Raw genomic sequence first — 144,179 nt, forward strand, 5'->3', positions numbered from 1 at the left:
TATGCATTTGTGTTTTTTGGCACAACTTCACCTACTTCTAATATGCAGGTAGGAGAAGGAAAAGTCTGAGGAAGACAAAGCTCTTGCAAAAAGCTGGCCAGATTTGTTCTAGACAAATGGCTTAGGGCAGCAATAAAGTTTCTTTGTTGCTGAAGCCTTGACCTCTTTAAAGGGTTTTATAAGAAAAATGATTTAAGTTTAAGTTATGTTCATGGGTCAGTTATTAGCCTGAATATATTTGCCAAGTTGTGAAAAATCCCTTTTGTGTGTAATTAAAATTGTATTTATTAAAAGTTGGTAAACGGTTATTACCAGTCCCACTTTTAGAAATGTTAATAAATCATTAAAGTTTCCTGGGTTTCTAAAGATGCATTAAAGCTGAAATTATAAACGTTGATAAGCTGTTCATGAATAATAGATACACTCTGGTGCAGATGCCCTGCAGCCGTTTCCCAGACACTTAAAAGAACAAGGCACGTGTCATTTCACATGAAGGGTTAGCCAAGGGGGTTTTTCACAACTGAAACGTTTCCTGAAACTGCTCATAAATGTGATTTGTTACACATTTATAACACGTTAGGGGGTGTAACAGAAACCAAAGTCATGATACAAATAGTACATTTTGAAGGTCATTCAGGTACAGAAGTATCATGCATCACAATAATGGAAAAATGGAATGGCGTACGCTGTTTTTCTAGAATTATTACATTGTTAGAAATCATTAAACTATTCAATAGAAATTCACAGAATAAATGATCGCAACTTGTAAATGTTGGAAAGCGGCGCTGCTGGTTCTGTTTATGACAGTAAAACCTAAACCAGGTTTCATGAGCCTGTTTGATCCCTTTTGAGGACTTTTTTTTAGCAGTTTGACACTGAAGAAGTGAACAGCAGTTGCCTGCACAAAACTGCTCAGACATTTTGACATTTTCACCCTCACATATTCTGTGTTTATCATAAGCCAATGATGGTTTTTGGATCGAATTTTTGCTGCTGTAAAATTGGAGTAAGCCATGAATGAGGCTTCCTTTGTGGGCAAACTCTAAGGAAACTTCTTCATTACCTGTGGGCAGCGTTTGTCAAAATGCAGAAAGGCTGCTTTCTATACATGCATGAGTATTTGCTAGTTCCTTTGATATAGCAATAACATCGCTGCTCCTAGAGCTGACTCTAAGCTTCTTTTTGCCTGGTTGGTCAGACAGCGTCTTCCTGAGTTCCTCGTTTTACCCAAATTTATTCTGGACACAAACGAGCGTGGTACTGAGAATTGCAGTGTAACGGATAGGTGTGTGTGAATCATTCTTACTTTAGTATTACAAGGGCAAATGTGTCCAAATAACATGTAATTATGCTTATTGGGCATGTTGTTGGATGCTATTGGTATTCTGGTGACCATATTTAGTAACAGTTTACTGTAATAATGTTGATATAGTCCATGGAAGTATGTTTGAGTGATGTAAAAACAAGATGTGTGTTGAAGGGTGATGCAGGTTCATGTTTTGGGTCTTCAGTTTACTGTGTTGACAGCAGCAGGAGGTACGGGGGAGGGAGAGGAACAATTCAAGGCTTCCTGTGCTCATTCCAGGGAGCTCTTTATATGTGTGCAGAGCTGAGCTGGGAGTCTGTTTGGCTCAGCATAGTGTACACTTGAACTCTGCCATTAGCAAATTGTTTCTGGAACTGCTGTGTTTTTTTCCAGCTGAGCGCAGTTTGTTTTCCTCTAGGTTTTTAGATGTGGTGCAGGTACAAGATAAGCTTGTGGGGTACTTACCTATTTTGTACTGTTGCACTTTAAAAAAATTGCAAAACTCACAGCGAGAAGAAAACAGTTAAAGCATTTTTACTGTTAAATATGCAGGCCTCTTTTTCTGATCTCCTAATGATCCCACATCTTTTGAAGAACAACCTTGGGAAATCATAATTTATTGCTCTTTGTAACTCTTATTTTATTTTCTCTGCAACACTTTAAAAATGTAACTGAAAAGCTGAATGTCATTTTCTGGCTGATTGTAATCTAATGGTAACCCAGGTGAAATTACTGTCCACAATCACCCCAGTTATTTAGGACCTGCCCTTTTATACCCATTCAGTGAAGTAAATCTTTACACTCTTCCTACCCTTAAAATCCAGCAAGTCTGATGTAAGAGAAGGAGTGTTTGTTTTTGTTTTTTACCCATGTCTGTCTGTTTGTTACCCTCCTTTCGGACTTTGGATGTACGTGGACTCAGGGTTTTTATTTTTGAAGAAAACACATGAAAGCATTTGTTGTGCATGTAAGCTAGTACCTGGCAATTTGGAAAGACGACAGATTGACGTACCAACTATGTATTGCCAGTTTCTGTTTCAGTCAAGCATGCGGTTTTATTTCTTTTTGCCATCTATCCACTGTCTGTTCTTTTGGGCTGTATTTTTTTATGGCCTAATGTGGACTCGAGTATTGAATTAAAATCATTTCCCCATGAGTTTCACCAGGTTAAAGAGCGGTTTTCTAAAAGGTGCTAAAATGACTTCATGGTGTTCATTGAGTAGAAGTAGGCTGATGTGTTGCTGATGTGTTTGTGCGGTTGATCATGTTATCATTTGTATTTATTACACCATAACCAGCAGCTTTGTGTGTGGTAAAGATATCCTGACTGTATAGCTAACGTTTTGCTGTTTATATGAAGGCGCGTTGAAAAGCTGAGTCTTTTATAATAATGAAAGTGTTTTCTTTGGCTCTGGGTTCTGATGTGTACAAATATTACAAATGATATGGAAAAAGAGTATTGTCTTAAACTGCAACCTTTCCCATTTCCAGATGCTTTTCTTTTAACTGCACAACAGTTTCCTGTCATTGTTTTCAAGGATGTACTGAGTCGGAGGATCACTCGGCTGCAGTAACTTTGATCTCCCTGATACTCTTTCATCTCACGCATCATGTTGGCTGTTTGATCTGCTGAAAACAGGAGCACTTGTAATTACCACATGATGTCACATTCCCGAAATAAATAGAGTTGACTGTAAACTTTGTGAGAATGTGCACACGGCCAGTGTTTAGATGAACACAATACATGCTCCAAATGTTTTCCCCCCTCTATGCTTTTGTAAAAACAGCTCCTTTGCAAACCAATAAACTTCTTACGTTGAGTTTTTTCTTCTGATCACTTTTTGTGTTAAATAATTTTGAAGGTTATAGATGCATATCGATGAGGAGATTGATGATATATATTAGTCTCCTGTGTTTGTGTTTAGACCTGTCTTTCTCTTTCCCCTCACTCCAAAACCTGTTATGGCAGATAGATGTCTTCCTCTGGTTTTGCTTGAGGTATCTTTCTGTTAAAAGGGAATTCTTCCTCCCTGCTCCTCCTCTAAAACATTCTGAGTTTGGTGATTTCAAGGAGAACGGTACTTGTCTGACTGCATTGTGCCTAGTGTAAAGTTTGGTGGAGGGGGGATTATGGTGTGGGGTTGTTTCTCAGGCGATGGGCCCCTTCGATCCAGTGAAAGGAACTCTTAATGCTTCAGCATACCAAATCATTTTGGACAATTTCATGATCCCAACTTTGTGGGAACAGTTGGGTGAAGACCCCTTCCTGTTTCAATATGACTGCGTACCAGTCATGGATGAGCAAGTTTGGTGTGGAAAAATCTGACCGGCCGGCACGGAGTCCTGACCTCAATCTGACCGAATGCTTTTGGGATGAATCAGAGTGGAGACTGTGAGCCAGGCCTTATCATCCAACATCAGTGTCTGACCTCACAAATTCTGATACACTTGTAAACTTTGTAGAAAGCCTTCCCATAAGAGTTGAAGCTGTTATAGCTACAGTTCATATATGTGTGAAGTGAATACGTGGTCATCTTGGCCACGTCTACATGTCAAGATGCATCCACTGCAGTTTCACTTCATATTTCTCACATCGTATATTTTAAATTTCCACTAGGATATGTATGTTCATAATGGAATTCTCCCAATGAGTCAGAAATGCAAGGACAAAAACAGACAATCAACAGATAATTTGGTATATTTCTATTCCTGATCCCTGATAAAAAAAAAAAAAAAAAAGAGGTTCTTTCATGTTTAAGAGAAGCACCTGAATTCTCAGAAGAAATGATTCTTCCTCTTTCATCTTTCAGCTCACAGCCGGAGAAGAGTCCCAACTCAGAGGCTCAGCAGAGGCAAGATCAATTATTTCTGCACATGAAAGAGGGAGAAGAGGAGCTCACATTAATGCTGGGTCCTTTCCCTCCAGCACAAAATCTTTATACTGAAACAGAAGGACTTACCATCTGTCAGGCCCCTTCATCAGACTGCTCTGCTTCTGCACATGTAAATAAAGAATAAGAAGATGAAGGCATGCCATGGAGCCTCCAGTCAGGTCGCTGCTGTCTCTGAAGAGTACTTGGCAGCATGTGCAACATCCATGAAAAATATCTAATCATTTACAATCTCACACTGAGATAAACTTCTGCTGTGTTTGCTGTGCTTGTTTTAAAGAGGATGTTGACCTCATAATACATGCAAACATGACAAATCATTCAGGCAGACATAACAAGTGTTTGATCCGAGTGTGCCCCTGTGTGTTCATCAAAGAATCCATACAGGAGAGAAACTGCACTGTTGCCTCACTTGATGCAGAACAGCAGCAATTCAAGATATTACCTGAGATATTGTAGAGATAAAAAAGTAAACAGCTCATTTACGGTCCACTGTGCAAAGGTCAAAGAGAGATCATGTCTTCAGCTCGGTGTGCCAGGGAGCCAAGAGTGCCTGCTTCTTCTGACAACCGACCTTATTGTGCTCAGTTTTTTAATTAATGCTAATGGAGAATATTTCTTCCTAGCTACTGCATGTTTTTCAGTTATGATAAAACAGCTCAACAGTTCAGATTATTTCCTTTGCGACTATCTACAGTGACCAGCAGAGGTTTAGCAGTCTTTCAGTCACTAAGTCCCCAGGGCTGAGGGCACAAATTAAAAAAGGTCTGGACCACCACCATGGTTCAGCGCCTCAGTAATGTATGGAGGGGAAAAGAGCTCCACCTAGAAAGAACCATTTGTGGTTGTTCACTCAGAATCTATTCCTGAAGCCTGCAGAGCTCAGCATTTTTCTGAATCCTGTTTTCTGCCTCACACATCCATCGCCTCCCTCCTTTTCTGCACCTTGCACATTTTTTAGCAGTTTTGCTCAGAGCTGAGGGTGAAGTTGCACTGTGATGATAACTGCCCCAAGTTAGAGGAAGAGACAACAGTGTTTCTAGATTGCAGCACCCTTAGCTAGCAGACTTTGTGATATTCATATCACTGATGCACAACTGGTGCATTTTTTCCATTAATGATTAAAAACTTTTCACCCACTTTTCAGTGAAGCACTTTTGATGTAGTTGGATATTTTTAGGCTGCTTTGCAGAAGATGCAGCATTTTTAATATCCACCTGCAGAGTTTTCAAGTCAGGTCACTCCAAAATATCCTGCTTGTGTTCCTTAAAGTAGATCATGGTGCTTTTTTTTTTAAATTTGCAAAATCATACACAACGTACTCAATTGAAAACTGATACAGTTTTGTGTTTCGTTTAAATCACAGATGCTACATTAGACATGGTTATTTTGTCTCTTAACCATTTAAAAAATTATGGGACATATTTTTCCAACAGAATTGAGAAGATGGCATTGTGAATTTTGATTCCTTTGCATGTAGCAGCTGTCTTTGGAGAAACTGTTAATTCACTTCACTGGATTGTGTTGATATGGTTTTAAGGAAATGCTTGAGACTTGAGATAAAAATGGATGCATATATTTAAGAGATGCTGTTCATGTTTTTAAGACCTAAAGTGCACTGGTTAAACTATTTTTTCATGTTACTTCATGACACAACTATGTCAAAAGGACATCTACTCATCCATCTATCCATATCTTGCTACTTATCTGGGTTTGGGTTGCAGGGACAGAAGGTCCAAGCAGAAACATAAAGACCTTACTCGCATCTCCTTCTTCCAGCTGTGTGTAAATGAAGTGGAAAATATAATTACCCAGAGGAGATGGAGAGATTCACCCACAGGTTACAGAGAAGCAGGTGGATCAAAACATCAGTCCATACATGGGAGCCTGTACTTTAAACAGTGTTGAAAGGAAAAATCTCAAATTACATCACTGACAACACGGCTGATGTATTGAAGTGATGCTTCTTTTTCTTCATTATAACACTGAAGCCTTTGTGAAGCTGAAACAGTAACCGGAGTGAGAAAAGTCTCGTTTGTGTAAAAATTTAAAAATGAACTCTTTACAAAAGCTCAAACAAGTTATTTCATTACATGTGCCTTAGCATGTCTGACACTCAGCACTGCATAACTGAACTGTATTGAAAGTGAACATTCCCACAAGATTTAACATGTTTTGCATAAAATACAAGCTGCATCAGAAAAACAATGCAATTTTAAATGTATCCAGTTTAAATTTCAATAATTTTCCGCTTCATTGCCAGGACATAAAATATCCCAAATGACCTCACCTAATGACATTACTCACCCACTCCATCCTCCCCTCTTTTTTCTCTCAATTACCTCCTATAAGGTCTGTGTGTAAGGAAAATAAGTAATACTGTCGCAGTGAAGTTGTAATATGCACTCATGCCAGTAGCAGTTTATGAAGAAATAAAATTAATACTGATTAGAACTGAGTTCAGCTTAGTAGTTTGAGCCTCCACACCAGTCTCAGTTTTTCATGTGACCCACTGGGAAAATGAATAGTCCACCCTGGTATGGTTTGCAGACAGTGAATATTTGTTATTAATCTCGTACACCGTATAAATGCCTCACATTTTAATCAGGCTTCTTGTAGAAACAAGATGCTGTTGCGTCTCTGCTCACATTGAGAGGCAGAGGTTGAGGTTGTGTGTGAGAAATATATTACTATGAATTACTAGGCTAACAATTACACCAAACTGCATTGCCTCTGTGCTGACCGATGGTGCTCAGTGGCTTTTGCTCCTTACTTTTAAATCAGATGTCACTCTCAAGATAAACACAAGCTACAGCAGCAAGCAGTCTTAGCTGAGGAAACAAAGATACATTTCCTCATTTAATATAAAATATTGTGGTGATGTTATGTTATATTAGGCAGGCAGCTGCCCAAATTACACTGTGACAATCAAAAGTATATCTATTTTGAACGCCTCAGCTGGAAAAAATTCAAAATGGTTTATAAAGTTGGCCACAGGTCTGTATGTAAATGGGAGTTAAAACATTACTTCATATTTGGATATGTATGATGTTAGTGTTTCTAAAATACTTAAAAATGTCTTTATTAATAAAGTAAACTAAAAATAGACATTATTAAATTTTATACTTTTAACTACTGACTTGAACATAATATGAAATAATGTGTTTCCACTGTGGGAATGATGGATCCAATGACAAATAACTTCCAGATTAGTAAAGTTATATTTTTATTTTTTCTAGTTTTCCATTTCTATTTAGATGATTTATATTCATATTTAAAATGAACAGGATCATAAAAAAAACCACTGCAAGTGTAACAAAAATATGTTGAAATCAAATGGTATGTTATGTGAAATCAATATGAAACAATGACACATGCATTTTATCCAATTTTTTTTATTTTATTTAATTTTTCCCAATTGTCCAAATTAGTCTTTGATTGACTTATCAGCGGTTGGTTTTAAAAAAAAAAAAAGCCCCAAAAATCCCCTATGAGCAAGCACTTGGCGACGGTGGGGAGGAAAAACTCCCTTTTAACGGGGAGAAACCTCCGACAGAACCAGGCTCAGGAAGGGGTGGCCATCTGTCGCTGCCGAGTGGGCTTAAAATGTTCACTGTCCATCTTCCTTCTGACAGGAACTTCCTACAGACCAGGTATGAATGATGCCTGAGTGGACATACAAAACTCACAAGTTCCTGGTTCTCACGGCTCCTATGCAGAGGGTTAGTCGAAGAAGGAGGGGCATCGCGAGGGGCGTCGGGGGACGGGGGACTGTGCCTCACTGCCCTCCCCCTCTCCAAGAAACCCGTCTTCAACCGAGTCGAGAGAGCCGGGAACTTGTGAGGTGTGCATGTCCTGGTGAGCCTCCACCTGTTGTAGGTGGGTGCAGCCTCGACTGTACAGAGACAGACCAGACCAGCTGCACCACACAGACACTTCAAACCTCATCTGAGGACAAAAAACACACACATACATACATACATACATACATCTCACTTTTAAAAAAATAATAAAGTTAGGGTTCCTTTACAATGTCAGAAGGAGGGAGGCACTAAGGCACCGCCTTCCGCCCCTCGACGCCCTCGCGGTGCCCCCTCCTTCTGACAGGAACTTCCTACAGACCAGGTATGAATGATGCCTGAGTGGACATACAAAACTCACAAGTTCCTGGCTCTCACGGCTCCTATGCAGAGGGTTAGTCGAAGAAGGAGGGGCATCGCGAGGGGCGTCGGGGGACGGGGGACTGTGCCTCACTGCCCTCCCCCTCTCCAAGAAACCCGTCTTCAACCGAGTCGAGAGAGCCGGGAACTTGTGAGGTGTGCATGTCCTGGTGAGCCTCCACCTGTTGTAGGTGGGTGCAGCCTCGACTGTACAGAGACAGACCAGACCAGCTGCACCACACAGACACTTCAAACCTCATCTGAGGACAAAAAACACACACATACATACATACATACATACATACATACATACATACATACATACATCTTACTTTTAAAAAAATAATAAAGTTAGGGTTCCTTTACAATGTCAGAAGGAGGGAGGCACTAAGGCACCGCCTTCCGCCCCTCGACGCCCTCGCGGTGCCCCCTCCTTCTGACAGGAACTTAGGAACTTCCTACAGACCAGGTATGAATGATGCCTGAGTGGACATACAAAACTCACAAGTTCCTGGCTCTCACGGCTCCTATGCAGAGGGTTAGTCGAAGAAGGAGGGGCATCGCGAGGGGCGTCGGGGGACAGGGGACTGTGCCTTAATGCCCTCCCCCTCTCCAAGAAACCCGTCTTCAACCGAGTCGAGAGAGCCGGGAACTTGTGAGGTGTGCATGTCCTGGTGAGCCTCCACCTGTTGTAGGTGGGTGCAGCCTCGACTGTACAGAGACAGACCAGACCAGCTGCACCACACAGACACTTCAAACCTCATCTGAGGACAAAAAACACACACATACATACATACATACATACATACATACATACATACATACATACATACATACATACATACATACATCTTACTTTTAAAAAAATAATAAAGTTAGGGTTCCTTTACAATGTCAGAAGGAGGGAGGCACTAAGGCACCGCCTTCCGCCCCTCGACGCCCTCGCGGTGCCCCCTCCTTCTGACAGGAACTTCCTACAGACAAGGTATGAATGATGCCTGAGGGGACATACAAAACTCACAAGTTCCTGGCTCTCACGGCTCCTATGCAGAGGGTTAGTCGAAGAAGGAGGGGCATCGCGAGGGGCGTCGGGGGACGGGGGACTGTGCCTTAATGCCCTCCCCTTCTCCAAGAAACCCATCTTCAACCGAGTCGAGAGAGCCGGGAACTTGTGAGGTGTGCATGTCCTGGTGAGCCTCCACCTGTTGTAGGTGGGTGCAGCCTCGACTGTACAGAGACAGACCAGACCAGCTGCACCACACAGACACTTCAAACCTCATCTGAGGACAAAAAACACACACACACATACATACATACATACATACATACATACATACATACATACTGTTGTAGAGACCCACCTTTTAGCACATCCCAGCACACCCACTCACTTCACCAGATGCACCTTGTTTAGTTCTCTCACCTTTGATTGGGTGTAGTGCTTGTCCTTGATTGCACTCACCTGTCACACATTATATGTCACACAGTATATAAGGACTGCATTCACTTTTGGCTCACTCTTTCCTCACTTCCACACGGGGCGGCAGCTGAGGTGAGGTTCTGTTTGGGTTTTTATTTTATGTATTGATGTATTGTTTAAGGTAATGAGTAACTTAAATCTCTGTTTTCTTTCAGCATTGGCAGTCCATGTGTGTCTTTGTTTCCTTCCTTTTTTGCCTTATTTATTTGAGAATAAAAGGAGTACCCTGAAAATAATTCTGCATTAGATGGCTGCTTTTCTTATTCTAACCGGATGAGCCCATGAAGCTGATTGCTTCAGCCCTGAACCTTCCTCCCTTCAAAACATGGTCCTCCGAGCCGGAGTTGAACCAGCGACCTAAGGATATACAGTCCTCTTCTTCCCAGGACTTTCCATCCTCTAAGAGGTCGTGTGGAAGGGAAGGGTCGTCCCAATCTCTCTCTTTTCTCCATAGCTCTTGCACCAAGGTTTTGGCGCGTGTTGTGAATGGGAGTAAGTAGCCTAATGGGTCATACAGACGAGCAAGTACTGTATAAATACAGAACTCTAGCCTCACACCCCACCACAATGCGTCGTATCTATGCAGTACTTGCTCGTCTGTATGACCCATTAGGCTACTTACTCCCATTCACAACACGCGCCAAAACCTTGGTGCAAGAGCTATGGAGAAAAGAGAGAGATTGGGACGACCCTTCCCTTCCACACGACCTCTTAGAGGATGGAAAGTCCTGGGAAGAAGAACTTTATCTCCCACAAATTGCCATCCCACGTTGCTATACTTCTAAGGAAATGGATGTTTCTACCACAGTTCGAGACATTCATATCTTCTGTGACGCTTCAGAGCGAGCATATGGTGCTGTCGCATATTTGAGATCAGATGATCTTGAAGGCCATGTAGAACTGAGTTTCTTGTTAGCTCGCTCACGTGTTGCTCCTAAACGGCATTTAACAATACCTAGACTGGAGCTATGTGCAGCCCTACTAGGAGCACGCCTCTGTGAGCTCATACAAACAGAACTCACCTTACCAGTCAGGACTACCACCCTTTGGTCTGACTCGACAACTGTACTTCACTGGCTTCAGTCAGATTCCTGCCGTTTCAAGGTATTCGTAGGAGCCAGAGTCTCAGAAATTCAAAACCTCACAAACAGTCAAGACTGGAGATACATCAATTCAGCCACAAATCCTGCTGATGATGTTACGAGAGGTAAATCCCTGAAAGAGTTCCTTAGCCCAAACAGGTGGACTGAGGGTCCCTCGTTTCTGCATGAACCTCCAAATAACTGGCCCACAGTTACAGATCTCCATCCTGATGATGATCAGACTGAGTTAAAGAAATCCTACTTTTTTGGTATTGTCAGTATACCCTCCCATACATACACACCCAGCTTCAGAACGTATCAAGAGCTATTGGATTTCACGGCTCGTTCACTCTCCAACCAAAAGGGTAACATTCCTTCTGCAGTTGAGTATCAAACAGCAGAACAAGAAATCCTTCGTCAGGCACAACTGGACAGTTTCGTTGAAGATTTGGCCCGTTTACAGTCAGACAAACCCCTCTCATCTGACAGCCGTCTATTGTGTTTGTCACCAGTGTTGTGCAGGAATTCTGGACTTATCCATGTAGGAGGCCGATTACGGCAAAGCCCAGACTTGGAATTGAACGTCATTCACCCAATAGTACTTGATCCTGCTCATCCAGTGACCAAACTGATCATACAAAATTATGATGACAAACTGCATCATGCTGGTTCAGAAAGACTTTTTGCTGAACTACGTCGGAAATTCTGGATTCTCAGAGGAAGGGAAGCAGTACGCAGGCATCAGTATAGCTGCGCTGCATGTCAGAAATGGAGAGCACAGCCCATCATTCCAAAAATGTCAGACTTGCCTGCTGCTCGTCTTAGGTTATTCAAACCACCTTTCTACTCCACAGGAATAGACTGCTTTGGACCATACAAGGTCAAGACAGGCCGCAGATCGGAGAAAAGGTGGGGAATAATATTCAAATGTCTCACCACTCTGTGTATACATCTTCACCTCCTAAACAGTATGGATACAGACTCCTTCCTCATGGCCCTCCAACGATTCATTTCTCGACGAGGAACACCCCTGGAAATTATATGTGATCAAGGAACTAACTTCAAAGGAGGAGATAAGGAACTACGGGCAGCTTTTAACAACCTTGCTCCGACTCTACAGCCGGTCCTGATGACTAAAAGAATCCATTTCAAATTCAATCCCCCGCATGCACCCCATTTCGGTGGAGCCTGGGAGAGGGAGATGCGTTCTGTGAAGAATGCTCTGAAGAGAACCATTGGTGCACAGATGGTCACTGAAGAGGTCTTAAGAACAGTCCTAATTGAGATTGAAGGCATTCTTAACTCAAAACCCCTAGGCTATGTATCCTCAGACATTGCGGACATTGACCCCGTAACCCCAAACCTTCTCCTTATGGGCCGACATGATTCATCACTCCCCCTGGTATCCTATTCTGATTCTGACCTCCTAGGCCGACGACGATGGCGACATGCACAAATATTGGCAGATCACTTCTGGCGGCACTTCATAAAGGACTATCTACCATCCCTCCAAAGAAGACCCAAATGGCAGAAGGAGTACCCAGATCTCACATTGAACTCTGTTGTCATGATTATGGATTCACACCTTCCACGTGCCCTTTGGCCTGTAGGAAGAGTTACACGCTTGCTGAAAAGCCCAGATGACCGCATCAGAACTGGAGGTCCTGGTACAGGATAAAACCTATATCCGCCCTGTCTCCTGTCTGATCCCCCTGCCCCCGCTTCCTGACGAAGACTGATCCTGATCATATCAACATATTTCTCACTAGAAATATGGGGGCGGCTGTTGTAGAGACCCACCTTTTAGCACATCCCAGCACACCCACTCACTTCACCAGATGCACCTTGTTTAGTTCTCTCACCTTTGATTGGGTGTAGTGCTTGTCCTTGATTGCACTCACCTGTCACACATTATATGTCACACAGTATATAAGGACTGCATTCACTTTTGGCTCACTCTTTCCTCACTTCCACACGGGGCGGCAGCTGAGGTGAGGTTCTGTTTGGGTTTTTATTTTATGTATTGATGTATTGTTTAAGGTAATGAGTAACTTAAATCTCTGTTTTCTTTCAGCATTGGCAGTCCATGTGTGTCTTTGTTTCCTTCCTTTTTTGCCTTATTTATTTGAGAATAAAAGGAGTACCCTGAAAATAATTCTGCATTAGATGGCTGCTTTTCTTATTCTAACCGGATGAGCCCATGAAGCTGATTGCTTCAGCCCTGAACCTTCCTCCCTTCAAAACACATACATACATACATACATCTTACTTTTAAAAAAATAATAAAGTTAGGGTTCCTTTACAATGTCAGAAGGAGGAAGGCACTAAGGCACCGCCTTCCGCCCCTCGACGCCCTCGCGGTGCCCCCTCCTTCTGACAGGAACTTCCTACAGACCAGGTATGAATGATTCCTGAGTGGACATACAAAACTCACAAGTTCCTGGCTCTCACGGCTCCTATGTAGAGGGTTAGTCGAAGAAGGAGGGGCATCGCGAGGGGCGTCGGGGGACGGGGGACTGTGCCTCACTGCCCTCCCCCTCTCCAAGAAACCCGTCTTCAACCGAGTCGAGAGAGCCGGGAACTTGTGAGGCGTGCATGTCCTGGTGAGCCTCCACCTTTTATAGGTGGGTGGCAGACCAGGCTGCACCACACAGACATTTCACACCTCATCTGAGGACAAAAACTACAAGAATATCGTAAAAAGCAAACCTTGGAAACGTGCAGGGTTACAAGAGACGGCAGCGCTGCAGACGTGAACCAGTTCAGGCTGTGCGAATGTCAGTTTCACTCCTATATATGACCTCCTATCGCAGAATGCGTTACTGTGACAACACAGGCTTTGTGCTTTGAAGTGTGGTGTTTGGTGACGGCATTGGAACGGCCTGTGATCTTACGTCACACGAGCCCGGATAAATTTGAAAAAGGCGTTTTCATCTGTAAACGCTCCGTGTCCAGACTACCGTTTTCACAGAGTTGTGCGTCCACATTGAAACGGCCGAAACCGCTTACCTTCCATTACTGCGCATGCGTGAAACGCAAGGTGATTCGACCTGCCTCATTTCCGTCTGCCGTTAATCCGGTTGTTCAGTGATGACGCGACGAATCGTACTTCTGGGTCTAAAGTAGTCTGCGTTTAATATGGCTTTTGTGTTGTTAACATGTTTAATGTTATGTATTTTCTTCTATTTGATCTCAAAAAGCTCCTAAAACAGTCAGTGATCACTGTTGACCTCCCTCGGCTTTTATTACCGCTAATCATTTATTTAAGCTCAGTTTTTACCTTAGGCTGTAACTACAGCCCAGCCCATACAGCAGTATATGAATGACTAACCTCGTATTGTGGATGGATTATCTCAGTTGTTCTCCTGGCTGAAGTTTGGTCCTTTTACAGCATCCTGCCGTGCGATTACATTTGTTCCTGACCACCGAGAACACTCACGGTAACTTTTATCGAGTGGGAAAAAAGTTAGCTTGTTTATATTATGCTAACATAGCTGTGTCGCTAGCGATCACGTAGCACATCATTATATACCAGCTAGCCCAACTTCAGTAACCCTACAAACGTCACTGCTGTTTAGTTTTCTGTCTTCATTTATGCTGGAAGTGATAAGAGTTGTACGTTTTAATTTGTTTCCAAAACCCCGCAGTCAGGACATGCTATATTGTATTTAGATAGAAGCTAGCGAGCTAACTCCCTGCTAACTTCTAATTCTGTTAAATGTCATAAATTCTGTTTTCATGGATGCCTGGATGTTAAACTCAATTGTTACACCTGGTAGAGCAGAACGCTGATCATTTTAATAAAGATGAAAGACTTTAGACAGTTTTTCAACTCTCAGTAATGCCATAGTGATCGTTTGATATATGGACCTGCAGCGGAGTTTAGACCCAGACACGGCTAGTGATGTCAGACTGAACCGGATTTACTTTCTGGCTCTTGTCTCTGCAAAATGTCGAGCAAAAGCAACGAGTTTTTTTTTTTAAATGGACTAACAATTAGGTGGAGTTGTTGCTGCAAGTAATACAAAAGTACAAAGTTGGAAAAGCGATTGAGAATTGAAGAAAAGCTATCTGGACCATGTACAAACTGATATTAATCTTTAACGGTGCTGTCTCAATTTGTCACATGATTGCATCACTTGAGTAGGCTATGTTCACATGTATGGGTATTTTTGAAAACGTAGATTTTTCTATGCGTTTGTACCTTTGGTCCACACGTAAATGGCGTTTCCGGCCACTGAAAACGGAGAGTTTTAAAAATTCCTGCCTGGGTGGAGATTTTCAAGAACTCAGTTTTTGCGTTTACTATGGACAAGAAAAACGGAGAAAACGCAGGGTCATAGGTGCACCAAGTTATTGTTTCGGTGAAATCAATTTCTACAATGGCGGACTTAGACAAAATACTGTTAATTTTACTCTCTGTAGTGTTTAAATGCTTACATACACAGACAGTAACTGTCCCTCCACGCATAGGACTCAGGTCTGCTTCTTTGCGCCATCTTTGTTTACTCGTTCCCGCCCAGGCGTCTAGACATCTGATTGGCCAACATTTCTACACGGTTAGGAATATAGCGCCACCTGTTGCTTTGGCATGCTCCTTTCAGCATTTTCCTTCGTTTTTGTTGTTGAGGCGTGGATGGGATTTTTAAAAAAAACGAAAAATCTGTTTTCAGAAATACCCGTGTACGTGTGGACGTAGTCTACAATGTATCATTGTTCTCAAAAAGGCTCCAGTTCGCTTTCCACAATGCTACTCGAAAACGTCGTTTTTCAAATGTATACGCTTTGGAGAGCGTTTTCAAAACGCTGCGCTTTCCTTGACCGAAAACACCGTCTCAGTGTGGACGGAAGGCCAAAACGGAGAGAAAAAGTGATGAGTCATGATAGCATTACAGGCTGTTCATTTTTAAGTGTGGTAATTAGAAATATTGCAAAATAAAATATCCACAAGAAAAGGCTTTTTAGTATATGCTGAATTATCAGTTTCAAAGCTACTCTACCAGAGTTTCACTAAAAAATGAAACAAAGGATAAGTTTTAACCCTTTCATGCATGAATTATGACAACCTCAATTGGGATTTTTTTGCTTAAGTATTTTTATTAAGCTTTGGGCATGAAAAAAACTTTTTTGAACCTTTTAAACATCTACCTTTCAAAGAGTTTTTTTTGCATGTCCACTTGCCTCAGAATTTGAAATTGTTATTAAATTTGTAAGGTGTCCTTGAGTGTTTTCAAAGGTGCCTATAAAAATCTGTATTAGTGATGAATGTTTGCATTTTTTCAAAATACACATCTTTTATGAATGATGTGTACAGATACACCCTTAGTTAGGGGAAAAATGATGTGAAAATCATCAGTGGAACCGCTGTGTAATAATATTCAGATCATACACAGATCAGATGTAACATTACTGCAGTTACATGTGTTAGCACATGCTGCACCCAACAATGGGAGGCAGAGGCAAGTTAAATAAACAAGAGCTAAGCCTTTAATGCAAAAGCCTTTAATCCAAAAAGAACTAATGTTACACTAAGTCCAGTAGGCAAAACAAATAGAAACTCCCACTCAAAAACAAGCGAGAAGGAACTCAGGGAAGAAGAGGTGGGGAAACAGATGAGCTTACTTGGGGAGAAGCAAGACACTTCCACACATGACAGATTGAAGAGAGTTGGAATCAAATAGAGGTAATACTCACGATGGCAGACTAACTGCAAAGAGGAAAAGAAATACTGAAACATGAAGGCAAAGGGAGGGGGAAATGGAGAAACGAGATAAACAGGAAGGCACAACAAAACAAACAGGAAGAAAAGACCGTAACAACATCCAACTAAAAATCTCAAACCAATCACTTAAAGAAAATCCTGAAACTATGTGGCCTGTAAAGCCTGACACTTTCTTTTATTCTGCCATACAAACAGCTATGCTGAAGCAGAAAAAGTCAGCCCAGTCTTCACACAGTTCGACCCAGTTTTATTTTTTATTTTCTGATATTTTATGTGTTTGCTTTGAATGTTTGCACAGTAAAAAAGAATAATTATAGACAGTGATAAAGCACACATTTCCATAAATGATCTAAGCCTTTGTACTGTAGGATATGAGATAAGGGCAACTCCTATGGACAGATAACCTGATACAGGTGAAAAAACATGATAAACACCAGGAAGAATATATTTCCCACAGTTGCAAACCTGAGGATGCTAACTTAGATCCATGAAACATAGTTTGTTCATTCGTTTGTTTACAGTGACAGTAACAAAGTGGAGGTTAAAAAAAGGCAATTTAGGAATAAATTTCCTCCAGTAGGAGGCGATATTCTTCAACGAAGATCGTCTATTTGAAGAGGCATCCCTTTCCCCATCTGTGACGCTGACCTTGAGTTACTCCCTTCACTGTGGATGGAGCAGAGTGTGACATCTTAGTACTTTTAGCATCCCAGGTGACGCCTACGGAGACCGCGAGAGGATGGAGAAGGGCTGCACCGTTGACAGACAGGCGAAGTGAACGAGAGGTGATAAATAAAGAGCTGGGATTGCTCGTTAAACGGCCTGTCACTGTCTGGCTGATTCTGACGGACAGCTAGCATCAGACAGCGGCTACATGAGCTAGCCGCTGGCCATGTCAGCTAATCAGCTTCTGTGTCGGTAACAGGACAGCGGAATGCCGTTTGGGAACTACCTTATTTTAACCCCATTATTTATTGGTGAGTAAGCTCTCTTTGCATCAGTGCTACCTAATTAGCGAGTTTCGTGAACAGTTTGCGTTTACATGACTCTACATTCAGCTGTTCACGTCATGCCACGATGACACCTGTCTGTCTGTCCAGGATGAAGAGGCTGGAGAAAATGGCAGGACGGCGGTGCTTGTTTTCGCCCACAAAAGGCGTGCGTTAACTTGTTCAATACAGAAACACGCAGAGTTCACATGATCACATTTGTTAAATAGAATGAACCAGAATAGACTCCAGTTCATTTGTTTTTTGCGTTAAGAGCTTATCTGTGACCCTGTAGGGCTAAGACTTCGGGTTTGTGCTGTTCATCTAAGTAGCACAAAGCTGCGGATATTGTTTCCCGTATCGGCTTACTGTCCGGGGCAGCGCTGGCCTCTCTTGCGTCTTAGGATCAGAACCAGGTGGAGAGTCATGCAGGTGGTTTTATAGATCAAATGAAAGAAGGTGATATTTGAAATGAGGAAATCAGATTGCTCATTGTGTACATTATGTGCAAGTTCCTCATTATTTAACTCTGCAGAATGCCAGCAGTCCCATGTACACAAGTGTGGAAATCAACGATCACAGGGCTGTGCCAAATTTATTTCAGTTGGTCTTTTGTTCCACCTGCCTGCTATTTTGATCTCAGGTGAGCCAGGCTAATAAAATAAAAATAAAACATTTTTTTTAAAAGGTAAAAAAAATATTCATATTTAAAGGGGACGTGGCCTGCTTATTTCCAGCACATTTTTATTATTGGAATATTTAATCGGTGAGAGACACTACAGTATTACAAAGAAAAGCCCAACAATCGGAAAACCCCCTATGAGCAAGTACTTGGTGACTGTGGGAATGAAAAAGTCCCTCTTAACAGGAAAAAACCTCTGGTAGAAAAAGGCACAGGGAGGAAGAGCGATCTGCCGTGACCAGCAAAGGAAGAGAGCAGAGATGGGAGAAAAGAGAGTATGGTAGAAGGAGCCAGAGTTTAATAACTACTAGTGATTGAATGCAGTAAAGAGTGAAAAGAAATGATTAAGGAAGAAATGCTCAGTGCATCATGGAAAGGCCCCCCCCCCCCCCCCCCCCCCCCCCCCAACAAGGGTTCAGGGTCATTTGATCCAGACGAAAATATAAGCTTTATCCAAAAAGAACCTTTAAGTATAAATTATTAAGCAAATAACTTTAACACTGAAATTATTCCCAGAAGCTGTTGTTTTGTTTTTTTATCCTTCTTTTCTGATTGTGTGCACTTTCTTCTACCAGGTGCATGAGTCCTTTGGGTCCTGCAAGGAGAACCCATGGAACCCAACATCATACCCTTGCACTCCTCTTCCTTGCCTCTGATGGATGATGATGGTGATGGGGAGGTGGCATCAGAGGAGGATGAGTTTAAGGACTTTTCTGTCGGGATGTCCTGCTCCTCTCTTAATTTTGCTGATGCAACTGAGTCACCTTCTAGTTTCAGACCTCCTTCTCCAACCTCAGAACCAGCCACCCATCAACCCAGTTGCAGCTCTAATTGCGCAGGTGAACAATCCCAGCCTACATCCGAAGTGAAGCTGGAGTCTGGTAAGGCTCAGATGGATGTAGGACAGGAGGATTATAATGCTGAACCTTCTTTGCACCTCACAAATGGATTTGCTGAAAGTGAACATAACTCTGGGGCCCATACTTCTTCTGTAGGTGGTCGGTCTCCTGTGGAGGAAACGGGGTTTGCTGATTTCACTGTGTTTACAAAGCAGACGGGACACCCCTGGTGTTGTGGCTTCTCTCCACTGGCTAACACAGAGCAGGAGGATGCGAGAGTAAAAGGGACAAACAGCACCTTTAGTGAACAAATACATGAATCAGGAGAGGATTTTATTATGGAATCTGAGCCCAGATATCACTGTGCACACAAAGAAAAACAAAACATCTGCACTGAGATCAGGGAGAAAAGAGATGCAGCACTTGTGCAACCATCTCAGGTCCATCATCAGCCTCAGGAAGCTACAGGAAATTGGAGTTTTCCTTCTGAAGAGGAGGAGCTAGATAAGCCTTGGGATAGTCAGAGGGAAAGGAGGAATAGCTTTAATTCTCTTCAAACCTCTGAGGTACAGGACGATGGAGATGCAGAAGAAATCTTTCAAACATGTAGTATGCATGAGCCTATGTCAGAGGACTTGGCATCCTTCAGTGATGATTTGTCATTTGAGGTTGCTTCTGCAGATTTGGAACCAAATGTTTCATCCCTTGCTTCTCAAGATGATCAAACTGATTGGGACCAGTTTGATGAAGATGAAGACCTGGGAAACTGCAGACATTCTGACTCTTTTGGAAACAGTAATGTGACAAACCTCAACCAGACTGAGTCAGACAGGGACATTCATCACTACGAATATCCGACTCAGGAAAATTCTGCTACCTCCAAACAGTCACAATCTGGAACAAATTTGCAAGACAGATTTGCTGACTTTACTGACAGCAGTTTTGAGCATCACAGACCTCAAGAAGATCTTCAAACAGCTGATGCAGGGGTGCAGATTCTGGGAAATCTCCCACTGAGTGACAGCTTTGCAGATTTCTGCTCGGCGCCCACGCAGGAGGATGAAGAGGGGTCGTGGGCGGAATTCAATGACCAGAGTGCAGAGGATGGAAGAAGTTGGAGACAGTTCAGAGCACCAGTCAGCAGCCTGCAGACTGATGTAGACGATGAGGAAAAGAATAAGCAGGACAGAGTGGAAGGAACAAGAAGAAACAGCTCTCAGGTAGAAGTTAATTTTATTTAAAAACCTAAACTTCTGCTTACATTATCGGTTGTCTGTTTTTATTATTAAATGTTACCAATTTTTAAAAAGAATTTAAGCTATTTAAAGGCATATTAATGTTTTAAAAAGATAAATAGATATTTCTGAAATTCTAGTTTAAAAATGAACCATCTTATATTCCTATCTGACCAGGATTCACTGCCCTGTCGTGTCCAGGAAATCCTTCAAGCCAGTTTCCCAAAGGTAGTGGTTCCAGCTGTGGAAGATGAGAAGGAGCTGGTTGGCCTCAGTGCTTTGCTTCAAGCTGAGCTTCTCTCTGAGAGTGGGGAGGAGGTACCAGTCCCCAGCAGTGCTCAGCGGTGAGGAGAAACTCCTGAATTATGGCTTAACCAATCTGGAAAGCCATCAGCTAGTCTGTCAACTTCCCCTCAGGCTTAGGATTGGTTAATTTTCTGTGATTTCTTGGTTTTTTTTTTTATGTGCACATAAACCACTACATTGGACACTGATGTGTCACTCCATACCCTGCCACCCACTCCAAAGGTGATGTTTGTGGACATGTCAAAAACTATTTGAAAAATAGTTTAAAAATAAAGTTCAAAAATCTTTTTTGCCTAAAGATGAATAAAAATATTTAAGAAAAAAATCCTGATTGAGGTTGTCATAATTCATGCATGAATGGGTTAATAGAAATCTGGTCTGAAGATGTACCCTATACGATTAGTTTGCACTAATCACATTAGTGCATAAATTTTTCAATTTGTAGTGGTATCCTTAACATTTTAGAATTTCATTCCTTGATATAGCAGATAAAGTAATAACTTCTCAAAATCTTAGCTGCTTTTAAATTTTCTTCTGACCTTCCAGGATTCAGCAGGAGATATTGAGGCCACATCAGGATGTCCACAATGCAGTTGGGCTCCAGTTTCAATGGGGGGGCTCCCATACTAACAGGACTCTGCTCAGTTGTCTTGGCGTGGACACAAGAAACGTTGTGAGTTAGGCATCAGTAGCATTTTCCATTACATGGCTTAAACTGCTGCTAAAATGGACCAAAAATTCTCTTGGTATCTTCCAATGCTATAGTGTTCCTAACACTTGCTCATTCCCAATTCCAAGGTGTTCACTGGGAGGAATAAGCAGTCTGTGACTGTGCCTGCTTTTGCATCCAGTCTGGTGAGTCTTGCTGCAGTAAATGTGAATAAACTTCACTGGTGTGTGTGGTAGGAGATCAGACAAACTGTGTCTTGTCTGATTGTCTGTGAATTGAGGACAGATTCAGTAGTACTAAAGCATACTGGGCTTTGTCGCTTCCCTGTGGGACCGGTTGCTCTTTATGTATCTTTATTCAGTGTTTCCCAGCTGGAATATCAGTTTCTGTCACTTTCAGGGAATGCTTGAGCCAACCAAAGATGCCGTGCCAGCTGCCTGCTCTTCAGGAAGCACAGCTGTTACAGCACAAGCACCTCCAGGGCCCCGGGATATACCGGGCCCCTCAACACATTCAGCGCAGGTAAACTTGTCTGTTTGATTTGACTCATTAAACAAAATCACAAAGCATTACACTTGAATGGAATAACTTAAAATGCCACTAAAGAAGGTCAATTTTGTGTCGTGGCAGGAGGAGCTCCCTTCCAGCCAGCTGGACTGGAGCGGTCGTGGCCTTAGCAGCTCTCAGGACGGTACGTCCCCTCGCCGAGCCCCACATTTCTGGGGTCGGAAGTAGACTACCAGTCATGGCTTCTATTATCAAACCAAACCTTTTGTTAAGATTTAACTCTGGGCTTCTCACTATCTTCACAGCATGTGCTTTTTCTCTTTGAATTTACTGTTTCCCCTTAAGGCACTTTGCAGTAATACGGGATCACAACATGTCATCAAAATATAATATTTTCCTTTAATAATAATTTCCTCTCAAGAATAACAATCATCCAGTATTTTGAAATCATGACCAAAAACAGGGGAAACACTGTGCTGATCTCCCTTTTTGCTCTTTTTCTTCACCTGTTGTATTTACCTGTTGTCCTGTTGAGGAAAAAAATGATCTCAGTCTAATTTATTTATGGAAAATTTCTAATGAACTCACACCTGATGTGTAAGAAGCCTATTGAAGACATGATGTGCATACTAACCTGTTTCATTTCTGTTTTGTGGTTTACTCACTGAGCATGAAAATAACGTGCACTCTGAATAATCAACAGATTTGTTCTTCTAAAGGATCTTTTTTTTTTTTTTTGGTCTCTTTTAATTTTTGGCTATTGTGGGGGTCAAACTCCCAGGTCCTTAGTACTAATATCGTCAACCTGTTGCCAGAATTACTGTAAGTCAGCCATTAGACATTTCTAGTAAAGACAAATTAAAAAAGAATAATCTATACCAGTATACTTATTTATTTTTTTGCTCAGGAATGTTTTATCAAGTCAATGAGAATCATAACTTATTGTACTGTTCAGTTTTATGTTTTTGCAGTTTTCAAATGAACGTTTGTATTCATCCTAAATTCCAAAAATCGTGAGTTATAAATTAAAAATTATTAAATATTCTCTTTGATCAAAAAGTATGATTTAAAAAAAAAAAAGGTTCCAAGAGTCCACAGAAAAACGCAAATTAGATTAAAATATGGCCAATCTCCCCTTCAGTGTAATCTCCCTGTGCACATCTGGATCACTTCAAGCATGACTGCCTAATTTCATAATGAACATCAAACTTTTTGAAAGCAAAGATTAAGGAGATGATCTTGAAGGGGACTTCAGCCAAGTATTGCTGGGGTGCAGTTTTTTGGGTTTTTTTGTTGTTGTATTTTTTTGTTTGTTTGTTTGTTTGTTTTTAGTTCTTTGTTTTTTGTTAATTTGAATTTGTCAATTGAATTGCAGAACTTTTTGATGAGACCACAAACAAAAAAACAAAAGGGCAGGTAGGAAAATCCCATCTGGTTCTTTCATAACTTAATGCGACATGGATTCAAACCAACACACTAAAAAAGATATAGCTCTGTCATTGCTGTAAAACAGCTGTGAACAGTCATACACAAACTTTGCCACGCAAATCATTTTGCTGCTGCAAATGTTTAAGAGGGTAAAGGTAAAATAAAGTGTGCTAAATAATTCTAACAAAGAGTTTGTTTTCCATGTATGACATGCAGCGTGGCTGAAAGCATAGCTTACTAACCTAAAAATGTGAATTGTGACTACTAACTAAAATATAAAATCCATTTCTAATTTGTAGCATGAAACATAGCATCTTTTTTGATGGTGTTTATTGATATATACATGTATATAACTAAGGATGGCACTGAGCAGCTACTACATCCATTTCCTGGACTTGAGCAGTAATGTTCTTGCTCAAATCTGGATGATTTCAGTCTGCAGGTCCTCAGGCAACTGTACGAAAAGAGATTTTACGTCTCCCGATCATCTGAGTTCAGTTTTGTTTGTTTTCATTTATTTGTAATTTTTTATTTTATTTTATTTTTAGATCGGCAACACATAGAAGACTAAACATAGGGCAGAACAAAGATTAAAGTTGTAATAATGAAGCTTGCACAGCAGAGGGCAGTGTGCAGGGTGTAAGTGATGCTGAGTGCAGAAAGAAAGTCAAAACACATTACTAGTTTGCAAGAACAAATCTATTAATACAAGAAGATGCAGGATGCAATCTTATTATTGTACATCATTTTATGTAACTGTGTGTCGTCTGTTCTGTAATTTATTATTTATTTATTTCTGTTAGATATGAAGCCAATTTTGGGATAAATTTAATTTGTGGGATTACTGTCCTAATAGAAAGCAGGCTTTCATAATTAAAATTGCAAAGGAGGAGTCACAGTTAAAGCTTGCAGGTGTGATTTTTATGTCGTCAGTTAATACTTAATTCTTTGTTTTTCTTTTAGTTTTTTTGCACTTGATTCTAGATCTGATCGTTCTGTGTGGCAGTGTTTGATTCCAATTTGCTTTATTTTGAGAAAACGGGTTTTGAGTGCTTTTCAGTGTTTCATTATCAATCAAACATGTTTCTGCACTATTCCTGTAAACACACACTTTTTTTTTCTTTTCTTTTTTTAAAATAATGAGTTGTGCCTTTTGCTAAGCATTTTCTAATGAGTGCTTTTTTTTTCTCCCAAATAGTGAAATAATGTTTGGACCTACAGTGACAAAAAACTTTTTTTCCTCTTAATTTATTCAGATTTACTGCTCAAATTGAGAATTAATGCACTGCTATCAGAGTAGAGGGAAATAGTTGTAAATACTGAAATAAATCGGTTGATCCTTTCTGCTTGGTTTGTCTTCTCTTCTCTTCATGTTTTCACTCTTTTATCACTTTGTGATAAAACCACTCTTCTCAGTGGTTGACTAGAGTTACATTACTCAAAGCTTAACCATTTGCATGGCTTTTCTATTTATTTATTGATTTTTTTTTTTTTTTTTTTTTTTTTTTTTGCAAGACAAATGTAAAAGTCCAAAAAGCAGAGACTTTTTTTAACCTCCATCTAATTTACATTTTGTCATTTTTGTGTTCCAAACTGTCAGATAGTCAAACAAGATTTTACATAAAAACATTCAGTTAGCACTAAATGATTGTGTTGAGCCTTTTGAGGAATGATTCTGTAATTCTGTAATGTGATTCAGAGACGCGATTACTTTATAAGTAATAAGAAATCGCGTCTCTGAATTTAATAGCCAATTGTGCCACCTTTAGAACACGTACAACCAAATGCTTTGTGCTTTGGTGCAGCCACATTTAGGGGGCTGGTTTTGAGGCCTAATGGTTCTTTTCAGATCTTCCCACAGCATCTCAGTGGGGTTCAAGTCCAACCTCAAACTAGCTCACACTAAAATGGAATTTTATTCAATTCATGAGCCATTTAGAAGTGAACTTCTTGGAAGTGTTTTGTTTACTGTTATGTTTAGATCATTGTCTCACCAGGGTTGCCCTTGCACTCGAAACTGAGTTCTGGGATTTTTGGCAAGAGCCCCCAGACATGCTAGCGTAATCATCGATCTGGTTTCAAGCCCAGATAAATGGGAGGGGTGCGTTAGGAGAATCCAAGCTGTTACACCCCGGCCTAGGCAACCGGGGTGCAACGTAGAAAAACAGAAATAAGGAAAATAAAACCACGAAGGCTCTCCACCAAAATCCCAAAACGAAAATATCCCATAACGAAAGCATTGACAAACCCATTCACAACTATTTATAACAAACTATTTATTTACAACACGGGGGGGAGATCGCGACCATGACATCCTGAAACACAAGGCTTAAATACATAGAAGGAGCAATCAGGGAATGGACCACAGGAGGGAAACACAGCTGGGGCAAATTAGACCTGACGAGACAAGGAAAAGTAAACTGAACACACTAAGATAACACAGACTTTCAAAGTAAAACAGGAAATACATGACAGTCACGCAAAAAACAAAACACTGACAACACCGAAACGTAACAAAGCAGATCCACCTGTTGTGGTGACCCTTCAGGAGCAGCCGCAACTACTTTTTGCTCTACAAGATTTTTGGTCAATATCAAGTTTCTCTCTGCCAACTGGCACCAACAGCATTCACAACACTAACACTTCCACGCTTGACTCTTTGTAAAGCATCCAATTTGTTGAATTCTGAGTCTGGTTTATACCAGGTGTGACACTTTTTCTCTTACAAAAAGTTCATCCTAATCATTCTTTAAAACATTGACCCAAAATGTCTGAGTCCAGTAGAGTATGTCTTAGCAGAGTCTGTATAAGCCTTAGTTTTCTTCAAAAGATGCTATAACGTCTACACTCTTCCATGGGTCTCATTTTTGCCCACTGTGCACAGTTTCTTACATCTTTCTCTTTAGATGTGTTTCTGCTGACTTCTATTTTTTTTTTTTTTTTATGACTTCCCGGATGAGCCGTCCTGGAAAGTCTTTATTTATTGATAATGTGTCGTTGTGGATCTGGAGGCCATGTGTCTGCAAGGGTTTACATGAACTGGCCTCAAAAATAGCTTTGTAACCCATCCCAGACTGATGTATTTATCACTTTCTTCTTAAGTTCTTCAGAATTTCTTTGGATTTAGGATTATTGTGTTGCTGAAAGGTCATTTAACTGACTCTGCGCTTCTGAAAATCTCTAAGTTATTTTTAGTTAGGACTGGTAGTAATCAGGTGTGGTTGTCTAGTCAGACTGTGTGTGTGTGTTTGTGTGTGTTTACACAAGGTTAGTTGGTATTAATTGACCTTTAAGACTACTTCAGTTGCACACAAAAATGGAAAAAAAATCAGAACTTGGGGTCATTTTTTAACTACAAATGACAAGGTTTTATTTCATGACCTTATAAGGACAAATCCACCAGAGTCTGCAGGAGGAGGCAATCCTCATCAATTAGTACAAAAGACTACTAATTTGATTCGATTATTCTATTTCATCTTTAAGCTAGAACCTTTTAGCATTACCATTCACTAGTATTACACACAATAATCACATATAAAACTTAAAAGGGAAACGGACTAAAATAAACCCAACTTTAGCGGTGTGTTTCTGCTGACCTCTACTGTTTAACCTTCTTCATTGCAGTGAAGTGGCAGCCTCCTGGTTGTGACTGGTTTTGTCAGTACAGTTTTACTTTAACATTAACAGGCATTACAAATGACAACATGACTGAACAATAATGCCTCAATTTGAGTCTAAAGTCAAATTTTCACTGCTGGTTATATTTATTCTTCATCTGGTAACATGGCTCTAACATATAACTTAGTGTGCCCAAAAAAACCTCTGCTCTTTATTTACACAAAAAATATCATGGACACATTAAGTATAAAGTATAAAGTTAGAGGATTTCTTGTGGCACATGATTTGATGTGACTTATGGTAACTAAGCCCTTGTTACATTCCTGTTGTGACAAGTCACAGTATGTCTTCTGTGAAAAAGGTTTCACTACAGTACACAACACCACTGGGTGTTCTCAGTGAAACACACTTAAAGACTTCCACCACAGCAGGCTCCAAAACACTGATTTAAACTTAAACTAACATACCAATATACATATACTTGCCTTCCAAGTGTACACTCCAAGTCATGGAGAGTACATGTAGATAACTTCTAACAAACAAAACTGCTGACACCACATGCCATTGAGGTTCTTTTATTTACCTTAATGATTGTACCCATTTCCTTTGACTGTCCTGATAAAAAGACAAAGCTTCAGACCTCTTCTTCTTTCTCCCTTATGCTAGCACAGACTGTTCTGCTCTCAGTCTGGATTACTTTGGTCCTGAGGATGAGAGCAGGTCCAGCAGTAGCACCCAAAGCCAGAGTCCCCCTCCAGGTAAATAACTACACCTTTCAATTGTGATACTTAGAGCAATACAGAAATGAGCCTAGATCAGGGGTGGACAAATACTTTTCTCAAGAGGCCACATTAGAAACTGGGACTGTTGTGGAAGGCCAGACCATTAAGCTGAACTCAATTCTGCTCAATATTAATCTTATGTATTTAATTCAATGTTATTTATATAATGCCAAATCACAACAACAGTCTTCTCAATGTTATAAGGTAAAGATCCTACAATAATACAGAGAAACCCCAACAATTAGACTCCCTATCAGCAAGCACTTTACTGACAGTGGGAAGGAAAAACTTAATTTTAACAGGAAGAAACCTTCAGCAGAACCAGACACAAAGAGGGGCAGCCATCTGCCACGACTGGTTGGGAGTGGGCTCATCTCTTTATAAGCTTTTTAATGCATCCACCCACAACAATCCTAATTTCATTTGGGAACTTGGGAAAATTATTTGCCCACCCCTGCCTTCAATGCTGCTTGTGGTGTATGTCTTGTTATAACGAAACACTTTTGTGTAAAGGAATTGATCCAGAGCTGTATGAGTTGACCATCAGCAAGCTGGAAATCAACACTAACAGCAGCCACCTAGAGGACACTTTGAATCGCCTGATGTCCTCCGCAGAGAAGACGAGCATTTCAGTGAGGTCAGTGAATCTGATATATGATCTGTTTTTTGTTTTAAATTGAAATAATTCAAAGCCAGTTTAACTGTTACTGTTTGGTTGCGTGTGCTCTCTGACAGAAAATTCCTGCCGAGTGAAGAGCTGAGTGAAGAGGCTTCCAGGGTGATCGCTGTGCTTCCTAACTTGTCTTTCATGCAGGCCAAGGTCCTCATGTTCCCAAGCGTGCTCCTACCCAAAGCATGCACTTCTCCAAAATGACAACACATTATTTATATTTACAACAAACTGGATTGTGAAAATTTGAGATATTTTTGTTAAACACACACAGATAGAAGAGTTCAGAACATTTGATAACACAACTGATCATTTTAAACACATTGTGATATGGTTGCTTGTGTGCAGAGTTCTCTTTCCACTGTTTATTCCAGCTGTCTGCAAAACTCTTTTATACACTGCAAGTGAAACACTTCAGTGCATAAAAGAGGACAAAGGACATACCTGTGCATCCTCGATTGTAGCTTCTTGTAGCAAGACCTGCAGATGCATTTTAGGAACTGAGACAGGAGGAAGAACAGGGGACATGAGAAGGCATAAATTAGAGAAATGAGAAAACCCTTTAATCTTTCACTTGGCCTTGGCCTGCTTTCCCATGTATGTAGCTGATTCAACACGGGCTGTTTGAAGAGGTATAGAATAGGTATACTACTACATGTGAGGTCACATGAAATCATAGAGACTTATTGGGAAACGAGAGGTTGATTTTCCTGCTTTAGTAAAAATACTCCACCTGCTGGCTATCCTCTGCTTTTAGGGTGAAAGTTGTGAGTAAAAAAATATCCTCACATATGAGGATATTCAAATTTCAAAGCATACTAAACTGCAAACTGCAAACTGCACTGCGGAAGATCAGCAGCAACAGTACAGTGTGTGAAAGTATTATTCTCCTCAATGTGCAGTGTTGTGATTTAGTTTGGTTTAACGTCCCTTTTACCCAGATTTATTTAGTCTGTTACAGGAAACATGTCAGTCGAAATGGATATTTTTATATGTATGTTGTTATTTTTACCTAAAAACGACTCACGGTTATTTTAATGTAAGGCTATAACAGACAAATCATATAAAAGACAGAAAGAATGTGATTATGTAATGTGGCCTTTTTAAAGAAATATACATTTCAAACAATTTTTTTGTTTCTTTAATTTCAGCTTTAGCAAGGTCACTTTTGTTTTCACTTTTTCATTTTTCTTCCTCTATTACAAAGTTTTGCTTCATGCCAGTTACAGTATTCTGTTATGTCTGTTTTAGTATTAGGATGCCATACATGTGTTTCCATATTCAAGTCACGAAAGTATTTGAGATTTCTTTGATGATAATATTTTTTTTCCTGTTTCCTGCTCCTGGCTGATTTTTTGTTTTTATGTTTTATGATGTCCACAAACTAATAGGCTACATGTTCCTGACTATTTTAGAAAATATTTAGCATTATTGTTGTTCATTTGTTTGTTTCCAGTGATTTTATGTTACTGAGGTGCTTTGGAGTATAAAAACATTGTCCTGAAATACTGCCGTGACAAGCTTGTTGTCCACTTGCGCACATTCCTGTGAAACAAACAGCTGCTTCCTATAGTCATTTTACAATAAAACGAAGGGTTTATGTACAGTCATGACAGTCAAAGTAAGAACACCTTCTTTGAATCTGAAATGGGCCTGCCTGATCTCACAAGCAGCCTTCTGTCAAACAGGAAGTCACTAATCCCAGTGTAGGTGGGAGCAGGTGCATTCAGCCTGGAGAGACGTAGAGCTGGGATGATGGTGTTGAAAGCATAACTTTAGTGCAAGGGATCCAGGAGGGGGTCAATGATGGGTTTGAAATGTGACAACACAACATCCTCAAACATTTTCATTACTAATGAGGTCAAAGCAACAGGACTGTAGTCATCAAGGCGAATTTTAATTGTTTTTGGGAAACAGAAAAATGGTGGAGGCCTAAAGCAGGCTGGCACATTTCTCCAGCGAGGTATTGAAGATATCAGCTGAAGTACTCAGTACTTCGGAAGTCTGCACAAGCTGTTTTGCAAAGGTTCTGTCTAATGAAGAGTCTATTTACATCTCTTTCAGAAGCAGTTTATGAAAAATTAAGTACACCCCATAAATTAATAGTTTATGGAGCCTCCTTTAGCAACAACAACTTAAAGTAATCGTTTTCTGTATGACTTGTCTCTTGCAGAGGAATTTTACCCTACTCTCTGTTACAGTGTTGCTTCAGCCCATTGAGGTTCAGGTTATATTAAGGTCCTGTCCTGTTGTATGAACCAGTTTTGACCAAGCTTTATCTATGAGACAGATGGCCTTACATTTGATTCTTGAATAATTTGGTATGCAGAGGAGTTCATGGTCGAGTCAGTAACCGCAAGAAGCCCAGGGCCCGTGGCTGCAAAGCAAATCCAAATCTTAACACCTACACACACTGCACATTGTAATATGTGTCATTTAGCAAAATGTGTCATATCTGTCATTTAGTTGATTGTCAGAGGTTTAATTTTCCTAATTTTGAGGCCTGCTAAGGATCAGATTATTTTTATTATGTCCTGATTTGTAAAACCTGTGAATTGAAAGATGGTGTACTTTCTTTTTGCCATGATTATAATGTGAAAAGAGGGATTGTAAGTGTTATCAGAAACTAATCAAATAAGCTAAAAGGAATTTGTTCTCTCCTTTTTCCTATACTAAATAAAAATATGTCTGGAAGCGTGGGAGGGTAATTCTAAATTAATACATTTGTATACGATACATGGATTGTGTGCAGCCATTTATAAATATAGTTGTGGTCAGAAGTGGAACGCTCATCATGGGCCTGAATTTCTTAGTAATTTTGAACTGTTCATTTCCCAGGATGGAACGATTGTACAGCATACATCTTTCTTTGTTCAAAAAACACTAATCTGAATTTATTTTGGATTTTCTCTAATCCACACAAGATCACAAGTGCACATGCAGGCTCAAATATATATATACACTCAAATATTTTAAAAGTTAAGGTTCTGCAGTTTCATTTCATTACTAACTTCGCATTGGTGATTATGATTGACTATAACTGTAGTTTGTCTTTGGCAGCATAAAAAGAATTTGTTTGACAGCACTCACTGGCCAACACTCAGAACAATGAGAAATTCCAAGGAACTGGAAACTGCTGGAAGACCAGTGTCAGAAACTGAGCTACTTGGTCACAATAACAGAGGGTATGTGTGGAGGGCCAAAGATGATGCTTTCAAATCTAAGAACACTGTACCAGCTCTTAAGCATGGTGATGCTAGCATCATTCTCTGGTGCTATTTTGCTGTCAGTAATTGTGGTACATTGCAGAAAGTGGATGGAATAATAAAGGAGTAGGACCACCTCCACATTCTTGCAAAGATAGTAGTAGTTAGACAGAAGCTAGATAGTTAAAGCCAGAACACAGCTGGGTACTCCAGGTTAGGTTCATGACAATGACCTAAAACACACATCAAAACTGGACCGAATAAATAACTGCATCTAATTATTGTTTTTTTTTAAAAGTCATTAAAGAAGTATGCTATGCAGTACGTAAACTTCTAACCACAACTTCATGCGTGCACAATATGTAGATGGTTTGTGACACAGTAATTATTTGTGTGATTGTGTTTTTCCTTCCTTCTTTAACTGTATGTAGGTTGATGATATGAAATTAAAAAAAAATAAAATAAAAGTTGAAATAAATAAATAAAACGGGTTTTATGGGACGAATTCAAAGATGAAGAAGAGAATGTATGTCATTTGAACACACCGGATGAGCACCCTTCCCTTCCTCCTTTCGGCCGGGTTGGTGTGTCTTCCTTCCGGCTTTGCCGAAGAAAGTTGAGGGAGGTTCAGCAGCAACTGGGCTTTTACATAATGGACAGCCAGGGAAGGAAAGTGGTGGTCTGCGACAATGGGACCGGGGTAAGCTTACCGTTTTAGCTCGGCGTGTTACCAGCTCGAGTCTTGCTCTAAAAGGAGCCGTTATGTCGACTGATTTGCTGAAACAGGAAGTGGGTCTGTCACCGTCCAAGCTAGCTAGCGTTAACTGGGTGTGTAGCTAGCCAGTTAGCCTGCTAATTTTCATTCATCCAGTCCTGATGCGGAAACGGCCCGCGGATTGGATGGAAATGCACGGATAAAATTTAATTAAAATCTCTAGTTGTATTGCTCCCTCCTGCATAACTCCCTTAATTAATAGTTAACGTCCTAGGTGCAACCACCGGTTAGTAAGCTAACCGAGCTAGCCTTTCTAGTTAGCTTTTAACAGCTGGCTGTCTGGTTTCTGCTGTCTGGCAGCTACGTCAGTCATTTCAGCGATTTGTTCGGCAAACCACACGGAATTTGCAGATTCATTCTTTCCATGCTGTAGTCGGGGTTTGCTTTCCAAGGACCGGAGCTACATGTTTTTTCACTCAGTGTCGGCTAGGTGTAATGCTAGCTAGGCCGTGTCAGGTGAATTGAGGAACCACCTTTACGTTTTCTCATTCCGCAGCTTACACTAACTTCGCTCATTAAAAATTTAACCCAAGCATCCATTAGTAAGGAGTCCGGAAAGACCTCAGCAGGTGTATTTCTGCACGTATCTTTGGATCTGCACGTCGGCTGTGTGTTTACATGTACTTATTGATTAAAATTGGGGGCTAAACACTCGGAAGTTATGGGTGTGTAAAATGAAACATTGCGAAAGAGCCCCCACCACAAAGGAAAGTAACCACCATCCAAAAAGCTGCTCATATTTGCACTACATCAGATACATTTTTGTGGTCTTTTCGTCCCCAATAGTAATTATCAACATGAATGATATACTGCTGTATTTCCTTATAGCTGTACTCGCTCTTAATAAAATACTCAGCTTGTGCGCCATCAAGCATTTAATATAAACTTTACTGAGCTTTGTTTATGCTTCTAAATTGCTTCTTGCACACACACAGGTAGCACTGTTTCTTTTGGGGTGTGCAGGCTTCCTTGTCTAAACGTCAGCAGTCAAAGAGGATGTTGGCTCAGCATGTTACTGACTAATAAGGCTCTTTTGAGTTGTGAGTCTTTCAAGAGCTTTCTGTGAAACAGAGGGAAAAAACAGCCCTGTGTCAGAGTTGAACTGAGAAGTCAAGAGGAAGTGAGACGAGTCTGAACCACAGCCGTATATGTCACGAGCAGATTTGTTAAGAGCGTTGTTGCATGCTTTTTCACAGTCCAATGCAAATGCGTTTTCTTTTCTTTTCTTTTTCCCATGCAGAAAAAAGTTTAGACTGTTTATTGTTTAGTTTACTCTTGATAGTCTTTCAATGAATTTTACCATAACGGTTTCCAAATTGCATGTTTGCAGTCTGCATCCCTTGTTACTTGGTTACATTTTGTGCTGTGTATTGATGCAAAAAATGTTTTTATAGTTGGTTCAAAGCAAATTAAACTGGTGCAAAAAAGGGTGTGTAGAATCAGAAAACAGCCAAATATTTTAATTAGAGCTAAAACAACTTCCTGTAACGGTATTTGCGGCTGATATTTTAGAGGTAATCGTACACCAGTGCACCCCTGATGCTATCTTTTCCTGGTCTTTGGTTATCTGAGCTCGTGCAACTATTCTAGCTGAGCGCAAAGAACAGCAAATTGTCTATATCTCCATTTGGTGTAAATGATAGTCTTTGTAGCTCTCACAAAATTGATTTTTACAAATGGTTCTAATAATATTTTATTTGTTGGTAATAACACAGAGGGGTTTTCATTGTATAAATGTGAAAATCACAGATGCAGAATATTAATGTTAAATATCTTTGTTTGTTTTTTGCATTAAAAAGGAAATTAGTTTTAGTTAAATTAGTTTTTTTTTTAGTTAATTAATGCAGGAACTGACCACATTTAGACATGCAGTACATGAAACGTGCATCGTCATCAAACATGCTCATTCTGAATGGTAATTGGGGTCTTTGTTATCAATAGGATGATAGTAATGTTTTCAAGCTCTGTTCTAGAATTGATCTTATCAGTATTTTCTAATCACTTCCTCTGTGCTCTGGTTTTCTTTCCTTTTTGTCTCTCTATTGTAGTTTGTCAAGTGCGGCTATGCAGGCTCCAACTTCCCAGAGCACATCTTCCCTGCACTTGTTGGGAGACCCATCATTCGCTCTACAGCCAAAGTGGGAAACATTGAGATCAAGGTACAGACTGTTCCTGCTTATGCATTTTTTCCCCCTCAAGGAAATGGGTCATCGGACAAAAATATAAGTTGAAAACAGGAGAGAGAAAAAATCAAGATGTGAAATATACATTACAGAATAAAGTCAGTCTCTTATATAAGCACAGTGTCAAAGTAATAGACAGTCAAGATAGACTGTTGTAAGAGTTGGCACCCTAATGAATCTCTGAAAAATGCTTTGAACACCAGCCCACATCAAAACTAGCAGGTCCTTTTATTTTAGCAGGCAAGACAGCAGCGGTGTAAATGTCTTGACAGCTTCACATTATTTTGGCATGGTGCCTATCTCTACCTTTCTCCTTGTCCTTTCCACTTTTGTTTGTTCATTTTTTTTATATATATCTGCCTCCTCTTCCTCCATGTTTTGTTCCTCTCCTGGTGAAGTAGAATGTCCAGAAAATGGTAAGTTTAGGTTGGTGTGTGCTTCTGATTCTTGCTTGCTATAGAGAGCTGAGTCATATAATGAAATTAAAAATTAAGCCTCTTGTTTGATTGAGTTTTTCTTTTGTTTTGTCCAGTGTGTTTCATGAATTTATTTTTTCATCACTCATTCTGATCCCATTTTTGTACATCCTCATTACCTTTTGATTTTGGGTCCTAAGCTGGGTATTGCTGGCTGGTAAGGCCAATCCACAGCAGTTTTTTTTTTTCTCCAGGCTGAGAGTGTTAGCAGAAATAGCTGCAGTGAATCATAGGCCGGCTGTTATCGATGGAGTGCTAAAAGAGATTTTGGACCGGTTCCACTGTCAAAGTCTCTGATCTCCTGCTGCATCCTGACAGCTACCCTCCCACCAATCCTGAAGCACTTTTCAGTTGAAAACAACTTAAAATGTCACCCAGAGCAATGTGTGCCAAAGATCAGATTTTTCTGTATCTGTATGTATCATATGTATCTATTTTCCCAGCCATTTTGAAGCAGTCAGCATATTTTAATTGATTAATGTCCAATATGAAAAATAATTATTCTTTATTCTAAGTATAGAGGAAGTGCCCATACTTGAGGATGCATGGCAGACAGCTGTGGTGGAGATGGAAACACATCTGTTTTTCTTTCCTTTTTTCCCCCCTTCTTTCTTTCTTTTTTCTTTAATGACACCACATGGAGGCGATGCCTGTGACTGGTACTCATTAATGCCAAAGAGCACAGGATGAACCCATAAAATGGCTGCCTTCAGTAGGCTTTTGATGTCTCCAAGTGGAACGTGAGATGCTTGACTGTGTGGCTAACACTGAGCTCTAACCCAACAGTTGTTTACATTTTGCCGGGGTGCCTTGCATGCAGATAGTTGAATGTGGCTTAAACGAGTGGTGTACTGTAGCTAAAGGAAAGTGTTTCCAGGTGTATATGCATGGAAAATGATGCCTTGTTGTGCATGGTGGGTAATTGCGTTTTAAGTCAAAGTGCTACATGAATGCTTTTGTTGTCACATGACAGAAGTTTTCAGGTGGCAAGTAGGCAAATGAGATGACTGAGTTTAATTTCCAGACCGAGGCTATATACTCATCCTTTTGCTCAGTGACTCTGATTGTTCCACAGTGGGCTCCACAATCCTGAGGGCTCTGCTGCACTATTTTTAAATATTTATCTCTGTTAAATTTCCTGCAGGACCTGATGGTGGGGGATGAGGCTAGTGAGCTGCGCTCCATGCTCGAGGTCAATTATCCAATGGAGAACGGCATTGTCAGGAACTGGGATGACATGAAGCACTTGTGGGACTACACCTTTGGCCCAGAGAAGCTCAACATCGACTCCCGCAACTGCAAGATTCTGCTGACCGAGCCCCCCATGAACCCCACTAAGAACCGTGAGAAAATCATCGAGGTAACATTAAAATTGTCATTATCAGAGGCAGCATCTTGCAGTCTTTCGGGGGGAAATTGATTTTTAAAGCATAGCAGAAGTTGCAGTTTGGTTAATCCTCCGTGAAATGACTTCATTGTGTGCTACTTCTGCATTACGCTACAGAAATAATTTTGCACCCACGTTGCCTGCTGTAGTGTGTCAAGTTTCTCAACAGTTGTACTTCCTGTCCTCTACCACAGGTGATGTTTGAGACCTACCAGTTTGCAGGAGTCTACATTGCTATTCAGGCTGTGCTGACACTGTATGCCCAAGGTAGAGGCCTTTACATACATGTTTAGTCAAAACGGACACTAACCTTTTTCTGTTGCATAACACAGCTTTCATGTCACAGACATTTTAGACTTGTTCTTCTGCTTCCTTAAACTGCCTCATCTAGAAATAAATTTTAGCCCTAAAGTGCAATTATAGGCCCTTCAAGCGGACAGTTATAAAACGTATTGTACTATTTTCTTGATTACTATTTACGTCATTAAACTTAGAAACAAGACCGCTGTTAAAGTTAGTTGTGGAAGTTTTTGTGTAGCAGTATTTAGCTACCACACAAACACTTCTTGGTCAAAATGTTTGTTCTTACAGACTAACACAATCATATTTGTGCCAAAACATTTATCAGTACTTCTGACATCAGCTGATATGTTGTGCAAACACAGCTTTGCGTGAGGTCTGTCTAGTATTCTACTATTTTTATCAGATTTTTTTTTTTAAAATAAGCAATTACCTACTTATAACTGCTCAGTAGCAGTTATAAGTAGGTAACTGTTACATTAGCTGTGTTATTGCAGCAGTTTTTGTGTGTGTGTGTTTACCCAGCCAGCAGTAATCAGCAGCTGCAAGCACACTCTGGATAAAATTCTCCTTGCTTGATAGAATTGCAGGTTATTAACTGTAGAGTGTGTTTGTGTTTCAGGCCTTCTCACTGGTGTGGTGGTGGACTCAGGTGATGGTGTCACGCACATTTGTCCTGTGTATGAGGGCTTCAGTCTGCCCCACCTGACAAGACGTCTGGACATCGCAGGCAGGGACATCACCCGCTACCTCATCAAGGTATCCAGTTTGAATAATGTCATCAAAGTGTTTCTACGTGAGGTGGAGATTTGGCAAAATATTCTTAGATTAATCTTTAAATAGCAGGTTCTGTGAGAACTCCATTCTAACATCCGACTTCCAAAATGTGCTGCTGAATGCACAAGTTTGAATATGTTTTGCAGCGTATAAAAATATGTCACAGTTTAGTCTTTTTTTGTGTGTGAAGTCTTGCATATGTCATCAGATTCTTTGTTTGCAACTTAATGGGAAGATCTTAATTTAGAAAAGCTCCTCCAGTGCAACTTGATATATTAGGAGATTACATTAAGTGAGCCAAAGAGTCTCATTTTATTCTGCTTTTCCTTCCCTATTCCCTGACCTCTTTCTCATTCTCCATGTGCAGTTGTTACTGTTGAGGGGTTATGCCTTCAACCACTCTGCAGACTTTGAGACGGTGCGCATGATGAAGGAGAAGCTGTGCTATGTAGGCTACAACATCGAACAGGAGCAGAAGTTGGCGCTCGAGACCACCGTGCTGGTGGAATCATACACGGTAGACACTCGCATGTTTATTCTTAACAGTAATAAGTCACTGACAAATGCAGTTACATTTGGTGTGACATTGTGAGAGAACTGATCCACATGTTTGATGTTAATCCCAAGCTGGTCGGTACAGTTGCCTTATGAACGCCAATAAAAGATTTTAGGGTGTGCCGTTTTGGAAAGTGTTATCAAAACACTGCAGCTTGCATAAAAAGGGCGTTAAAAATGATTGGTGCCCTCACATGGGCATTGTGTGCATTAGTCACTCAAGAAGCCGAGCTTTATATAACAAAAATGCAGTAAAATAACAATAACAAAAATCTACATACATTAATAGTCATTAACTCAAGTATACGAGTCAGCAGCTCTGTGCATTGAATCTTTTTAAATTTTTATTCCAATTTTGGCTCTCAGTGAGTCATATCACTTTCATTTATCCAGCAAATTTAAACAACAAGACTTCGACTCCACTCCCAAAAACACACAACCCGTGAAAACAAACACTAAAATTACAAATTGCAATGATGATAATAAACAAATGAATAAAATCTGGTTCTGTTTTGTAGTGGTTAACACATTTGTCTAACGCACAAAAGGTCTCCAGTTCAAGACTCAGAAGAGGCAAAAATTGCTGGGAGGGTGTCCGGGGTAAAAGTCTGTGCCAAATCAAATATGCAGATATATCCTGTCATGACACCTTGTGAATAAGGGAGCAGTCAAAAGAAGCTTTAAATAAAAACTAAATATTAAAAAAAATTGTAATTTTTTTTTTTCATCAAAAAACAAGTTTAAATCCATAATTTTTCCAAACCTTGAGTATTATATTTATTAAATAATTGTCACGGTAACCAAGCAGCCCTACCCATCACAGGTACCAATGTGCAAAAACCGATTGAAATTCTGAAATGTATATTTTTGGCATATTAAACATCTATTTTATTTAGGTTGAATGTTTTTACAAGTCAGCAAATTTCCAGCCCTGAGGGGTTGCACGTTTTTTTTGTTTTGTTTGTTTTGTTTCCTTTTTTCCTTTAAAATGAGTTCTTTTTACGCACTCCACATATGCACAAGTTTCATATTTCTGCCTAAAATAGCACCGGTGCAGACAGAATCCCTCCCAAAGGATTTGTTATTCAAAAGTGGCAGTATTTTGAAATAATCAAAACTAATGGGGTAACTAAATCTGTTTCAGCACTGAGCTAAGTAGACTACCACATGCCCACTGTTGGTGCAGTTGGCAGCTTTGGTACAGGACCATGCTACTGACTAACAGTTTTCTCTGAGACTCAGACATATGGGGGTGCAGTGCTCCTCCGTCAGGCTTGCTTTTCTTTCCGAGGTCCATTTCCCTGCAGAGAGAACCACAGAATCCAAACGTTAGTCCTGGTGTCTGTGTTACTGCACGCCTTTCCGAGCACATGTTGTGTCTCAGTGCGCTCTGACCATGTGTGTTTGGGTTAGTGTAGGCGACTGTGTGCGTGTAGGTGAATAGGTGCGTGAACATGTATGTGTAAGTATGGTTTTGTGTGCCGAAACAAGGAGGGCAATGTACCTGTGGCCGAAAGGTCCTGAATTGCGCGTTACATCATTTCCTGTGCAGCCACTTTGCGGCAGTGGCTAGGCTCTGTTTCCTCCCACTGCCCTTGGCTGAATGAAGCCTTTTTATAGTCACATGCATTCACTATAGTCAGTTTGAGGCCAGCACTCTCCGTGCTCTAACTTGCTGTACAGTGTCACCAGTCTGGTAGGATTTTCTTTTCTTTTGAGAAGTTAAACCTTCCTTTCAGTTTAAATCATGATTCTCACTGTAGAGTTTCACACCCTTGGGCACTCTTGTACATTAAATCTTACCTCTTCATTAGTGTCATGTTTTTTTTTTTTCTCCCCCTCTTTGCTTTTTTTTTTTTTCTCATCCTCCCACACAACTCCAGCTGCCAGATGGCCGTGTGATCAAGGTGGGAGGAGAGCGGTTTGAGGCCCCTGAGGCTCTGTTCCAGCCCCACCTCATCAACGTGGAGGGCGTTGGAGTGGCCGAGCTACTCTTCAACACCATCCAAGCAGCTGACATAGACACCAGGTGAGGCCAACAAAAGGGCACATGTATACTCCACTATCAATAAAAAGCTTTCCTGAGGGTGACTCAGTGTTTCCACAGCATTAGGAAGTTTCAGCAGAGGCAGACGTTTTGGCAAGCAATAGATAGATGGATGTCAAATGGCAATGTCAGCTGATCACAGCTTTCGCTTAAGCAATGGAGGCTTTTAGACTTAAAACTAAATATTTTGTGAAGTCTAGAGTTCAGTATGGAAAGTTTGAAAATTGATCATGAGTCTTTAAAAGAATGGAACAAGGGGAAAAAATGTAAACACTTGCAAGTCAACTAAGTATGACTGATCCTTTGCTGCTTAAGTTCAATAATTTATTTTTACTCTCTTGACGTCACTGAAGATCTGTTTGGAAAGTACATTTTCCAGCATTTGCTGACTTAAAATGAGAAAATGTGCCTTTTCCTGCTTTCACCCTTTTCTGCCTTCCTGTCATCAGGCCTGAGTTCTACAAACACATCGTTCTCTCAGGCGGATCTACCATGTACCCCGGCCTGCCATCTCGGCTGGAGAGGGAGCTCAAGCAGCTGTACCTGGAGCGTGTGCTCAAGGGAGATGTGGACAAGCTTTCGGTGAGAAACCAGCCCTCTCCTATAAAGTGACATGTAGTACTGACTGTGAGCAAAAACTGCTCAAATATGATTCACAGTATGATTGTCACTTTGAAAAACTGGGACATTGATTTTAGCTCATTAGATCTATCCAGTGTGATTTTTAAAGAGTGCTCTAGTTATAGAAAGGAACATAGAAGTCTGCATCTGGCCTCTGGTTTGAAGTAAAACATTTCCCCTGATTCTCACATTTTGTTAAAGATCTTCAGTACGGCTTTTCCCACATGTTAGAGAGCATTGAAGTGCCAGAATGAAGCACAGGGAACATGTTTCTCAAGGATGTAAATGACATCTCGCTGTGTTTTCACACACCTTGAACTTAAACCGCATGCAGCTATCATGTCTGAACCTTGCCCGTTTCAAGCACAAGACTGGCTTTATGAATTTTTTAGTGCAGTGTAGACAAACTACCACAAGGTAGTGCCAGAGGCCAGACACTCCTTTAATTTAAACAAGCGTGCAGTTAACTTCATAGTGACAAATATTTGTTTTGGTAAAATATTTCTACCTTTTCATGTCGGTATCCCAAAGACACAGATGATTTTAAACAGAAGTATTTTATAAACAAAGCTCAGCAGATGACTCATAGGTTTAAAGAACACATCATTATGTGCTTTACTTTTCTGCCTGCAACTGCAATCGACCCCAATTTTCCCAGATTGTCTCATTTTTTTTTTTTTTTTTTTTTTTTTTTTTTTTTTTTTTGGAATTGAAGTCTGCAAAGTTAGTGTGGGAATCCAATGATAGGTTTTTTTTCCCTTTATGAAAACTCTTCAGAACTAAAAAGATGCTGATGAGTTTTTCTAGAAAGAAACTGCTTTGTTGAATGTCAGTTTTAACTCTAGCGTTAACTAAACCACAGTCAGTCTTGCTAGCACTTGTTTTCCTGCTAGAATATGGCAAATACACCACCTCCTTGTGTAGCTTGCACCTTTACAAGTTTGTTAGTACGTTTAGACAGCCAGTCACGTGAGCAACAAACAGAAGCAGCATCCTTTGCCCTATTTGGTGAAAATATGAGTGTTTAAACATGCCACACAGAAGTAGATTGTGCTGAAGGAGATGTTTGTGTTATCATTTTTCTGTGCTGAAAACACAAATTGGACTGCCTGTGAATCTGACCACAGCTGTCATGAGGTCGCTTTAAAGCAGCATTGGTCTGTGTTTTTGATTATCAATTGATCAGATGACTCTGTAATTTGCAAGGTCTCAGTTGTCGTGATAAAACCACAGAGTTATCAGCTCACGCTGTGATTCCTGCTGGGTCTTAAAGCAGCATTTTACTGCCTGTCACCTGATTGTTTTGGTCTTATGATAGAAAGTTTATTCTTTTCGCGTCTGTCTCTGAGCTCTCAGTCGCATCGATTCCATGCAGGCAGCTTTCTTCCTATATTTCCCTCAGGAGCTGGAAAACTCCTGAGACAAATGCAGATTCTCACACAATCGTGATCATAACAGGATCCATTTTATTAGACTAAAAGCTTAGCATTTGTTGGTCGGACCAGTCAGCTTCTTGTGGCAGCTGTGTGTTTTAGCTGCAGTAAAAGTCTACGTGTTGTAGTGGTGTACAGTCTCCAGGTTATTCTTTGTTTGTGCTCTCTCTGTAGCCATGTAGCCTTGTTTTGAATTCTTTAATCCATATACCAAATAAGAAATGTAAAAACACGAACAAGGTAGTAAAATGTTTCTATAATTAATAATGGTGTTGTTTAATGTCTTTCTACAGTTTCACACTAACATTTCCATGACAACAGTGACCTCCTTCAGTCATAGATGTTGCCGTTTCAGTTATTCACTACTTCTTTATTTTTGTTAAAACAAGGTTGATATGTTGTAGATTTGTGGTTTGTGCAGGAGTAGAAACCATCATTTCACAGTGTAGCTCATAGTAAATCTACTTTAGATGATTATAACATTATGGCTCATAATCAAATCCCTATGGAGAATATAAATGGGATTTTCAGTTCCTGAACCTCACTGTCGTGTTCTGTTAATACCCACATTAGCCTGTGATAGACAGAGGCCTCATCCAGTCACCTGTCAAGAGCCTTTAAATGAAGAGCCTCCCAGTTACAGGCACTGTAAATTTGACTGGTCACATACTGGCTCCAAATGTTTCCTAATGTCTCATAGGTCATAACAGTTTTTGCTCATTTAAAAAAAAAAAATCGACCTCAGTTATTAATCACATGTATGTATGTGATGGACTACAGAGGTGCCCTGCAAGCTAGCGCTTCAAATTCACGTTACTGTTATTTGTTAACAGTAAACTTGCGAGTGAACACGGGTTGATTTTCCAATTTTCAATTTATTCTTGTGGTTTTTTGCAAGCGGAAGCTCCTCGGAAGGTTTAAACACACTTAAATGTGTTTTATATTTTAAATGTCACAAAAAAAACATGTTAGTTACACCTGGCTAAACCAAGCTGTCCAATCCTACTATGGCGCAGTTCTCAAGTTTGCTGTTGGTTTAGACTGTAAAAAATTGAATTCAGCATGTTTTCGATAGAAGCTCCTTCAAACATTTGGTGTTTGTTTTGTTTTTGTTTTGTTTTTTTTAATTTATTTGAAAAAATCCCGCTAGGTCTTGAGGAAAGTCTTGGCCTGTTTAACACTTTTCTGGCTGAGGTGCATGTGAGAGTGCAGTTATCCACCACCATGCTGGTCATGTATTAGCTGGTCCTTATCCTGCCAGTTGTCCAGTACAGAGGCCCTGTCAGATATCAGATCACGCCAGTGTGCAAAAAGCTCAACTAATATTTAAGTGCATTTAATGCTAGCAAGAGGACATCGTGTGTCCTGCCTCCTGTAGTCTCTAACTTAAGCAGCTCCTGTTGTCTGAACCACATGAAATATTTTCTGTAGCTCAACTCCAGTTGTTCTTTCTCAATGTTAAAAAGTGGACAACTGTGGAAATCAGCAAAAAATGCTTGTATTTCTTTTCTTTTCTTTTCGTTCTTTCTTTTTTTTTTTTTTTTTTTTTTTTTGCTTGCTTGCCTTGCCGGCTGTCTGGAGGCGGTGTATGTGTATAAACTTAACATGAGGCTGCTTCGACAGCGGACTGTGGTTAAACTATTTTTATTAAGAGAGCTCACGCCATCTGAAGCCAAGGAGCTCATTGTGTCAAGAGTTGGGTAGCCATGAATTCATAGGAAGAACTGATAGTTAAGTAAAAAGTATTATCATAATTATACCTAATTATCTTAATTATCTTCTGATCTTAAGCTTGTATCAAGTTAGTTTCTATCTGATTTAGACCACTCGAATTTTGATATAAATCTCCTTGACATTGATTAGAAAAACATGTAGACTTTTGGGAACTTTGAGCAGTATTGGCAACTCATCATTCTCCTCTGTGTTTCTTTTCCTGTAGAAATTTAAGATCCGGATTGAGGATCCTCCCAGGCGAAAGCACATGGTGTTCCTGGGTGGAGCCGTGCTGGCCGACATCATGAAGGACAAGGACAACTTCTGGCTGACCCGGGAGGAGTACCAGGAGAAAGGAGTCCGTGTGCTGGAAAAACTTGGAGTGACCGTCAGATAAAGCACTGGACGGACAGAACACCCACACGACACACACACACACACACACACACACACATGAATATACACACAAACACACACATACACGACATGCACACACATTTCCACCCCTTGCCCACATCGCAGAGTATATATCTATTTATCCCTGTTCCTCTCTGTTTCGGCCGTTGATTCCCTTCAAACACCGCAGGGAATCCAGCCATCACCTTCCCGCTCTCTCCTCTCTCTCTCCACTCTGCCTCTCTGCCTCTCTCTCTTCTCTCCTGGTTTGGGATTGGTTCACACTTTTCCTCGCAAGCCCCCAAGAAACCAATTCCATCTTTGCAGATTTCCACTGATTCTTGCTGAGTGCTGGTGGGAGAAGGTTAAGAGCTGTCAATGCAGCATATTTACCTGCAGATTAGGCTTGTTGTGAATTAACACTTGTCGGGTAAACCGACCAGCCTCAGCAGAAAGCTTAGTTTCCTCCCTTGTTAAACCTGTAGAGGAGATAAAATGATGCAAAGTTTCTAAGCAACTCGTAAGCGTCTGTAACGTCACAATCAGGGTCCACCACAAACAGCCACGGGCCGCTTTGAGCATCTTTTCCGGGTGAGCAAGAACTGATCACATTTTTATGTCGGTTTTTATAAATGATATCATGACTTTTCTTTTCTGGGAGAGGGATTACTTTGTTTTTGCTTTTTTTCCTTTTTTGTTGGATGTATGAGTTTGATTTCCATCTTTAAATTTGACTCTTTTCTTTTTCATTGACTTTTGTTGCTGTGCACTGCTACCATTGTAAATGGAGTGTATTGTAGTAACAGAAGGTCCTCCATGTGTTTTGTTTTCTTATTTTATGAAGAATTAATGGTTGATTTATAAAGGGACAAATACACAAACTAAAAGCCCCTGAGCTTGACATCGAGTGTGTGACGGTACTTTAGGGGTTCGTTGGTGGTGACACAGTGATGGGGTGTGGGGAGGGTTAGTATTTTTTTTTTCCTCGTCAGACAGCTTGGCCTCTGCCTCCTCTCTGGTTATAAATCAGAAGTTGAACGAATGGGTGTGAGCAGTTATAGCAATATTTCAAACTGTATCGACGCTATAGTACCTCACTCATCGTGTTCCTCCAGATCCACCAAAGCACGGAGGCAGTGGCAGGTTTTAGGATGAGATCTGTTTAAATTTGGACACCTGGAGCATCGCAAAGCTGGGAAATTAAAACAGTATATTATACGGCTTATTTAAGTTCTCCAGACTTTCATTCCCAACGGTCGACTTAATGATTACTGGAGGCACTTCTATTTTGATTACGATAAATGTGTATATTTTTTTTCTCCTCTTTCCATGAACGTCTATCCAGTGCCAAGTGCAGTTAATGTTAACTGGATCTCATGTTTTAATGTCTTTCTTTTTGTCACAGTTTTTTGTTTTTACTTTCCTGTGTTGTTCATAGCATAACTGCCTAACGCTGATTTAAATAAAGAAAAGTGATTTATAAGGATGTTTGTGTGACAGGTTCCTTCTTTTTTTCTTTTTTTGGCACATGAAGCTTCTGTTTCACAAATTTATGGCTCGGAATAAGAAATCCTGACCATTGATTTGTAAATATTTATCTTTTGAAGTCTATATTTGCGAGTAGGGGGCAGATTAAATGGGTTGATTAAGTACAATGACAGGAGAAGGGTGTAGGTGGCCGAGGCTCATCCACAGAAGAGGACGAGACCTCTGCTCACAGACCCGAAGGAGGAAGAGGAAATGGAACAGCGGCAGAGGACTGGCGCCACCAGAGGAAGAGGCTCTCTTTCCGTGCCTGAAATAAAGATCGCACCCAGACTCTTCCGGCCTTGTTCCATTTTAATCCCTCGACTCTTGCCACTTCCCTCTTAACCCTGAACTATTACCTCAGGAGCGCTGTTTGAAATTTCCTCCCCATCAGAGCACAAAGGGCATCACGTAAGGATGTTTGCAAAAGTAGTGGAGCATTTCATTGTGGTTTTTTTTTTTTTTTTTTTTTTTAAATTTATTTTCTGTCACTTCAGAATATGTATTCGCTATGAAATGAGTTAAAAATCCGCCACATGAAAACATGAACTTTACACATTTTAAATGGTGCACTCAAGTTCCCCCAAACAGCTTCTGAATAAACTTTGTTTAGCAATTTAAGACTAATAAAAATAATTCTTCTTTAATACTTGTTTTCCTATAGTTTTGCTGCCCAAACATTCTCTCTAAACTCTCTCTAGTCAAAGCATTATCCACAGGGTGGGAGTAGAGAGACATTTCCTCTCAGCAGCCTTTATCTCATGTTCAGGCAATCAAAAAAGTATGCTGAAGCAACTATCTCTTCGAACTTTACATCTGTAACGTCTCTGTTCAGTTTGAGTGAATCAAGCAGTTTTCGACCTGATGCAAAAACAGAACAGGTTAAAATGCTACAAAGGTAATACTCCCCGAGTTAACTGTTGAACGAAATCTTTGTGGTAAGGAAGGAAAAACGTTAAATCCTGCCTATTTTTGGGCATGGGACCACGGCCACCCATTCCTGTAAACTGCACTGGGAAGTGAGCGCCGGTGCTCATGCACCCAGAGAGGGGCCATGCTGACCCCATTACACGAGCAGATATCTTAAATGCTTGCACATGTGGACGGCGATGCTGTTTGCAGCCGTTGAGCTGCTTAGCAGGCCCCCAAAAGCCCTCAGGGACCTTCTTTCTCTTCTCTTTTCTCTTTCCCTCCCCCTCCCCTCACTTGCTCCATCATTATCGCCCACATGCTTTTCCAGAGACATCCTGAGTGAAACAGCTCGACGTCCTCGATGGCTATCACATGTTCCTCCTGTGGAGGGAGGCAGCTCCCCTGGAAGACATGTTGAGGAGAATAAGACAGGCTGTACTAGCCTCAGTTTTTCTTTGTGCTTTCTTTCATCAAATATGTTGCAAAACTTTTTAGAAGTTTCAAAGTCATAGGGAAAAACTTGTGGCTTTGACATTTTTTTGAATCCTCTGGGTCTCCTCGTGAAATCACCCTTTCTCTTTTCATGAAAAGTGATTTATAACGATGTTTGTGTGTTAGGTTCCTTACATCAAACTTCTTCTGTTAGCTATTACCTCACTAAGTTCTACCACGATTTAAAACTGTTTAGGGACTTCATATAACCCTATATTGAATTTTTCAGTATATTTGATCTACATTTAAGCAATTTCTTTCAGATGCTGGAAGATGGACCTAATAATATAAATCATTGTTCTCTAAATCTTTCTCTATCTTCTTGGACTTGCACTGCAGCAGGAATTGAGGCCAGTTTTTTTACACAAACCCCACCCACCTCAAAAAAGAAACAGAAATACAGGTCTTATTTTTGAAGGGTTCACCAGAGGATAAATCCTACTGACTTTGGAGATTTCTTGTATTATTATTGGAATTGGTGGCTGTGGTCCCATGCCCAAAGATAGGCAGGATTTAACTTTTTTCTCCTTACCACAAATATTTTGTTCAACAGTTACCTTTGCAGCATGTTAACACGTCCTGTTTCTGCATCAGGTCTAAAACTGAACAGAGATGTTACGGATTTAAAAGTTGAAGATACAGTTGCTTCAGCATACTTTTTTGATTGCCTGAAGTAGGGTCATTGTAGTGTCACTGTTGTTTTGGAGCACACTGGGGAGACCACGGCCATTGGGGAGGGCTGTTGCAATGAGGGGCTGTGCTTCATGTGCAATGATTCCTAGGTGGGTGGTACATGTCAAAGTAAAAACCACATGGATAAACTTTTAAGCATACCACTGAATTCTAAACCTCCAGGTGATTTTAACACTGCTGATTTCTGTATGAACAAATGAAAAAAATATATAACTTAATTTTATTTCAGCTTTACAAACTTATCAGTAATGGCATAACTGATGTGTGCTTACAGTTACAATAACGTATCTCCTACTTTTACTGATGGGTTGAGTATAACAGTTTGTATAGTCAGTATATTGTAATTAGCTAACTGTTTCAGTTGTTCATAGCTAATCGTTTCATGAGTAAAAACAGGACGTCAACCACCTTGCCACTAGGAAAAAATCAATGGCTGCCCAGTGACTGAATTATTGAGACTGTTTTAGAAGTAGTTTCCATGAAGATCTGGTTGCTCAGAGGTTGACTGTGCAACATCCTTATCCTTTGGGGGACCACTTCTGATTGCGAGTGCAGTTGCTTGCTTGCCTGTCTCGAAACAACTGGAGTCTGTCCCAGAGTTAGCACTCTCAGACAGATCGGTCAATGATCGATCTTTTTTTATAAATGTAGACAGACTGCCAGCATATTGCAATCGGTGAGTTAGTCTGCACTGCAATAGGACACTTGACTCAACTGGTTATGAGCTGGTTACATTCCAATATCAACAGAAGATTGTTGTGGGATCGTCAAGGAAAGACTAGAATAAAGCTGTAGACTTCTTTTTTAAAAATCGTTTTCTCTCATTTTATTGGAGGCGGAAGGTAAGACACACATTTCACTTTTCTCACAAACCTGGCCACCCTTCAGTATCTACAAAGTACTTCCTGTTCCTTCTTGAAAAGCAAGAACTACATCCATTGTACATGTTAGAAACAGTTATTTAAAAAAAATAGAAATAAAAATGTACAACATACACTTGATATATATAATATAATTTTTTGCTCTTTTTTACAGAGGTAAAAATACTAAGCATAAAAAATGGGTCTAATTCAATACAGGGAGTTGTTTCTTAAATTTTTCAATTTAAATACACAAGGAGATAATGAGGATGCGTTCAGGCACTTGTAAATGGCTCTGCATGTGAGAACACCAAACAAGATGGAGGTAAAAGATGACACACATACGCACACTCTTTCCAATCTGATTGGCCCCTGCCCCTGATCGATCAATTACAGCATCTGAATCTACTCAGAAGGTGTCCATATGTCATAGCATATTCAGCTGATCCCAGTAGCTTTGGATCAAGGAGCAGAAAAGGATGAGCAGATCTGGAATATACGCCAACACGCAAACACACACACCAACAACATACAAACTGGTACACAGGACAGGATGTATGACAAAGATACCACTGGGGAAGGAAAAAGGACATCCTCAGGCATTCTGTAGTTCGACTACAGTAAGTGACATTTCCTTGGCAAAACAATCAGGGATGGATGTTTGTTTCCAGAATTTCACGTTTTTCAGACTCCTGATCTTTTCCGATGGGATCCTGCTGATGTCCTGCGTCTCTTTATTTTTAAAAATCTCATTGTGTTTGCGTTCTGATCCTCAATGCTGCCATCACCCAGGCTTAGATGAATCATCTAGCACCGGAGTGGTTGTACTTTTAGTGTTGCACTCTTATTGTGAGGGCGTGATGGGCCAGCTGCAGCATCACAAACCACGACAACTGAACTGACTATAACGTTTTTTGTTCTTTTTGAAATGTAGTCATGCCATATTCAAGCATGACTTTACTCTCTTTGTGCTTAGGATGATACAACAGATCTGGGATTGAAGGGAACGAGTGCTGCTATAGGACTGAGAAGAACAGCACATACATGTGTCACATGTGGTTTCAGCAAGTTAATCTCTGGATTAAAACACCACATTCTGCGCTTAAGGGAATAGTTTGACATTATGGATTCAACTTAGACCCTCTGATGGATGGTTTCTGGTGCCTTCTAAGACAGCCAGACAGGCCATTTCTACTGCTTCCAGTGTTTACGCAAAGCTAAGCTAACCACATCCCGCATCTAGGTTACATTTTTATTTATCACACAGACGCTATTGCACGTCTTATCTGTGTGTGCTTCCTAAAATGTCAAACTTTTCTTTACAATTTTATAAATCAGACTCGTCACATTGCTGAACTGACATACATAGTGGAAAAAACACAAACCCAAAAACCCACAAGTCCCATGTTTTAAAAAGTCAGCATTAATGTTTTACCTTTATTCATTTTTTTTTGGGAGTGATTTTGGATGTTTTCAATAGAGTTGTACGAGTTTTGGCATTTGCTTTTGCACATAAATGACAGGCGGGGGAGAGGTGATTGTACTTCGCTGGCAAACTAAAATCCATAGTTTACATGCTCTTTTTTTAAAAGAGTTTCTTTTTTATTACAAAAATAGATTAAATGGAGTTTCAAAGAACATGTGGTGAGACTTGATTGAGCCATAACCAAGCTCACACTTTTCGCTATAGCAGACATCTTAAAAGAGACGAGTGAGACTCCACATTTTAAGGCATATGGGCACCAATTTAAACGGTATCGGATTGATTTTTCAGTCCTTGATGTAACACAGACCGCTGGCTAAGGTTCTGCAAAGAACAAGAAAAAAAAAAAAAAAAAAAATCACACTACTCCAAGTGCACTGTAAGTAAAAATGAGCCAAAATCTGACTGGAATAAGACTCAGTGGGTTCCCGGTTCAGGCGATTTTAGGCACTGTTTGAAATAATGTTTGAAAGGAGCAGGGGCGGATGCTAGCGTGACTTGAGGCACCGTCTCATTCAGTGAATGAATCATAGCCCAGCACCCTTTTGATGGTGGATCAATTTAAGAGAGAAAAATAAATAGGATGAAAGCTTGAATCTTTGGGATATTAGACGAAGATTAAGATGAGTACCACGTTTGCCTCGGTGAACAAAGAAGACGTTGATGGTGGAGAGCTATGTAGACTATATACATGAGCTTTACTATAAGCTGCAGTACAGACAACAAAAGGCCTAGGCGCACAAGCATGCACATATACCATCAACGCACACACACGCGCACACTAACACACATGCGCAAAGAGATGTAGTGTTTGATGTCTCGTGTTGCTGGAGTTGAGCTGAGCGGGCCTGATATTGGAATAGAGTATAAACAAAATGGCCACGCGTACATCAAAGGAGAGAATGAAAAACAGGACAAAGAAACAATTCAAGTTCTTTGACGCCGAGTCAGTGTACAAATATAACAATATAAAGTACCTGCATATGTGATACATGACATATAGGTCAGCTATAAAAAAAAAAAAAAGGCCCCCTGAAAAAGAGTGCTCTCTCACTAGAAACAGAGCAAATGGCCACGTGGAGAGCTGAGAGAACTGTCTGCCGTAAGGGGGAGCTTATCTTCCCAGGCCGTTCAGAAAATGCACCAGCAGTTTTTTTCTTTTTTGGCTTATTTCAGTGTCTGGAATTTGTAGAGAAACCCAGAGAAAACAAGGCAAGAGAGTAAGCAGCCATGACCACTTGTCCCTTCTGTTCGTTTCCCCATCCTTCCCTTTCCCTGTCCTTGCATTGGGTTTAGGTTTGAGTCGTGTCCCTCTGAGGTTTCAAAGCACGGCCGCTCAGCTCAGGGCCTTGTGTCGACCTCCGCAGCAGCCGCATGCAAGCCCTACCTGGTGGCAAGCGTGGAGAGGTGGGTAGAGGCAGAGGCAGGGCGCCACCAAAGACAAACCAAACAGGGCTAACCAGCGCGTGCCCAGACAGCCTCCCCCGCTACCCTCGCCCCCGTCACAGGAGCAGGCGTCTGAGTAGTCCCCCTCTGGGTCAGACATGCAGTGGTAGAGCATGGTGTCTGCCAGCCACATGCAGCTGACCCGTCGGATGCACATGCGCACCGGGTCTGGAGCATCCTGGCACCTACCTCTCCGGTTGCTGGAGAGGTAAAAAGCCTCACCGCAGTGCTCACACTGAGCACGCTCCATTCTGTCATCCTTCTGCCCCTTCCCACCATTGGTGGATGAAGAGGAGCTCGGGAGTAGGGAGCGAGGCTGACTGGACACCACAGACGGGAACTGCTGGCGATACGAGACGTTTTGGCCCTTACTGTTTAAGGGTCCAAGGGAGGGATCAGAGTCTGAGGGCGACAGGGCCGGTGCCAGCGGGTACGTGTAGTCGTGCTTCTGCGCCTCTGTCTTGTCAAAGTGGACATTGGGCTCAGGGTCGTCCATGTTGATGAATTTGTCACGCACTGTTGTGTGGCGGTAGTCCTCGTAGCCGGTGAGCCAGGAGCGATCTGAGTGGCGTCCACGATGACGCTCGGCGGGCCGCTCCCAGCTGCGCTCCCGAGGGTTGATGCGGACGATTTCCTCGTCCTCGAAGGTGACATGGCGGGGAATCCGAGACAATGGCTAAACAACAGAGAGAGTATATAACATAAACAACACTGGCAGTAATTCACTCATAAAATATATGTATAAAATATGTATGGATACAGCTTAGCCGTGTTTGTCTCACCTGGTCCAAGTAGTAGTGGTCTGAGAGCCGATAGGGATCGTGGCGAAATCCCAGCGGGCACTTGTGTCTCTGGGGAAGGGGCGAGGACTCGAGCGGCTGCAGAGAGGTCTCCAGTTTCTGGGAGGAGTTGGATGAGCTGTCTGTGGTATTCTGAGGTGACAAACAAACACAGGATGCAGGCTGAAAAGCTGATTTCTGATTGCACACGTCAAACAAATAGTGAGAGAGGACACCCTGATTGGACAAACAAAAACAGGAAGCCTCCATGCAGCACTGATTGGAAAAACAGGAAGTGTGAGCTCTGTTTTCCAATCCACTTTTGGACTGCTATATGCGAGTTAAGCTTTTACTAACAACACCTGCCACAAAGAATCACTTACGAAAACATTGCAGGAACCATCACACCTAAAATCACAATTAAATTAACCACTTTGATTTAATTTATTTTTTTAACATATTTTCACAGCAAAAACTCTTATCTGACTCAGTATGAATATATTGTCTTATATATTCATATGAACTGGGTATTTGACAATAAAAGTAAAAGGGAATCAATTAAATTAACATTTTTTTAAAATGACTGAAAACAAGAAACCTAAGCATTCATGAAGATCAAGTGACTGATACAAAATATTCCTAAATCCAAAAAAGTGGAAACAGAAGCATCCTTTAAAATGTTTTTTTAAAGTCTGCAGAAAAACTGTACACACACCATATCCACAGGCTCACCTTTTAAGCCTCTACACATCATCTCCTTCTCCCCAGTCAACCTGTCCTCCTTTCCTCAATCGCACTTTCTCCACATTCCACCTTTCCTTCTCCCTTTTCCACCTCTCCACGCATGTGTGTGCACATGTGAACAGTATCCCGTCTCCTTTCCGCTAAAGTCTATCAGGGCTCCAGTCCAACTCAAACACTGGCCAGACACAAGACAGTCAGACCGCTGCCGATTTCAGACATGCACAATGGGGGTCAGCCTCTGTTAGCCACCAGCTGATAGGCAAGGACTCCTTTTGTCTAATCATATCAGCATTGTAATATGAGTGCATGTATTGTAGATGTGTTTAGCCGCGGGGCAAAGGGTGCAGGTGTTTCTGTTTGAGAAGCTGTGCTTGAAATGTATCCTCTGCATTTTGTCTTGCTTTGGGGAAGACTGGTCACAAGAAGTCAATGGCAAGAACGATTTTTTGCATGTCTTACTTTTTCTTGACCATCTTCTCTTAGCTATCTGCAACAGCTGTGAGATTTCCAACATGTTTTCCCAGAAATGTTATTTCACAAATTAGATTCGATTTTTTTTTTTAATTCAAACTATCCAACTTCTCTTCAACTATTACTGGACAGATATACAAAAAGCTAGATCTGCCTTAGAGAGGGGTGGCTGTAGATGCAAGGAATTTTCTATTAATGGCAACTACTTTTGTCATTTTGGAGATATAATAAAGTGTCCTTGAGCAAAGCAATGAACCCAGAATTGCTACCGTTGGAGGCGACATTATGTGTATAGGCAATGGTCATGCCTTTGAGCTTACATGCTTACACTAACATGCCAACATGCTAATGATAATATTTCTAACATGTAAAACTCTATGCTTACCACTCCAGCTGTTAGCATGCTGTCCTTACATAATACAGCTAATTGTGCAATTCAATATATTAAAATTTCTGAATTGCTTACAAACAAATCACAGAAAACAAACACAAAAAGAAACCACACGAACAAACGCCAATCAAGGCATGATTGGTGAATGAACTTCTAGAAGGCAAGATAAAGAGAAGTTCACACCTCATTCAATAACAGAAGTTATGCATTTAATCATCATTAACACTGAATATCAGAGAAATCTCTGAATGAAAGAAACAAGGTCAAGACCAAAAATAATCGGCTGTGATCTTTGAGTCTAAAGTGGAAATCACTTCACAGGCTCAGGAACACTTCAGGTAACATCAGGGAGGTGATTTAAAACCGTCCTGTGCAAAGACATTTTGCACATACTGGGATTTTGGAGGATGCAGAGTAGGAGTAGCTCATTTGGACACCATATCCTCCGGGCTAAGAGGGGGCAGCCTGTTCAGCTTGTTATCAGATCTCAGGACCTGTGATATTGTGACATTATAAAACTGAGCAACTGAAATTCTGTGGTGACCAAGAATGTGAAAACATTATGCTTTCAAAACTACAGCAAGTAATCCGGGAAAGATGTCTCATCCTGTACTTTGGGAAATATCTTAATGGATTTCTGTACCAACACCTGATAGTTTGTTTTTAAATGAAATGTGAAGTTTTAAGGATTTGCAAATTCCACTTTTATTTGGAAGCTACTGACATCATTTAGAATTTCTAAAACTATTCCTAAACTATTCTCCCCCCCCCCCCCCCCCCACCACCAAAAAAATATAAATATTTGGCACTCCAATAAGCCTAAATCCAATGCTGCAAACTATTCTGCAGAACTATATGACCCAGATCTGATGTGTGTGTGTGTGTGTGTGTGTGTGTGTGTGTCTGTCTTGCTGAAGCTATCCCCATTATATCCTACTCCCCACATGGATACTGCCATGCTGAGAATTTCCCCTTAGCTTTCTTACAAAGCCCTCAGAGCAGCCTGCCAAAAATAACATAACATGCTGCCTCAGCTTTGGGCTCCGCCCCCTGGCGAAGCCATTATTGGGGGAGGAGTTGGTATGGTTGAAACCAGTCTGACTCTGGCCTCCATGGCTGCATCTAATTCAAAACACAGACCAGACTTTCAGCTGCAAGCTCAGACTGCACAAGAGGACAGGGAGACAAAGGGAGGAGTTGAGGGGGAGAGTTTGTATTTCTGGACATCCTCTCTCTCTATATATTCTGGTCCAAGGCTGGACAGAGGGCATTTCAAGTTATTTTCTGACACAAAACATGCCCCGACTCAAAGCTCGGGAGGATTCATCCTTCAACAGGCCTGTCTCGCTCTCCTGGGATGAGCCCAGAATTGCATCTATAGCTTTCACTCCCCCTGTTGTGAATGAGCCAAAATAGAGACAGAGAGGGGAGATGTGCTGAAGGGAGGGACAGAGGAAGGGTTAGGTTAAGTTTAGGTTTGGCGAACGAGGAATCATTTAGGGAAGTATGTCCATCCTATCCCCCAAGCCCATCCAACCATCCTCCCCCATCCCTCCAAAGGCTGTAAATTTGCTCCAGCATTTCCCTCTGTCTACGACCGCCTGCCTCACTAACTGCCACCGCCGCCGCTGCTAACTTTAGGAAAGGTCATTAGCACAGAAGAACACAAGCAGCACTAAACCCCTCATGTTCCACCTGTGATTTTACAGTCATGACACTTTGCAACGTTTCATTAGAAGAGGAGTAACTTTTTGACATGTTCTATAAGGCTGTTGTTGTTATATTCATGTTTAGGGGTTTTATATTCCAATATGCTATGCAGCAGTCGTCAGGTAGAAAAATACAGAGATGTTGAGAGAGAAACCCTAAAAATGGGCAGGGAAGACACAAATCGAGGCAGTAATTGTTTCCCCCTGGTTTCATTCATGAGTCCAGTTGGATCCTGACAATACTCGAGTGTCTTTCTGAATGTCTGTGGGGAAATATTCCCCGTAACTTTTATTTTTTTAATATCTGGCACAAGCATAAGATTCAGAATCAGACCCAACATGTAGCCTATTTTTGTTTTTAATTCCACTATGTTTTTTAGATCACAAATACAGACTGTGTCCTAGTATTTCCTCTTATGCAGTCGCATGCTATGTGTAGGTCTGCTGGCTGTTTGCTGTAATCTTGTGGCATTTTTCAGCACAAGTTTTAAAAGCAGACGTGAGGCAATGCATAATATTTCCTCAGGCAGGCTTTGTTGGTTGCTAGCACGACTCATGCACCAAACAGGGTGAGCCTTGTGCTAAAAAATAGTTTATATTAGGCCACAAGGGAAATGGAAAAATCGAGGCTATCACACTGTTTTGTTTTATAAGTCAGTGGGGATTTAACTGAAATGGATGTGGGCTTTCTGGGTCTTCATTTGTGGAGAAAAAAAGGTCAATTTTATGGAACAATACCCATGAATTGCCGTGGATTTGTTGCACTTTTAGCCTCTCTGTTAGCGAAAACCTGCTGCTCCATTTCAGGGGATTGCTCTGCCCTCCGACAGTGCTGTAGTCCCCCCACTCCTCAAGTGTTTGTATGCATCTCTGTGGTGGCTGTGTGCTCCCAGCACAGCACCTATTAGTCTTGGCCCGTACAGACAGCTCGAGTCAAAGATGAACCACGAGGCACTTCCTCTCGTAAATCACCGGCCCTGCGCTAAGCTGGGAAACAGCTGCTAACTGCTAGTTTGGTAGTGTTTCTCTGTTTCAAATGGGAGAGGGATGGCGCGGGTGGGGGAGGGGGGTGGGGTCACCAGGAGAGTGGGAGCTTTTGGGACACAGGAAGTGACCTTGTGACCCTGCCTGCTGGCCCTTGTGTCAGATTACGGGAGGGTGTGTGTGTGTATGTGTGCATACATTTCCTGTACTGTGGCAGGTATAGATGACCGGCAGCGAATACTCTGTGAACTCCTGAGCAGACCTAATTTTTGAACGATGGATGAAATAAATTTGATCAGTGTGTGCTCCAGACCAGATCCTAATTTTGCTGCCTCCTTCTCCAGTTATGAAGAGTGGAACTTCTAAGATAGGACTAGTGCAGTCAAGGTAACACACATGGAGGTCTACACCTAAAAAGCCATTCAGACTAACATCCGACCTGCATTAAAACAAGGCTTGTAGCGGTGCTGGAAAAGGCGTGTTGTTTAAAGTACTGGATAGACATGAAATGTGATCCAGGAAGTCCAGTTTCAGCGTTTTAACCCCTAATGAACGGCACAGCACTGTGCAACAGCTTATAATGTTCACAACAGCGTTTTATAACTCTAGAAAGTTATCACAGCAGCAATTATTTTCTGTTTTGTTGCACTGATAGTTAGGTAAACACAGTGTGTACAAAGTAATCCAGGAATGTGTTCCTTTCCAGATGACATTGTGAGAAATGATGCTGTGTTGACAAAAACCTGGCTCAGCTTTTGCCTTTGAGTAATACCACACAGACCACTGAGGCACACTACTTCTGTTTACCTCATGATGGTAGTGAGAGATTAATTTTCAGAGCAGTGAAGTTCTCACACACAACATTAAAAAGGTTTTGCAGTGGTTTGATGTCTGAAAAGCTCCAACTCTGTCTAATCTGTAGTACAGAGCAGCTGGCTGAGTCTACGGCCAGTTGTTTTTATTTAGAGCCTTTTACTGCATGATTTCTATCACTGCCAGGGTGTTGGTTTAGTTTGTTTGTGTTAGCAGGATGACTCAAACGGATACGAGATTTGCATGAACATTTTACCAGAGATCGGGCCTTAAGCATTTGATTTGGATCTTTCCATTCAGAGTTGATGTGTACTTTGCCAGCAGAGAGCCTACAGAGCACATGGATGACGCCGTGAACTGGGATGAATAATTTTGATGATCTTTTGGATCTAGCAGTTCAATTGTAGTGGTGACTAGAGCCACTAGGTGTTGGCTTCTTCTTTTCTGTGGTGGAGACTAAAGCTGAGAGTTGTATACAGACATCACAGAGACTTTTATTATGTATGACCAGCGATTATGGTGCTGTGAAGACCTGACATTGTATAGATGATATTATCCGTGTGATCCTGAAGCCCATTTTAGGTAAGCTAGCCGTATTTTGTTGCAAAATCTTTACGCACACAACCACACATTCAATCTACTGTGTCCACAACAAACTGAAACTTAGTAATGCCGCCTGCTGTGAGTCAAAAGTTGTGACCATCATAGTTATTAATGCAAAATAAAGTGCTTACAGTAAAGACGTCATCGTCACCCAGCTCCCCCTCATTCTGCAGTGCCGTAGAGGAGGTCGTGGAGCCTACAGACAGGAGAAGGGAATAAACTTTATTTCAGGTTGTTTAATTTTTACATACAACAAAGAATCTTTTGACGTCCTTTGATAACGTCATGGCAATCAAATAGCTCCTGACTTCCTCATCCTGTCCCTTACCAAAATTTTTTAACTTGACAAAAAACAAACTTTACTTTCTGGTACACGTTCCTCCACATACTTAACCTTCATTCATGTCCTTGCCAAGACTAACTGGTTATACCGGTGGATTGTGTTATGCTTTAAAACTTCAAACCTTGAACCAGCTAGTGAGTGTCTTATGCATTAAGTAGTGTGGTTTCCTTTTCTTTATGTAGTCGGAAAGACGCAAACAATGGTTTAGTCATAACTAGAACGTGGAATTCCTGGAGAAATAGTAGCAAGCTGCTGCAGCTTTTAAAGTTCAGGAGGAGCATGGGATTGAAACAAGAAGTCTGCCTTTAGTGGACTATGGTGGGCACACATACAGCTGTGGTCAGAAGGCTACATACACCAATTATGTACATAAATGTGACGGTAATTTTCGGCTTTGATGATTTCTTTGAACTGTCCTTTTTCCAATGATTAGCATACATCTTTAATGACTTTAAAGCAGATATGATAAGTGTATCTAAACTTCTGACCACAGCTGTAGACTGTATATAAAAGATGGACTTAGCCACCCATCACCCATGACCTAGTAAGGTTTGTTGTAAAGACTTGAGACGAGCATTTGCTGTCTTACGTTTCTGAAACCAGACCTCGAGAAAACAAAGCAGTGAAGTCTACAAAGACCGTATGCCCACTAAGCATATCTTGCTTTATCTTTCCCAGATAAGTACCATCATCTATAAAACAAATGTCCTGTTTTATACAGTAAGACTTGAAACTAACAAATGAGCCCATTAACCCAACAGGAGACTGTTTACTGACGTCGATTGACAATAAAGCTTTTCAGCTTCGGTTTGAGTGTGTTTAATTAGAGACTGGGCATATTTTAGCTCTGGAAGCTTTATAGGTGCTAGGACAGGTCTCTCTCTGTCTTGTCAAAACATTTGAATAGTTATATTGCAGCACAGTTTACCTTCAGCCAGGTCATCAATTGCCTTTCGAACTCCCCTGTCGAAAGCTCTGGCATCAGCTGGACTCTGGAAGGATAGGCCGCACCTTCTGTCTTCCACCTTCCAATGGTGAAACGTGGGCGTCGCTATGGTGTACACTAGATCCTTCCTCAGCGGGCAATCCAGGATCACCTGTTGATACGACACGCACCAACCATTTACAACATGGATCCATTTCTGATCTTTAACAGACACGTTGTTGCTCACATTCATGTATGCGTGTGTGTATTTTACCTGGTTGTCCCGCATTCGTTCACCACGGATGAAGAACTGGGAGCTGGTGGAGCCCAACACAGGTGCCAACTCTGTCGGCAGCAGGCGGCACACCCCTACCCTGCTCAGAGCTCCCCCGTCCTGATTCAGCCACCCACCGCTCGAGTCGTCCCGCGTCATCACCACCGCTTTTACACGTACGATGTAGCTGTCACTGCACAGAAAGGAAGAGAGAAGATATTAGCACAAAGATGACTGCAACGTAAATGTGTTTATATTATACCAGACAGTAGAGTGGTGATTCCAATAGATGATAAGCTCAGGATCTAATCATTTTTAACCCTTGTATTATGCTCATTAAACTTAAAACATGCTTTAAAATAAAAGCATCATCCATTATGTGAGTAGTGTGATTTTGGAGAATGTTGAGGCAGAAAAAAAATTCTCCGCAGCTATAAAGTTACACAACTTAATGCTTTAGGTTACTGGGAAACCCCCTCAAAACCTTCACTGCTGTTTATAGACTTTTTGTAGCTGCAGTCATAGAGGAACCTTAATCATATCAAAGCCGAAGCCGGCAAACTATTCTGTATTTAACAATACAAGCCTAAAATTAGTTTGTCCACAGTCAAACTGAGCTAAGCAAATTAGTGTGTACGCTAATATACTGTGAAGCGTAACTGTTTCTAAAATAGCATCAGTAAAATTTATAGCCGTATCTATCTAATCTCTTCATCAGATTCTGGTTTTGCTGCAGTGCAGTCCAGTTTGCTTGAAATGTGGCAACATGTCGAATGACAACCATTTCCTTCCACAGGAAAACCAAAGAAATGTATGAATACAAGATAACGCAAGGTCAAAGCAAAATTCACATGATTGCAAACCGAAAAATAACAGTAATATTTTCCACGCGACACAATAACTCTTTGGATAAGAAAATAACATCTTATCCCATCTTGTGAAAATTGACAATGCTTTTCTTAATGTGCATTAAGAGTTTATTCTAGAGCAGGAATCACACCCTGGCAGACTGTTTGAGGGCGTTGCAAGTCACGACTTTGCCTGGTCCTCGCTGTGCTCAAGTAGGAGGTGTTGTACCAGGACAAGTCAGTTGAATGCACACACACAAACAACCCCAAAGTTTAATGTAAATTTAATATGGTGCTATGTTGTTTTAAAACTTGTTTAAAAGTTAAACTGCTGCCATTTTAACATAAAACAGTCCACGTATTTAATAAAATGCTGTTTCAGCCCATCATCTCCTCACTAACCTCATCATATAGCTCATCACTTCTGCTCCATATTTTCCTGGAGTAACCCTCTGATTATTAGTGAAAACATCCCTTATCTTGTCGCTTTAGTGGTTGTAAACAATAAGAACTTCCCTATTTTCATATTACATGTCATATCACTTTATTTCTCTACCATCACTATAAATTAAAATAAAATTGCCTACAACAGTGGGGAGATTTGAGTGGATGTGAAGTTTTTGCAAGTCATCAAACAACAGAAAATTTAGGTTCATTATTTGATGTTCATTCACAAATTGCCTTTCCTCTTCCGTGAAGGTTAGATCCACTCATAAAATGTACATATTCCTCTTTTGTTTTTGAGAAATACTTCTGGACACATGTGAATACAAAGAAAATGATGCAAAGTGCTGTGAAAAGCATGCTAAAGCAACAGGTGGTAATAGAACCCTAACCCTGTAGAAATGTTGTGTATTTAGAAGCCTACAAACAGTAATGCAGCCCATAGTCTGACCTGAAAAAAGGGAATGAACGTGCACATTTCTGACGTTGGAGACATCTGGAAAGTCTTAACTCTGGAAGGAATTTTTCAAACGTTCAGTTTTCAGTGACTTAAAATGCATAGAAGTAAGACTAAAATACTTAGAAAAAAACAGTATGTTTTCTAAAATACCCATGTACATGTGGCAGGGCGTTAGTATGACTGTAAACTGAATTCCTTTTTTAACAAAGGGAAATTTTAGAAATAGTGTATACTTAAAAATTGCTCTCAACTGCCTGACTGATAAATCCACTAGGCACATATATTGTGTGCTCACTTAAAATACAGGACTTTTTTTTAAATCGTACTGTTGGCGAGTTTTTGCAGACACGTCAGCATCTTGCATGCAAACTGCAGCAATTAGTGGTAATAAAATAAGTCTTGAAATCGCATTTTCTGCAATTTTTTTTTTAAATTCTTGTTAATAAACGGGAATAAAAAAAAAACAATTTACTAATTACTCGTACAAAATGGCTGCAGCCTAGTTAGAAGTCCCACGTTATCCATGTTATGTCTTTTTGTTCTTTGTGCCTAAATCGGAAATGGAGTCGTCTGCACCATTTAGATGAGACAACATTGGATTGGAGCCACAAGTTATACAAGCTGACAGATAATACAGTTTATTCTATAAGAAGTACAAAGCAGATGACAAAAACTGAAACCGGAGACAATACACCGGAGGCTGATAGTAAAATACATGGTATTCTTATGTGTAAGCATGACAGTCACCACTATACGTGTACACAATGGACATGGTTGCAATCCACATGCATGTACCCATGTATGAACTATTGATGCTGTGCTGCGTGTGCGTTCATGTGTGTTTGTGTACGCGTGTGGGGGAGAAGCATGAAGAGATAACGACAAACATAAAAAGAGAGTGATGAAGTGAGGGAGGGAGGATGAGTGGGAGTGAATGAGAAAAGCGTTGTTATATAATTAGCTAACAGTACTAAGGACTCAATGCACACACACACACCTACACACACAGGTGGCAAAACTGGTTCACCAGCTCCCACCCACACACATTCATAAAATTGAGTGAATGACAGACTGACTAGGTGACAGCAGTCAAACTGCACAAACAGAAAGGCAACCAGAGATTCACCCACAACTCCTGAGCTTTTGTTTCCATTCAGAAATTTAAAGTTACTTGAATTAGAAACTCAAAGACACTACCCAAAATCTACTTGGCAAGAAATATTACTCAGTGTGAAGCATTAAAGATTTAGTGTTGTTATTGGCCGTGTGATGGACTGGCGATCTGTCCAGTATGTATGGCCTCTTTCTGTCAGCTGGGATATGATCCAGCCCCACTGCAATACTAATTAGGTATGTGGTTAGAAAGTAGACAGATGCACATGTGTTGTTTCTGGCTATAGCAATACACTCTGTAGGCAGATATTATTCATCTGCTATGTCAAGCCACAACAGGCGTAGGTAAAAATTATTATATGAGCTCTACTTTACCGTGTGGAAAAATTAAGTAGCAACAAAGGAAATAAAAATGAAATCTAAAAATAGAAATGGTGGTGTACTAATTTAAGAAAAGAAGCTTACTATTAATCATGGACAAAAAACAAGACAAGATTAATTTCAAAAGGTCAGACAGGCGGTAATATAGTTTTACATCTATATGGTTGACGATACAATACAGTTAACAAGCAGATTATGGTATGTTTGTAGTGTCAAATGTGTCTGCAAAAGGGAAACAACTAAGGATACAGAGCAGAACCACCTGACAACCACTGCTCATAAGACAAAAATATATATGTATGTATTTTCTTCCAATTAAATTGCTTTTCAATTGCTTATCTGTTTTAAACATTTATCTATAATTATCTGAGTACAAAGTATCTACTGCTTACCCATTATTTTTAGTTAATATTTCTAACCTATTCAGGTGCACTCAATCTTATAATTACATCATAATATCTGTTTTTTTCACCACCGGCACTTGAGGTCATTTTTACCCATTTAACCACTGGCTACTACAGAAGTAACCCTGGAGCATTTGCACCCCTGTTTAGGAACGACTAAGCTATTTCGGTTCATTGACATAATTTCTGCTCTTAAACTGAAAAATGTTTTTAAAAAAAAATCCACGCTCTGCTTTTATATGAAAGTACCACAGTGGTTCAACATGACTCAAACACATGTATGACATATTTCCATACAGAACCACACATCCAGGCCACCCACATACAGAAATAACACTAAATTCTGTGCTATATAAGCACATGTGCTTTAAGACACACGATACCAGCTATCAGCTCTCTGAGATGAACTTGTCACATTTTGGGCTGTCTTGTGACCCATGTTTAGAGCCCCGTCTGCCGACAGGCCCTATAATCTGTGGCGGGGACACACAGACAACCACAACCAGCAGCTACACACTAATTTAATACACTTGGAATGGTCACACATTCTTACAGACACATACATTTGGGAACTGTGAATCTAATTCTGTCCACACGAATGTTGCAAGAGGTACTGATGCTGAAAAAGGACTGCAACGCCCATTTTGAGAAAAGGTACAGTACCGTGCAAAAGTCTTGTGCCATCCTTCATTTCTTTAGGAGCCTGAGGTCCATGTATTTTTTTAAAGTGGTCTTAAGCAATAGTTCCCCAGGCTTCCTGAAAGTCAAAGGCTTTCTTTGGACATTCACTACTTTTTCTCTTATTTTCACTGCAGTACTCATACCTGACCATTTTCAAAGGAATATTCTTTTGTTAATCATTCAAGCACCTAACTCTAGGAATGAATGTTGAATAATTTAGTTTCTACACATATAGAAAGCTTAGCAAGGCACCAAGTTTTAAAATGTACATTTAAGCTTTTTGTTACTAGCAGCCTGCACAAAAATACATTATTTGCTCCTGTTTTTTTTGTTAGCTGAATCTATGAAAATTGCCCAGTATAACACAGTTTGACAGGCATAAAGTAATACTTTTGCACCAACAATGTGCTGCAGAAAAACCTTTTGGATGACATATCTGGACATGGTGCGTCGTGTGTCCCTAAAAAACAAATTTGAACTTTTTTTGTTCAAATTACCAGGAGAGTGGAATAACAGCGAGTGTCTACAGACATCTGTAAAATACGGCTGAGGCTGTGACTCTTGAGAACTTTGTACAGTACTATAGTTTGTAGACTATTTATAATCACCAATTAAAGAGGAATTCACATACGGTACACAGCATCTCTAACTGTACATGGACCATTCTAAAATATGATTGTCTAATATTTGGTGGGTTTGTGATCTCAAGCTTTAAGTTGAGACTGCAAACACTTTTCAAAGTCTCTTTGGGCGGGATAAGGGTACAGTTTGTTGCATCAGAAAATGACTTGGTTAAGAAGAAAGGCTTGCTGAGCTTACCTACCTGCTGATAAGGAAATCATGCATCACATCCATTTCTAATTTAATATGAGACTTCAGGTCAAAGGTTCAAGGTGTGTCTGGCTTCCATTTCTTAAGAAAAACAGCACTGCAGTTGCCAGCCAATTGCTTTTGTTTGCTTTGCAGTACAGCCTGACAATACCTCACAGCACCAGATTCAGCAGCTTGGCATGCAATCATACCAACAAGTTCATTGAGCTCATGGTAGCCATTACCTTAATAGAAATAAAAAAAAATCTAGGCTGGAGCACAGTTCTGTTTCAAAAAAGCTGGGATGTTGTGTAAAATATAAATAAAACATTTAATGTAATATAATCAAATTGTTAAAAGTGAAGATTTTTAGATAGTTTTTAGTAAAATGTGAGAGATTTATATAATCTGAAGAGAAACAAGATTGTGTTTCCCAATTCTTTACCAAAATGTTACATCACCTCTTCATTTACGAACACTTAACTAACATTCTCGCCTGTTAAAAGCTCAAGAGTTTTGGGTCTTTGTCATTTTTTAAGTGTATAATAAAATCCACTAAATGTTTTAAATGGCTTATAAATTTGGAGTCCAGACAGGCCAGTACTTTGCACTCTATCTATGGAGCCATGCTGTTGTTAGATGTGCAGAATGTAGTTTGGCATTAATGGACTTCCTGGGCAAAGTCGACTTTCAGCATGAATGGTGCTCTCACGTGTGCTCATTACCAACGCAGTGCACCCTAATGCAAGCTCCACACCAATATCTTGGAATTTGTAATCTGTGCTGATAACATGCAGCATGGTCTCTCACCTCTTTACCCTGGAGGTAAAGATTTTACGCCTAATATTTTCATAAAGAAATTAACACTTAACATTTTGACTGTACCAGACCACAGGACAGTTTTGGCCTCACCCAAGCTGCTATCAGAAGGCACAACTACTTGCATATTTTTCTGCTTCAAAAGGGACTCCCTACTGGTGTTAGTAGAATTTATTATTGTACATTATTAACTGTAAATTCTGTACTTGTTAAATTTACATCAGCTCATCTTTTTCCACTTGAAGGCAAGTGAAGCAAGCTGTAAACACAAAACTGACTCGTTCAGATTCACTTTCAGTTTAGCTACGTTTTTGGTCTCCACCTTCTGTGATGACAACTAAAACAAGTGTCAAGTTGCTACTGGAAACCAAAGCAATCAGCTGGCATAAGGCTCCGTAACAGTTAGTAGTGTAAATATAAAGATATGAAAATGCAAATGTCTCCCTATCCAATGGCACTGTGTACACGTGGTTCAGATATTACTGCCAAATCTTTAGAAACGATGTAAACAAACAAACAAACAGAAAACCAGAATCCTTACAGAAACATCTTTTCATTTAAATTAACACGCATTTGTTGCATTAGCTAGAACTCCATGTCCACCCTAAAAGTCTAAACAATTCAGTGTAACATGAACTTGTAAGAACAGTCTCTCCGGTTCAAGTGGTTCATTGCAGTAATCATTCTGTTCTTTTTATTTTTATGCCTGCTCCACACCTTATAAGAGAGTCATCCTAATAAGGAAATGTGATGTGGGTGGAGTACACACCTGTTGAGTGAAAACTATTTATTGCACTGTCATTGTTATTTGCCTTTATGCCTCAACTGTTTTAAATTCCCCATTTTGCTTACACTTGCTGTTGAACCACAAAAACACTGAATACACTCTTTTAGATTATACACTGTTAAAAGTGCTCCACAGATAGCCAAACCCCGACAATACTTGATGTCGTCTGTGTGTAACAATATTGCAATAAAACAGTGAAAGGGGGTCGGAAGTGCACTGGTTATCAGGCCTGGAATCCAACTCATCTTTGACAGATAAAAAAAAGGCCAGTGAGGGCAGCCCAACCATGTGTGATAACAGTGGCTATACTTCCTCTGATAAGGAATAGCTGGCCGCGCCTCTGCCTGATCAACAGAACACATACACACACCCACGTCTCTATGTACATCTGAACACAACACACATGCTCCCTGTGTCAGGAAGTGACAAAAAGGTCCATCAGAATAAGGGTTGTTTTATTGTACTGAATGCTTACAGTGTTTCACACTTCCGCCTCAGTAACTGCTGTGAGTAAGGCCACATGTAGAGCAGAGCTGATTAAATATTTCTTAAATGTTTCGACTTGATGTTTTTTGTTTCACATCACTGTAACTTTGAAATTTGTGAGTTCCTTCACTCATGTTCAGACCAAACATGTGTGAATATGTGTTAGTTTACTTCAGAGTGACCAGAAATGAAGTTGTAAGAGTGGTTAGAGATCAGCTTTAGAGATCAGTAAAATGTTATTAAGTCATATAGTTGTTCCTATATGTACAAAAATGACTGAACTGAACAAAGGTGAACATTGTGTCATTTAGATGCATTATTTAAGCTAACCGTTCTGGTTCACAAGAACGTAGAGCTTAGGGCACAAGGGTTGTGGTGGCAACCCTGAACTCCCCTATCTTCAACTCACAAGCCTCACGTCCACTGTGCACTCTTTCACCAACAAAAATTCACGCAATGAAACAAAAAGACAAAAGTAGACCCTCTAAGTTCTAAGCAAAAAAAAAAAAAAAATCTAACCAGAAAACAGCAATGCCCCTCTGTCTGCTTTCTCTCATTTTGTGATAAGGTTGCAGGCTATCAGTGTAGCTAGTCTTCATGTGCATGATAATTTCTGTGCAAAGGTGCAAGCATGGACGTCATGTGTGTGGCAATTAGACCTGGAAATGCTGACATGAAGCTATAGCAAAAAAAAGTAATATGTGGAGCATGAGGTGGACTGTTAGATTGGCAGGGCGTCAGTGGTAATGTGAGCTTTGTACCAGACTGTTGTAGTGAGGACAGAGCACACCCACAGTCTTGAGATTTGAGTAATGACTGAAAGAGAAGGTTGGAAATACAAGTAGTCAACATGCTGGGCCTTACAGACGGGGTAAGGAGCTCAGAGCTAACCAGGATGTGTGACAAACAGCTTCTGTGGAGTGGTGTGTATTTCTGATCAAATGTGTGGGCAAAAATGTGTGCTGCTATCAAAGTCTTGGTAAGACAACTCCTCGTGTCTTACAAGGCAGCTTGCTACAATTGGTGAGTAGCGTGTACATTAATTAGAGGCACGCTATAAAGCACACTGCGTAAAAACAATATGAAAATAGATTTATGAATCTCAGTAGTATGGGGAATTATCTTACAATGTTGTTCTTTCCTGTTCTGGCTTTCATTCAGAGGGCAATAGAGTGGGGGTTGGGGGTTGGGTGAAGAGAGTTCATTCACAATTATTGACACCGGAGGCTCCTCGGGGGAAGTTTGATCAGCTTTCTGTCAATCAGCTGTTGTTATATGGAACGGTCACATGTTTGGGCAGCACAAGCTGCCAGTGTGAATGAGTGCGAATGGGTCAACTGACATCAGAGAGGTCAACAATATTCAGAGAAGTGTTAAAGGAAAACATCCCATTTCCAAATGACCAGTTAGAACATGAGCGCTGAGCTATTCAGTGTTTCCGGCATTGTGTTTGTACACCAAGAGAAAGCCATCGGTGCGAAGGTGACTCTGCAGCAGCACCTCCATCTAAACATGAACTTTACTGAAATAAAGCTGATTCTAAACCTCTTAAAGGCGACTAAACCAACTTAAGACTCTTTACCAGATATCCGCTTAGGTTCCGTTAAAACCTGACACTTTGGCCACCCGTTAAGTGATCGGTGAAAGGAGGGGGGGAAACTATTTTAATCGTCTTTACATCTGTAATCTACATCTGTGCCAACTTTGGTCTTTTAATCAGGTAGATGCTCACATCTAAACTGTCAGATGTCAATGGTTTATCTTGTGATTGGTCTACCCGTGTTGCTACTCCAGGGTATTAAAGAAACGGAAAGTTATTTGCATAATAAACAGCAGGACATCTGTTCTATTTAGGCTTCGTTTAAATATACTTATTTTTACCGCTACACATGAGCGGCTGAAATCTTTCAAGATGCTGTTTGGGATTAACCAACCTCAGCTTTTCTCTTTTCATGGGTGTGGGAATACTTTTCATTTTATCCTGAAACATCTGGTTTGAAACTATGTGAAATGAAAGTGAATCTCACAAAGTGTGGTGGAACTTATTTCACAATTAAAAACCAGTTTGCTCAGCTAAGGTTAGCAAAGGTGAATAAACAAGAGATTGTTTTGTACATGACGTGAATAATAGGATCTATTGTTCTGATTTTGAATTAAATGTTTTTATTTGATTGTAACTCTACTACTAGAGTAACACTTCAATACAATCCTTATTCAGTCAGAAAACTCATGTTTGAAATGGTTTATTGCAGCAGAATAACAAAGTCCGAACTTGGGCTCCAGGCTTCTCATTCCCTGCACACACACGGAAATTAGTGAGCGATGAGTAAACATCGCCCTGGATCCCACAGGTGGATGCTGGGGTGGTGGAGGGGTTGAAAAAGCAGGCAGAAATGCACCGACATGTCTGCAGGAGAAGTGGGAAATACTTCAACTCAAATAGACCACCACATTGGGGTAGTTGTGTTTGGTGCATGATGTAAGGAGAGAGAGGTGGGTTGCACTGCCTCATGCACACTCGAACTGCGTGCATGAGGCAGTACAGCTCAAGTTTCCTGTCTGAACTAGCTCCCAGGCTTCGCTTCATTTATCGTATACCGGGCTTTGGCACAGCCCCTCAGTCCATCTATTGAAACTACCTGTTTTAGCCAACTTTATTTTAACTGGGTGCTGCTCGCAAACAAAAGATTTCAAGAGTGAGTGGGTGGCGCTCGTGCTCACAGCCTCATATGACTAACTTGACATAATACGTAGCCAAGGGCAGAAAAAACTGTCTGAAACCTAGAGTTTCACAATTACTTGTACATACGATGATCTCATTATTTGAAAAACTGAGTATGTTTAATTTGCATGGGCAACATTAAGGAAAAGTAGAGTAGGTTCCCTTTAAACTTGCAAAATAAAGTCTTAGGTCGTGTTATCAGCAAGTGTAAAAAAGTAATCAAAGTACACTCTCATTTTATCTAACACACTTGTATTATTTTAGCCATCATACAAGAAGAAAATATGGCACTGGTAGACGAAAAGCTAAATTATAAATGCCAACAGGTTTGAGATTAATAATCAGCCAGGATAACAGAAAACCCACAGTACAGTTTTATTTATCTACAAAATAACCGACTGCATGCATGCAAACTGCACTGTTTGTGTTGATTTAAGTAAATTATTAGGGTAATGAAATACCAAACCAAACTAAGCACGAACGTAAAGTGGTTATTGACGAAATGGGAGTTCACAGGGTTCACACACTGAGAAGAAGTGTGTTCAGTAACCAGCCCAATGGATTGTTCTACATGTGGTGTGACAAGCGAAAAACACAGAGTGGAGTGAATGAAAACTTGAGCTATTATAATCTTGGTCATCTAGTCAGCTGATGAGCAGAGATTAGTAAAAAAACAGACAAACAATCCGGCTCCATTGTTTAGTCTCTCGATATAAACAGCTCGGGCCATTATATAAAGGCTCCGGATAGCAACCAGTGATGAGCTGCCCTGTAAAACACAGGAAACACTGTGAAAAGGGATCTGTTCCACATGATGTGTGCATATGTGTGTGCGTGCAGAGGGAGTACAGACTGAAAGAAGAAATGCAAAAGGTCTGTAAAGGAAGTTATTATGTTAATTATGTGTATCCACATATGTGGACTTGATATTTACCCAGATATGAACCTAAATAAACTGCCGCTGTACTAACAATGATACTCAAAGTACTGCATCTGTCTTGCAGGTTGGTTAATACAAAGAGTATTTCTTATTTTAGGATATTATCGTGTTTCTGCTGTTCTAACATAGCATTAAAGAGAAGCTGCTAATCAAGCCCATCTGAGTTTCTTTCCCACCACTGAGTTGGTCGGTCTATGCATGCTTCCCAGACTGTTTTGTTATATTTATGTACTCTTGTTACAGTATATGAAAACACTGTATACATGAAAGACCAGTTAGCCATCTACAATGCAAGTTTGACAGTAGAATGCGTCCAAGCATGCTAAAATACCAACAGAAAAATTTCCAAATGAAACAAACAAACAAACAAACAAAGCCTTGCTAGGCAATGCAAAGTGACTCCCAACACATGGAGGCAAAGTCTCCTGTTTGAGTTTTGCCCTCGCTGCAATAAATCCTGCAACACATTCGGAGAACTTTTTGATGTTTAGTGATCTTACTGGTAAATGACGGATACAGTGTGAAACAACCCTTGCAAGCATTCCTAAAGCGACATACATGAGCTTTTCCACTTAAAAGAGCAGAAAAAGTTCATATTAGGTGGCAGGTAGGGTGAATGGCACAAACACATTAAAGTTAAGTCTGAACTAGGAGCATTTTATGGTTGAAATTACAAAAAGATCCTACTTTGTGTAAAATATACCCTTTCACTGTGTTCATCATGTTAGAATTCATTGGCAACCTCTGAGGGTAAAAATATGAAAGTCTGTTTCCAATACTAAAAAAAGAAAAGAAATAAAAAGTCTAAATTTTCAGTTATGTGTCTCAAAATTTCAACTTATTTTTTTACTTTTTTTTAGTGGCAGAAACAACTTTCCATGAATAATAACAATCATATAGCATCCTTAGAGAAACCCAAGGTCAATTTACACACAAAAGACAAAGGCCTCAATAAATACATTACATTTCAACTTCCATAAAAAACAAACAAACAGCCCAAATAAACATGCCAAAACAGCCCTGTAGTTCCCTGAAAGGCCACAGGGCAAACTAACTAAAAATGCGAGTCAATCGAGGTGTTAAAATGTTGAACTTTACAGCAGGACTTTAAAGCTAGAGCTTTCTTAAAAAGCTTGCACTAACTACCTATCTGAGAGTGTTCTCGTTTATTGAATTACAAAACAAGAGACAAGGCCAGCTGAGGTAACATGTACAGCCAACAAAATAGGTTTCATAACAGTGTAAGCAGTATTTCTTTAACATAACGTGCACTTGTTACAAAAGTGCAGCTCCAACATGACTAATTACGGTTCATGCACTAATGAAACGTGCTAGTGGGGACACCTCTTATGGTTTATCTTAACCTTAGCTCTACTCTGTTTTTGGCGATGAGCTTTGCCCTAAAACTCCTGTCAGGTTAATTATACTCTGTTATGTCGAATGCTGCTAATGGAGAAAAGCATTATGTGCGAGGAACAGAACAATCCTGCTGGGGGAACGTGCAGGCCTGCTAACGCCTGGGTTGGTCAATTGATGAGTGCTTTTATTCAGGGATTATATTTCGATGCTACGTTGACCTTCTCTGAATGTCACTGGACATCTCCTGTCTAATACTGACTGTGCACATGCTGACCCTGCAGCAGCTCACATTAGATCAATACGTCCTCGGCTCGTGTTGTGACTCTCGGTGCAGGGGAGAGCTTCTACTTCTATAAAAGGTAATAAATGTCCCCAGAAGGACGGTGCAAAAGAGGGACATCCTCCAAAGAGGATAGTGACATTATAGTTTAAGGTATGCAGTCAACAAAAGATCCTCTCAAAAACTATGTGTGTGCGCTACTAAACACAATGCCTGCTGATAGTAGGCTGACACATGGGCATGTGACCATGTCCATAGCATGGATCAACAAAGACAAGCTAAAGACGCACAATAAAACTGAAGCTGTAAAAGAAGCAGTGACAATGCTGCACAACATGACATAAAAAGGTGTGTCTTACTTCCTGACACACCTGTAATCCCACAAAAGGTGTAATTTCTGATAAGAAAGCCACAACACGCAAAGTTGCAGATAACAACAGCCGATCACTTCCTTCCAGTAACTGGACAATAAAAACCTTTATGAGGCCACATAGCCGAGTGGTTCACATTAAAAAAAACAATACAAAAAAGGAGATTTTGTACCGTGCAGAATAAAGTTATTACTGCAACAAAAAGCCAATTAGAGAAAGATGTGGATTAAAAAACCTTGGCCTGTTACTGGTGATTTTATTTGACTATATTCCTATTTAGATACAAACATATGGACTGCGATGGCAAATCTGCAGCTGTCAGACGTTTTGAGACAGTCTAATTCAGTCCAAAAGAAAAAAGAAAATAAAACCAAAAGATAAATTAAAATCTGGCAGCCAAAGGTTCATACATTAAAACCACCTGATGTTTATTGTGAAATACTGTGGCTCTTTGAGTGTTCCCCTAACCGATCCTGAGCAGTTTTTTTGCCATGCGGTGGCGTCTATTTTCACTTTTGTAAAGTCTTTGCCACTAAAAAAAATCTACTGTTATTGCATTTAGAAGCTTATATAGGCCGGTTTTAATGACTGCAAGAACTTTAACTGATCTTTTTGCCCATTTTAGTGTAAAATAATGAATCATAAAAACATAAAAAGGCCTCTTTTGCCAATTGATGGTCAATCAGCCACGGTTCTTTTGAGTGCTTTTTCCCATCACACCATGAGAACGCTGTTTATCAGAAACACATGACTCAGAACAAGGCCATAAAGATACAGTTAGCACAGATGTTAATACAGGAAATGCAGAGTTTCAGAAGACAGGCAAGACAGCAAAGCGTGGTTTGATTTCTTGGTTGCATCTAACACCCCACCACCACCCCAAATGTGTGTCTGGCAACATATGACAAGCAGAGACAAAGGCTTGGTCGCAGTCCCTGCTTCTTTCAAACCCTGGGACCGGGAACAGACACACATACGCTGGCTTCGTAGAGCAGAGTACGGCCGGCAGGCATGAATGGGGACGCGCTGAAGGTTAGAAGGCTTTTATGAATGAGCCGGCGTCACGCCACCGCAGCGCAAACATCCCCTCCGGTGCCCTTCGCCCTTCCACCCCCCTCAACAGATTTGCAAGGCAGGCATTCCCATCGAGCACAGCCCCGTGTAGACTGACAGAGACAGACGCTGACGATACAGCTAGGCTAACAGAGCTGTAAAAATGCAAACAGGAGCCAGTAAATTAAATAGTTTGGCAGGCCTGCTCGTATGTCTGTACATATGTTTTTTTTTCCTGACAAGGCTGCAGGATTGAAAAAGGAACAGGCTATATAATCTATATTTGTTTTGGCGCTCTGCAGCCTACACAGTGTAAAGGTAGCACAATGCATATTAATCTGCTGTTAAGCAAATTCTAAGCGTTAACCGCTTGAGTACAGGCCCATCGGTTCGCACACGAACGTATCTGTGGGCCTAGGCAGTGAACAGCTTTGTAGAAGCTATAGTTCGCAGAAGAAAAAGCACGATCCCCGCGTGTGCATGTCAAACACAACTTCGCCAGTTTCCAGTTTAGGAAAAACGGACCAGTCTCTCTTCTTTCTTTTTCTTTTTTTAAGGCTGAGTCGACGTTTACGATCGCTATTTTTTATGAATGGAGCGTGGTAGGCTATGCAAATGAGGGCGATTGAGAAAGAGATGGCGGATGAGGCATATCGGATATCTCACATCCTGTGAGACTTCCCCTTCGGTTAGAGACAAACACACAGATGTGACTAAAAACAAAGCGAAAATGTCCTTGCAATCGCCGCTCAGTGTTTTTTTTTTTTTTTTGCTTGTTTGTTTCTTCTGAGCTACGCACAAACAAAAGATTCGCGAGCTGGCCGCCGAGCGTGTATTTATAAAAGGTGTAACTTCTGGGCGTGCTGGAGTTTCTAAGTTACGCTGCAACAGGGGCCTGCTCTCTCGCTTCAGATCCTTTCAGAAAATGTTTCCGACCCACCCACGCTTATTCCCCTCCTCCTCCTCCCACTCCCCTCTCCTTTCTCTCTTGCCTTCCCAAGCCTGGAGTCTACACCGAGGTGGGGGCCCTAAAAACCCTCTTCGACAGCACTGTCAATGCATTACTTCACAGCACCATCAAACAGCAAATCCAACCAATTGAGCGTAATAATAATAATAATAAAAAGAATATTAATAAAAAGCATACACCATGAACTGATCTGCACAGAATGCACATTCCATCAAGTTGCTCCAATCACCTCTAACTTGTAGTCACGGAGGGAAGCAAGGGGGAAAAGACAGAAAAGAGAGAGCAGTAAACATATAGAGAAATCTTCTGAGTCCCAGTACTTACTCGTTTGGGTGTGTTTCTTCTATCATTTTCTCGTTTCACCTCAGGTAATGTACCACGGCGGTTGCATACTTTTCGCTTGTCATTCTTTCACCGTGGCTCCTCCGATTCTGTCTCCAATTCCGCATAAATCCCCCTGCGCCTTTGTGCGAGTGTCGGCTCTTTGCTTGCCTTCGACTGGCTGCGCCTCCGTCTTCTTTACCCCTAAAATTTTCCCCTTTTACCCCCGGAGCCACCCTCTTTCTTCTGGATCGCGAATGCCCGCTTTACTATAACTTTAACACACCATCACCTAGCATGAACGGACAATTTTGTAGCTTAATCCAGCTCCGGTCTTCTATTACACCCCCCTCCCTGCCCAAACACACTCACTCACTCACTCACTCACACTCGCACGCACTCTCTCTCTCACACACACACGGGCGCACAGGGCACACACTCCGTTTTTAAGTCCTAAGGCGCATGTTTTCACCGACGACTCCGGTTCCAGTTGTGCGTAAAAAGCGCGTCGTCGCTGCTGTTACCGAGGGGTGGCCCCGCTAGAGCCCCATCTCTCTCTACTCCATGTTGGATTGCAGGCGGCCGAGAAGCTCCAACGACGCCGGGGCAGGGAGGCGGGAGAGGAGAGGGGGAGGGATAGCAGGAGGAGGGGGCGGAAGCGGTGACGTAGTTTACATTTTAACGGAGGGCCCACGACGGCTGCAAGCCAAAGGGTCTCTTGACAAACGCACTCTCTCGTCTTTATTTCTCGAAAATCCTTCATTTTAAACCTCAATTGTCACCTTTGTGCGCATATGAAATCCTTCACTGGGCACAGTGCAGATAGTTCACAGAAAGGAAACCCCCCCAACTACATTCCAGTGTTAACACCCTTCAACGCAATAAATCAGCCTTTATTATCATCATGATATTACTTATTTAATATTTATTCATAAGATCTAAAAGTATAGATCTCGTTATTAAGCAATATAATAGCACCGAGTTGCTCACAAAACCCCCCAATTTTCGGGGGGGAAAAAGAGGCAAAGTTCAGACTTCAGAAACTAACATAATGCCTGATGAATCAAAAAAGATTAAAAGCGATTGCTGGCTAATCGTGTTAACTTTTTAGCACCATATCAGCGAGAGACTATCTGCTAATCTCTTATTGCCTTTGTGCCGTGAACTACTCTGGGGATTGAGGTCTTTAATACCTATTGATTTGCTAAGGTGTGTGTAAGTTAGATGATTAGCCTGTTTTGTTTGCTCTGAGTGCTGCCAGATTTGTGTTCCTGCCCCCAAACAGTTGCCAGTATTGTTTTCAGGTTCATGCCTAGACAAAAAAAAACACAAGAAAAAAACAAGAAAAAAACAGAGAGACAGAAAAGAAAAAAAAGTCTTGTTTATTACTGTGGTCGAGTAGCGCCCTCAACTGGTATTTCCTACAGCTTACACATTTGGACTTACTGGTTTTGACCAGTAATAATAATAATGTCATTCTGAGAGTTCACAGGGGACAATGTCAGACCTTGAAGTAAAGCCAAGACATTCCCTCTAAGTTTTCACAGTCTGTGTTCATGCAGTTGATGAAAATATATGTTTCCAAGGATACATTAAGACAAATTTTTCATAATATTTATTTATTAATTTATTTGTTTATGTTTACAGAGGGTAACTCAGTGAGCATTTGCCCTCATATCAGTAATCACGACATACTTTTACAGTAGGTTGCACATGTACTTAGTGTTGTCTTTAGAAACATACTTCTTGATGATGTATTCACGAGGGGTTGTGGGGATATGTGGACTTTTCTCTTAAAAAAAAATAAAAGAAGCACAGAAATACTATAATAGCTATACCAGTATTCTCCAACACAGTGACGTCTCTGCCAGGGCCAATTTAGCAGAAGCAAGTTTTATTGTATGTAGTAAAACTATGACATGTGCAGCAAGCGTACTGACATTTGTGCAAAACAAAGAATGTATGAATGGTTGCATGCGCCAAATATAAACAGTCCATGTGTTCAACACTGACACGGTGTGGTTTGAACGTGTAACTTCAGAATGTAGTCATCCTCCACAGCCCACTGGATGGCTTTGGAAAATGTGAAGGATATACATTTTCAACATTTAACTGTATTTTCACAACTTTTACAACATTTTCTGTTGACAAAGACCTCCCCATTGGCATTCACGCAACACCAAAGTAATTAAATGGTAGATTTCTGTCATTTCAAACATTTACTTCTTGCAATTTAAGCCCATAGAGTCACGCTGACAGATATTTTTAATTTATTACAGCAGCATTTTATTATCATGTAGAAAAACTGAGACATACTTTTGAAATTGGGCTTCTTTTTCTGATATTAGATGTTTAATTGATTATAAGTGTAGTTACATTTCTGTACACTGTGGCCCGCAATATAAAATAAGTTTGACATCCCTAGCTATACAGCTAATAACATTTAACGGGACCCAAAAAGATTAATATGCATATTTGTCAAATTGTCAGTTGCTGTAATGAAATATTATTTACTGTATTAAAAAAAGTCAAGATTTTCCTATAATAGAATGTAAAATGTTATTGAATTATCCAAGACCATGTCCCCATGTTGCAGTTGTAATTAAGAATTGTCTTTGATCCCCTTAAAAGTACAGCCAGTGGGTATAGTGTTTTATACTATGTCTGGTTTCTGTCAGAAGTTATGTTGTTTTTGTGTGCTTGTGCTGTCCTAATATTTGCTTTATATTCCGTATGTACTTCATGCAACAGAAATTTCCCCTTAGGGTGTTAAGGGGTCATTCATCAACAGCTCTCCAGTGTATATAAACAGTAAATGAGTTCTCTCACTCACTCACACACACACACACACACACACACACACACACACACACACACACACACACACACACACAGCATACCATTTATTTCAGTGGAGTAAACACTATGATTTTAGTCTCAGCTTTCCATTTCTCAGCTCTGGGAAATGTATTATAGTATCATTTTACAATAATTAACATACTTTTGAATGGCTGCATTCAACAGTTACTCCATTTAATAAAACTAGTCACATTTAATGAATCAGGTTGTATAGTCTTGTAGTTTGTAAGGTGCTATTTGATCAACTGGGACCTCCTAATGTGTAATTTCACTCATTGTATTAATCCCAGTAGTGATACAATGTAGCCACACATTTTTATTTTTTAATTTTTTTTGTGCACTAAAAGTCTGTTTTTTCACAGATGATCTGTGCCTGAGTTTGGCACTTGTCCATCTGATCACGATTTGTGTGACATGTGATTGAGTCATGAGTTATTTGGAAACCACTTGTGGTCTCAAATCAAACTTACACAAGTATGTTGTGAAAACTTGAAAACTTTCCAGTTCAATAAAATACTTTTCACACATAATTTTACTTCTTACTTCAGTTTAATTAACTATTATGACTTTACCGCAAAGTATCCAGGTATACAGTAAAAGATGTAAAAGCAAGGATTAGAAAAAAATCTACAGTATCAGCATCAGAAAACTTGTACTTGTAGTACTCATTATTCATATTAGTGGTTAATGTAAATGAGAAAGGGTGATTTTGATTGAGTCACAAGATGTCTGGAAACCATTTGTGGTTCCATTTCCAACTTTCACAAGTATTGTGTAAAAACTCCAAAAAAAAGGTCCATATACACAAAAACAGTCACTTTAGAAAAGGAGGAGACATGCTGTGTATTACACTTAAATCAGTTTCTTTCATTTGAACAGTATTATACTGTGACACCTACAGTAAGAGAATGTAATAAGTCTATACAGTCTATTACTCTTAATCGCAGATGAAGATGGAAAAAACATTAGGTAATTATGATAATTCTTCACCACTGTTCACAACAGACAACCTACTGAGGAAAAACTGACCAACTTAATGGACTTTACAATCGTGGAGGTGTCTTATATCCTTTTGGGGTGGTTGACATTTTAAAATTTAAACAAAATGAACTGGTGAGCGTAAATGCAGGAGTTACATTGGTTTTATTTATAAATATCTAAAGTCCAGTCCAGTTTACTGTGCCTGTGTGGTGAATGGTAAATGGACTGCGTCTTATATAGCACTTTTGTACTCTAGCTGAGCATTGAAATGTGCTTAGATAGAGCACTACTGTGATAGAGATCTACTGCATGCTGCTGTTTGATGCTCCAGGTGTGTAATAAATTCACAAGACAACCTTGTAGGAAGAGCAGGAAGCGGCAAACCAATAGCAGCTGTGTGAAACTATAGTGAGAGGTGTAAAATTTGTCATACATGAGAGGAATGCAGATCTCTATCGAAGTTGGCATCAGTCCAGCTGATGGGGTTTCTGTATTGTAAAACAAAAAATTGTCTATAATTGATATTAATAATCGTTTAATTTGAGTTATGGTTATTGACCAATTTTTCTAATTTTAATTCTTTATTGTTGCGTGTTATCCTGTGAAGTACTTTGCAACTGTGATGGCATGCCACACATGGTAAGCTCCACACCTCACCACCCGTTGATTCATCCATCCATCCATCCATTCGCTTCCGCTTATCCCTTTCAGGGTCGCGGGACCCGTTGATTCACTTTAGTTTAATTTACAGTCACTACTTTAATATATTCTACTTATTGTTCAATATTGTTTCTTTATTAAATGTATGTATTTTTCGATCACGCCTTCCAATGTTTATATGGCGTGCACACATATTAACCTTGCAAGGTCAAAGTTCTGTTTTATGTTATATTAATGCATCTTTCTTTGTTTGACTTACCTGGGGTTTGGCTTCTCCTCCTGTCTGGCAAAAGGTGTTTATCACTGACAGCCTAATTGGATAGAACCACATGCTTCATTGCCTGGGGGGTGGAGGGGGGGTGGGGTTTCATGTTTGTTTAATTGTTTTGTATTAGTTGGTTATATGGCAGCCAGTTTGTTTTCCCCCGTGTGTGTCATTTGGTTTAGCTAAACCAGCAGGTTAGTTTATCTTATGTTTGTTTGAGGTTTTGTTAATTATTATCTTGAGTTTAGTCTATTGAGTTGACCTCTTTTATTGCTCTGCCTGTTTAAGTTTTGGCTTTGTTAAATATATCTTCATGTTTTTGGGTCAATAAAACCCCCTTTTTGAATTAAAACACCTGTGTCCTTTATGCTTTACTGCTTGGTCCCTGACAGTAACATTGTTTTGAAAGGTGCTATATATATATATAAAATTATTATAGTACTTAAACTCTAATATAAATGGGAACACATACCGAAATATATTAGTTTAGTAGGAACAAGGGGAACATGCAAACTCTATAAACTGTTATAAAAATGTTACTTTGCCACAAAAAAAAAAAAAAAAACACCAAGCAAAACCACTTGTGATCATAATTACATGCAACTGTTTTGGTTCTTCCTTGGGTTCATATGGATGGGTCCTCTTGTGTCTGTGGTGCAGAAAGGATGGCAAAGGGATACTGAACTCATAATGTTGTTTCCTCTTTATTTTGGTACAAAAATCATCATCATCTACAGTGTTTAATGCAACTGCAACATTCAGGACTCCAGCTTAGGATTAGTTAATGAAAGACTAATGTAACATAGGTTCTTACATCACAATGTTTTCAAACTCTTCCTTTATAAATTCTACTTCAAACCAATTGTGTGATCATATAGTGGCAGTAATATTTCATACAATACCTGACAAATAAGAGATGCTGCTTTTACTTTCTTTGACTAGCAACAACAAACCAATGTCTTTAATTTTGCTCGTATACAACACATGTATTGCCATTCTTTGTTATATGTAATGCAAATATTATTGCTGTTCTACAAAAACCTCATATCAGCATTTCGAGAACTAAGACCATTATTTTCACTTTATACTTGTGACCATACACTTCAAAATGGTTATCAGGCTGTAAATAGCGGTCCATAAGAACCAACATAGCCTTCTTTCCATGCAAATCCTTTTGTAAGAGCTAGAGCAAGTTTTTGTACAACATCAAATACAGCTTTTATTTAACAATGCCCACTTACTATACAAATCACATTACACAGCTGTCATCAGTAACGTGTTACGCAACGGCAACTTTCAGGTCTGTAAACAAGCATACAAGAAACCTTTAGTTTCTCCAGCTCCAGAATCCAAAATTAACCCTGTCAGGGCAATGGCTGCCCTCCATGGGGTTTTTTGTTTCCACAATTCATTGTATAAATGAAAACATATGGAAAGATAGCTGTAAATAACTCCATCCATTTTCTGCAACTCATCATGATTCGGGTTGTGTTTGCAGCAGTCTGAGCTGAGAAGCCCAGCCACCTCCTCCAGCTCATCCAGGGACACCAAGATGTGGGGAGATCTGGGTCTACCCCTGGGGTTCCGCTGAATAGGACTGCAATACCTGACTTAGCTGACTCAGCAGCATACTGTAAATAACAAATATGTGAAATCTTTACATCCAGTACAATACTGTGTATTGAGACTTTTTAAATTTACTTTTTTATTTTTTTATTTGTTTACAGCGCAGAAAATTATCAGAACATTTGTGGCAAAAATTCTTGGTTAATAAAATCAGCACTGATAGGCAGAAGGAGAACATGCAAATGCCATAAATTTATATAAAGATGTTGTTGTTCAACAAAAAGCAAGAAAAACTATGTGTGATTTAAGCAGCTATTGCAGAATTATATGCAACTGTTACAGTCCTTCTGAGGGTTTATGGTACATTATGGTGCCGAAAGGATGGTACAGTGACACTGGACTTTCTCTTACTTCCTTTTTATTCTTCTTCCTTCTTTATTATTCTAGCTATTTCTTCCTTTGTAGAAAGCAGAAATGAAATCCACACATGCAAAAAATGTTGTTGTTTTATAAAACGCAAGCAAAAGCAATTGTGATCATAGTCATAAGTATCTGTTTTTATTAGATCAGTGTATTACAGCGTATAATGGAAAAAATGTATCCCCTTGTTTTTAAATGTTCTTGGGGACTAGGGATCACAGTGTTGAAGCCTTGGTTACGGCCCTGCTGAAGTAGGCTACTTAGTTGGAAGTGGCTACAAGAAACGCGTTTACGTTTCTCCCCTTATTGTTGCCATGGAATCAAAGATAGAGTTCTCTGACATCAGAGCTTTTGGTTGTCATATGATCTGATTCAGTTCCACTTTCTGCTTTGATGTCTCACCAGCAGGGTTAGTTGTCTCACAGCCTCATACAAATTTACGCAAAACACAACAAAACAAAAAACTTTTAGTAGCCTAACTAGAAAGAAACGTTTTAGAACCTAACATTAACATTAAGAGAGAATATAATAATAGGAGACACAGCGTTGGAAAACACAGAGAAGTTTAACAACCTGAAAAAGCTCAAGGACTCAAGCATTATGGAACTGCCACAGTCATCGGCAGCTAACACGTCTAAATCCTGCTGTGAAGCCGTAGCCTGGGCAGACGGGAACCAGCACCCACAGGAAAATAAATTGTCGGGAGCTACCTCGTTGGAAGATGCAGCAGAGTTGATCATCACGGAGAGGCACAAGGACTCTGCTGTTATGGAGCCACTGCAGGCACTTGATGCTGATGAGCCAAAGCCCAACTGTGAAGCTGCAGCCGGGGCAGGCGGGGACCAGCAGCTGTCAGAGACCATAACACGTCCCGAAGGTTTGTTACAAGAAAAAGTAGGTCCGAAAAACAGAGCAGAGTCTGAAGTTCATGAATCGGTTACAGACGCACCTGCTGTGGAACTGACATCATCATCAGCTGCGGCTGATAAATGTGCCTCCACCACATCAGACCAGAGCAAGCAGCACCTGGCGTTTGTCTGCGATGTGACCTTCATGGTGCTCAAAGACTGTGGAGCTATAGGTCCCCACACCGATACCAAGCAGGAGTGGGAAGCTCCCGTTGGATGCCTGGCGGCCCAGACGATGAACGGACTCCGCATCTCGTCGAAATTCTGTCCTGACAAGAAACTCGTTAAAAAAGTCTCCAAAGCGGTTTTAAAAGACCTAAAGAAGACATTCAGTCGTGAACAGCTTGAGTCTGTGCTAGTAATGCAGGATCCAGCCATGGAAATCGCAATCGTCAAGTCAATAAAATCCCACATGATAGAGATAGCTCCTCGCCATCAGAAAAGGAAAAAGTACCTGGGGATGCTTAAAAGCACACTGAAAGTCTTCATCTTCTTGTCATCCTTCTCGGTGGCTCTTGTCGTAATCGCGATCGTTTTTTTCTGATGTCCATCTGCAGGAGAAGAAGGCCAACAGCAAGAGTCTATAAAAGGTCCGCATACTTATGGGCTACCTTTAAGGGTCTGGTTTGGAGTGTCACCCTCCTCATGGCAATCATTAAATATAAAAACTATTCCAGATGAGTTTTCAAATTTGCCAGTTATATATTTTTCATAAATCATGCCTGTTCATTATTTTATATTTTTATACTTCTGTTGAATATTGTAATATTGTATTAACATGGTATTCATCTATTATATTAATTATAGTTGTATCTATAGTAGAAGTCCCTGCTTGATCAGTTAAAAAAACAAAACAGAGAATTCTAAAAAGCTTGAAAGTTTGGTATGACCACCTTTATTCTTCAACACAGTCTGGAGAGCATTCTGGAATTATCTTAAGTAGTCATCAGGAATAATCCTTCAGTTTCCCAAAAGACATTTAAAGATCTTCTTTGGATGTGGGCTGCCTTTAGTAAGATTCTTTGTCTGCATGATCTCACACTGCTTCAGTATTGCGGGGTCTGGGCTCTGGGGAGGCCAGTCCATAACTAATGGTGCTCTGTTGTGTGTTTTTGCATCCAGGTATGTTTTTACTGTGTTTGGGATCATTGTCATCCAGAAAAATTAAGCTGTCGTGTATTATATGACTTCCAGATGGTATTGCTTGGTGGATAAAATTTTGATGATACTTTTCAGTGTTCATAATTTCATGAAATGCAGCCGCAAACCATGACAGAGCCTCCACTGTGCTTTAAGGTTGGCTGTACAACACTCACTGCTGTATCTCTCACTTGACTTTCTTTGTACATAGCCCTCACAAGTTGACCAAAAATTTTAAATTTGCTTTGATCACTTCATCAGACCTGGATTTTCAGCCCAGTTCCTGTGTAATTTGGCATACATTAGCTTTTTCTCACTGTTTTGCTCCCTAAGAACTGTCTCTTGACAGGCACCCTGCCACTAAGAGCATTTCTGTGAGGCTTCAGTTAACAGTACCTAGATCAACTCAAAGGCCAGATGTGTATTTCAGGTCTTTTTTCTGGCCTTTATAAATATTTTTTTCCTATTTCTTAAGTACATGCGTTTAGATACTGTTCATCTGCTGTAGACAGTTTTTAGAGGCCTGACATTCCAGTTTTCTTAATTCTTTACTGCACACCTTGCTGAGATATGCCTTTTTTGGCCAATATCTTTTTGTGAATTCCTTTTTGTTAGTTCAAAGATACTATTTTATGCCTGTGAGACCGGTTATCTTTGGAAGATTCAACTAAACAAATGGGAACAAACTGCCTAAATATAACACTTAAAATAGATTCTTTGCTAAGTTTCCTGTTACATAACATAACACTGATTGATCCCTTAGGTTTGGAGCTGTTTTTATTTATTTATCCTTGAGTGATTCATTGGTCAGTGATTAGTCAGTAAACAAAAAAGTTCCTCTGAAAATAGTCAGACACAAGTACTGGACTGAGAATGATTGCAAAAGCAGCCAATGTTCAAAGAAAATTGAAAAATCTTCAGAAAGCCTCAAGAACTGTTGCTCAAGACCACCAGAACAAAACAATATCTGGCTTTTCATAAATATAATAATATCTGCTTCTGCACAGTACTGCATGTCCTTTACTTTATGGGGTGTCCATTGTGAATTGAAACAACTAAATGATGGGGTATCAAATCTTTAACTAAAAGCAAATTTAAACTTCCGGTCAGTGGAAGTATCAAAATAAAAGCTTCCTGCAATGCTCGGCTCCTATGCAAAGTGTCAGTCAGGAACGCCGGGATCTGTACCCCTGAGACTGTGCCATTATGTGCAAAGATCCATTAAAAACACTGGAAAGAGTTACAACAACGTCTGCAACACGACAACACGACCATAACTCCACAACATTACTCGGTAGGTTTTTTTCACTGAGCAATTTGGAGAGACTATTGTCAGTGTTAGCTAACATTTACCGCGCATAGGTGAGCTTTTCTAAGTTGGGTACCTTGATTAACATGCATACGACGTAACTACAAGACCCATGCTTTTCTTCTGTGGTGGACGTTAGTCTTAGACCTCTTCATAAAGCACAATTTATTAATTTATTAACTATTTGAGTTCTACTGTACTAGGTCCTCCTGGGCTTTATAGTGATATCACATTTGTGGAGGTTTGACTACTAGCATCATGGAGTTTACTTTTAAAAGGAGGACATTAGTAGTTTCAAAAATAATTATGGCATCAATAAGGAAGTGATATTTGTGTACACATACACACATGTATATGTATATATGTATGTATGTATGTATGTGTGTATATATATATATATATATATTAGGGGTGCAACGATGCTCGTATCGATATTGAACCGTTCGATACGGTGCTTTCGGTTCGGGACGCATATGTATTGTCATGGTCCTGGGCCATGTGGGCCCAGTATTCTTAGTTCTTTGTATTTTTGTATTTCGTTCCTTATTTAGGCCATGTCTTCTGAGTTGCCCTGTTGTGTTGTTCCCTAAGTGTTTTCCCTTCATGGCTCTCTCCCCCCTGTGTGCCCTCTATGTATTGATGAGCCCTCGTCTCCCTTTGTGGTTGTTTCATGTTTCCCCAGCCCGTTATGTCTGTGTTTTCCCCGTGCTCTCTCTCCTCCTGTCGGAACCTCTGTGCCTCTACATGTCATGTTCAGTTCACCCCGCCCTGTCTCGTTATGATTATCAGTGTCACCTGTGTTCCCCGTGTGTGCCCACTTTCCTCGTTTACCCTCTGTGTATTTCTGTCTGAGTCTCCCTCTGTTCGGCGTCGTGTTCTCCCTCATGCTGTGTGTGATTCCCCTGTGTTCCTTGGTGAGCCTTATGTTAGTTTTTCCCAGTTTAGTTTTGTATTGTTTCTCGTGGCCAGCAATAAAGCTGTGTTTTTTGAGTTCATCCCCGTGTGTGTGAGTTTTGCGATTGGGTCCTCATCCTGCCTGCCACACAGCAAAACATGACATGTATGGAACAATACAAAATTTGTAATTTATTTTATCAACTTTCCTTCTGACGATGCTGTCTTTGTTGAGCGCTCAGTGAATCTACGTTCGACTACTCCGCCTAGGCTGCACTGTCGAGCGCAAATCCACTGAGCGTTCAACACAGACAGCATCGTCAGAAGGAAGAGCGCAGGGCAAGCTAGCGAGACAGAAGTTAAGCTCTCCTTGCAACATGGCAAATTGAACCTCCCCACCCTCATTCAGATCTGGTGTTTGGAATTATTTTGGTTTTCATGTGACGTATGACCCTGAAGGTAAGCGAGTCATAGACTAGAGTAAAACAGTATGTTGGATGTGCCACGCAATGAGGGCGTCACCCGTCACTATGGCAACATAAACAAAACATAACTGTACAAACAGAACCCCGAACAGCCCCGACTCGCTACATAGCCCCCACCTAAGGGGTCAGTCGTCCCCGACGACCCCATTGCCCCACACAAAGTCCTGCAAATGTCCAGGTGCCTTCTTTTGGCGCACCGGCCGGTCACGACCGGTGGGGGAAAAGTCACTCGGGTCAGAACATGGGGTGCCACCATCATCCCACTTCTGACACCAATGTGGCGAGCTCAGACAAGGAGGAGACGGAGGTGTCGTTTGGTCTTGCTTCCCGTGAGCTAGCCAGGGAGCACAGCCGTTTATTGACATCTGCAGAAGAACACTGCCGCTAGCTAACTGCTCAGCGCGGCAACCGCACAGCAACAACAACAACACACAGGGCGCCCCCTGACCCCAGAAGGACACATCGTCACAGCGAGAGGGCGTCACCCGTCACTATGGCAACATAAACAAAACATAACTGTATAAACAGAAGCCCGAACAGCCCTGACCCGCCACAATATGCTGCTGAGAATATAGCCCAGAAGAAGCGTATAGTATAGCTTTTATTTTGGAAAGAGCCATTTCTCTGTAATAAACTCTCTTTTCCCAAGATGAGTGATTCCTCAATCAGATACAGGGCTTGCAATATCGCTAGCCCGATGTCCCGGCGCACCAATTCCTCTGACATCGTCTTATCAATCGTTAGCTTACTATGCAAACATGACAAGTGAAATCTCCCGCAGCAAGCTTAAACATGTGAGAGGTTGATCGCGCAGAGAATCGCTGACCGTTATGTGTGTGTGTGTAAAAGCAGCAGGATATATATTTTAGTTCTGCTGAGCCAAATAAGTCAGGTCAGGGTGAAGAAGTGACAGCCAAAGAAAAGCTTACCACAAAACGGAAAAGTTATGACAAATCAGATAAGGCAAAAAGAAAGTGCAGCTTTATGGTTTCATGGACAAAAGAATTTCTGTGGCTGCAATATGACGAGCTATATAACCGGGGCTGCACATAAGTGGTCCGCAGGTGCGCATTCGCTGTCAAAAAAACCCCCAAAAACGCGCACAAGATATGAAGTTGCAACGCATGTTTGCATACATAAGATTTTCTGGAGGAGGACAGACATTTGTTTAAAACTCTTAAAGATGTCGAAGAAGCTCCTTTAAGCAATTACTTTGGTGTTCCTCCACCTCCAAAGAAATGTCAGAAGGAGTCCAAACCACAAAATAAGCACGTATTCTCGGGAAAGTGGTTGCAGGAGGTGAGCTGGCTTCAAACAAATGACAGAGATGTGGTGCGGAATGTGCCGTGAAAATCCCACTCTAGCGGACAAAAACAGTGCTTTTTATATGGACGCAAACGCGCGTTGCAACTTCTTATCTGGTGCGCGTCTTTTATTCTGACAGCGAATGCGCACATGCAGACCACTTATGTGCACCCTTGTAAATAACATAATGTTCTGCCGGGTGTGTTGTTGGTTTTCTCTCGATTTCTGAGTCGACAAGCGCCTTTGTTACTGGAACCAGTCATTTTAAGAAAGGCCCCCATTAGAACCCATGAGAAATGCAAGAAATGCATTATTGCTCAGTCTGCAATATCTTTCCCAGAACAAACACCAATTGCAAATAACATACTAAAAATAAACCTGAAAAATCTGTTTAGAACAGTGTACTATGTTGCAAAGAGTGAACTACCACTGGCAAAATTTAGCAGTCTTTGCAAACTTCAAAAAGCAAATGGCCTAGATTTTGGTTCCACTTGTCTCTTACCCGTGACTTCAGTGGAAATTTCAAATTCAGGATCTGACACAGACTGATTCATGTCCTACACAGTTCATAGAAATTTCTGTTCAATTAGAACCAAGTATTTGAGTTGATGATTGTAATTTTTATACAATGTTGTAATTTGTTTTTCAACAATTTTTTGATTAATGTTTTGTTTCCTTTACAATATTATACTTTAATGTATAATATTGTAAAGGAAACAAAACAGGAAACAAAACATCAATCAAAAAATTGCTTTCTTTTTTATTCGGGCTACTTACATTTATTTTGGGCTACCAAAAACTGAAGTGTTCCTGCCTGAAGGGCTACCAGGGATTTTGAAATTTTGAGAGCCCTGAGATATATTTATTTTTTTAATTACTTTTGTTTCAGCAACATTAAATTTAAAAACTGTACTTTTGAGTTAAAATATATATTTATAATTTTAATAAATGACAAATTAAAAAGGTCGTGACACCAAAGTATCGAACCGAACCGTGAATTTTGTGTATCGTTGCACCCCTAATATATATATATATATATTTTGTGTATCGTTTCACCCCTAAGATATATATATATAACACCCAGCACGCCCCTGCGGGCGGTTTATCCTTCAAGCTCGGGTCCTCTACCAGAGGCCTGGGAGCTTGAGGGTCCTGCGCAGTATCTTAGCTGTTCCCAGGACTGCGCTCTTCTGGACAGAGATCTCCGATGTTGTTCCCGGGATCTACTGGAGCCACTCGCCTAGCTTGGGAGTCACCGCACCTAGTGCTCCGATTACCACGGGGACCACCATTACCTTCACCCTCCACATCCTCTCGAGCTCTTCTCTGAGCCCTTGGTATTTCTCCAGCTTCTCGTGTTCCTCCTTCCTGATATTGCTGTCATTTGGAACCGCTACATCAATCACTACGGCCGTCTGCTTCTGTTTGTCTACCACCACTATGTCCGGTTGGTTAGCCACCACCATTTTGTCCGTCTGTATCTGGAAGTCCCACAGGATCTTAGCTCGGTCATTCTCCACCACCCTTGGGGGCATCTCCCATTTTGACCTGGGGACTTCCAGGTTATACTCGGCACAGATGTTCCTGTACACTATGCCGGCCACTTGGTTATGGCGTTCCATGTATGCCTTGCCTGCTAGCATCTTGCACCCTGCTGTTATGTGCTGGATTGTCTCTGGGGCATCTTTACACAGCCTGCACCTGGGGTCTTGCCTGGTGTGATAGACCCCAGCCTCTATGGATCTTGTGCTCAGAGCTTGTTCTTGTGCTGCCATGATTAGTGCCTCTGTGCTGTCTTTCAGTCCAGCTTTGTCCAGCCACTGGTAGGATTTCTGGATATCAGCCACCTCCTCTATCTGCCGGTGGTACATACCGTGCAGGGGCCTGTCCTTCCATGATGGTTCCTCGTCTCCCTCCTCTTTCTTGGGTTTCTGCTGCCTGAGGTATTCACTGAGCACTCGGTCAGTTGGGGCCATCTTCCCAATGTATTCTTGGATGTTCGTTGTCTCATCCTTGACTGTGGTGCTGACACTCACCAGTCCCCAGCCCCCTTCCTTCCGCTTAGCGTACAGCCTCAGGGTGCTGGACTTGGGGTGAAACCCTCCATGCATGGTAAGGAGCTTTCTTGTCTTTATGTCAGTGGTTTCTATCTCCGCCTTTGGCCAGCCTATTACCCCAGCAGGGTACCTGATCACGGGCAGGGCGTACGTGTTGATGGCCCGGATCTTGTTCTTACCATTCAGCTGACTCCTCAGGACTTGCCTGACCCTCTGCAGGTACTTGGTGGTTGCAGCCTTTCTAGCGGCCTCTTCATGGTTCCCATTTGCCTGCGGGATCCCCAGGTACTTGTAACTGTCCTCTATCTCTGCAATGTTGCCTTCTGGTAGTTCAATCCCCTCAGTTCTGACTACCTTCCCTCTCTTTGTTACCATCCGACTACACTTCTCCAGTCCGAACAACATTCCAATGTCATTGCTGTATAGCCTGGTAGTGTGGATCAGTGAATCGATGTCTCGTTCACTCTTGGCATACAGCTTGATGTCATCCATGTACAGGAGGTGGCTGACAACTGCTCCGTTCCGTAGTCGGTATCCGTAGCCAGTCTTGTTAATGATCTCACTGAGGGGGTTCAGGCCTATGCAGAACAGCAGTGGGGACAGAGCATCTCCTTGGTAGATCCCGCACTTGATGGTGACTTGTGCTATGGGCTTGGAGTTGGCCTCTAGTGTTGTACGCCACATCCCCATTGAGTTCCTGATGAAGGCTCTTAGGGTCCCATTGATCTTGTACAATTCTAGGCATTCCAGTATCCAGCTGTGGGGCATTGAGTCATAGGCCTTCTTGTAATCAATCCAGGCAGTGCACAGGTTGGTCAGTCTGGTCTTGCAGTCTCGGCTGACTGTTCTGTCTACCAGTAGCTGGTGTTTTGCACCTCTGGTATTCTTGCCAATTCCTTTCTGTGTCCCGCTCATGTATTGACCCATGTGCCTGTTCATCTTAGCCGATATGATGCCTGACAGGAGCTTCCATGTAGTACTGAGGCAGGTTATTGGTCGGTAGTTGGATCCCTTCTTGGGGTCCTTGGGGATCAGGACCGTCCGACCTTCGGTTAGCCATTCCGGGTGTCTCTCGTTAACTAGCAGCTGGTTCATTTGTGCTGCCAGACGCTCGTGGAGTGCAGTCAGCTTCTTCAGCCAGTAGGCGTGAACCATGTCGGGCCCTGGTGCTGTCCAACTCTTCATACTGGAGACCCTTTCTTGGATATCTGCCACTGTGATGGTTACTGGACCCTGTTCAGGGAGGTCGCTATGGTCTGCCCTCAGATCCACTAGCCACTGAGCATTGCCGTTATGGGTTGCGTCCTTCTCCCATATGCTCTTCCAGTATTGCTCCGTCTCCAGCCTTGGTGGTGCTGTTCTCTTATTATTATTGTTCCCTTGCCACTGAGAGTACACCTTTGCTGGTTCTGTGGAGAACAGCTGGTTTATTCTCCTGCCTTCTATCTCTCTGGTGTACCTCCTCAAGCGGCTGGCCAAGGCTGTGAGTCTTTGCTTGGCAGTTTCCAAGGCCCCAGGTATGGACAGCTTGCTGTATTTCTTATGCACCTTCTTTGTCGCACCTTTCTGCAACTCCGTTAGTTGGCTAACCTCCCTCCATGTATATGTATATATATATGTGTATATACACACACACATATATACATACATATATACATATATATATATATACATACATATATACATATATATATATACATATATATATACATATATATATATATATACATATATATATACATATATATATATATATACATATATATATACATATATACATATATATACATATATATATATATATACATATATATATACATATATATATATATACATATATATATATATATATATATATATATATATATATATATATATAGAGGCTGGGGTCTATCACACCAGGCAAGACCCCAGGTGTAGGCTGTGTAAAGATGCCCCAGAGACAATCCAGCACATAACAGCAGGGTGCAAGATGCTAGCAGGCAAGGCATACATGGAATGCCATAACCAAGTGGCCGGCATAGTGTACAGGAACATCTGTGCCGAGTATAACCTGGAAGTCCCCAGGTCAAAATGGGAGATGCCCCCAAGGGTGGTGGAGAATGACCGAGCTAAGATCCTGTGGGACTTCCAGATACAGACGGACAAAATGGTGGTGGCTAACCAACCGGACATAGTGGTGGTAGACAAACAGAAGAAGACGGCCGTAGTGATCGATGTAGCGGTTCCGAATGACAGCAATATCAGGAAGAAGGAACACGAGAAGCTGGAGAAATACCAAGGGCTCAGAGAAGAGCTCGAGAGGATGTGGAGGGTGAAGGTAATGGTGGTCCCCGTGGTAATCGGAGCACTAGGTGCGGTGACTCCCAAGCTAGGTGAGTGGCTCCAGCAGATCCCGGGAACAACATCGGAGATCTCGCGCAGTCCTGGGAACAGCTAAGATACTGCGCAGGACCCTCAAGCTCCCAGGCCTCTGGTAGAGGACCCGAGCTTGAAGGATAAACCACCCGCAGGGGCGTGCTGGGTTTTTTTTTTTTTTATATGTATATGTATATATATATATATATATATATATATATATAGCAGATATTGTGTTTCATTAGCTTAAAGTCAACTTGTTTCTTAACTATGAAATTCTTTAGTTCAGTAGGACTTCAGAAATGTACAGTAGATTTAAACCTTTCAAAACAGAAACTTTTATTCATTGTTACTTGCAGTGGACAGCAGGAGTTACTTAACTCAACATATTTCCACACTTGAAGCAGAGTGAGGCAGAAGGGATTTTACTTAGAATTATAGTTCTGGTAGTCAGACTGTCAGGGGACGAGGTAGAGGAGGGCCTGACATTAGAGTAGGAAGGTTAAAGTTCATGGAAAGACTTGGCAACTTTTGAGGAGCCTGAGCAGGGACACAGGACCTCTTACATCCATTATTGCTAAGAAGCAATGTGCAACCATTGCTTCTGAAGTCTTTTTGTCTTGTAGCCATTTTCAGTCAAATTCACACATACATAAATATAGAGTTATATAATCAGGTTGATAGCTATTTATTTAGTTTATTTATATAATTAGTATTATATTTGCTGTATTTTTGAAGTGCATTTCTCTGCACCTCTTCTTTATGAATTTATTTTGAAGCCTACTGAAATTGGGTTGAAACTGTTTTTAGTAAGAAAATGAAAACAAGACTACGCTAACCACAAACACCTGTGATTGCCTAACAGTAAATAACCATGTTTATAACAAAAATCTAGACCTTGCAAGCCAGAGGCAGGTGCTGTCTGAAGGCAGCTAAAACCACTGTAGAGCTAAAAACATTGTTCAGCATATCGATGGTCACAGCATGACTCAGATGCGCAAAGATCTTGATATATTGGGTCCTAGTTTTGAAAAGAATAAAGCCTTCAGGCTAGTGCCTGAAGAGCCCTTTTATTTTTAACAGAGAGCAACAAGGCTGCCTCAATCTACCAAGACCATGGAAGGCCTGTATAGAATGGCAGATGATTTCCTTTGCAAGTCATTGCCCTGTACTCCAGTTTGTACCAGGGAAACCAAACCACACAACCTCAGAGCCCTAGTAGTGTATTTTGGATGTTGTTGATTTGCCTCAACTAAGTCTCCTCAAAACCAGAGCTTTCATCTCCCTGAAAGTCTGTCTGGTTGTCCTCCACCTCATCTCCTAACAGCACTAAGGATGACCCCACCCTTCCACAATTCTGAATAAATCCCTTCTGCTTGACTCACATCTCTGTCATATCATGAGTGATGTGACCTAACAACCCAGCTTGAGTTAACTATAAGGTGTGCAGCATGCAGTTTAATCAGAGAGCTTGAGTATGTTTGATGGGATGAGTATGTTTTAATATTTATAAAATGAATTTTACCACAAACCCACACCAAAGTCATTAGAATATCATTACACTACATTGTTTCATGATCCACAATGATCCACATTGCTACAGATCTGATGGCCACTACAAGGCACAGACAATAAAAGATACTCTTCTTCTTGAATTTATTACAAAATGTAACTTCTTACAAGTGTCTGATTTAAAAGAAATGACCACTTCCTTGCTAAAAGGAAAATGAAATTCCAGCCATTGACCATTTCCTTGTTTTGGATTTTAGAATTTGATGCATTTACCTTAAAAAAGTAATCATTAAATCAAAAGGTAAATGAGATAAAAGAAAAATGCATATAATTTCAAGACAATTTGATCTCAGGTTAAAATAACATTTTTAGTTTCCTATAGCTTGCTAATGTTTGGGTTCATACAGGGAGTGCAGAATTATTAGGCAAATGAGTATTTTGTCCACATCATCCTCTTCATGCATGTTGTCTTACTCCAAGCTGTATAGGCTCGAAAGCCTACTACCAATTAAGCATATTAGGTGATGTGCAACTCTGTAATGAGAAGGGGTGTGGTCTAATGACATCAACACCCTATATCAGGTGTGCATAATTATTAGGCAACGTCCTTTCCTTTGGCAAAATGGGTCAAAAGAAGGACTTGACTCAGAAAAGTCAAAAATAGTGAGATATCTTGCAGAGGGATGCAGCAGTCTCAAAATTGCAAAGCTTCTGAAGCGTGATCATCGAACAATCAATCGTTTCATTCAAAATAGTCAACAGGGTCGCAAGAAGCGTGTGGAAAAACCAAGGCGCAAAATAACTGCCCATGAACTGAGAAAAGTCAAGCGTGCAGCTGCCAAGATGCCACTTGCCACCAGTTTGGCCATATTTCAGAGCTGCAACATCACTGGAGTGCCCAAAAGCACAAGGTGTGCAATACTCAGAGATATGGCCAAGGTAAGAAAGGCTGAAAGACGACCACCACTGAACAAGACACACAAGCTGAAACGTCAAGACTGGGCCAAGAAATATCTCAAGACTGATTTTTCTAAGGTTTTATGGACTGATGAAATGAGAGTGAGTCTTGATGGGCCCGTGGCTGGATTGGTAAAGGGCAGAGAGCTCCAGTCCGACTCAGACGTCAGCAAGGTGGAGGTGGAGTACTGGTTTGGGCTGGTATCATCAAAGATGAGCTTGTGGGGCCTTTTCGGGTTGAGGATGGAGTCAAGCTCAACTCCCAGTCCTACTGCCAGTTTCTGGAAGACACCTTCTTCAAGCAGTGGTACAGGAAGAAGTCTGCATCCTTCAAGAAAAACATGATTTTCATGCAGGACAATGCTACATCGCACGCGTCCAAGTACTCCACAGCGTGGCTGGCAAGAAAGGGTATAAAAGAAGAAAAACTAATGACATGGCCACCTTGTTCACCTGATCTGAACCCCATTGAGAACCTGTGGTCCATCATCAAATGTGAGATTTACAAGGAGGGAAAACAGTACATCTCTCTGAACAGTGTCTGGGAGGCTGTGGTTGCTGCTGCACGCAATGTTGATGGTGAACAGATCAAAACACTGACAGAATCCATGGATGGCAGGCTTTTGAGTGTCCTTGCAAAGAAAGGTGGCTATATTGGTCGCTGATTTGCTTTTGTTTTGTTTTTGAATGTCAGAAATGTATATTTGTGAATGTGGAGATGTTATATTGGTTTCACTGGTAAAAATAAATAATTGAAATGGGTATATATTTGTTTTTTGTTAAGTTGCCTAATAATTATGCACAGTAATAGTCACCTGCACACACAGATATCCCCCTAAAATAGCTAAAACTAAAAACAAACTAAAAACTACTTCCAAAAACATTCAGCTTTGATATTAATGAGTTTTTTGGGTTCATTGAGAACATGGTTGTTGTTCAATAATAAAATTATTCCTCAAAAATACAACTTGCCTAATAATTCTGCACTCCCTGTATTATTAGACATGTTTTCTTTTCTGGCTTGGTGCTACTATTGAATGTAGCTGTCATTAATGTGGAAAGTAGTCTTTTAACAGGCCTGCATAGTGTGAGGAATATATGCCACGTGTCATAACATCCATTACTGTCACAAGCGATGGCGGGACTCAAGCACAGAGCAGGGTTCAGTTCCAAACACAAAGTTTATTTACATAATCACCAGGTGCAGAATATATACAGTGGGGGAAATTCGGGGTTCCTATGGTCCAGGGGGAAATCCGGGAAGGGGAAGCTCTCTCACACTCGCTCTCTTCTTTACACTCCAACTTACACACGTCCACAAAGCGGTTAGGTTACGGGACTGGGAAAACTATACACAAGAGAGATGGGTTACGCAGAATCACAGACTAACACAAGAAAACTTCACTGAGGCTAGAGTGGCTCACTAACGTGTCTCACACAATCATCCAGCGATGAGACTGTCTGCGTTCCGGCCTTAAATGGCAAACACATAATGGCAGCGTGATGGCCAACAGGTGTGTGGGCCAAGGGCGGGAGCCCGCAGTGAGCTCCGCCCAGGTGGAGTGGCGAGAGAAAGAGGGAGAGAGTAAACAAAAACACAAGTAACCTTGCGGGGCCGGCCGGGCAGACATGGGGACCATGACAAGTATGGTGATGACATATATTTCTGTTTTCATTTAAAAAGCTACTGTTGTTGTGATTTAGTGCTATATGATTAAAATTAGTGTCCCAACCCTAAAATAGGCCTCACACATTTCTTTTTTTTAAATAATATTCCAAAACAAAAAATAAATTGCACTCACTTGACACTTTGAACTGCCTTTTCCTTTCAGAACTTTCTTAATTTGTGGCATAGATTCAACAAGGTGCTGGAAGTTCCTTAGAGATTTTGGTCCATATTGACATGATGGCATCATACAAATGCTGCACATCTCAACCTGACTGAAATCCTGTGGTGGGACTGTAAGACCAGGCTGCACATGAATAAGATAAGACAAGATAAGATGAACCTTTATTAATCATACACGTGTGAAATTTTGGTGGTCACAGCAGAAAGTGCAAGTTAAGAACAGTAAAAATTAAGGGAAAAAAACCCCCAATAAAATAAGATAAGATAGAATAACATGCTATACAAAACAGAATAAAATAAAATACTATGTACAATACAATAAGTACTATACACATAGAATAAAATACTGTACAAAATAGAATAAAATACTTTGTTATATTGCATGATGTGTATCTTCCGTTCCACCACTTCTAGTTTTATTGGATTGAGAGCTGGTAACTGTGGAGGCCAATTGAGTATGTTGTCCTTATTGTCATGTTCATGAAGCTATAAGATTTGATTGGGGCTTCGTGATAGGGTGAGGTACCCTGCTGGAAGCGGCCAACAGAAGCATAGCCTCATTGGTATGCTGTAGTCATAAAGAAATGGACATGGATATTCAGGTGGGCTGTGACGTGTAAATGATGCTCAGCTGGTACTAAGGTGCCCAAAGTATACAAAGAAAATATCATTCACCCTATTACACCAGCACCAGCCTGAACTATTGCTTCATGGTAGGATGGATCCATGCTTCATATTGTTATGGTCAAATAAAAACCCCAGTGTTGTGGCAGAAATTGAGACTCATCTGACCAAGCAAGATTTTTCCGATCTTCTGTTGAAAATTTTTGGTTAGCCTATGCAATTGGCAGCCTCAGTTTCCTGTTCTTAGCTGACAGGAGTGCTGCTGGAAAGTCCGATTACATCAGCAGTTACTGAAATACTCAGATTATTCCGTCTGTAAACAACAGCCATTCTTCCCCATTCTGATGCTCAGCTTGAACTTCAGCAGGTTGTCTTGATCATGTCTACTTTCCTAAATGCATCGAGTTGTTGCAGTGTGGCTGGCTGATGAAATATTTGCATTAACAAACGGTTGACTAGATGCACCTAACAAAGTGGCCAGTGAGTGTATTTCATGATTTTATTGGACATGTTGAAATACTGACATGAGTCACTTACATTTCTTATTCATTACCTTTCACACAGTGGTTTGAAATGCTTTAGTTCTATCACAGTGATAATGATTATTTATTGGTCAGCACTAATCTTTGTTCTTCAATAGTTCTGTGATAGTGACTTGCATGATGTGTGTTCATGCTGTTATCCTCTTGTGTTATTTGATTTTAAACAATACTCCAGTTTCTCTGTCCTCTATCCATGAACTTAGTGTTGGCATGCTACAGATAAGATTGGTCAGTTTCCTTTATTTATTTATTCATTTTTATTAGTGAACCTATAGGAACTGGTTGTCATGAATGTTTAGTTTGGAAAGATACCCTCAAATAAGTATTGCACTGGCATTTGCTTTGTGACCTGGCTTGGCTTGAGTTGGAGTGTGTTCAGGCTATTTTCAGAGCAGGCGTTTTGACCTGTCACACCTTTCCTAACTTGCCATGACTATGAAAAACTCATCCAGGCATTTATGCATTCTTCTCTTGAAAACTGAATTACTGCAGTGCTCTTTTTGCTAGACTCCTTAAAATAACTTTCAGTAGGCTGCAGCTTATTCAGAATTCTTTTGCAAGGTTATTAATGAAAACCAATAATAGAGAATACATCAGTCTAGTCTTAGTAGAGCTACACTGGCTCCCACTATCCTATTCCTATTATTCAGTATTCTAGTGATCTTGAGCAATAATTCTCCAGTAGTAATTCTGAAGGTCTTTTGCATTTTTTATTGAACATTGACATTTTCAGAGGAATGCTTCTTCATGTTTGTCAACCCACTTAACACTTTGCCACTTACGACTTGCTTGCTACTACCATCCTGTTGCAAAAGCACATTAGTTGTTCTCATTTCTTTAGTTGAATCTACAAACATTGCCAAAGTGATTCCCAATTAGCTTTTTGCTTAAATCTTGGCATAGTATATTTGAAATCTTGAAAAAATTGAACAAGTGGAGGACACAAGAAATGACAGGCCTAAAAAGATACCTACAGCAGATGAACAGTGTCTGAAACTTCCGACAAATCCAGCAAAGACCTGACATGAGAGCTGACAAATGCATCTGGCATTTCAGTTCATTCATTGCAGTTCACTGAAGCTTCATCAGAAATGGTCTCAGTAGATGGGTGGCTGTAGAGAACCCATTTTTAAGAATGGGAAATAGGGAGAAAAGGCCGAGGTATACCAAATTACACAAGAAGTGGACAAAAGTGGCAACAGGTTTTATCGAGTGATGAATCCAATTTTTTTTTTGGTTGAAATCGTCATCATTATGTCAGGAGAAAGATACAATAGTGTGTATCTACAGCTATCTGTAAACATGGTGGGAGGTTCTGTCATGGTTTGGGCTTGTGTTTCAGTCAGTGCTGTTGGGAATCTTATCAAAAATGAAGGCAGAAAAAATGTTAAAGCTTGAGCTTTTGATTATTTACAAAGTGTCTGCCAACAGCTTCATTGTTCACCACGATTATGATCCCAAAACAGATTGCCAGTGTCCTTGAACAGAAAAAAATCGATGAAATCGTTTTTGCCTTATGTTTGCTGATATTTCAATGACTGACTGAGTCTATTTCTCTTTTTCCAACAAAAGGAATGAGAGGTGATCCAAGACAAAGTACTGTATTAGGGATACAAACTGTACTGATAAGTGGAAAATACTCTGACAAACAAATTTTTAATCTGGAATTTAATTCACTTTTTCACTTAATCAGAATCAGAAAGGGTTTTATTGCCAAATGTTGAGCAGGTTTACAACATTAGGAAATTGCTGCGGTACTTAGTGCAAGTAATACCATTGTACAGACATACCAATTAGGAAATTCAACCACATTGAATCTGGCAGATAGAGAGCATAGTTTTCTTCTTTAGTATCCTATTGGCCTACTGCTTTCAAATTTAATTAATTTAAAAACATATCTCTGGTTGTTTTACAGAATTTTCTGTTCTTTATTTTCATCTATGGTTTACTTACTGGATTATAATTTGTATGATTATCTGTTTTTAATGTGTAGTTTCATGCAGAGGTGCCAGGTTCAAACAACCTTTACCTCCCACAGGCACCCATGTTTCCCAAACATCAACTTCTGTCATAAACTAGAAAGCCATTATTTATTTTTGATGAGTCAACAAGTTGTGGGGATAGGTTAATTGGATAATCCAAATTGTCACTAGGTGTGAATGTGCGAATGAATGTGAGTGTGAATGGTTGTTTGTCCCTGTGTGTTGGCCCTGCGACAGACTGGCGACCTGTCCACGGTGTACCCCGCCTCTCGCCCTATGACAGCTGGGATAGGCTCCAGCGTCCCCCGCGACCCTGAAAAGGATAAGCGGAAGCGAATGGATGGATGCTTGTTGTTTTGGCAGTAGGAAAATATTTCTAACAGCCACTTGCTGTTTGTTGGCTTTTTTCCACTTTGACAGTCGACTGGCTTTGTTTTTTCAGTTAACTGTAATAATGGCCGCTCAAGGATATTTGTCTGTGTTGTTTCTTTTTTTAATGTTTTTTTTAATGATTAAATATTTGTAAGTAACCACCAGTAAGGTAAAATACTTTTCTGGCACTGGAAACTTAGTTTTTATACATTTTTATAGCTACTCAGGATCAGAGTAAAGATAAAGATGAAGAACCTGAAGGGTTATGCATCCTTACGCCACCTGGTTAAAACTCTCTTTACCAATATTAGGAAAACGTTCTCTCTGAAGACCTCTTTGTGCTTGTTGTTAATGAAACAATCATGTGCAGGATCAACTACAAGCTCCTTACTGTTAAAATGTTGACATGTTGATAATGCGATTGCTCTTTCATGGTGGGAGGCCATCAAAAGATGTATCAGTAGCTAGAGATCAACACATGAGAGATACAGCTGACATTGACGAGTTAAAACAACTTGCAGTGTATGTGGTTGAACATTTAAGAGCAGGAACCCAATTACCCTTAGGGTGTAGTCTTTGGCACAGCAGACACAAGGTGATCAGTACACTGCCCGAGCATGTTGAACCCCCCAAACTCCAGTTCATTTGACTAGTGTGATATGCATGCCATGCTCAGGCACAAGTAGGCAAACTATGGTCCAGTTGGACTTGAGTATGGGATGCATACAGTTTGATCGCTATCTGCACTCAAATATGAAATGTCAACACTTCCTCAGTGACAGCTGCCTCTGCGAAACTGTGCGAGAGCGCTTTTCAGGAGAGTGTATGCATGTGAAATAAAGAGAACATGTACAAGAGAAACTGAGGCGCTGAGACAAATGGATGCATACTTGGACCCGGCTCATTACGTGCAGTGTGAGTGCAGGTCAGAGGGTGAGTGGGGAGGGAGGATAATCATGCTCAGGCAGAGTATGAGGCAACTGTGTCTAGTGTAAGTATGCTCTATTCTGCCTCCAGGTAATTCAAATAACTGCGAAGATTACACATCATCATTACAACCTATAACTTCATTTCAATGGGACTATATGTGCTGTGTTCCAAATGTAATAATGTTCCCCATTACAACCGCAATTCATCTTTTAAAATGATTTCAGTGGCCTTTCTTTTGATTTCAGTGCAGTTGAGGTAAAACTGAGATGGTGAAAATTTGTTTGTATAAAAAAAAAGAAAAAGCAGATAGATCAAATATCCTTTTATTTTTCAGTGTTTGGAAACGTCCACATTTAATCTATTCTAGGAGCAGTGGGCAGTCAACCCTGGGAATCAACTTCAGGTGTAATCTAGTTCTTTGGTCAAAGGTGTAATTTTTATACTTAAGTAGTAGCTTAATCACATTTTTTTTTCTAAAAAAGCAACACTTTATTTTACATTTTGCTATAGAGTTGTGCCTTAAAATTCCTCACATACAGACAATTTTGAAATATATGCCAAGTCTTTTAAGCACAGCTTCACTTCAGCTAGTGCGTGGTTGTCAAAAATATCAAAGATTTTACTGCATAGGGAACTAGCTATATTTTGAAAAAGTTAACAGCTGTCAAAAATAAATGGGAATAAAAATGAAAACTTTTCCTGTTCTTATCTCCAAAAGTTTTTTTATGAACCTTCTCTACTGATTTAAGTTATACTAGTAATTACAGAGTATGTTTAAAGGGGTTCAGCTTGTCACTAATTCAAACCACACTACGCTCCCCCTCTCATACAGACCCCCCCTGAGTATCACAAAACATTCATCAGGCCTGACTCCATGACCCCTCTGCATCCCCGGCCTCCCCGGCCAATCAGAATCAAACCAGACAGCGTCTCTCTGTCTGTAACTTTTGTACACACACATAAAAGCCTTCTTTCCCTTCAAGACTGTTTATACCCCCAAAGCCACGTCCCCCTTTAAAAAAGAAAAAGAAAAAGAAAAAAAAAAAGAATCAACATTGGCACTGCCCTGCACATTAATGACCCCCAAACACCCATACACCCCTCCAACCACCCCGCTCTTCCCTCCACCCCCTTATCACAACACTCCATATCCAGGTGACAAATGAGGTTGCTCCAGTGTGTGGTATAAGGTCAAAGGTCGACCTAACAGTTTTTGAGGTTTAGGGGCAAATAGGAGTCATTGGGACTGGGGTTCCTATTGTGGTCACAGTGCTGCAATGCTTCCCACCATAACACTACATCTCTCTTCCAGCAGAGGGAGACAGGCCTTCACATTCTGGCTCAGTGCTCTCAAATTCCATAACTGGTTGTCATAGACTGTACGGAAAATGGTTTAAAGTGGGTCACTATAATTTTCTAAAATGTATTAATTAAAAATTATATGTTTAATATTATATGTGCTCTCACTGTATTTAATAGAAAAACAGTAACACCATTTGCACTTTTAAATGGTGTAAATGGTGGAGCTCTTCTTCAGGAAAAAAGGCTGCTAAATGCAAATGTCTAACGAAAAAAGTGCCAATGCACCAATCCCAGAAATATTGGCTAACCCATTCAAATTACTGAATTCAGGTGTTCCAGCACTTCCATGACCACAGGTTTATAAAATCAAACACCTAGCCATCAGACTTCTTCAACAAAAATTTGTGAAAGAAAAGGTTGTTATCTGGACTTCAGTGAATTCCAGTGTGGTACTGTGACATGATGCCACCTTTGCAAGAAGTCCAATTGTGAAATTTCCTCACTACTAAATATTCCACTGTCAACCGTTGGTGGTATTAAAACAAAGTGAAAGTGGTTGGGAATGACAGAAACTCATCCACGAAGTAGTAGGCCATTTAAAATCCCAGAGTGGGGTCAGTGGATGGTGAGGCGCATAGTGCGCACAGGTCTTCAGCCTTGCAGAGTTCATCACTACAGGCCTCCAAACTTCCTGTGGTCTTCAGATTAGCTCAAGAACAGTTCATAGAGAGCTTCATTGAATTGGTTTCCATGGCCGAGCAGCTACTTCCAAGCCTTATATCACCAAGTTTAATACAAAGTTTCAGATGCAGTGGTGTAAAGCATGCCAACAGTGCATTCGGAGGAACAATGGAGTGACAAATCACTACCTGGCAGGCCAATGATTGTCTGTCTCTGTGTGTTAGCCCTGCCTGGAAAATTGCTAAAGGCAACTTAAAAACGGCACTCAGCAACCTTGCTTTTATATAGGAATATAATCAGAATACAACCAGTTGAATCGACTCCCCTATTGCAAAGAGGCACATTTTAGGTGTGCTGGACTCGTCAGTGCAGACTGAATTGAAAATCTGCCAGTCTATAGATTAGATGACGGTTTGCAATTTGCTTTGTCAGCCTGTCTGAGAATTTAGTATTTAGTATTTATTTATTTATTTATTGTCATTGTCAAGAACAATGAAATTGCGTTTGGGGCTTCCATACAACCCAAAAAAAAGAAGAAAATAATAAATACCCCTTAAAACCCAAGTGTACATATTTAACCCAGTGTGACTCCAATGCAATAAGACAATCCTTAGCAATAATGTTCGTAGAAATTCAGACAAAGACCTGAGAAACATGACAAAATACAACAATGCAACCCATTCAATATTATTGTACTGTGAGATATGATATCAGATATGATAGTTATCTATTTAAGAAAGAGGGGGGGGGGGGGGGGGGGGGGGGGGCAGGAGGGGGAAGAGACCAGTTCATTGCTATTAAGAAGTTGGATATGGTTATTGTCCGTGAGAGGGGGGCAGAGAGTTCAGGAGCCTCACAGCCTGTGGATACAGGCTGTTGGCCAGTCTGGATGTTCTGGCCTGTATAGACCTGTACCTTCTCCCTGAGGGCAGCAGATGGAAAATGTGGCGCGCATGATTGCAGTCGCGATTGTCTGGAGACATGTTGCTTCCCAGCAGGCAACCTATGCAGTCGCCTTGCAATCAACAATGGTGACCCAGTGGTTGACCATGCAGCACACTCAACCTATGGATGACCTGCTGCAACTTCTTGCAGTCGGTCGCTAAATACAAAAAAAGAAATAAATGCAATCACCTGGAAACCAACGATTTTTAACTAGTCACAATGACATTGGCATCAAGGGTTTTGGACAAGTGTTACTAAGATCTCATTGACTAAAACTGTTCATTGTTCATTTCAACAAATTTTGCGAACATTTGTAGGCTCTGGCTGCTGAGATGTACAGATTTTATGCTTTTACTTGCCTTGCAAAATGTAAATTTTGAACTGTACAGCAAACTTGCAACAATTTTGAGGACAGTCATGGGTTTCAGGGACAATGAGAACTTTTTATTCCTCTGAGCAAGTAACAGATGTCTGTTCTCATGAACTAGATATCCGAAGAAAGAATATTTTTCAATTTAGGCACAAACTGTTGCCTGAACTCATGAATGAACAGATTAGCGATGTCAAAGTTCAAGGTCACGTTGACCTCACAACATATGCTTTTGGCTCTAACTCAGAATTCAGATGTTTTTTATTAAAATACATTTCTAATAGGACTTTTCACAGCAGAAATACTTTTCTGACCATTTTTACATTTGGTCAGCTTTTTGATGAAACTAATCCTTTGTACCCACTGATTTCTTCAAAGTTGTAGCTTGATTTTTATGCGAGTCTTTCCTTGTTTCTGTTTATTTGTACAGGAACAAGTATGTAACATGAACTAAATCCACAGCATTTGTAGCCTAAGGTAATTTGGCATACCCATCCTTTGGTAGGTTCTTAAATCATGAGCCAGTAAGAAACACAATCTGCTGTATTCAACAAATGCAAACATTAAGCCGGGAGAAACATGACTACTTGGCTCATTTGAGGTCATAATTTGAGGTTCTGGAGGTAAAAAATGATCAAGGATTTCAAAAATAATTGGCAGATTTATTGATTATAAAAACTTTATTTTTTCTTAATTTTATTTATTTTTTCCCCCCAATACTGACCAAATTGTTCAGTTTTTGCTCTTGGACCAGGAGGTTAGAAAAATGCTATATATCATTTTGGTGTGTGTGTGTGTGTGTACTTCTAAGGTCACCATTGGGGTCATCGTTGTTTAGTCTGTGGGTTCTCTGGAGTGGCGACTACAAATTTCTGTTTGGACTGCTAATTTATTGGTAACTTCTCAACTTTGGACCTTTTGTAGTGATATCTAAACATACTCATATAATATAATATCACAATATAGACACAGACACTCCATAAGGTATATGAAAAGGTCACCAATATAATTGTGAGATTGTTTTGCCTTGGTGTAATTATAACTTTAAAGAACTAAGATTTTGTTGGAATAAACTGGCATTATCACTCAACAACAGCTTTAAGAAAAGCAACACTTTTGATTAGACTTAACAAAGAAAGCTGAATTAGGTACAGACACCATTGTAGTCATACACATATTTTGTCAAGCTTGGGCTCAAAAAACCTTGCGGCACTATCAAAACACACATTGACTCACACAGCTTGGCCTCCGTGGCTCCAGCAGGCGCAGTAATGGTTCTGGGAGCCAGACTTTGTCTCTGTCGCCAGGCCTCGGCTCCAGCCCCTGCGTGTGCGACAGCAATTTCCTAAAGAATCCACAGTAAGCACAACACTTCTCCCTTTTATTTTAACAAAAACACCACTGAACCCCCACCACACAAACATGCACAGGCACACACACACACAGAACACAGCTACTTCTGAGAAACACAGAGCAGTCACTTGCAATTATAGCTCATCTAATAGTATGATCTACAGTCCTGTCAAATAGCCAGCAGGCCTACAGGGGAAGCAAAGGGTCATTTAAAAAAAAAAAATTGTTTGTTTGATCACACTAGACCAGCCTGTCTATCTCTGCCTGTGTAGCCATATGGACTCTTAGAAAGAAATGCACCATTACTAAATGCTCCTCTAAATTAAGACTTTTGCAGATTCGTTAATAGACACAAGTTGTCTGCAGTAATGTTAAACCATTTAACTGTTACTGATTGTTCATTTTAAAGGTCTAAATAATAGTTTTGAAAAATTATATACAGTTGTTGATTGCTTATCTACACCAATGCTACCGCAAAGGATATCATGCTACACACATCAGAAGGCCCAGACATTTCCAATTATTCATGACAGATCTGACATAAACAGCTTATCATCTCTGTCTAAAGCCAGCTGTAAACAAATCCACTGGTGATCAACCAACCTGACTTAATCTCCCACTTAGATTTCCAAACAGGCCTTGTGCGACACACGGCGCTGCAGATGAAGACACACACGTAAATGCTTCACAGATCCTAAATCTGAGTCCGTCACCAGAGAACAAGCAGACGTTTATGAGATCAGACATTTGACACCAGCAGCGAGCAACAGCAGAAACAGTGTTCCTTAAAAGGGATCTGTATGTTTCTCTGCACGTGTGTGTATGTTGTGTGTTTAAGGCTGGGGCGTGTGTGTGTGTGTGTGTGGCCCCCATCTAAACAAGCCCCAACAGCCCCTTTGTTGGCGAGTTGCTCCAGGAGAGCGTGTTGATGGAACTGCATTGATGTTCGGATTAGGGCACGCCTCCGTGATCAAGTGCTCAAACACTAGATAAGAGCGTCAGAAACACCCTTTAATCCTGGCTAACCCTTTTCTAAATAGGATGGGATCCTACCATGCTCACTGGAGGGGAGGAGGGGGTGAAGGAACAGCTCAAAGTTGAGCTTTAATCTGGTATGGACACTATGTTTCATTCTAAATCCAAGAAGTCATCTTGTGTACATAATTGGAGATAACAGTCCACTAAAATCAATTCACAACATCCTTAAAAGAAAGACCAGGAATGGAAATTAGGTTGGAAAAATTCATCTTGAAGATTATAGAATTATTGGTTGTTTGGAGTCGTCTTGTTGCCAGGCTAGTGAGTGTTTTCAAACCCTTTTTAGATTTAGTCGGCCCTAAAAGTGTTTTGTTACCTCAGGAGTCTCTGGTGACTTATGTAATGTGTTTTGATGCCATGGAAGGAATAAATTCACAGCAGCCGAAAACGACTTAATGCGTCACCCAATATCATTAATACAGAAATGAACCTGGGAGAAAATTTGTCAAAACAGACAGGAATTACAGCTGCCACAGATGATGAGCTCACTAAAGAATGCCAGCTGTCAGAGAAAATGGTTTTGACCGCTTCAGGATTCTGGCAGGAGAAAGTGTAAACATGTGACTGATGGACAAGATGCACAAATGCGGGTTTTATGGATGTCCATATTTCATGTTTCACTTATGCGATAGTAAAGGTTTCAGTGGTTAAGACTCTGTTCTCCTTGTATTAATGGTATCTCAGCAACGCTTTCCAAACAAATTCAGGGCAGAAATGTTAAAATCTGTAGGAAATTGCGAAATCCAATATATTTATTTTAATAATTTGTGAAAGATGCTTAGTAGTTTTCTTGCCAAGAGTTGAATTTGAAGATTGATATGTTTACCACTGTTATGTTTGGTTCCTCTGCCAACCGGTTTGTGAGGAGTTTCTGTTTTTGGTTGTTAATCGATAGATGTCTATCCATCCATGTCCTGGAGCTTGTCTCACTTGATGGACTTGTTCTTGGAATATCAACTGTAAAAGTGAGGATATAATGCCAACTACAGAGAATACTGAAGTTCTAATGTATAAAGAGCTATAGTGAAACTTGTTGTTAAAAACAACCTGTGCAAACTGTCCATTGCACCTACTTTCTATGCTTTTGATGCTGCTTTTTTAAAAAAAACACCCTATTTTATTTATTTATTTTTCATCCTGCTTCTTCCTCTTTGTAGTAAACTGCTGTCACACCCTTTCTTGCATAGTGTTATCCATGTTATATGTTATTGGCATAATCTTTATCTAATGTAGCCAGTGCTATTGTGACATGTAAATTGAGATACTTTATTATTTTAAAAACAAAAACAAACTATGTTCACCCATGTAATCATCTGTGACCCTGGAGTAGCCCGAGAGGCTGACCTTCTAGCCTGTAGCTGAGTCCTTGCTGGTAAATAGTTGTGGATTTCCAGTGTAAATGATATTGTGACTACAGACCAAAATCAGTCCTGCTTTATAACGATGCAAAAAGCTGTGATTGCAGGGAATAACACCAGGAACCATTGAGATAAATGCAGGGTCTACTTGGAGCAACATTAACGCTTTAATGCCTTAAACTGGCATTGTTACTAATGCCCAGTGTGATGGTGGGCGGGGGCAACTCCTGGTTTTAAAAAGTATTCCAACTGCATAGAAGTCAATGAATACCTCATTAAATACATGTTTGCTTTTTGTGTTTGATGTTTTTTTTGGCAATTATTGCCCCATGTAGGGTAAATAGAGGATATCATGCTTCAAAGCTTTATAGTGGGAGTGCACAAACCAATGGATAAAGTCAATACTTTTCTAATTAATTTACAGCCTGATGTACAGTGGGGCAAAAAAGTATTTAGTCAGCCACCGATTGTGCAAGTTCCCCCACCTAAAATGATGACAGAGGTCAGTAATTTGCACCAGAGGTACACTTCAACTGTGAGAGACAGAATGTGAAAAAAAAATCCATGAATCCACATGGTAGGATTTGTAAAGAATTTATTCGTAAATCAGGGTGGATAATAAGTATTTGGTCAATAACAAAAATACAACTCAATACTTTGTAACATAACCTTTGTTGGCAATAACAGAGGTCAAACATTTACTATAGGTCTTTACCAGGTTTGCACACACAGTAGCTGGTATTTTGGCCCATTCCTCCATGCAGATCATCTCGAGAGCAGTGATGTTTTGGGGCTGTCGCCGAGCAACACGGACTTTCAACTCCCGCCACAGTTGGGGTTGAGGTCTGGAGACTGGCTAGGCCACTCCAGGACTTTCAAATGCTTCTTACGGAGCCACTCCTTTGTTGCCCGGGCGGTGTGTTTTGGATCATTGTCATGTTGGAAGACCCAGCCTCGTTTCATCTTCAAAGTTCTCACTGATGGAAGGAGGTTTTGGCTCAAAATCTCACGATACATGGCCCCATTCATTCTGTCCTTAACACGGATCAGTCGTCCTGTCCCCTTGGCAGAAAAACAGCCCCATAGCATGATGTTTCCACCCCCATGCTTCACAGTAGGTATGGTGTTCTTGGGATGCAACTCAGTATTCTCCTTCCTCCAAACACGACGAGTTGAGTTTATACCAAAAAGTTCTACTTTGGTTTCATCTGACCACATGACATTCTCCCAATCCTCTGCTGTATCATCCATGTGCTCTCTGGCAAACTTCAGACGGGCCTGGACATGCACTGGCTTCAGCAGCGGAACACGTCTGGCACTGCGGGATTTGATTCCCTGCCGTTGTAGTGTGTTACTGATGGTGACCTTTGTTACTTTGGTCCCAGCTCTCTGCAGGTCATTCACCAGGTCCCCCCGTGTGGTTCTGGGATCTTTGCTCACCGTTCTCATGATCATTTTGACCCCACGGGATGAGATCTTGCGTGGAGCCCCAGATCGAGGGAGATTATCAGTGGTCTTGTATGTCTTCCATTTTCTGATGATTGCTCCCACAGTTGATTTTTTCACACCAAGCTGCTTGCCTATTGTAGATTCACTCTTCCCAGTCTGGTGCAGGTCTACAATACTTTTCCTGGTGTCCTTCGAAAGCTCTTTGATCTTGGCCATGGCGGAGTTTGGAGTCTGACTGTTTGAGGCTGTGGACAGGTGTCTTTTATACAGATGATGAGTTCAAACAGGTGCCATTCATACAGGTAACGAGTGGGGGACAGAAAAGCTTCTTACAAAAGACGTTACAGGTCTGTGAGAGCCAGAGATTTTCCTTGTTTGAGGTGACCAAATACTTATTTTCCACCCTAATTTACGAATAAATTCTTTACAAATCCTACCATGTGAATTCATGGATTTTTTTTTCACATTCTGTCTCTCACAGTTGAAGTGTACCTCTGGTGCAAATTACTGACCTCTGTCATCATTTTAGGTGGGGTAACTTGCACAATCGGTGGCTGACTAAATACTTTTTTGCCCCACTGTATTATTACATTATTATTATTTTTAAATTATTAATTTTTGCTGACCTTCTGCTCCACAAATGTACTTGCTCCTTTTAATTGTTATTTTGAAATAACAAGGTTCATAATGTATTTTTTCAAACCATGGCAGTTTTCAAGGTGCTTTAGATAAATGCATCAGCGAAACACTCTGTGTGTGAGATATCAATACATCTATATATGTATAGATATCTACAAATGTAGGCATATATGAGAGAGATAGGTGGAGAGTTATTTTTTTTTTGTGATAGTGAGAAATGGGGGTAGTGACAGACTCCGTTAAAGTGTTTTTATTTTCTTTAGGGGACAAAAAAAAAAAAAAAGACAGTTGACAAAGAAAAGAAACCTATATCCATTCCCAAGTTAAGATCCCTCTTTGTCTCTCCTCGATTTTTATTTTCACCCTAGTCTGTCAGGATTCTGCCACAAAACTGTTGAAATTGGATGTTAAAATACCTTTGCTTTAGCAACCTGTCAGCTTCAAGCTGACGTGTGAAAAGGTAATACAAGCTAGGCTTTTACTCTCACTGAGGAGCCTTCACCTGCTTTCCCCATGCCTGGTTGCTACACTACAATAACTGCACCAAATTCACACCATCCCTGTCCAAACCATCCTAATCCAAAGACGAGCAGAACCCAAGTCAAGTGATTTTGCACTTCATTAAAGAAGAAAAAATGCTAGCAATTTTCATTGATAACACTTAAATGAGGTGACTTGACATATGTGTTGAGTTCTCACGATGACAGAAAATCCACAGAACAGGGAATTAAAAATAATAAATGTGATAAATTTATTTCCCACTGGCATCACATCTGTTGATCTGCAGGGGTTTAGGAAGAATAATAGTTTACCGTGTTACTTGGTACAGTAATCCTACAGTAGACATTTATAACATTAAATATTTTAAAGGTTGAATTATTGGTGGGCAGTTTAATTAACTGGCACCTATTCTGATAAAGGGTTAATTCTTAAGGTATCAATTGCTAAACCTTTTCTTGGTTCAGCATCTTTGTTGTTTCAGCTTCTTTCAGATGGATCTTCTGCTTAGATCTGCCAGGATACTTGAGTACTTTGGGACCTAATTGAACATTTAGTCTAGTCACACAGGTCTATACACTAGTTGGCAACCATTTTGCAACCAGTAGTTTGGGAATAACATGTATTCGCACACAACTTTGAAAGTGGTTGCTCGTGAAACTGGTTGCAAAGAGGCTGCTGTACTCCACGTGATTGCTTTGGTTGCTAGTAGATTGCCAAAGTTGCCCATAGTTTGCACGGAAGATGCTGACTTGTCCGTCAACTCTCACTAATTACTTTGAGCTGTAGTAAAACTGTGAAATGTGTGACACAAACTGGAATCCGAGGATGTTTGCCTTCAGAGTAAGAGTTTGTACTTTTTGAAATTTGTGTTGTAGTTACCGAGTGTTTGCAGACAAGTCAACGTGTTGTATGGTCACTACTGGTGACTACGGCAGTCTGATTGCAACCAAAGCAATCACTGTGATTGCTTTGGATTGGTGCAGCACGCTTTGCAACAGATTTCACCTAGAAACTGCCAGCAACCACTTGCTAACCATTTGGAGAATAAAGTTCTTGCCAGATGGTTACTGACCAGATATAGACCTGTGTACTCGACTTTAAATGAGTGGGTCAGTTGATGGTTACTAGTTGAGCTCCTATGTTTTTTCTGACTCTTTAAATTTTTCATTAGCAGTTTTGTATAATGGATATCATCATTTGGTCTTCAAGAACACTTGAGGAGTTAAATATGCATGACCACTACCACAAAATAATCTGAGTTACATTTAGTTGGGTGAGGGGTTTGGGTTTTTTTTTGGTGGGGGTCAGCAGTGACTTTATGCTTACACAACTAGGGTTGTCACTGTTGCCTCTTTTAAAAACTGACCAAAGAAACACAGATGGGGAATTTGAGACATCTCATCCTTGTTACCAAAAGAGATTGGCTGCAGTAGCCGTCATATGAGATCCTTCACTTGTGTCTGGGTGATACAATTTTTTTTTTTTCGCTGAGGAAATGGGGCATAAAGCATAATGGTTTTTGTAATCCTGTTTCCTAACATTTATCAACATAATTTGATCAAAGGATGTTCAGTGGATGGGTTTCCACTAGAAAACCAACTGACAGAGCGTTTTTAAATAAAAATCTTTTGTTTTGTAAACTTGACTTGACTTGAAATGCTCAATTAGATTGACACGAGCTGCTGATAAGTAAACGACGAGCCATTACGTCTTAAACATGGCAACCCCTGAGCGCCCTTACAAACAAGGACTGTTAATTCCTGTGTCTAGATTAAAAACACCTGTTGGTAAACAAGACAATTATTCTGTTCAGTCCGATGGGGGAGCAGTGCGTTAATCATACATGCATCCTCCTGTGTTAAAAGGCAACCCGATATCCCCCCAATGAATTCTCACTGATTAACTTGATACTCCTGACTGTTTAAAATTCATCCCACCGATGAACAAGAAACCGATCTCCTCTGTGTGTGCGTGTCTACACGTTTGTGTTATTTCCCCAAGATCTTGGAAAGTGTTTGCATAAAATATCCCAGTCCCTGGCGTCAGCACAATTAGCCGTTAAATAAAATGCCTTCTCCTCGATGCTTTAGCAACATTTTAATTAGACGAACCAGCTGAATTGAGGGCCCCTTTTTAGTAAAATAAACAGCTCTGTTTGCCAAGAAAAAGCTCCCTGGAGGGAAAGGCACTAAGTGAGGTTGCTTGGGGCAGGAAATTGAGAGATAGCAGCAGTTTATCCAAGAAACTAAAAGATATTTGTTTCTTTGAAAAACTGGAAAGATCTGCACACTTCCTCAAGGCATTAGCACTTTTAAGTACATGTGCCATATTTGTACTTCTGTGTATCTGTAGCTTCTTTACATATCTGCCTCAGTGCAAATAATGCAAATGTGTTGATTGAAGTTTTAAGGTTCCTCTGTACTTATAGACACAAAGATTATATTGCAGGTTTGTGAGGAATAATGAAGTGTCAACATTAACCAAAAAAAGAATCTAACAAATTTGATATATTTAACATCAACAGCAGTAATAAAGTTTTACAGAAAGCTCTGAAAAAGTGATTTGTTTTTCTTGGATGTGATGTTCTAAGTTACTGTTTTTTTTATCTTTACTTTTTTTTTAACCATTTGAGTACAAAGACACTCTTGACTTTGATGCTTTAATTGCCAAAGTTACTTATAGGAGCAATTTGTAATCGTCACCTTAACAGAATAACTTTTGTGTATTATTGAATTTTCTTGAATAATTTAGAGATTGAGAGACCATACTATTCTGGAGTTAAGTATACAATAAAAATGTTCTCACTCAGCCACTCACAGGTATGATGCTAAACAGTTCCTCTTCTCAGTGGCAAATCAGTAAATAACAATGTGAGGACATCCATCCATCCATCCATCCTTTTTTTTCTTTTTGCTTTTACTTAAGAGGAATACATCCAGTCTTAAACCTGTATAAATCAAAAAGTTTTTTATTTCAAAACGTGTGATATGCCAGAAACTGTCCACCTTTTCTGGTTACACTTACAAAAAATCAGGGTCTTTCCTTCTCTTTGCATCACATTGTGTAATAGCTTTCTTGTATATAAGGAACCAAGGAAAATAATACAAAAAGATGATCTTTGATTGTGCATTCTGGTAGAAAGAGACGGTTGAAAGGTAGCCCATATTCCCCTTTGTCTTCCTTGTCCCTTAATCTCATTGCCAAACTTTCCTCCCGGTCTGTATTTTAGCCAGAATATTATCAAAAGGTTTTCCTTTTGTCCTCTGTCCACTTCAGTACTCTTTCTTCGACATAAACATTTCACATCACTGTTCTCCATCTCCTTTCAACTCTTCTCCCTCCTCTGCTCCACAGAGACCATCATAATCCACATATTCGCCTGATGACTTGCAGTCTCCCTCTCTTGCATTCCCATGTCTCCCTTTTCCTTGAAGTGACGACCGGCATGCTGTCATACATGTTTTCACGTTGTCAGTCCATTTTCAAACACTGTCAATCGTTTTGTTCCACAGAGGATGTAAAGTTGGAAATACTCTATATTCGAGCTCAACAATCAAACAGTGCATAAATGGAATGACTGACAGTGTTACAGGCTTTTCCTGGGCGATATATCATCATCTGTGGGTGCTGAAAAGTTGCAGAAATACGGTGTATTTGTTTAAGTAATTGTTTTTGCCATTTATTGATCAGATGTCATGAGAGTGTGACTGTTTGCACACGTATGTTTACATCCAGTTAAAATGAATAGCAAAATAGGCAATTTGGGCATTTTCATCTACAGCCTGAACTAATAAATGTTCTACTACACACGCAGATCAAATTTGTTTTGGAAAATACTCTACCACAGCATATTGTGTAAATGAGAGCTAATTTGGGCTCAGCTGGCATTTAAAATTTACACTATGAACCTAATCTTAGTTTCTACATATTTGCCAACACCCGTATGGTTATGTGTCTTTAGATCAGCACACCAACTAGCTCTGAGGACCTAACTTTCAGCTTCATTCTGAACGTTTTATAAAATTTGATTGCCTTCTGCTCGTCAATGCAGAAATGTAAGCTTTTACTTTGTGCCACTGGGGGGCAGTGTAATCCTAGCAGTCAGCCACTGTTGAACCAATAAGAACTCCCCCTGGTTGTCCTCAATTTTAATTTTGCCTTCTGAGGAATAAAGTGCAGTGGGGTAAAGTCATTCCTAATCACCTTTGTTATTTGTGAAATAAATGTTTGTCACCTTTTGTGGAGGATGTATTCAATGCAAATCAGTTAGCGGAGAATTGTAAGTAGCATTAATTCTGCAAAATAAGAGTTATCGCAGTTGTTGAAGCTCTGTTGAGTTCATGGAACTGATAAAATCACTTTCACTGTGTAATAGCTAAAGTTCATTTTCTCTTTTTTTTTTTTTGTTCCATAAGATGCTTCTTGCGATGTTTTGATTCTTAAGTGTCAAGAAAGTAGAAAATTTGAAAAAAGACTAATGTTGCTACAAAACGCAAAAAAACTAAACTGAATAATTAAAATGAGTTGCAAAGTTAATATTTGTATCTCTGTGTATAATAAATAAATAAAATCTATATATTTTTCTGTTGTTTGTATTTTGTATTCACTGTTTTGAGGCTCCTGATTAAGCCAGTGTGATAAGACTTTTCCCTTTACTTTGCCTACTTTTCTCCCTCTTGTTCCACTTCTGCTTTCTTAGTTCTCACTGCTCACTGTGTGTCGTGTTGCTGCAGCTATTTACAGTCACATAATACTAGCTAGATAAACTCTTTTGATGTGCCGCAATCTCAGATCTCCCTGTCTTTGATGGGAGTAGGTTTAGACATGGCAATCAAGACGTATTCACGTGGTGGGCATTGATTGATTCTTAGATTATCTTTCAATGCAAAGTCTAAATTTCTTTCCTTAAAAAGGTTAGCCCGGAACATGGTTCCAATCAGCCAAAATACTTTCCGTGATGGGGATTAGCTACACAGATGGAGACGAAGGAAAGTGAGATAAGTTAAGGGCTGCCCAGAGAAATAATTTTGGCCATTTAGGGGCTTTTAAAGTGTCAGAGGATATTCTATCATCTTTTTTTTCTTTTTATTCCAGTTAATTCAACTTAATATTCTTTGAGCGATTTACTGACCACAGACAATAATGGTGCAGTCATCTGCTTTGGTGGCAGCCATGCTACACTCATGCTTACCATATTGATGATTCTGGAATACAAACAGAGGCCAAGACAATACCAAAGACATATCGCGCTGCAAGTGAAGGTTCAGTATCCAGTGACAGATATTGTTTTTCAATACTGTGTTCTTGTGAGAGAGTGAGCGAGAGATAGCGGCGGTGTGTGATAGTTCGTCAGTCCAAACAGAGTCATAAAGCGCTGCATGGTTAAGCCTGATGAATTAATAACAGGGAGGCAGATGGGTCCCAGGGGCACTGTGGGAGCAGAGCAGCATGGAGAGCAGAGAGAACACACGTTGATATCACACTAGTGCACACGTACACACATGCACTTTTCTATGCCTGCGTGCATCCAGATAAACAGCCTGAAAATCATTTGCATCCATATAAAGACACGTGCATGTGCTGAATGCCGACAGATATATGGATATATGAGAAGGTTAAAGTAAATCTAACATTTAACTCAAAACTTGATTGGCTGCTTGAGTGAATTTGTGCACAAGTAGAACAACGGCCCTTCTTCAGGAAGTGTTGATAATTAGTTGTTGCACATTAATGGTTAGCACTTCTGCAGACCTAATGAAGGCCAGCTAAGGTCACAACTTTGATGAATGAACCCACCAATGAGCACTAGTGTAATAGGCAGGTGTGTATTTCCCCTTAATTGTTTTGTGTTTTGCATCAAGCTCAGTTTTGGGTACTTATGAGCTTCTGTTACTGCGCTTGCGAGCCCTGTTTGTTTGGGAATGAATGAATGAAGCTGGTAAACTGAGGTAATGATTAGCATCTGAATCTTTTATCCCAGTTCTATTTAAGCTGGGTGGGAGTATGAGATATTGTTTAAGATGCACATATCTTATTAGACTTAATTAAGAAACTGGAGCTCTTGTTTTCCTTTTGCTGGTTATCTGAGCACTGAACCTGGTATGGTGAAGCATTTTAACTCCTGATCACTAGCAATGAGTCAAAAACATGCTTAAATTACTAAGTTAAAGAAAAATATACCGAGTGCTGCAGTGATAGTGGGACAGGCATCTCGAATGCAAAAGCAGAGACAAGCAACAAGTGAAAACAAGTTGAAGACAAAGACCTGGCAAACTCTGAGGAGACAGACATATCAAATGCACACAAGAGCATAAAAAGGTACAGGTGAACGTAATTGGACACTAACAAGGGTGGGGAAGAGAACAAAGAGAGAAGTAAGAGCACAAAAAAAACACGAAGAGCTAACCTTCATAATAAAACGGGAAGTAAACTGAAAGCATGAGTAAGACCAAACTCATACAGACAAAAGTGAAGTGGAATTACTGGCATCACATTTGTTTCTGTTAAAAATAAAGTATGAACAACAAGCTCAGACAGTGGCTGCACGGGGGAGTTTATATTCACTTTAACACAACAAAGTTTCACTGTGCTAGAACAACGTTCTGTGTGTGTGTCTTATGACTTTGTTGTCTTTGGCAAGGATGGCAAGCACAGATACAAACACGTGGAAGCTTGTTTCAGCCACTGAAAACCAAACCAAACAAAAAAAAATATATTTTTCCACATCTGTAAGTCAAACTTTCAAGTTATTAAATCACAATTTTGACTTTAAATTTTCTGAGAAAATAACTTGAAATCTTAGGATAATACCCTGAAATTTTTGTTTTTGTGGTGGAAACAAGCTTCCACCCAAACAAGAGTACCTCAAGGACTGGTTGTTCCACATATTGTTGAGACCACCCAAGGTGACAATTCATTCACAGCATGTAGATGATGTAGATCGATGTATGATTGATGTCTTGTTGATGTCTTCAAAAGCAGATAGGGGGGACATTTAAAAAAAAAAAAAAAACAAACCCCAACCCTCCACCAGATATGGCTGTACATAAAAGAAATAAACCCATATAAAAATGTCTGTAATTCTTGAACTATGCATGGTAAATATTTATAAAACCCCTTGAATGAAAGCTAAAAGTCTGTATTTCAAGCACTTTGATTCTAATTTTATCAGTCTGCTGTGGTAGAGTACAGAGGCATAACTACAAAAATTTTCATTGTTCCTAACAGCAGCATTTGGGGATGATCACATCATCAAAAGTACCGCCATAGAACTCAACAGCAACTCACTTGGAACATTCCAAAATATGATGTAACATGTACAATAGACTCCTTATTTTGTTTTAAGTCATCAGTGCACTGATGTGACGTAATGGCGGTTGTAGAGCACAAGCTGATGACGCAACAGAATGAGGTGTCAGTGGAGACTGTGTTGAAATGTACGATCAGCAGACTGGTCAAGGTTGCCATGTAATCTTCTGTCTGATGGAGAGCAATAAGTGCGTCAGATGTGCTGTAAGAAGGGAGTATTTTTTTAATATTATATACGTGCATGTGAACGTACTGGAGAAAGAAATGAACTTTTTTATTTTTTGAAATTTTCAGGCGAATTGCAATAAAATCTAAGCTATTTTTATGTTAGTGGTTTGTGTTAGCCTGTGCTCTTCTATACTAAAAAACTGAAAAAGTACCTATTGCTTCAGGCTGTGCAATCTCTCAGATTCTGATTAAACTTTACATTCTTAAAACACAATACTTGGGTTTTGACTGCAGTATTTGTTTGTATAATTCGTGGAACAGTATGGTTGAAATCTTCAAGACTGCGACATTGACTCTTTAATCATGATACTGTCACTATATTCACAGTCTGTGGAGTAAGGTTTAAACATGACCCTGCTTTCGTTGTGATACATACTGCAGTACCGTAAATCCTGCCAGTGCAGATGCTCAAGCTGAGGAGCAAAACTAGCAAGGTTCTCACTGAGTTTAAGACCTGTCTTACAATTTATAAGCAAGATCTGAGAAAAAGAAAAATTCACAAGAACACAACCAGCGGAAAGAATTATAATGCAATAAAATATAATCATTAAAAACCAATGCAAGACTTATTAATTGTATAGTTGTGTATAGAACCTGAAATCATATCTATAAAGATGAGTTTCTAATGAATTGTAGTTAGAAGATTTAATGAGAGGAGAAATGTCAGTGCATGACATGGTTGTTGGGATCATCTGATTATTTCTGTAACTGCTCATCTACTGGGATTTTCCCCATACAATCATCTCTAGGGTTTATAGAGAATGGTCCAAAACAGTGATCTGTTATGCCAGTATGGCATTCTGAGGAAAGTTTCCAGGACCTTGTTGAATCTATTCCATGTAGAATTGAGGCAGTTCTGAAGGTAAAAGTGCAGCCTGGCCCTAGTGAGGTATGTCCAGTGAGTGTGAAGTCAACATTGTATTCTTAACAGTTATTAAACCCCTTGTTTACCACTGATTAGTAGTCGTTGGGGATGATTTTGATTGCGTCTGTATTGTTGTTTATGCTTTATAAGAGGATAATATTTTACTCAAAGTCCTGTCACTTTATAGTTTGTAAAGCCTTCTATGAAAACTTGCTTTTTTAACTCAAGTTTAACACCGAAAAACTTTAATTTAACCTCTTTCTTCCAAAGACCTTTTCATGTCCCGTTATAATAGCTATAGAATTTTTGAGGCTTCAAAAAAATCCAGACATACTGTTATAGACATTAAAAACCCATATCAGTCAATACCCTGAGTAATATGTGCCCTTTCTTCCATAGTTCCTGGTAGATCAGATCATATCGAAATTTGTCCTTCACTTTTAAGTGCTTTTCACTGTACTTAATCTCAGTTTTCACTCGCTGTTTAAGAAAAGCAGATCTCAGCTCTGACAAAAGCAACAAAGTAGTAATGACAAATACGCTTCAAAACAAAACAAATTATCTACATTTCATTGAGCAGCAGTGAGTCACAACATTCTCACAAGTTACAAGTTAAAAGGCCAGTTGCTCTGTCTTTGGCTTCTTGGTCCGCCAAGTTGAATAATTGAAGTTATTTTCACTGACTGTCAGGCCAGGAGATGTGGAGCCGAGGTTCCATCACTGATTCTCTCAGCTTCATGTCTCTTGTTTTCTTAAGCTCTGACATGACATTGCTGCATGTGTCTGAATTTGTGTGTGTGTGAGTGATTTCTCAGATGAGTTATGAGTGTGGGAATGTCTCCACATATTCTTGGATAAATATAGGTAGGCAGTGAAACGCATAGAGATGAACAGTAGGCAAAGCAGCAAATAAGCTCTGGCAAACAGACAGTTGGATGTACAGAGCAACCTGCCAGATGCATACACATCTGCAGGCACTCACACAAGCAGTGAAACTCTGCTGCACAAAGCCTGCATGTTTATGAGTATGTATTTGGGCAGTCAGGCCAATGGCAATCATGCATGTAGGCATTTGTGTGTATTGTTTACGTGCATGTGCCAGTTTCTATGTGTGTATGTGTGTGTATGTGTGTTGGCTGCAAAACAAGGAGAGCAGGAAGAGGAAGAGGCTAGATGGTTGGAGGGGGTGTTTATTTATTCATCACCCAGCGGCCTTGGCGGTTTCAAGGGGACATGGCAACACTTGTCCTGGGCCCTTTAGCGCTGCTCTGTTTGTGGCCTGCTTTGGCCCTGCCAAAGCCTTCAGCTCTCACCTCCTCTGCTCTCTGCTCAACTCTGTTTGTACCACTTTTTTATTCTTTAGATCCTTAGGCTTCCACTTTTGTTTATCTTATAATGTTCTGTGTTCTTGCTTTTGTGCTGCAACCTCTCTTTCTTTGGGCATTTGGATACTTTTCTGTTGTGCAGCTTTCAATGTGCTGATGATGAGCTGTACAGGTCCTGATTGGCAGGTTTTAAATCTTAGAGCTAGGCAGCTAAGTTAAGGGGGCTACTGGCTATTGTCTAAGATTAAACAAATGGATATAGAATGAATAGATTTTTAAATTCTCAGTAGCATAAAAGTAGTGGGATAAATGTCCTCTAAAATCCATACTTGGTGTGGCTGAAATGTTCATGATGGTCTACAACTGGTTTGAAACTGTTGAAAGAGGCAAATAAATGGTGTGAGGTACAACTAGATATTCAAACAGCAACCAGTAAGCTTTTGTCCCACAGGACATTGAACTCACCAGTTTTTATTTCTCTATGGTTCTGTAAATTTACAGCAGTTTCAGCCAGTTAGTTTCTTGTGCTTCCAAGTTTCATTTTTCCCCCCTTATCATTACCCTGCTCCGATTTAGAGAAGTCAACATGTAATTTTTGTAATTCAACTTAAAAGTGACGTTAACAGGAGAAAAAGACACCTCAGATAAGAAACTGATTCAAAGCATTAAGGAACAAACGCATGCTTGTTCTTTGCACAGACTAAAAGTGTTTTTGCAGGGACGCGTGCTCATTAGATGTCATGCTCGATCACGCTTATGCACTCAGACTTGTTTTTCTGTAAACAGTGTCATTGTGTGAACTTCTAGTTTGAGGTAAATTTCATAGACATATTTTTATTTTGCCGTAAGACAAATGTGTGTTTGTGCCTCCTGATAGTGTCAACTTCCAGCAAAGCCAATGACTTACTGCCTGAGATGCACACTTTTTTCAGATCTGGTCACTTGGCAAAGCAAGAACACATAAGTTAGATTGCAATAAATGATAAAGTAAAAGAGATCCGCGTGAACACTGAATGAGGCAGAAATATTGCCATCAGACACAGTGTACAAACTCATAACAAAACGTAACTCGAGCTGTGCTCCTTACGCGACCTGAGTGGGCTAATCTCCATTGTGGGGGACCATCGATTCTCGTAACAAAACAACTGAGCTGAGCGCACATTTTTGCATCTGACCCTTCCTTCTGTGCTTGGCCTGAGCGCGTGTTCAAATCCCAACCCAATCAATGGCTATACTGAGGGATCAATTTCCTAAGCTTTTGGGGTGTCAAATGTGATATGGTGTCACTTTAGCCGGGTGGCGTAAAGGAGTCCAGCCGAACTGATGTTGTAGAGGTTTTATGTCTCTTTATTAGCTGAACTATTCAAATCAAGATTCAGATTAGTGTAAGGTCGTAGGAAAGAAAGGCATGGGAAGGGATTTGATCTCTAATCGTTGTGTATTTGGAATTTGTTTGTTAGCTTTTCCTGTTTGCATCGAAATATCAGCCACATATCTGATATTCACATTCCTTACTGCAGTCAGACTATTGGCAAATAAAATGGCATTGTTCGATGTTGGTGTTGGATGTTGTGCTGTTGTGCTGCCTTCGTTTTGTACTGGCTGAATGTATTGTTAGTTGGTAAGATGTCAGTTTATTGTATAAATCATTATATGCAAAATGGCAAAAATTTAGATAATTTATCAAGCATATTTACCATGAAATTACTCATTTTTAAAAAAAAAAGTATTGTGATAGGCTCGTGCCATTGTAAAAACATCCCTGAAGAGTTGTACATTCAGCATTATATGGTGAATTACAGTACAGTCTTTATACAACTCCTAGTGTGCTGGGCCATCACGTCCATCATGATGTACATTGCTTAATGCCGTCCATTATTTATTTACTGGGGCTAATGTCTTATATAGACTATATAAATGTCCCTTTATACAAGGTAATGTTTGTCAACCAGTTTTCACTCTTTCTTTTAGACGTGGAGTGATTTACTCTATGAACAGTGTGGAGTAATCATGTAAATCCTGCTGAATTTTTGCAATAATTTTCTTGCCTTAGGAATGTAGTTTGAGGTAAACACATTCTGAAAGTGGAGATCGTTTTCTTTAGTAAGAGTTGCACCTGAAATGTGTTGGTTGCAGTGGTAAGACACAACTTTTACTTTGGCCAGTGTTCTCTTTTTTTTTTTTTTTTTAACTTTTTTTTTTTTATAGCTTAGAGAGTAAATGACAAGTGACTGTAGACAGGTTGGCAGTGGCACATCTTCCACTGAAGCAAAATTAGCATAGTTAGTTTTTTGTAAAAGGACAGATACAAAAACTCTTTCAAAACTCTAATCTACAGCTCGTATTTCTCAAAAATGTTGAAAAATATATCGCAGATCATTTCTTCAAGACAAAGGAGACAGAGAGAAGAAAAACAGCACAGGATGGAAAAATAGCCACTCTTAAAAGAAGAAATGGGCGAAAACACAAAGGTATAAAAATTTAATTGAAAAATAAAAACCATGTTATATCATAAAAACATTCTAAATGGGCTTAGTAGGGCTGTGTATGGTGGGAAGCCGCACAATGTACCTAAGGCACTGCAAAGTGTTAACATGAAAAACACATCAGAAAGGGGGGAGGGGGGATGCCAGGCGGCCTGAAGTGTGTGTGTGTGTGTGTGCATGCATAGAAATGCAGACATGTGGCTGATATGTCCCACTTTGCAATTAGTCTGCATGCTATTGCTGCACGCTCATGAGGTCGGTCACAAGTTTGCATTTAAAGTATTAAGAATTGATTTCGAGATGAAGTGAGATCATTTCAAAGAGCTTACACATGTGGTAACACCATAAAAAGAATTAAATTAGCATCTTCTGAACATTTTTAACTTATAGCTGTACTGTTCTCACCTCTAGTTATGGTGGAGGGTGCGGTCCAAGCTATCTGTGGAGCATTAAAGGTTTGAAGTGAGGTGTTGTTGTTTAACAGGAAAGATATATTATGTGTCAATAATCCTGCAAGCCTTGTTTAAAAATCAGATTAGGATCAAAGGGTGGTTGTCATTTCAAGCTGGTCTGCATTACTTTTATTTCATGGGGTCTTGAAAAGAAAATCAGACTTGGGTGCAGACATAATTGCAAATAATTTATTGTATTAAGTTGATTATAGGATCAGTATCATACAAATGGAACTGATATTAATAATTAAAAGGGTGAAGTGGTTTGGTGATTGTCTCAAAACAAGAATTTCCTGGGTTTGAACCCACTGGCCAGCTGAGGCCTTACTGTATGGAGAATGGGTGCTTGCCCTTCATGGGTTCTCTTCAGGCTTCCTTCAAAGACAGTCCAAAGACATCCACGGTAGGTTAACTGGTGATTCTAAATTGGCCATAGGCTTGAATGGTTGTGTGCCTCCCTGCATTAGCCCTTCAGTAGACTGATGATTTGTCTAAGGTTTACTCTGCTTCCTGCCCTATGACAGCTGGGATGGGCTCCAGCCTCACTGCGACCCTGAATTGGAAACCTGGAAAAAAAATGGATAGATGGATGATGATTAATGTTTGAAAGACTGAAGGTTAGATTACTATACTGCAGAAAAATCTATTTCTTTTTTTTTTTTTTTAATGCATGACTGAATTTTCCACTATACTTTCTGATTGAATCCGATTAAATGCAATGTTTCTGTGCCAAACAACAGTTGTGCTGATGTGCTTCCCTTTTTGGTTAAGTTGGAAGAAAACTGTTTCAGATGCAATTTTTAATTTCCTGCCTGGTAGAGCGAACAAAGTTGAAACTTGTCAGGCCCATGACAAGTTTAATTGGAGAAAAAAACGCCTCAAGAAAAGTTTTAACATAAAGGTTTGTTTGTGAGGTGTGTGTGTATGTGTGTGTCTTTTATTTTTTTAATAATGAAGGAACAGGGCGTGTTTGTTTTTTGCATATCCCGGATTCCCAGATTCTTCCGCCACAGTGGAATGACTGAAGCAAAGTAAAGACGGAGCAAAACACAGCAAAGAGAAAGGGAAAAACAGTGGAGGAATTAGTGAGTTAAATATCTCAGGGACTTTCCCATCTTTGTCTCCTTAGAGTGTTTACATCAAAACCAGCTAAACATTAAAGAGTGCAGGAAGCCACAGAGGACTTGCAATCATACAGCAACACTGACAGGAATGCCCTAAAACTATTAGCTCTTCTCTCTCACACCATCACACTTGCGTGCACACACACACACACACGCACACACATCCCTACACACTCTCTAACTCTGTTTGTTTCCCTCTTCTGTGTCTGTCTCACACATACATTTAAACTGCATAATAGAATGCTGGTAACCACAGGCAGATGTGTGCAGGACACATACTGTACTGCAAGTATGCAGATGCGCTCTCTAAAAGTCCTGAAAGGAAACAGTCTGTGGCCTTTTGAGAGTAACTAATGGGCTGTTCAACATTCACTACTGTCAATGCATTTAAGTAAAATATGTCAAACCAATATGAACTCCCGTGACCTCTCATTAAAAGCTTTGACCACAGCTGTTTGGTCACTACTGAGGTCAAATGAAACCTCAACCCTGCATCTAAGCTCACATTACACTGCATCTCATTCAACCCATCACTGTTACAAGACCAAATAGTATCTGAGGATCTGATCCACAACCTGTAGCTAATAGCCACCTCAGCCCGCTCGGCTCCAAGACTCCTAATGGAATGAATAGAGCTGTGGGCTTACTGCCTTTTTGGCCTGAGGCTGTAATCAATTTCCCCCTGTGAGAGGCTAGGCCATGGAGATCTCTGTTTGCAGGGTTAGATAAGAGTAAGCTGAGCAGAGACCTTTAGTTTGGCCTAATGTCAGGTTCACCATCAGATAAACACACTGATTTGATCTTGGTGCTGCAGGGAGGAGATGACTGCTGCTGCACTCAGTGGAATTCTTACTGTGAGAGTGTGTTTTGTCTCTCTGGGGTTTGTGTGTGAGAGTGCACAAATGTGCCGGTGTGATAAAGTGAGCTAGTGTAAAAATGTGTGTGCGATATTTATGAACCAACGTCACTAAAAGCACTGCTGACACAATTATCTAATTCAGTGTTTAGCCAATTAGTATCAACATGAATCACTAATCCTTTGATAATGATCAGAAATCAAGTGTTAATGCTGCACATTTATGGGTCAGTGCTTCTCCACTATCAGTTTGGTGACTTTCTTGACTTTTTAACTATCGATTGTCCAAACATGCAGTTTAACTAAAATTAAGAAAACTGCTACAAGAGCTTGCTAGTGGGACTTTGATGTCAGGTTTCAAAGCAACAAGAGTTAAAGGGGCTTTTTTGCATCCAAAGTGGGGTTGTCTAAGTCAAAATTATGCCAACATATAAACTGTAAATTTTCCATCCATCCTTTCTCTTCCATTTATCTTTATCAGGGTTTTTTGTGATAATTATGCAGATAAGTTAAGTTTATCTAGACTTTTTTTTACATGTTCAATCATAATTTATACACAGTATAAAGTGAGTGCTTTGGTTAAATCTGAATCCTTTCACATATATTATATCAGTTTTATTACGTACACAGGAATTCTGTTTAAGCATAGACTGTATATAAACATGAAGATAGCTATGTAGCTGTGACCTATTGAACTGCAAAAGTTCACTCAAAGTGAACCTTTTGATTTCTATTTTACCCATTGCCATCTTGTCTTTTGAGACAGACCTTATGGTATGAAAATGATCAGCTAATGCTAACAAGCTAGGTTCATAAAATCTATGAATGCTCTGAAACCTTAAACACCAGGTGCATTTCAGCACACCGATCAATACTGTACTTCCGTTTTTGCTGGCTTTCTCCCGTCTGCTTCTCGTTTTGCCATTTCTCCTGGAAAACTTCTGCAATTTGCAAGACCCTTAAACGTTATTTTAAATAACAAAATTAATATGTTTTTTTTCCAACTCAGTGAAGTTGCCAGACTCTTTATGTGACACAGTCTTGTATTTAATGTGTGGATTCTTGACAAGAGATTTGTGCGGCTGATCTTTGCTCTTACACATAAGTAATTACCCCCTCTCTCTGCTGCTCATTTCAGCTGTCCTTAATGCAAAGAACGAGACTTTAAATAGACACAAGATTAAAAAACAGCAACTTGAGTCATGCTAAACAGGGACTATCAAAACTAGCCTTTTGGCTAATTCTGGCATATGTAGATATTTACATTTAAACGTGTTTTCAAAACTATCAATTCAGGATTCTGCAATCAATAACTCATAATTTAAAAGTCGACACACAATGACACAATGGATTCATCCAACACGATGAGTTGCATTGTAAGGTTAATTAGTGATTCTAAATTGGACATAGATGTGAGGAAAGTGTTTTGATCTGGACAAAATAATCTTAAAGAGCTTTGTGTAGGTCAGTAAGACTAGAAAAGTGAAATTAAATTATACTGTCCAATTGAAATGACATCACACATCAATGATATGATGCATAACAATGAATGAAAACCTCCTGGAATTTTATAATTTCACTGACTTAAATTAGCTGAAGCGAAGAATAATAAGGAGCTTCTAGTAATCTGTTAATACAAAATAATTTATGACAAGAAAAATCCGCTTTTAATTGATTTTTTTTTTCTTGGTCAGGCTATAAAGATGTTGTGTGGACTTTTTTTTCTTTTCCTGTAAATGGACATTTTAACATGATAATCTAAGGACTGACTCACCAACCTAAAGTGGCTATGGAAACAATAGCACTTTTTGGCACTTTTTCTCTGTAGGTTGCCATTTTTCACATGAACAACTAGCAACTCTCACTCATTTATTTATAATTTATGACTTGATAACTTTGATAGTGCAAATAAAATATGTTTTCAGGTGGTTTTACTGTGCAGCTTTTCACAAGTGCTACTAATTGTAAATCTTTTACTGAAGTTTCACGAGTGTCTTAAAGTGTAAACCATGGGTCATGCAAACTGGTAGTCTTTTCTTTAATACCCTTATCCATCTATCCCAGCATCACCTTCCTGTTTAATTGCCAAAAACACTACAACCACTAAACCCTCAACCTGTTCACATTAGGTGATCTCTGTTTGTACTCGGATAACTCCTCTCTGGTGGCTTCTCAAAAGGAAGGCTGATGAGAGGGTATATTACGGCTGTTAAACAGTTGAGGAGGGCTGGGGGCTTCTGGGAGCCCAAAGAGACAAGAACCTTTATTGGAAATGTAATTTTTGTTTGTCTCCAATTACCTCCCTGCTCATTTGTTTTACAGACACTGTTGTTATAGTGAGGAGAGAGCTCACAGGATTCTCCCTAGGATTGCTCTTTTGAGAGGCTGCAGTTTATTACAAATGGGAAAGCTTTCATTGCAGATTGCACCCGCGCTGCGTATAGATACGTGACCCATCTCAGGCGCACTGGGCTCGGCTTTATAGGGTTGAATTTACTCTCAAAGTGCTCAGACATAAAGTTGGTTATGTGTGTGTGTGGTTTGTGTAGGTTTGTGAGTGTACACACTTGAATTATATGAGTATTGTGTTTATAAATGAGTAACTATAGCAAGAGAGGAAATGTGGGTTTGCTGGCATGAAATTAAAGCAAGAAATGTCTGTTTTTATAGAACACCATGAAATATGTGTGTATAGGCATCCATATGATGTAACAGTCAACTATTATGTTCACTGCACTGGCTTAAATTAAGTTTGCTTGAATTTCCATTCAAAGTCAATATAATATTTTCATGTTAGCCACGATATTTACAACTCCACATCAATGACTCATGCACCATTTCCAAAAAGGTATCAGAAGAACTGATGGTCTTGATTTCAAAATGTTAGATGTCCTATGTGTATATGCACTTGATGTCCACTGCAACATGTTAAAAGAGTAGTTTATGATAACAATAATTTCTCTCATATTTACAGCGGATGTTTGATAAAGGAAAGTGTACTGTACAGTTAAGCACGCTAAGCCAAATTCATGGCAAATACTTGCTATTGTCACGATCCTGGGTCTTAGGACCCAGTGTTTTGAGTTTTAGTTCATTTTGATGTTTATAGTATGTTTAGCTCATTAGGCCTCCTATGTTGATTTGCTTATTAGTTCCCCCTTGTGTTTCAACCCATGTTAAGTCTCCCCTGCCCTTCATGTCTCTCTGTGCCCCCTCTGTTCTGTTTATGGTGTGTCTTTGCATGTTTGAGTTTCTTGTTTTCTGTCACCCTGCATTGTGCATTATGTTCTCATGGTTGGTCTTTTGTTACTCCCTCTAGTCTAGTCTCTTGTGTTCAAAGCTGAGTATTTCCCTCTGTGTATTTTGGTTCTTAGACCTCTGCCTTATGGTTTGTCTCTGTTTCTTAGTTGCTGTCTCCACTGTGTCTAGTTCGCGTCTCTGTGTGATACTTCCTGTTTTACTTTGAAGGTCCATGCCTCATGTGAGTGTTTCTAGTTTTGCGTCTCTGTCTCGTCCAGTCCTGATTTCTCCCAGCTGTGCCCTCCTTCTGTGTCTCATTCCCTCGTTATCCCTCTGTGTATTTAAGCCCTGTGTTTCTCTTTGTCAGTGTCGTAGTCTCCCTCATGCTGTGTGTGATTCTCCCCGTGGTTCCTGGTATACTTTATGTTTAGCTTTCCCAGTTTAGTTTAGTGCTGTTTTTGTGTTTCACCTTTTGCCAGCATTAAAGCTGTGTTTTTGAGTTTACGTTTTGTCTCCGTGAGTTTGCGTTTGGGTCCTCTCCTGCCTGCCACACAGCCGAATCATGACAGAAGACTACGACCATTACATGGACCCAGCAAACCGCTCTCAGCTGCGTGAGCGTCAGGATGCTGCCTTTGCTGAGCTAGAGGAGGAGCTCTGCTTGAGGCCGTGGCGCACTCCTGACTACGGGCGGATATTCCGCGGAACTCGGCTGGCTTTTGGAGGTCCCCGAAGTTGCCAAAAGCCTCCGCCTGTTGCCCCGCTCGCACCCAAGCCTCGGCCGCTTCGGGTGGGAGTGCTCCGTTTTTCTTCGGATGCTCACGCTCCAGCCTCTGCATTGCCGTCCCGCACGTCAGAGGCTCAGCTGTATGCCCCGTCAGCTTCCTCTCCTCGGAGGAAGCGACGCTCACGCCGCCGTCACTTTTCATTTGCTGAGCAACTCCCGGTGGTGAGTTATAATGACTGCCTTTCACACATCCCACCTGAAGCCATAACTAAAAAGAACAATAAGCTCACCTCTGATCCGTGGGGAACTTCCCTTATGGATGATGACACGGACTGGGAAAAGTTATTCTGCTTTGCTCCCTCTACACAGGGAGAGATGAGAGACAATACCCGCTCGCCTAAGTCTGCACATGCGGTTAAAGGAAAAACTGAACACTTCTACCAGGTCTACAACACTCAGTTCAGGTTCTGTCAGTTCAGGTTTTGTTAAGTCTGGTTCAGTCATCCCCAAGTCAGCTCATTCTACAACTGTTAACCCAAGGATTTCGAAAACTATTAAAACAAGGTCTGCTAATTCTAAGACTGCAAAACATGAAGTGGACAGCGGGTTCATTTTTGATAGATCTATTTTTGTCGACCCTGAGCCTGCCGTTTCTCGGACTGTTTTTTCTGAGCCTACTCCCGTTCCTGCTCGTGTTTCTCCCCCCGGGGCAGCTCGGGCCCAGCGTACCTCTGCACCCGTGTCTGTCCCTCGGGTGGGGGAGACTGAGGCCCAGTTGGCTCCCGCTCTGGTTTCCAGGCCGGCTGAGGCCCTGACCCTTTCTGCACCCGTACCTGCTCCTCGGGTGGGAAGGGCAGTTGCCCAGCCGTTGCCGGTACCTGTTCCGGTCCCCAGGGTGAGGGCAGCCAGGATACAGCCCGTCTCCGCACCCGTACCTACTCCTCGGGTGGGAGTGGCTAGTGTCCGGCATGCTCCTGCACCCGTCCCTGTCTCTACTGAGGGCTCAGGAGAATTCGGTCTGCAATCCACACCGCCATCACTACTGCATGCCTTTCAGTCTTTAGCTCAGTCATTAGCGCTGTTAGCCACCCAGTCCATAGTACACTTTCCCGTGCTTCCGTTAGCTCAGCCCTTAGCCCACTGTGCAGCTCAGCCAGCTCCCCATTGTTCAGCTCAGTCATCTGTTCCGTCACCCACTCAGCCTTCTGTTCAGCCGGTGGTCTCTGCACCTACTGGTCATGCCACGTCAGCTGGTGGTTCCGGAGAACCACACCAGCCTCATGCCTCGTCCGCTGGAGGGCCCGAGGAGCCCGTCCAGCCTCATGCCTCGTCCGCTGGAGGGCCCGAGGGGCCCGTTCAGCCTCACGCCTCGTCCGCTGGAGGGCCCGAGGGGCCCGTTCAGCCTCACGCCTCGTCCGCTGGAGGGCCCGAGGGGCCCGTTCAGCCTCACGCCTCGTCCGCTGGAGGGCCCGAGGGGCCCGTTCAGCCTCACGCCTCGTCCGCTGGAGGGCCCGAGGGGCCCGTTCAGCCTCACGCCTCGTCCGCTGGAGGGCCCGAGGGGCCCGTTCAGCCTCCTGTCTCCGCTGGAGGGTCCGAGGGGCCCGTTCAGCCTCCTGTCTCCGTTGGAGGGTCCGAGGGGCCCGTTCAGCCTCCTGTCTCCGCTGGAGGGTCCGAGGGGCCTGTCCAGCCTCACGCCTCGTCAGCTGGAGGGTCCGAGGGGCCCGTTCAGCCTCCTGTCTCCGCTGGAGGGTCCGAGGGGCCCGTTCAGCCTCACGCCGCATCAGCTGGAGGGCCCGAGGAGCCTGTCCAGCCGCCACCTGCGACCGCCTCGTCGTCGCCTGGTCCGGCTGCATCCGCCTGTGCTTCTGCTACGCCTGGTCCAGCTGCATCCGCCTGTGCTTCTGCTACGCCTGGTCCAGCTGCATCCGCCTGTGCTTCTGCTACGCCTGGTCCAGCTGCATCCGCCTGTGCTTCTGCTACGCCTGGTCCAGCTGCATCCGCCTGTGCTTCTGCTACGCCTGGTCCAGCCTCTGCCTGTGCTTCTGCTACGCCTGGGCCAGCCTCTGCTTCAGCGTCGCCTGGTCCTGTGCCCTCCAAGCCTCGGCCGGTACGCCTGACACTTGGGCGCCGCCGTCGCCTTCCGCGCGGCCGGCCCCCTGATCGCCATCGCCTGAGTCGCCGCCGTCGCCTTCCGCGCGGCCGGCCCCCTGATCGCCATCGCCTGAGTCGCCGCCGTCGCCTTCCGCGCGGCCGGCCCCCTGAACTGTTTCCACCCCGTCGCCTTCCGCACGGCCGGCCCCCTGAACTGTTTCCACCCCGTCGCCTTCCGCACGGCCGGCCCCCTGACCTGTTTCCACGTCACCGCCGTCGAGGTCGGCCCCCTGAACCGTTTCCGTGTCGCCGCCGTTGCCGTCCGCACGGACGGCCCCCTGATCAAATGAACTATGGACTTCTGGACCGTCACCCTCCGGGTCGGCCCCCTGAGGAGTTGTGAACTGTTCCCTGCGCTCCTGTGTTTTTGATGGACATTGTGTTTTTGTGGCTTTGTTTCTGGCCCTCCGTCCTGGACCCCCGCCGCCCGCCCTGGGTGGGTTGTTTTTGGTTTTGTTTTGTTTTTCCTGGTTTTGGGCGTCTGGAATCCGCCCTTGAAGGGGGGGCTCTGTCACGATCCTGGGTCTTAGGACCCAGTGTTTTGAGTTTTAGTTCATTTTGATGTTTATAGTATGTTTAGCTTATTAGGCCTCCTATGTTGATTTGCTTATTAGTTCCCCCTTGTGTTTCAACCCATGTTAAGTCTCCCCTGCCCTTCATGTCTCTCTGTGCCCCCTCTGTTCTGTTTATGGTGTGTCTTTGCATGTTTGAGTTTCTTGTTTTCTGTCACCCTGCATTGTGCATTATGTTCTCATGGTTGGTCTTTTGTTACTCCCTCTAGTCTAGTCTCTTGTGTTCAAAGCTGAGTATTTCCCTCTGTGTATTTTGGTTCTTAGACCTCTGCCTTATGGTTTGTCTCTGTTTCTTAGTTGCTGTCTCCACTGTGTCTAGTTCGCGTCTCTGTGTGATACTTCCTGTTTTACTTTGAAGGTCCATGCCTCATGTGAGTGTTTCTAGTTTTGCGTCTCTGTCTCGTCCAGTCCTGATTTCTCCCAGCTGTGCCCTCCTTCTGTGTCTCATTCCCTCGTTATCCCTCTGTGTATTTAAGCCCTGTGTTTCTCTTTGTCAGTGTCGTAGTCTCCCTCATGCTGTGTGTGATTCTCCCCGTGGTTCCTGGTATACTTTATGTTTAGCTTTCCCAGTTTAGTTTAGTGCTGTTTTTGTGTTTCACCTTTTGCCAGCATTAAAGCTGTGTTTTTGAGTTTACGTTTTGTCTCCGTGAGTTTGCGTTTGGGTCCTCTCCTGCCTGCCACACAGCCGAAACATGACAGCTATACTGTCCTAGATAAATATAACTGACCCTAGTTAGTTAAAGTGATAATCTTCACTTGTGGTATCCTTCTTTATTATTCCTTTAATAAAGGATTTGTGTTAATATCAGAGAGTGGATCAAAAAAAGTTAGACATAGTGACAGCCATTCACAATGTCTGTCTTTTTTTTCTTTTTTAAACCGGACAACAAACAAGCCATATGGTGAGACATGGCTTGTTGTTAGTATTCAGTTCAAAGGTCTGCATCACTGATATAGGCCTGTGTGTGTCCGTGGAACTGGCAGCTAGAAAGGCACTGTCAATGCTGAAAGGTTTGTACAGGTTTTTAGATCAGCATATGCTCCCATGCAGACATCTTTTTCAGGGAAGGTCTTGCATATTTCAGCAAGACAATGCTAACCTGCATATATCTATTACAACCGCATTACTCTGTAGTAGAAGACTGAAGTGGCCTGCAAGCAGTGCAGAGCTTTCTTCAATTGAAATAATCTGGCACATCCTGAAATTAAAAATATGACAAATAAGATCTAGGACTGTTGAGCAGCTAGAATCCTATATCAGATGAGAATAGGAATTTTGTCCTATCTCAAAAGATTAGCAACTGGTTGCCTCATTTCCCAGATGTTTACAGACTGTTGTTAAAAGAAGAGGCGATGCTACACAGTGGTAAACATTGCCTTGTTTTAAATAAACTGTCTGCCATCAATATGCCAGTGACTTAAAACATTTTTTACTTAAAAAAAAAGCAGACATAAGCACCAGTTAAAATGAGCGGAATAATTCAAATACAGCATGTTAATATAAATCATTGAATTATTTGTAACTTAAATATTCCAAAAAACAATTTTTTTTTAAACATTTAAGAATGTAAAGACAAAGGGGCAAAAAGCTTCAAAACTTGTTAAAGAAATCTGATGTAGGAGGTAAAGTAAAAACTAAAATCACCTCTTGTCTCTTCTTTCTTTTCAATAGTAGAAAGCAATTTCTGTTGTCACACTTTTGCATCCCTAACTACATGTTGTTCAGCTAGTAATTACTAACCACTTTGTTATTAGTCGACATCCTTTAATAAGGTTACTGCCCCCTGACCTCCGCCCTTATGAAAGAACTGAGTAGTTGTAGCTACTTGTCTGCGCCGCACTGGGAGATGCCGTTATTGCTCATAGGATGACGATGGGCTGAGGGGGCTGGAGAGGGGCGGGTGGGGCCTGGGGAATAGGTAATTTGATTGGTGCAAAATTAGGGACTTCTCTGTGAAGGCATTATGGGAGAGTTCCTTGTGGGTCATTTTAGCTTCACTTCCTCCATATTTCTCAGCTTGATTAAAAATTGATCGGCAACGGCAATGTGAATATATTATTGGGGCCATTATTCACCCCTGACAGATAATTGGATGGTACACACCACTCTATTTTCTTTGGGGGCAATGCCATCGTTTGTGTGGCTCTGGTCTGTGTGCGTGTGTGTTAATATGCGCGCGTGTGCGTGTGTGTGTGTGTGTGTGTGTGTGTGTGTGTGTGTGTGTGTGAGCCAGGAAAAGAAGATGGAAGGAAAGAGTGAAGACTGGGTGGCTAGATGGTTTAACTGAAGCCTTTTTTCTTCTTTATTATAAGTCAATATATCACTCTCTCTCTCCTCTCTTCTTTCAAGCCATCACTCCATCCCATTCCAGCTCTCCTGTCACCGTCTATGGCCATATGTGATGGATATGTTATTGAAACATCATGCAAAGCATATAATCGTTTTTCTGGTAATGATTCACAACCTATTCTCATAAAAGTTTGGAATGTGGCCATGAAATACGTTGTTCGATAAAACTAACATGGATTTGGATTTGCTTTTTAGTTTGTGCTTATGCTCCATCTCAAATTCACTTATTACCAAAGATTGAATTTTGCTTTAAAAAGCACTAGAGCTGTGGAAAATATCTGTGAATAAGCCAGTCTGATAGCAGTTAGCTAGCATAGCCGTAGGCACAGATGGATATTGGAATGAGTAAAATGCAGTGTCTGCTCAGTGGCTAATGCTATTTGCTATTCGCCCAAGGCTTAGCTTGCTGCCATTTTCACGCCTTCTTAATGTCTTAAACTGCATGAAGACGAGATGGCATGCACAACATGGTATGGACCCGTGCACAGTCTTCTGCCGGGGTATGCTGTCAGCAGAGTGGTCCTTTTTTTATTTTGCAAGCCAAACTTAGATTTGGAAAAAAGTTCCGTGGACACGTAGGTGATATATTTTCTCTTTGCTTTTCTATCACCGAGTTTTTTAATTGTCTGCTCTGTCTTCATAGCTGTCAGTTTCTAATTACCTATCACTCTCCACCTACTATCTTCTTCTGTGTGGAAGCACATTTCCAAGGAATATTTTTCCTTAATACTGAGAACTACAAGAACTACTTGTGAGCTCAGAAACTTGTACCACATCTTAGCGACATGGAAAAAAGCCACATTGGCAGATATTATATTTAATGTGACCTTTTCCTTGTGTTGAATGTTAAAGATGTTTTAGTGATGCTGAACGCTGTTCTCCAGGAAAATAATGTATTAGACTAGATCTTAGTGTCTCGCTTTAGGAGCAAGGAAATTTTTATGTCATGCTATTTAGGAATTGCAGTCTGGCTTATCTCTAAAAGAAAATTAGCAGCAGAGCAATTTGGAGTGAGATTGAAAGAAAGACTCTTGTCGCTACATTGACACTTTTGCTTGTTCGATGTATCCGATGTCGCAGTCGTTACTGGCAGCTATTGCCATTTAACCTAAGTAAATCTTTTTCTACAGCGGCAGTTGAACAACCCCTTTCTCATGTACAAATCAAATTAGCCGCTATGATCTCACTGATGGAAAAGGCCTCTCAGGAAATGGCATGTTTCTGTAACTGTATTTGCTGCCTTGCTTTAGTTAACTTCCCATTCTGTCTTTTCCCTACTCTTCCTCTTGTTCCCTTTTAGCATCGAGTCTTTATTGTCTCTCCCTCTTTTCCTCCACATGGTTCGTTCACTTTTCCTCCCCTCTCCTCTCATAACTTTAAAGTAATGGCACTTTTTCAGAATCACTCCCTAATTCTCTTTCTCTCTCCATCGTTACCACTCCCTCTTTCCTTCCTTGTGGGGGGAAAAACATTGCTCTCCCCTAACAAAGACGCTTCTCCTGAGTGGAAATTACTGGTGGAGATTAATAACGACATTAGGCAGTAATGATGCTGCATCGAATGAAATATTTATTAAAGATCCCTCTGCTAGCAATTAGCATGGCATGTAATCGTTCAGCACAAGAAATCAAGATGATTGTGCCGCAGTCCCCCATCCCCTTATCGCCCTCTTCTCAGACAACCCCCTGTGCAACCTCTCTTCGTGCAAACCCCCCCATCTACCCACCCATCCCCTGCTGCCATCACCGCAAACATTTGCAGCCTCTTCCCCTGACATCTTCTCTCCATGACAACACTAGCTCTGGGAGGTGGTGGAGTGCGTATGTGTGTGATGAGAGGTGGTGGTTGTGGTCTTGGGCATCCAAGTCTTAATTACAGGCACTCTGCCTTAAGCTGGGGAGAATACTCCACCAGGAAATTACATTGTCAAGGATGTACACTTCAGGAATGACTGTTGATCAGCTCAGGAGGACTCTGAAGTCAGACTGCAGGCGTGTCAAAGTGAGCCGGTGTTTCGTCTTCGTTCCAAATTTCTGCCAAGTTGTCCAAGGCGGGAATAAAGTGAGAGAAAACCTCTTTAATGGATGCTTGTCTTGTGTCTTGGAGTCCATTTACTTCCACTGCCTAAAGGGACAGGTTATCACAACTTGCACAGAAGTTTTTTTTGTTTTGTTGTGTGTGTGTGTGTTTTTTTTAACCAGAGCTTTCACTTGGTATAACTTTTTGAAAAACAATGTACTTTGTTTATGCGGCATTCAAATCCTCAGCCCTTTTTGAAGACGATGTGCCATGTAATTAGTTACATTAAAACCATTCCTGCTTCATCTTGTGGTTCCCAGAGGTGATAAAATCACACACTGAATCTTTTCAAGGGTGCTCTGCCCTTGAGGATGCACACCCTTGTTTGTGTTCACACAAGCATGCCTTCATTTTCAAGTCGTCACCAGAGAAGGTCAATGGAGAGAAGGAGGTGTGAAGTGGACGCAGAGGAAAAGCTGGAGGTTGGGTGAATGTGGGTGGGAGGGAGTTTGTTGTTGTTACAGAGGAGGTCAGGGGTCAGATAATCAAAAGTGTCCGTTTATTGGCTACATCATCAAACCTCAAGGAGCTCATCAGTGCAGTCAGTCAGGCGTGTTGCTCTGTTAATCAGCTCTCAAACCAGTGTTTAGCCATGCCGATGCCATCCTCAGAATGACAAGAAAGAGACAGAATCAGTGAAAGACCCCGAGGGGCGGAAGAGGAGGAGGAGGGTGGGGGCAAGAATCGGAGAGTGGGCTAATGTAATAGTAGCTCACTTCACAAACCCTGACAAAGGGTGGCGGAGAGAGACGGATCAATTTGCAATATCGTGAGCTGCGGCCCTCGCAACAAAGGCAGGATATGAAAGCAAGCACATTAAGTGATGCTCTTGTATGAACTTTGGCAATCAATAAGCATCAGGGGCAGAGGGGGGAGGCTGATTGTGTGTGAGGGGGAGAGAGGGAAGAGAGGCGGAACAGAAGGAACGAAAGAGGGTGAAAGAGAGGGATGAGAGAGAACAATGGATGGGAGAGAAAAGGAGTGATGGCTAAAGATAACACTGATATCTAAAGACAGAGTTCTTTGTTTCACAAACTTTGTTACTTTTCCTTACTCATATTGTTAATTAGATGGTTATCTTTAGCCCTTTGATAGATTAGATAAGCCGTTAATTAATCTTTGAATCTAATTAACTGTCTTGCTATTAATAGGTTTGGTCATATTATTGTACCTTTGACTGTCAAAGCATTGAAATGAGGATTTGTAGCCACAGTTCAGGCACAAGGCGCAAAGTGTCTGGGTTCCCTTAACTCTTATACCTTTCTAAAGTTTTTTGACAACAGTCCAAATCCTGTCATTCATAAATAAGTATTCAAAAAATCAGCTCAAACAAGTAGCGATGTACTGATATTTCCTGCTGTGCAATCTTAACATGTTATTTTGCTATAGTCACGTTAATTTGGCTGATGCTCCAATTACAAGTCACGATTTCTTAATATTAACTGTATTCCTTTATTTGTTTTGTACTCTATAACAATACATTCACAGAGAGTACGCAGCAGCGAATTACCATAGTGATACAGTATTTAAGAGCACGTAGAACCTCATCAACAGGATAACCATAAAAGAAGGTACAATGAGAATCTTCCTTCCAGCATAATTTACTCTGTTTCAGCTGAATGCACATCTCTGTCTGGAAACAGCCAGTGCGTATATTTCCTTTGTCCTTTGTATTGACTTAGCTTGTACCCACAAGGATATATTTTTAGTTGCCATGTGGAGACAGTTTCCTATAACCTCACTACAAAAGTAATTTCCCTTTGGGACAATAAAATCTACCTTGACCTTGATCTTAAGAATGTGGATGATTGGGGAGGGGGGTTGCTGAAGGAGAGGAAGACAAGGTGGAGGTGAGCGAGGAAGAAAAATGTGAAGCATTTTTAGTCTTTAAAGGAAAAGCAGCATCCTCAGTCTTCATCAGTGGGAATCGTGCTGAAATCAGGGGTCAGGTAGCAAGGACACCTTGAAAGCTTTATTAATAGAGACGTCCGACTTTCATTCTTAATCTTGCCTGATTTAGAAAATCATGGTAAATTGTCTTTAAAAAGTGACTTTTTTTAAAGCTGGAAGTGAGATGAGTGTAATGTGTGCATGTGTCAGTGTCCTTACATTTACAGCACAGCACCATATATTTAGGGAAATGGGTGTCATTTGCTTAATTGTTCTGCAGTTCACTTTATGGGCCTTGACTAACAAATCGTAATGTTATTTAATGTCATTTATCCAAACTGTCTTTAGCTTAAAAGATCCTCTATGCTGAAATGTACTGCACAGTAGGAACAGAAAGACTTGTGTTGTGTTCAAAAGACATAGATGACAAAAATTTGTGTTGAATATATATATATATATATATATATATATATATATATATATATATATATATATATATATATATATATATATATATATATATATATAAAAAAACACCCAGCACGCCCCTGCGGGCGGTTTATCCTTCAAGCTCGGGTCCTCTACCAGAGGCCTGGGAGCTTGAGGGTCCTGCGCAGTATCTTAGCTGTTCCCAGGACTGCGCTCTTCTGGAGAGAGATCTCCGATGTTGTTCCCGGGATCTGCTGGAGCCACTCACCTAGCTTGGGAGTCACCGCACCTAGTGCTCCGATTACCACGGGGACCACCATTACCTTCACCCTCCACATCCTCTCGAGCTCTTCTCTCAGCCCTTGGTATTTCTCCAGCTTCTCGTGTTCCTTCTTCCTGATATTGCTGTCATTCGGAACCGCTACATCGATCACTACGGCCGTCTTCTTCTGTTTGTCTACCACCACTATGTCCGGTTGGTTAGCCACCACCATTTTGTCCGTCTGTATCTGGAAGTCCCACAGGATCTTAGCTCGGTCATTCTCCACCACCCTTGGGGGCATCTCCCATTTTGACCTGGGGACTTCCAGGTTATACTCGGCACAGATGTTCCTGTACACTATGCCGGCCACTTGGTTATGGCGTTCCATGTATGCCTTGCCTGCTAGCATCTTGCACCCTGCTGTTATGTGCTGGATTGTCTCTGGGGCATCTTTACACAGCCTGCACCTGGGGTCTTGCCTGGTGTGATAGACCCCAGCCTCTATGGATCTTGTGCTCAGAGCTTGTTCTTGTGCTGCCATGATTAGTGCCTCTGTGCTGTCTTTCAGTCCAGCTTTGTCCAGCCACTGGTAGGATTTCTGGATATCAGCCACCTCCTCTATCTGCCGGTGGTACATACCGTGCAGGGGCCTGTCCTTCCATGATGGTTCCTCGTCTCCCTCCTCTTTCTTTATATATATATATATATATATATATATATATATATATATATATATATATATATATATATATATATATATATATATATGATAAAAAAGGTAAAAATAAATAAATAGATAAAAATACCAGATTTGCAATTTGAGAGCTGATGGTGGAAAATGAAGTTTTGTCAACTACCTTTGCAGAGCTGTTTAAGGAAATACAGGGTCACTGTCATTTCCCACCTCACATGTGTGGTGTCGTATCTCAGCCTGCTCAATGGACCTGCGTGTGTGTGTGTCTGCGTGTGTGTGTATGTGTAACTGGACCTGGTCCTGAGCCATTGTGTTAGTGTGACAGAAGCCTTTGCCCACTCTTTGATGCCCCCTCTTGAGCTTTCCAGCATCCTCTATCAAGTGCCTGACTATTTGACAACACACACACACACACACACACACACACACACACACACACACACACACACACACACACACACACACACAAATGTGTGAGCATTTCCCTGCTGGGACCAGGGAGCTTCATTTGCATTACGATGGCAGGCAGATTAAGTACATTCCAGTGCACACTAAAGGGACTCAGAACAAAACACACACACACACACACACACACACACACACACACACACACACACACGCACACACGTCTTTGGGCCAGCAAGGCAGCCTTCGAATAAAACTGGTGCCCAGTACAGGGTACCAATCCCATTACTTGCCCCATCCTCTGTTGTCCCCTCCCTCTCGAGAACAAAGAACAGCGACATCGAATGGATCTAAACCTTACCGATTCAGGGCGGGAGGAGGAAGAGAAGAGCTAAGGCATGGGTGGAGAGAGGAAAAAGATGAAAAGAAAGGAGGGTGTCAGGATGGGGCTGGTGTTGGAGAGGGAGAAATAACTCTGACAGGCAGCTAGAGGGACTAAGCTCATTTAGATAAATTGACATCCCCAGCTGAGATAAAACCAATGATGATTTGTACTGTATCTTCAGGGGATAAAAGCCATTCTGTTGGATTTCATAGGGCCCTGGCATCCAGGGATTTCACAGGCCCCGGTGCAGAGCGTTTGTGTGAGTCTCAGCATGGCGAGACAGGCCGCTGGAGAGGGGGAGAAAAGCGACTCCTGCTAGGAGAGGGAAGAAAATTCCCACCATTACTGGGAAATGTCAAACTAATCAAACATGAGGAGGTAAAGAAGGAACCACGAGCAGTGATGCCAAGCTCTCTCTGTTGCTTTCACTGTATTGTCTCTTCATTTTAATGCCAGCCTTCTTTCATGGCAAGAAAACTCAGGCTGGGTAATCTGCTGTAGAAGTGGTGTTAAGGGCTTAAGATTAAGCCATCCCATCTTGGTAGATGGAGGCTCATGATCCACTGTGGTAACCCCTGAAGACAGCGGTCCCACAGACCGGTTTATGTCCGACACTATTTTCACTTTCCTTTCAGGTGTCGTGGATAAATACAACAAAATAAAACCAGTACCTGTACCAAAAAAAGAAGATTTATTCATAACACACGTGAAAAGACCCAGGGAAAAAGAGTTAACGATAAAAACGATAAAAAAGATAACGATAAAAACCCTGAAAACCATGAATTTCACACCTGAGCCTCAACTCTCGTGGCCCAGTACCAAACGACACACGGCTGGTACTGGTCCGTGGCCCAGGTGTTGGGGCTTGCTTCCTAAAGAAACCAGTGAAGGAAAAAACAGGATAATTTTGCTAAATATTAACTTTAAGATTGAAAGAAGGTTCCCCCTTTTCACCAAATATTACCTAAAATCTTTTGTGCATGTATGTAAGTTGCAAAATGTAACTAACATATGAGGTACTTTGGTAGTTACCCTTGTTCTGTTGCAAAGTAGCTGCATTGTGAAACAAGAGATTCATGACTAAATAACCAACAACAAAACTAATATTACTATTTTATACTTAAGAGCAGCGGTCCCCCACCCCCGGGCCTCGGACAGGTACCGGTCCGTGAGTCGTTTGGTACTGGGCCGCGAGAGTTGAGGCTCAGGTGTGAAATGTATGGTTTTCAGGGTTTTTATCGGTTTTCAGCGTTATTTTGTTATCGTTTTCATCGTTAACTCTGTTTCCTGGGTCTTTTCACGTGTGTTATGAATAAATCTTATTTTTTTCGGTACCAGTACTGGTTTTATTTTGTTGTATTTATCCACGACACCTTAAAGGCCGGTCTGTGAAAATAATGTCGGGCATAAATCGGTCCGTGGCGCAAAAAAGGTTGGGGACCGCTGTTTAAGAGCATAGGTCAATGCTAAAATTTATTGAGTGCTAATAAGAGATTAAGATGTATTTCAAATCAAACAGTTATGGGAAATATGAAGACAGGCAGGTAGTTTTGGCCTGATTTTTAAAAAATGTGGTGTTACAGTTCAATAACAACAGCTGCTGAATTTGGTGTAAAATTCAGTAGCAACAAAGTTCTGATACAAGTCCTAATACATTAAATAAAAAGTAAATCATAATATCAATAACAAGATTTTCCCCTTTATTCAAAGTCCTCTTACATCCTTTACTTTGAAAAGGTCCTCGGGGTGTATTTGGTTTTGATGGCAATAGTGCTTTACTCATTAATAATAAATACAGTGCGATCCTTCTCTACATTAAAAACTTCTACATTTAGATTTAGATCCCCTCCACTCCCTCGCCATTCGTAGTTTCAGGTAAAGAGCCCTGGGCCTGAAAAATTAAAGAGATGGTAAAACCTCCCCTACAAATTAAAATGTAATTAATGTTGCTACCTTGGATGTACAGTATGAACCTCACTCAAAATATGGGTACACTATAAAGTGGTCCCTTCACAAACCTGCAAGTTAAGTAGAGGTCTGAAACCAGCACACTCCACCTTGCTTGGGGGAAAAAAAAATCAACTCCATTGCATTAGAGCAATTAGACCATCTTGGCCTAAATAATAAACTTAAAACCCCACAGTCTGTGTTCAATATTTCATCTTTTATTCAGGTACTAGGAGTGCTTCTATACTGAATACACTTTCTCCACAGCAAGGCTCTGTAATGCAGGTATTTTTCCTGGGAGGCTTTTAGGGGGGACTTAGGTAAAAGCTATTGGAAAGGCCCTTCCCTGCCCGTTCCTGGGGCTGAATAATGAATCTTTTACCTGCAGCCAGCGTATCCGGCTGGTCAAATGTGAAGGTGAGGTAATGGTAAACGTCAGTTTTTAAGCAAAGAAAACCCCATCCTGTGAGTAAATGCTCATTTGCACAGAAGTTAAATAAACCCAGAATGATTCATTCTTAAGCAGGGAAAGACACAGTGACTTTTGAAAGAAACTGTATGGCCTCATACATGTTACCTCATGGTTTCATCAACTGTTTGCAAAACCAGTCTTGATAAATGACAGAACTGAATTGACAGGCTAGACAAAAGGAAGGCGGTGAAAAACAAGTGATAGGGTTGAACTTACTTTAGACCTACAAGACTATGATCTGTATGCTGTTGCTCGCAGTTAATATGGTAGCCGATTGCAATATTTTGATTGTCTGAAGGTTTCTGTCACAATGTGGGGGACTGCTGTAACCACTGGAATTGTTCAGGTTTAGGCTATGTCCACAGTTCTCAGTTTTTTGTAAACTGAGATTTTCCGGTTTCTTTAAAAAAAAAAATCAATCCTGTCCACACGTGCAATTTTGAAAAAAATATCTCCATCCACACGTAAATGCAAAAAACGCAACCTCATTTCGATTGTTAGGTCTTCGATGTGCGGACAAAGTAGCTAACAAAGAGACAAAAATGAAGTCCTCAACATGCGAAAATTCTCTTGCCATTGTTCCGGAAGAACTGCCTCACTTTCGGCAGTTGTCCCACCCGATCTCATTGTGAGAGCATCTGTGTTGAATGTAGAAGCCATGTCCGAAGTTCACTCTGACACCTCTGTCTAACTGCATGTGTAAATGTAAGCGTGTAAAAACTACACATAGTAAGATTAACAGGAACAGTATTTTGTCTACATCTGCCATTGTAGAAATTAATCTAATGTTAACAATAACATGGCGGACAGCGTGATGTCAATAAAGGCGCACACCCTTGACGTCGCGTGACTAAATCTCTGTTTTCCTCGGCCACACGCAAAAACTGAATTTTCAACAATCTCCACCCTGGCAGAAGTTTTAAAAAATCCCTGTTTTCAGTGATCCAAAATGTTTACATGTGGCCCAAACGCATAGAAAAAGCTGTTTTCAAAAATACCCGTGTACGTGTGGATGTAGCCTTGTAGGTACAGATGAGGTTTCTGGAAGATGACCAGCCATTCAGCAGTGTCATTAAGGATTTAGGATAGAAATCAGCTTTGTGAAATTAGTTATAGAGTAAACCTCAAACTAGCATCCAACAAAAGAAAATCAACAAGCATTCCAAAAGGTGAAGGAAAATGAATCTAACAAAGACATCTTTTCACAGGAACAGTGACCAAGCTAACATGAAACAGTATCTGGGGTTAGCGGTAATTAGCACTGGTGGGTGCCCCGTTAAATTGAATTTAACGACAACACAGCAGTCTTAGTGAGTGTGAACTAATCCAGGACTCTGGAGCATTATGGTTAATGGGCCTGAAAGAAAATGATGGGCTTTCAGAAGCA

The 144,179-nt window shown here is 40.8% G+C and overlaps 3 protein-coding genes across 4 annotated transcripts; 2 read left to right on the forward strand and 1 right to left on the reverse strand.

The window, feature by feature from the left end:
* Positions 1-18,922: 18,922 nt before the first annotated feature.
* On the forward strand, positions 18,923-28,571 carry aftphb (aftiphilin b). The gene is made up of 9 exons (XM_085369646.1): positions 18,923-20,371; positions 20,564-20,730; positions 21,239-21,365; positions 21,491-21,547; positions 21,762-21,884; positions 21,993-22,053; positions 27,587-27,673; positions 28,211-28,334; positions 28,433-28,571. The coding sequence occupies exons 1-9, from the start codon at positions 18,923-18,925 to the stop codon at positions 28,569-28,571; spliced, it is 2,334 nt and encodes a 777-aa protein (XP_085225772.1).
* A 3,596-nt stretch (positions 28,572-32,167) lies between these two features.
* On the forward strand, positions 32,168-45,679 carry actr2b (actin related protein 2b). 2 transcript variants are annotated; one of them, XM_085369661.1, is made up of 10 exons: positions 32,168-32,273; positions 34,397-34,507; positions 34,933-34,947; positions 36,152-36,367; positions 36,589-36,661; positions 37,317-37,453; positions 37,839-37,988; positions 39,910-40,055; positions 40,523-40,655; positions 44,067-45,679. In XM_085369661.1, the coding sequence occupies exons 1-10, from the start codon at positions 32,226-32,228 to the stop codon at positions 44,235-44,237; spliced, it is 1,200 nt and encodes a 399-aa protein (XP_085225787.1). In that variant the 5' UTR covers positions 32,168-32,225; the 3' UTR covers positions 44,238-45,679. The 2 variants fall into 2 exon arrangements, with proteins under 2 accessions (XP_085225787.1, XP_085225788.1); XM_085369662.1 differs by lacking the exon at positions 34,933-34,947.
* A 3,000-nt stretch (positions 45,680-48,679) lies between these two features.
* Positions 48,680-75,506, reverse strand: LOC146619696 (sprouty-related, EVH1 domain-containing protein 2-like). The gene is made up of 6 exons (XM_085369663.1): positions 74,938-75,506; positions 59,686-59,878; positions 59,415-59,583; positions 58,275-58,339; positions 52,432-52,581; positions 48,680-52,325 (listed from the first exon to the last, which is right to left on the reverse strand). Exons 1-6 carry the CDS (start codon positions 74,961-74,963, stop codon positions 51,540-51,542), a joined length of 1,389 nt encoding a protein of 462 aa, XP_085225789.1. The 5' UTR covers positions 74,964-75,506; the 3' UTR covers positions 48,680-51,539.
* Between the last annotated feature and the right edge of the window lie 68,673 nt (positions 75,507-144,179).

Source organism: Diplotaxodon limnothrissa, linkage group LG13 (assembly GCF_057381915.1).
Source record: "Diplotaxodon limnothrissa isolate DT_005_m linkage group LG13, D_limnothrissa_male_GT1.1, whole genome shotgun sequence".
NCBI classification, from domain to species: Eukaryota; Metazoa; Chordata; class Actinopteri; order Cichliformes; family Cichlidae; genus Diplotaxodon; species Diplotaxodon limnothrissa.

Coding starts and splice junctions, on each gene's coding strand:
- aftphb (XM_085369646.1), top strand. CDS start 18,923: ATGGAACCCAACATCATACCCTTGCACTCCTCTTCCTTGCCTCTGATG. Junction 20,372..20,563: donor CAAGAAGAAACAGCTCTCAG/GTAGAAGTTAAT, acceptor CTATCTGACCAG/GATTCACTGCCCTGTCGTGT. Junction 20,731..21,238: donor GTCCCCAGCAGTGCTCAGCG/GTGAGGAGAAAC, acceptor CTGACCTTCCAG/GATTCAGCAGGAGATATTGA.
- actr2b (XM_085369661.1), top strand. CDS start 32,226: ATGGACAGCCAGGGAAGGAAAGTGGTGGTCTGCGACAATGGGACCGGG. Junction 32,274..34,396: donor TCTGCGACAATGGGACCGGG/GTAAGCTTACCG, acceptor TCTCTATTGTAG/TTTGTCAAGTGCGGCTATGC. Junction 40,056..40,522: donor GCAGCTGACATAGACACCAG/GTGAGGCCAACA, acceptor TCCTGTCATCAG/GCCTGAGTTCTACAAACACA.
- LOC146619696 (XM_085369663.1), bottom strand. CDS start 74,963: ATGATAGAAGAAACACACCCAAACGA. Junction 52,582..58,274: donor GTGACGATGACGTCTTTACT/GTAAGCACTTTA, acceptor TTGTCACCTCAG/AATACCACAGACAGCTCATC. Junction 52,326..52,431: donor ACCACTACTACTTGGACCAG/GTGAGACAAACA, acceptor TCTGTTGTTTAG/CCATTGTCTCGGATTCCCCG.